We start from the raw sequence: 120720 nt of genomic DNA, 5'->3' as shown, positions 1-120720 counted from the left end.
TTAGATAAACAGACATATGCTAGTGGTCTGTTTCCTCAGCTTACTAACGTTACTAGCCAAGCCGTTTCAGCTCATATGGTTCAGCTGGTAGACAGTCAGTCTGTGAAGATGTAGTAAACTGATAGCAAGTGTGAAAAGTGGAGCTGAAAGCTTAATTTCCTTCCGTTTATTCCAGTAGAGATTAATAAGGAACTCTCCATGCCGTCACTCTACGGTACATTGCTATGGTACATAATGGTAGCCACACTGCACTGGGAGAGAGACGTTACAGAGAGGCTCTCCTTTCTTAGCTAGTGTGCTAGTGTTCATAGAATTACCAAAATTAACAATTTGTACATGAAATTTTGATAGATTTTGTTTTCTGGAATTTAGTTGATGATGTTGCCATGTTGGTGATGCTAGCTAACATTAGCTAACTTAATTTAGTGAAGATTTTCACTCATTTCCTTTTGCTATCTATAACAAAATTAATTTACTATATATACATTAAAAACATTTTAAAATGTTAAAAATGATTATCATAAATGTTTTCTTTATTGTACAGTATATCATTATTTTATAGAGCTTAATACACAATATTAAAATGAATGCAGTGATGCCTTTAAAGGCAGTCTAATAATCTGTGCTAAAATGTGATAGTAATTACAGAGCTGTGATTATTACTGTAACCATGGTTACAGTTCTGTTATTCTCACTGTAATACAAATGACAGTAAAGTTGGCAGGCACAGACAGAAGTACCTTTCGAAGGCTGTAGAGCGGTCAAGAAGTGTCCTTTGTAATTTGTATCTGGTTTGTCAGTGATTGTAACGCTGCATGGAGCTTCTCTTTTGCTGCTACAGTCAGACTGCTTGGTCGTCTTTATGATGTTATTTTAATAACTTTGATTATGATTTTATTTCAAGTAATTTACCATTATAACAAAACTTTGATCCATTAAATTTCAACCATTAAAGCAAATCAACCACCTGGGATGCTACAGCCACCACATAGCAAACCCATAGCGACACCATAGCAACCATTGAGCAAAATCTGTTACACCCTTCTGACCTTGTAGCTACATGGATGTGGATTATCCACTGGGGTTTGTGAAACCATTTTCCTTCAGGAAGTGTAAATGATGATGTTAATGAAGAGAGTGTGTGTTTCCACGTGCAGTAGTTAGTCTACAGGGACTGGATCAGTCATTGTAAATGATGCTGATAGTGAAAATGATTTCTGGTGTTTGGAACAGAAAGTGTCAAACAGAAATGAGAGCACTGTTTCAGATTCTGAAAGAAAAGCTTTTATTTGAATGAAAATTTGACATTTCCTCATTAAAAGACATTTAAAAGACAACTAAGAGAAAGAAGCTGATCTTCTGATGCAGAGTGAGGCGGAGGTGTGTGAGAGAGCTCACAGGCCAGAGCAGTGGTCTGCGCTCACTGTTTTGCTGACCGGAGTCTGGGAGTCCTTGGTGGCCTCACAGGTCACTGTGTTTTTCAGCCACTGCTGCTGGTCGAGGGTCAGGGTGCTGCTCCAGCTGTAGAGGCCGTCGTCCTTTAGAAGAGCGGGGCTGTGACTGACCCCCGAGCTCCAGCTGCTACTGCCCACCTTCCAGCTCAACTTCCAGTCTGAGGGGAAGCCCCTGCTCCCCATACACAGCAGTGTGGCCCTCTCTTGCTCCAGCTCTACACTGGACGCGGGCAGGACTGTCAGGGTGGGCACTGTGTCACCTAGGAGACACACAGAGACAATGATCCAGTGATAATTACCTACTAATCAATGTTTCCTACACTGGAAAAGCAGCAGCTGGAGAACAGAAACTGTGATTCTGGTTTTATGGTACAGAATTTGGTACTCAAATCAGGCACTAGTGCATTATGGGTATTAGCCTCTGCTGGGGTGCACTGCTTGAACGCTGCCAATTTCAGTGTGTTGTACGATTACTGGATAGGAAGTACTGGAGTTCACTATATAGTGAACAGTGTACAGTTTCAGATATTTCCATACAGACAGCAAAAGCTCTCATTCAGTCAGTACAGAGAAACAGCTGTAGAAGCAATGAGAGGACTGACTTTCGACTGTGTGTGTGTGTTTGTGTGTGTGTGTGTGTGTGTTTGTGTGTATGTGTGTGTCAGTGTTTAGTGGTGCATCACAAATGTTTCTAGTCAAATGAAACCCTCCTGGATACTTTGCCAACACACTGTATACATTTCTATATCTTAGATATCTATCAAAATACATTCAATTGAAAAAGATGTTCATTTATGGACAAAAAAAAAAAAAAGCTGAAAATTTAAATCTATACATTCTTAATCGTGTATTAAAAACTGAAAGTTCTACTGCGCTGATCATAATGTATTTTATTTCCTTATTTTTTATGATGTAGAAATATGCTTCCACAACATTTTATTAAAATAAATTACATTTAAATAAATGAATGCAAGCTATTTTTAGTCATATAGAAATAGGAATTTGGAATGTCACTTTTAACCTTCATGTCTAGTTAATGTAAATAAATTATTTATTAATGCTAGAACGCAACAGAACCAATGAAACTAACAAACAAAGACCTCACCCCAAAACCGCGCTCGTCAGGCGCTGATGAACTTACTCGACTCAGGTGCAAGGGAACCGGACGCCAAATCACCCTGGCGACCAACCGGTGAACCAGACAGTGAACTCCTGAACGTGAAAACCGCTCCGATAGAGCATATACTACTTGAACTCGTAGACCTTCCCAGAAGTCTCCAGAACATGAAGCCAACCTTACAGCTTGGCATTGCAAGAGTAATTCTCAGCGCCGAGGCATCTGCGTTTGCTCCCTTTGTACCCCAGCTCTCAGGTGAAACAAATCAGACATAAACAGAAAACATGGTGCCTTACTGCGACCGCTGTCAACATAAAAGTCCCTAGTGGGAAAACCAACGGGAGAAACAGAAAGTACGTGAACATTGAAATCAACCCAACATCGACTGAAAAGTCCCAAGGAGCCTGTGGACCGCGGCCCAAAGCCGCCCCTGGGGGGAGGGCGCGGCGCCGCAGGGCTGACAGTACCCCAAGGCGGCCGGTCGGGTCCCCCAACGGGAACGCCCCGGTCGCCGGCTAGATGCCTGAGAACCCAGAACGTCCGGGAGCGGGCCCACTCGGTCCGACGAGACGGGCTGTGGCACCTGCCGACTGGAGAGCCCTCCACGGGCGGGGGCCCGCGACTTCTTGGGGCGACCACGAGGCCTGGGAGCCGGCTTGTCCGGACAGCATTCATGGAACTCCTCGACCAAGGCCGGGTCCAGGACGTTACTAGCTGGTTCCCAGGAGCGTTCCTCCGGGCCATACCCTTCCCAGTCCAGCAGATACTGCAGTCGGCCCCCGCGCCGTCGGGAGTCCAGTACTCGCCGGACCGTGTAAGCAGGAGTCCCTTCCACCTCTACAGGCTCCGGCGGCGTGTCCACCGGGGTGGCCTCGTCCAGGGGCCCAGACACCACAGGCTTGAGCTGCGACACATGAAACACAGGATGTATACGTGAGTGTGGGGGTAAACGAACCTTAACAGAAACCTTGTTGATGTGCTTGACAACCTCGAATGGACCCATGTACTTAGCTGCCAGTTTCTGAGATGGAAGACCAGTCCGAATGTCCCGTGTGGAGACCCATACGTGATCTCCAGGCGCGTATGACGGGGTCTCCCCACGCTTCCGATCGGCCTGTGTCTTGTAGCGCCGAAGGTCTGGATGTGCTGATGGGTCTTGGCCCAGACGGCTTCGCTGCGGCGCATCCATGCATCGACTGCTGGTATCTGGGTGTCCGCAGCAGTCCAAGGGGCCAACGGGGGTTGGTAGCCTAACATACACTGATAGGGGGTGAGGCCAGTGGTCGCGCACCTCAGCGAGTTCTGGGCCATCTCGGCCCAAACCAGATACCGCGACCAGTCGCTGGGGTAGTCGTGACAGTAGATCCGCAGAAACTTCCCCAGTTCCTGGTTAGTGCGCTCGCACTGGCCATTGGTCTGAGGGTGGTATCCTGAGGAAAGACTTACACTCACCCCCAGGTGCTCGCAAAACGCACCCCACACCCGGGATGTGAACTGGGCTCCTCGGTCTGATACTATGTCCTCCGGGATTCCGAAATTCCGGAGGATGTGGGAATGTAGGGAACGGGAACGGGATGAACTTAACCCCCCTCGAGAAGCGATCCACCACAGTCATCACCACCGTGTAACCCCCGGATTCGGGCAGATCCGTGACAAAGTCCACCGCCAGGTGAGACCACGCACGGTCGGGGACGGGCAGAGGCATGAGCTTCCCCGAAGGGAGCACCTTGGGGGTTTTGCACAGGGCGCAGGTGCTACATGAAGCGATTATACGGTGAATGTCTGCCCGCATCCCTTCACACCAGTACTTGGCTGCCAGTAGGTGGAAAGTACTGGTCTCACCTGGGTGGCCGGCCGTTGGAGAGGCGTGGGCCCAGCCAATGAGCCTATCCCGGAACGTGCTCGGTACGTAGACTTTGTCTGGGGGGCACACCGTGGGAACGACGGTGCAGGAAAGCGCCTCGGCTATCTCCGTATCTAGGTCCCATTGAATCGCCGCGACTGAGACAGAAGGTGGTAATAAGGGTACCGGGTCGGCCTCCCCACCCTCCGCCGTTTGGTGGATGCGGGAGAGGGCATCCGCCTTAGTGTTACAGGAGCCCGGCCTGTACGTGATGTGAAACTGGAACCTGGCGAAAAACAGGGACCACCTGGCTTGCCTGTGGTTCAGCAACTGTTCGAGGGCAGACAGGACCAACGGCATGGGATAGGGGAAGCGCCTGGTAATAGCGTTAAGTGCCCGGTAGTCTATACACGGCCTCAACCCCCCCCCCTTTCTTCTGAATGAAGAAAAACCCTGACGCTACGGGAGACTTAGACGGCGTGATGTACCCCTGTGCTAAGGCTTCGTCTATATAATCCTCCATCGCCCGTTCCTCCTCCCTAGTGAGGGGGTAAACTCGTGCTTTAGGTAAGACCGCTCCCTCTACTAGGTCGATGGCGCAGTCGTATGGGCAGTGGGGGGGAAGCTTAGCAGCACCGGACTTAGAGAAGACATCTACAAGGTCCTCATACTCGGATGGCAAGACGACTAGGGATTCTGGTTCAGGGCTCTCCACAGAGGTGGACCCGACGCTAAGGGGGGCGAGATTGAGGCAGTGTGTGCGGCAATATGAGGACCAAGATACTATCTCCCTGTCTGGCCAGGAGATGTGAGGGTTGTGTTTACTAAGCCATGGCAGACCTAGTATCAGAGCATGCTCGGAGGCCGGGAGTACCAGCAGTGAGGCCTCCTCCTGGTGTAGGAAACTCGCGGCTAGGTGGACCCCAGTGGTCACGTGGGTAATGGGGCGAGGACCCATGGGCTGCCCGTCCAGGGTGGTGATGCGGAGAGGTCTCTGGAGTTCCTCCACCGGGATTCTCAGACGCTCCACAATGTCGGCCCTCAGGAAGCTCCCCTCTGCGCCGCAGTCGATCAACGCTGCAACACACAAACACTGGGACCGGTAGGTCACTAATACTGGCAACGTGATCGACCTAGACACTAGCCCCGGAATGGGCAGACTCACCGCATTAGCGCGGTGTTTGGGCGAGAAGCCATCAGGATCCTCCTCCGGCAGTCTCTGCGACGAGGCCCTGCATCCCCGCAGTAGAAGCACAGCCCCTCTCTGGTCCTACGACTGCGTTCCTCCGGTGCCAAGCGGCCGATACCCACCTCCATGGGCTCACTCTCAGGCGGAGGCCGCCGTACCCGCTGAACTGGAGAGTCCTATACTCCCTGGCGCACCTTGGCTGGCCTGCTTCTTGGGGCAGGCGACCAATCCCCCAGCTCCGTGGGGTCTGAGGTGAGTAGGGCGACCAGGGTCTCGCCCCGACAGGCCAGCTCCCGCTGCAGATGGGGGTTTAACCCGTTATGAAACAGGGCCAAGAGGGCCGGCTGATTCCATCCGCTCCCTGCCGCCAGAGTACGGAACTCCAGGGAGCATTGAGGGAGCATTGAGCCCTGCTCCATGCGCAGCAGCAGGTCGCCCTTGGTGAGTCCCTCTCGGGGGTGTAGAAACACCGCCTTAAAATGTTTAAGGTATTCCGAGAGGGATCCTTCGCTAAGCTCCGTCCAGGTGGCAGTGGCCCAATCCAGAGCCTTCCCTGCAAGCCGGGATACTTTTTTTTTTTAAGAACCAGATAAAGCTGACCTCTGGGATCTTCCTCTCCTTTTCTACTAATAAACACTTGACCAACATCATCTGCACTAACAATATCACACTTAGCCTGCAGATACTGGCACCATTATTCCAGAGAACACAGTCCTACTGCTTCACAATGCTTCTAAGTGTGTCATGCTTCTGATTTCCAGCTCGATTCAGAGGCAGTGGATCTGGATCTGACTTCACTCTGACCATCAGTGGAGTCCAGACTGAAGATGCCGGAGATTATTACTGTCAGAGTTTTCATAGTGGTAATGTGTTCACACAGTGATACAGAGTCGTACAAAAACCTCCCTCACTCAGTCAGGCTGCACAGAGACTGCACTGCTGCAGTGGGATCTTCTGCAGGTGCTGAGTTGGAGGATGTGAAACAGCACAATCACACTCTGTGGAGAAGAGAAAACACTACACCAATTTCATACATTTCTTTTTTTTACATCTCCTTTCTTTTTACTGGATCAAGTCTATCTGTTTTTGCTCTGTCTATTTACTTCCAGTTTCAACAATCTTCTCCTGATCTTCCTCCAGTTGAACCTTCAGTCTTCTCCTGATCTGAAGCTCCTGCTGCTGCTGCTTCTGATTCTGTGTCTCTGCTGCAGTAATAAGCAGAAAGTAGTCTTTATTAAGACATCTCTCCAGAACTCCAGAAGTCTAGTTCATTCACTCATAGATGTATGATTAGACATTTAGTGGACATTTTTCATTTAATAGATATAGAGAAGGTGAGCACTGGACAAGGAGCAATTTCATTAGGCTTTCAGAGAGATATGATGGTTATTTACCAGTAAGAGAAGTCAAAACAGGGATAAACATTAATAGTTATCTCTGAAGAAAACGGTCAGTGCAGTGGTTCTAAAATATCTTTAACTGGATATTGAATTCTGTGTGTGTTTGACATGCTCAGTAGTTCTCATTTTAAATCAAAATAATCACAAAAGTTAAAGTTCTTCAGGTTTTGTTGACGGTGCCTGATGTGAAATAATCCTAATTAGACAATGGAATAATGCAAAAATGACAGAATTTATAGAACCAAGTATTTCAGAGTATCTGTGACAGTTTCTACAGGATTAAGGCAAGTTTCTAGAAAGTATAGATACCTTTTATAGTGATCTAAAATGTGTTTTCTGTCAATATATTTCTCCAACCAGTGTCTTCAGATGCAGTGTTAAACTCATTAACACTCAGCAGCTCACAGAGTCCCTCATAAAAAAAATAAAAAATAATAAAAAAAAAAAACAGTAAAAGTTGAGCACTGTTAAAATCCCCCCTGCTGGTAGTTCACTACAACATTACACTTAACTCAGTGAGTTTTTCAGGCCTTCAGTGAAATTTCACGGTTCTGGACAATCAAGAGATTCAGTAAACATTAATAAAAGTTTATTGTCAATTCTAAATAAAACAGTCAGTCAGTGCAGTGATGCTCTAAGATGATGTTGAATTCTGGTAAGTGTTCTTATGGATGGAACCGCATTTTCTACCAGCTGGAGGTCTTTGTCTGTTATTGTTGTAGGAAGTGCCGTGAGAAACACATCACAACAGTCCTATATACACCATGTATTCACCAAGAACTGCCTTCCACAGTTAAAGACACTGAATCAGAATGAAATACAGCTGATAAACATCATAATCAGGAGAAGTCGGAGCAGAACCAGGACAGACCCAAACCATAGGCCAATTAGGAAGTGTCCAATCTGACATAACTACAGAGGCACTAGTTTCATTAGAAGCATTGTGAAGCAATAGGACTGTGTTCTCTGGAATAATGGTGCTAGTATCTGCAGGCTAAGTGGGATATTGTTAGTGCAGATGATGTTGGTCAAGTGTTTATTAGTAGAAAAGGAGAGGAAGATCCCAGAGGTCAGATTTATCTGGTTCTTAAAGTTTTTGAGTTCTTCTCTTCTGGTCCTGGTCACTGGATGGCAAGTGCCCTCCACAATGTGGTCATGCTCAAGCACAACTGATTCATTACCATAATTACTAGGTTTACCATGTGTGATTGATCACACACATCATCAAACTGTACTGGACACTGGCCATTCAGAACTGGATCAGTAAAACTATTCTTTCAGGACCCTAGACACAGTGGAACCCAGGTGAGCATCACCACTCCTGTGTCTCTCTGAAACTCAACACTGACCTCCAAACTCAGCTCAGAGAGGATCAGGAAGATCCAGCTGTGCTGATGGAGGAACTGCAGCTTCTTCTCAGAAATCTTAGAGCAAAAGTCCAGCACTGAACTCCTTTACCTTTACTTAATAGCTGAAGTCAAGTCAAGTCAGATTTATTTGTATAGCGCTTTTTACAACTGTTGTCGTGTTAAAGTAACTTTACATAAATAGTGATTAATAAAAGACAGAGACAAAGAAGAAAGATAAAAACAACATAAGACATGAAGGATCAAAGACCCCCAGTGAGCAAGCCAACGGTGACAGTGGCAAGGAAAAACTCCCTCAGAGCTGGAGGAAGAAACCTTGGGAGGAACCAAGACTCACAAGGGGGACCCATCCTCCTCTGGTCAGAACTATTTAAACATTAATGATAAAAATTACCAAACCAGGTATAACAGATTTATAACAGATAGTTATTAACATGGTAACTAAACAGGTAGCAGTGGTATGCGGGTGAGTCGCTGGTCTGGTATGGGTGGTGGTGGGTGGGGGGCCTGCTGGTTGGACCGGTAGGTGGCAGCTGGTTTGACGAAGGTAGAGGTAAGGTGCACGTATTTGTCACTGTGCAGTGTACAGCAAAATGTGTCCTCCGCATTTAACCCATCTGGTAGTGAACACACACTCACACACACACACATGTGTTAGGGGCAGTGAGTACACACACACCCCCAGAGCGGTGGGCAGCCAACTCCAGCGCCCGGGGAGCAGAGAGGGTAAAGGGCCTTGCTCAAGGGCCCAACAGTGAGCAGCTTGCCGAGCAGCTTGCCGAGCCCGTAATCGAACCCACAACCCTGTTATCGATTTCCCGACGCTCTAACCGCTGAGCCAGCACTGCCCATGCTGGGAGATGCTGGAGCTGTTGGGGGACCTCAGCAGGCAATTTTTCATCAGGTCGGGCTGGGTGGCCATTTACTCTGAGAAGGTAAAAAGAGAGGGTTAGTTCTGAGAGGAATTTCATGGAGAGCAGAGAATGTTGGGCAGTATCAGATTGTGTCTGACGACTCTGGCAGGTCTGACTATAACAGCCTAATTAAAAGGAGAGAGGCAGAAGGTAACACGGACATGGGAGCACCATGAAAACGCCTGCATCTATCTGCTCCACTGTCAACAAACCTGAGTGATCGCAGGTAAGCAGCGAGACAACAGCTCCAGCATCTCAGTGTACTACAATTCCCTGGGTCCGCGAACCCCTGGACCTGCAACCTTTGTCTAAAAAACATTAATTACCAAAAGCTAAACTAAACATATAAGTTTTCAGCTTGGATTTAAAGATTGAGACTGTGTCTGAGTTCCGAACATTATCTGGAAGGTTATTCCAGAGTTGGGGAGATTATAAGAAATGGCTCTTCCCCCTGCTGAGGTTTTCTGAATTTAGGAAACGAGTAAGAGGCCAGCACCCTGAGATCTAAGTAGACTTGATAGTTCGTAATATGTAATAAGATCCTGCAGGTACTCAGGAGCGAGGCCATGTAGGGCCTTATATGTTAATGGAAGAATTTTGTAATCAATACGGAATTTAACTGGGAGCCAATGAAGTGCTGATAGAACTGGACTGATATGGTCAAATTTTCTAGTTTTAGTAAGGACCTGCAGCATTATTGAGGTTCCTGCTGGAACAACCTGACAGTAGTGCATTACAGTAATCTAGCCTTGAGGTAATAAAAGCGTGTACTAGCTTTTCTGCGTCCTGTAGAGATAAGGAGTTTCTTAGTTTGCTGTTACAGTGGTAACATGTATAATGTAAATACTAGCGGTCCTAAATAGAGCCTTGAGGAACTCCATATCTTACTTCTGTGTAATTTGAAAATAGATCTTTTATCTTTACAAACTGATAGCGTCTCATTAGATATGTTTTAAACAACGATAGGGCTGTTCCTGTGATTCCAACCATTTTCTCTAATCTTTCTAGTAATATAGTATTATCCATTGTATCAAAGGCTGCACTAAGGTCTAGTAGGGCTAATAAAGATACATAGCCTTGATCAGAGGCAAGAAGGAGATCATTTGTAATCTTCACTAGGGCTGTCTCTGTGCTGTGATTGGATCTAAATCCAGATTGGAATTTCTCATAGATGTAATTTTTACTCAGGTATAAGCAGAGTTGTTGGGCCACAGCTTTTTCTAATATCTTGGATACAAATGTTAAGTTGAAGATGGGTCTGTAATTAGACAATACACTGGGGTCAAGGTTTGGTTTCTTGATTAAAGGTTTTATGACTGCTGATTTAAGGGTTTGGGGTACATGCCCAAGGCTAAGGGATGAATTTACAATTGTTAAAAGAGGTCTGATTATAATTGGGAGAATTTCTTTTAGCAATTTAGAGGGAATTGGGTCGAGTGGACAGGTTGTACAATTTGATGAGGAAATTTTTCTAGTTCAGGCTGTGGAACTGGGTAGAAGGCCTTCAGCCTTTGTTCTACAACTAAGTTATATTCTAAAGCAACTACATCAGGTGACGGCCATGTTTGATTTATTAAGCAGGGTTGGATTTGTTGTCTAATATTTTCTATTTTATTATTAAAATAGTTCATAAAAACATGGTTAAAGATGTTGGGATCTGGGGTTGATAATCTGCCTGGTTTTAGTAAGTTTAGAGATCTCACTAAAAAGAACTCTTTTTTTTGTTTTTCTTGATCAGCGAGGCCAAATACACTAAGCAAGCTTTAATGAGTGCCTTTCTATATTGACTAAGGCTGTTCTTCCATGCAGAGTGTTTGAGAGTTTGATCACTATACCACGGTGCGAGCCTTTTTTGCCTCATCATTTTACTTTTAAATGGTGCTACTTTAGGGTTGATCAAAGGGTATTTTCTAGATCGTTGGTTAATTAAATGAGCTTCGTTTGGTCTGACGGAGTGTAAGCTAAGGTCGATAGGGGTGGGAGTTTTTTAGTAAACTGTACAGCGGTCATTGGGGTTATTGTGCGCTTTAGATAGTGTTGGGGGGCCAAATTAACATTTTGCCTAAGATGTAGCTCAAAGGAGATTAGATAATGGTCTGATATTACTGACCTCTGAGGTACAATATTTAGATGATCAATGCTAACACTCAGGGTCAGGACTAAATCTAGGGTATGGTTACAGTAATGTGTGGGTCCAGTTACGTTTTGTGTGATTCTGACAGAATCTAAACTTGATACAAATGCCTTTGATAATGGAAAGCTGAAACAGAAACACTACAATCAAAACTCAAAATTATTGAATCAGAAATTAGGTTCTATCTCATCTCCAACCCCTCCCTCACTCCATGTATATTTACTGTTTTAATATTCAGTGAACTATGAAGATGCATAGTTGTACCTGCAGCAGATGATCTACAGAAGTGAAAGTTCTGGTGAGGATCTGTTAAGAAAATATTTGCATAGACAGAAGACACGTTGCACTAAGCGCTCCATGCTTCAGTGCTCTGGGAGTGTTTATAGTCCTGTGAGTTTAACACTTCATGACTGAGATCTATTACAGCAACTTCTTCACCCATAGCAGCCATGACTGTCATCCCCATCTTCATCTGGACACTGATCTTCTGCACTAGAGGTGAGACACTGAGTCAGATTGAACTTTCACAGCTAGCATGTATTGAACATCTTCAGATAAAATGTTATTAAACAAAGTTCACATAAAGTTCATAAGAGTCAAAAATGTAAAAATATTTCTGCCTTACTTCTGTTTCTCCAGAGTCCAAAGGTCAGGTGACTGTGACTCAGACTCCTGAAGTAAAATCTGCTCTTCCAGGAGACACCGTCAGCATCAGCTGTAGAACCAGTCCTGAGGTGTATCAAGATTGGGGTTATCAACCTCTTTCCTGGTATCTACAGAAACCAGGAGAAGCTCCTAAACTCCTGATAAAAAAAGCAAGCGAGTTAGAGTCTGGTACACCAGCTCGATTCAGAGGCAGTGGATCTAGATCTGACTTCACTCTGACCATCAGTGGAGTCCAGTCTGAAGATGCCGGAGATTACTACTGTCAGAGTTTTCATTATATCAGCAGCATCAACCTGTTCACACAGTGATACAGAGTCGTACAAAAACCTCCCTCACTCAGTCAGGCTGCACAGAGACTGCACTGCTGCAGTGGGATCTACTGCAGGTGCTGAGTTGGAGGATGTGAAACAGCACAATCACACTCTGTGTAGGAGAGAAAACACACCACACTGACTCACTACTGATTATAATCCATATTATTCAGAATGGCATTCTTAACTCAGAGTATGCAGATTTCACAGCAGTACCACTGAATAATGATAAAATTCTTACTGTAGAACCTGAACACAGCATCTTACTGTAGATCTGTAAAGCTTCATGGTCAAAATTCAGTAGAGGGTGAATTCTACAGTAAATATATTTTATCCTGTAAATCACAATACAGTACTTTTAAGCAGAACTCATTTCCAGTAGCAATAATCCATCTTCACCAATCTTACATTCTCCATTCTCAGATATTAGTCTTTATCGTCTCACAGACAGAAGGACGTCTTTCTATCCTCCATAATCACAGAAAGCTGCAGTCAGTGAGATGATAAGTAGTGAAACATACACAGAGAAAGACGCCCAGTCTTTTAGATAAACAGACATATGCTAGTGGTCTGTTTCCTCAGCTTACTAACGTTACTAGCCGAGCCGTTTCAGCTCATATGGTTCAGCTGGTAAACAGTCAGTCTGTGAAGATGTAGTAAACTGATAGCAAGTGTGAAAAGTGGAGCTGAAAGCTTAATTTCCTTCCGTTTATTCCAGTAGAGATTAATAAGGAACTCTCCATGCCGTCACTCTACGGTACATTGCTATGGTACGTAATGGTAGCCACACTGCACTGGGAGAGAGACGTTACAGAGAGGCTCTCCTTTCTTAGCTAGTGTGCTAGTGTTCATAGCATCACCAAAATTATCAATTTGTACATGAAATTTTGATAGATTTTGTTTTCTGGAATTTAGTTGATGATGTTGCCATTTTGGTGATGCTAGCTAACATTAGCTAACTTTATTTAGTGAAGCTTGTCACTCATTTCCTTTTGCTATCTATAACTAAATTAATTTACTATCTATACATTAAAAACATTTTAAAATGTTAAAAATGATTATCATAAATGTTTTCTTTATTGTACAGTATATCATTATTTTATAGAGCTTAATACACAATATTAAAATGAATGCAGTGATGCCTTTAAAGGCAATATAATATTCTGTGCTAAAATGTGATAGTAATTACAGAGCTGTGATTTTTAGGCACTGTGTAGACACAGACAGAAGTACCTTTCGAAGGCTGTAGAGCGGTCAAGAAGTGTCCTTTGTAATTTGTATCTGGTTTGTGTCACGCCCGCGCCGCCGCGCCCGCCCCAGAGGCGGTCCCGGGCCGCGGCTCACAGGAAAGAATGAACTATTTGTTAATGTACCATGTCATGTTTATTCATGGAAGGACTTTTATGTTCAAATGGACTTTCGGGTTGACGCCCCTTGTCGCCATTTTGGTTTCTGGTTTTGTTTGTCAGGTGACTGTTCATTGTCTGGTTAATGTGTTACACCTGTGGGCTGGTGTATTTAAGTAGGGCTAGTACCAGCTGCTGGTTGCTGAGGATTACCCTTAGTGCACCACATGCACCCAGGTTATTCAGTTCACGGTATAGACTCAGTATTCACCGGTCTGGTCTGTAGAGTGCTTCCTTGTACAAGAGGACTCTCTCTCTAACTAGCTAGGCAGCTCTCATCTCAGGGTCCATTAGGGAGCTACTGCAGCGCTACTCTATATGTCCTAGTTCATAGCTTTCCCAGGCTCGGCTTGGAAGGTTATGTTTCGGAGTAGCGGTATTGGCTCAGCCCCAGCAGCTAGCACTGCCCTAGTGCCTCACCAGCCCCAGGTGTGTTCCTTTTGTTTGCCCAGTATGGTTTGTCACAGTTGTGTTTAGTTCTTCCTTATCCCTTATAATTGGTGCTGCATTTCTGTTTTGTTTATGGTTTATTGTTATCAATAAACTCCTTGCTTTGGTACATCCCCTGCGAGTGTTCTCCCGTCATTGTCAGACCGAGTGGATCATGACAGTTTGTCAGTGATTGTAACGCTGCATGGAGCTTCTCTTTTGCTCTTTTTAATCAATTGTTTTGATTAATGACAATAAAGAAATCATTATACTGACAACTTATACAAATGTAACCTAACTGTACTCAACTGTATTTAATTAGTCCAAGTAAACTTCATGTTTCCAGCTTAAACATTACCTGCTAATAAACTTGCAATATAACCCTGTGGTAATGCAAGAGTGACCACTGCAGTAATCAGCCAGCCCAGAGTCACACTCAGAACTCAGAACATGGTATCTTGCTCTTACAGCCTTCATCACTGAGGCCAGACAGTCAACCATTGTATTATATAAAAGAATAAATACACTCAGATGTGAAGGCAGCCTGGGAGGATTAATTACACACTTGTGGAGAGTGTGAGGGGAGGACATGCCTAAAACACACATGGACAAAACTGTTGGTACCCCTCAGTAAATGACAGAAAAACCCACAATGGTCACAGAAATAACTTGAATCTGACAAAAGTAATAATAAATAAAAATGCTATGAAAATTAACCAAAAGCCAGACATTGCTTTCCAACCATGCTTTAACTGAATTATTAAAAAAATAAACTAATTATACAGACCTGGCCAGAAATGGATGGTATCCTTAATGTAATATTTTGTTGTACAACCTGCAATCAAATGATTCCTGTAAGTGTCAATGAGACTTCTGCACCTCTCAGCAGGAATTTTGGCCCACTCTTTATGAGCAAACTGCTCCAGTTGTCTCAGGTTTAAAGGGTGACTATTCCAGATGGCATGTTTCAGCTCCTTCCAAAGATGCTCAATAGGATTTAGGTCAGAGCTCATAGAAGTCCAATGATTTCCTCTTTAGCCATTCTTGAGTATTTTTAGCTGTGTTTTTTGGGTCATTATCCTGTTGAAAGACCCATGACCTGCAACTGAGACCAAGCTTTCTGACACTGGGCAGCACACTTCTCTCTAGAGTCCCTTGATAGTCTTGATTTCATTGTACCCTGCGCAGATTCAAGACACCCTGTGCCAGATGCAGCCAAGCAGCCCCAGAACATAACAGAGCCTCCTCCATGTTTCACAGCAGGGACAGCGTTCTTTTCTTAATATGCTTCATTTTCCGTCTGTGAACATAGAGCTGATGTGCCATGGCAAAAAGTTACTTTTTTGTCTCATCTGTCCATAGGACATTCTTCATGAAGCTTTGGGGCTTGTCAACATGTAGTTTGGCAAATTCCAGTCTGGCCTTTTTATGATTAGTTTTCAACAATGGTGTCCTCCTTGGTCGTCTCCCATGAAGTCAACTTTGGCTCAAACAATGACGGATGGTGCGATCTGATACTGATGTTCCTTGAGCTTGAAGTTCACCTTTAATCTATTTCAAAGTTTTTCTGGGCTCTTTTGTTACAATTCGTATTATCCGTCTCTTTGATTTATCATCAATATTTCTCCTGTGGCCACATCCAGGGAGTTTGGTTACAGTCTAATGGATCTTAAATTTCTGAGTAATATGTGCAACTGTAGTCACAGGAACGTCAAGCTGCTTAAAGATGGTCTTATAACCTTTACCTTTAACATGCTTGTCTATAATTGTCTTTCTAATCGCCTGAGACAACTTTTTCCTTCGCTTCCTCTGATCCATGTTGAGTGTGGTACACACCATGTCACCAAACAGCACAGTGACTACCTGTAGCCCTATGTATAGGCCCACTGACTGATTACAAGATTGTAGGTGGCACTGATCAAACATAAGGCAAAGCCTAAAGGTCCTGATATTTAATTCAAACAGCTCAGTTCATTCATGCAGTTTCACACAATTGAATAAATTCACCTTAACTCAAAATATTATAACATGTTTGTTTTACACAACTTTTATTCAAAACACATTTTATGAGTGTATCACACAAAACATTTTTAACAAAACAGCTACTGCATTTTAATAGCATTATACAGAATTATGACAAATACCACACTCACACTGCTTTTCACTGAAATAAAATGGTGTTGCTGAAGATAAAAAAAAATCACAGAAGTCATGAATATCCTGAATGGATAAACACGTACAACCTTCACACAAAATATAAATACTTTATATACTGTATACTTAAAAAAACATACTGAAATGTTTAATTTTGAAATAGTCTTTCCCACTTTGAGATCAATGATAGATTTGCCATGATGGACAAATTATATTTCTAAACTCAGGCTAGGAAGCTCATCTGGTTCAAATAACAAGCATTGATTCTATTAATTGTACTTAAAGATGAAAAAAAGTTAATTAGTAGATAAAAAAGTGAAATAATAAAGCTCTGTTGAGAAGAGATTTGCATAGACAAAGACACGTTGTACTGAGCGCTCCATGCTTCAGTGCTCTGGGAGTGTTTATAGTCCTGTGGGTTTAACACTTCATGACTGAGAGCTGCTACAGCAACTTCTTCACCCACAGCAGCCATGACTTTCATCCCTATCTTCATCTGGACTCTGATCTTCTGCACTAGAGGTGAGACACTGATTCAGATTGAACTTTAAGAGCAAACTTTTCTACAATAAACGTCAAAGTTAAAATATTCTTCATACAAAATTTAATAAAATTCATAAGAGTCTAAAATCTGAAAATTTCTGTTTCTCCAGAGTCTATAGGTCAGGTGACTGTGACTCAGACTCCTGCAGTGAAATCTGCTCTTCCAGGAGATACCGTCACCATCAGCTGTAGAACCAGTCCTGCAGTATATTATGACAGCTCATATGGCCACTTTTTACACTGGTATCAGCAGAAACCTGGAGAAGCTCCTAAACTCCTGATCAAACTCGCGAATCAGCTTCAGTCTGGATTTCCAGCTCGATTTAGAGGCAGTGGATCTGGATCTGACTTCACTCTGACCATCAGTGGAGTCCAGCCTGAAGATGCTGGAGATTATTACTGTATGAGCGTTCACTGTCCTAGCAGCTGTGTGTTCACACAGTGATAAAGAGTCGTACAAAAACCTCCCTCACTCAGTCAGGCTACACAGAGACTGCACTGCTGCAGTGGGATCTACTGCAGGTGCTGAGTTGGAGGATGTGAAACAGCACAATCACACTCTGTGGAGGAGAGAAAACACACCACACTGACTCACTACTGATTATAATCCATATTATTCAGAATGGCATTATTAACTCAGAGTATCATGTGGGTCTACAGTGTAGACTGTACCAACTTCTGCAGTTTTCACAGCAGTACCACTGAATAATGATCAAATTCTTACTGTAGAACCTGAACACAGCATCTTACTGTAGATCTGTAAAGCTTCATGGTCAAAATTCAGTAGTAGGTGAATTCTACAGTAAATATATTTTATCCTGTAAATCACAATACAGTACTTTTAAGCAGGATTCATTTTCATTAGTTTCAGCAATAATCCATCTTAACCCAGAAATACATTCTCCATTATTTCCAAACCAGATATTAGTCTTTATCATCTCACAGACAGAAGGACTTCTTTCTATCCTCCATAATCACAGAAAGCTGCAGTCAGTGAGATGATAAGTAGTGAAACATACACAGAGAAAGACGCCCAGTCTTTTAGATAAACAGACATATGCTAGTGGTCTGTTTCCTCAGCTTACTAACGTTACTAGCCGAGCCGTTTCAGCTCATATGGTTCAGCTGGTAAACAGTCAGTCTGTGAAGATGTAGTAAACTGATAGCAAGTGTGAAAAGTGGAGCTGAAAGCTTAATTTCCTTCCGTTTATTCCAGTAGAGATTAATAAGGAACTCTCCATGCCGTCACTCTACGGTACATTGCTATGGTACGTAATGGTAGCCACACTGCACTGGGAGAGAGACGTTACAGAGAGGCTCTCCTTTCTTAGCTAGTGTGCTAGTGTTCATAGCATCACAAAAATTAACAATTTATACATGAAATTTTGATAGATTTTGTTTTCTAGAATTTAGTTGATGATGTTGCCATTTTGGTGATGCTAGCTAACATTAGCTAACTTTAGTTAGTGAAGATTATCACTCATTTCCTATTACTATCTATAACAAAATTAATTTACTATCTATACATTAAAAACATTTTAAAATGTTAAAAATGATTATCATAAATGTTTTCTTTATTGTACAGTATATCATTATTTTATAGAGCTTAATACACAATATTAAATGAATGCAGTGATGCCTTTAAAGGCAGTATAATATTCTGTGCTAAAATGTGAAAGTAATTACAGAGCTGTGATTATTACTGTAACAATGGTTACAGTTCTGTTATTCTCACTGTATTATAAATGACAGTAAAGTTGGCAGACACAGACAGAAGTACCTTTCGAAGGCTGTAGAGCGGTCAAGAAGTGTCCTTTGTAATTTGTATCTGGTTTGTCAGTGATTGTAACGCTGCATGGAGCTTCTCTTTTGCTGCTACAGTCAGACTGCTTGGTCGTCTTTATGATGTTATTTTAATAACTATTTTATTAACATTAAAGCAAATCAACCACCTGGGATGCCACAGCCACCACATAGCAACTGCTAAACAGTGCCATAGCAAACCCATAGCAACACCATAGCAACCATTGAGCAAAATCAGTTACACCCTTCTGATCCTGTAGCTACATGGATGTGGATTATCCACTGGGGTTTGTGCAACCATTTTCCTTCAGGACGTTTTTACAGTATTAAAGTATAAATGATGATGTTAATGAAGAAAGTGTGTGTTTTCATGTGCAGTAGTTAGTCTACAGGGACTGGAACAGTCAGTGTAAATGATGCTGATAGTGAAAATGATTTCTGGTGTTTGGAACAGAAAGTGTCAAACAGAAATGAGAGCACTGTTTCAGATTCTGAAAGAAAAGCTTTTATTTGAATGAAAATTTGACATTTCCTCATTAAAAGACATTTAAAAGACAATTAAGAGAAAGAAGCTGATCTTCTGATGCAGAGTGAGGCGGAGGTATGTGAGAGAGCTCACAGGCCAGAGCAGTGGTCTGCGTTCACTGTTTTGCTGACCGGAGTCTGGGAGTCCTTGGTGGCCTCACAGGTCACTGTGTTCTTCAGCCACTGCTGCTGGTCGAGGGTCAGGGTGCTGCTCCAGCTGTAGAGGCCGTCGTTCTTTAGAAGAGCGGGGCTGTGACTGACCCCCGAGCTCCAGCTGCTACTGCCCACCTTCCAGCTCAACTTCCAGTCTGAGGGGAAGCCCCTGCTGCCCACACACAGCAGTGTGGCCTTCCCTTGCTCCAGCTCTACACTGGACGGGGGCAGGACTGTCAGGGTGGGCACTGTGTCACCTAGGAGACACACACAGAGACAATGATCCAGTGATGTTCATAATTACCTACTAATCAATGTTTCCTACACTGGAAAAGCAGCAGCTGGAGAACAGAAACTGTGATTCTGGTTATATGGTGCAGAATTCAGTACTCAAATCAGGCACTAGTGCATCATGGGTACTAGTCTCTGCTGGGGTGCACTGCTTGAACGCTGCCTATTTCAGTGTGTTGTACGATTACTGGATATGAAGTACTGGAGTGCACTATATAGTGAACAGTGTACAGTTTCAGATATTTCCATACAGACAGCAAAAGCTCTCATTCAGTCAGTACAGAGAAACAGCTGTAGGAGCAATGAGAGGACTGACTTTCAGCTGTGTGTGTGTGTGTGTGTGTGTGTGTGTGTGTGTGTTTCAGTTAGACCCTTTCACTTCTCTTATCATACAGAGCAGAACTGTGTTTATTGGTGCATCACAAAAGTTTTGGGTTTAAATAAAAATCTATCCAGATGTTAGATCTGTATCAAACTACATACATTGTTCTATAAAATTTATGATGTTTAAAAGTATTGACATTTGCATGCATATCAGAATGTGCAAATTAAAATCATATGAAAAATACATTAATTTAATTCCAGTTATTGTAAACTATTTATACATGTAAAATAGGAATGTTGGAAGGCCTATTGTATTTAGTTAGAGTTAAAATAAATTAGCCATTAATGCTAATAATAAAAGCACATTTGGTTATAATTGGTTGTAAATACCCGTTTCTAAAAGAGATTTCACAAAATTAAATTTATTCTAAAAAAAGAGCTAAAAAAGAACTTCTTTAGTATAAATTGTGTCAATTAAAATGTCTTGACATGTTGAAATTCTACCTTTCTATTAAAATGTATTTTTATTTGTAAATAACACAAATGTACTTTTACTTTATTATGTAAACGTAAAATAACCTCTTGAGTTTCTGAATTTTAAGGTTTAATAATTAGATTTTTGACAGGTCAGACAAGTTCACTTCACAACTGAATTAAAACTGACAAAAATCTTTCCTCCATTAATTTGAACCTGTAAAAAACATCAGTTCTTACTAGTGAGAACTGAAATTTTACACAGAAAATATTATTCCTGAGTTTCACTACTACATTACTAACATGTTTATTTCAGGTCAAGATAAAAAAACTGAAGCAGCTTGCCATTGGTACACAGGAAACTTAAACACCAGTTTTAAGCAAATTTCACAGTGTTGAATTAAAACCTGCTGTGTTGAATTAAAGCTTCACATGAACATTTAAACAGTTTTACAAGAGGAATTTCATATTAATGTAGAGCCGAATTAGTTCCTAGCAATGAAGTTACTGTCCTTCCTTTATCACTGTAGACGTTAAAAAAAACACTACAGATAAACAGACACAATTGAACAGGAATACTAATATTCATTAATTATTCTGTTGCTATTATAGACATGTAGTAATTAGTGACTTACGTCCAACTGCCAGTTTGGTCCCCCCTCCGAAAGTCCACCACAGTGATACAAACTCATTCAGTGGCTGTACAAAAACCTGCTGCTCTAAACACACTGCTCTCTAAAACTCATTTGACCTTTTAAGCTTCAAGAATTTCTTAACTGAGTACATGCACAGCAGTTTTCTCATCATACTCATCATACTGTAACTCCTAGATTATAGGATGTAGAAGCAAAACAAAGGTCCAACAGAAACTATAAATTAAGCAACGTAAAAAAATCTGAATGGTATACTTTATAACTAATTAAGTCTCAATAACTCTTCTACTGAAAAAAGCAAGTTTCTGTAAGTTGCAGTTACCTTTTATAGCATCCTAAAATGCATTTTTCATAAACATATTGTTAATATTTGTCCATTATTCTCTTCACCAGTATCCAAGCTGTGTTCTCAGCTGCAGGGTTAAACTCATTAAGCCTTTGTAGACAGCAAGTCTCTCTACAGGAAAACTGAGTCACATATGAGAAGCATGAAATCACCTCCTGCTGGCAGTTCAGTAAAAACTGTTTTTTTACAGTAAAATATGGCACAGCACAAAACATTGATTAGTGTTTTAATGCAGAGAAATCTGATGATTTTAAAGAGGCATCAGTTCATCTGTAAGGCACTGTACACTCTTAAAAATGAAATATTTTATATTTATATTTAATTAATCTAGTGAAATGTTTTTTCTTTTGCTTTACATAATTGTTTTGATTAATGACAATAAAAAAAACATTATCCTAAATGAATTTTTTTCATTTTTTCATTACTGGTGGGCCTCCTGTACTTAACTGTATTTAATTAGACCAAGTAAACTTCATATTTCCAGTTTAAAGACTAAACATTACCTGCCAATAAACTGACAGTATAACCCTGTGGTAATGCAAGAGTGACCACTGTGGTAAACAGCCAGCCCAGAGTCACACTCAGCAACACAGAACATGGTATCTTGCTCTTACAGCCTACATCACTGAGGCCAGACAGTCAACCATTGTATTATATAAAAGAATAAATACACTCAGACATGAAGGTAGCCTGGGAGAAACAATTACACACTGATAGAGAGTGAGGGGAAGGACATGCCTAATAAGTGTCATGGCGTGTGCAGCCAGTCAATGAAGTGGGTGAACACTCAGAGACTGAAGTAAGCAAGGCTTTTTTAAAACACAACAGTGAATCACAGGAAGGTAGAGTGAAATCAATGAGCAGCAAACTAATGGGCAAAACTGGAACACAAACAGAACGTGACAAACAAAGTGATAAACACAACAAACCTGGGACTGGGTTAGCCAAAGAAGCAGCTGCCTGAACTAGATAACCAGTCAAGCCCAACCTGAGTATGTCGTGAAACTGCCTCGTGAGCTTGAGCCACCATGAAGCATGAACTGGACGCAATGTAACACGCTTGCCTCTAGAACCAGACTTGGAGATAACTTGAACAGGATCAGATGCTAGCTAACAGGAACATGCCACGGACACGTGGAGTTTCAATTCATGGCAGTGACTTTTTATAGGGAGACTCCTTAAATGCTCCCAGTCCCAGGTGCAACACATGAACAAGAAATGAACACAAATGAGGCAGAAATGAGGCAGAAGTCCTTATATGGACCTGTGGGTGGCGACCTGGGATTGCAACGGGGGAAGTGCGATAACAAGGGCCTGACAATATATATGGTAAAATAAATTCACCTTTACTAAAAATATTCATTAAGTTTATTTTACACAAATCAATTAAGGGCGTTTATCTAATTTCCATTTTGAGGTTGTTTTTCTTAATCAGCCTTTGTGATCCCAAATTTCTGTCTTTAAGTTATGTTAACTTAAGTTTTTTATTAAACAGTTGACACTTTATTAGGAACATGTTCCTTTTTGATTAAATAAACACTCATCAGACTCTCAGTAAGATCTAAACAACATGTCACTAATGTAGCAGCACCTGAACATTCAGAAGATCACCAAGAGAGTTTTACTGAAGACTTCTACTGAATTCAGCTCTTCACTTTATTTGGAGAGTTCCAGTTCAGATCTGTAGATGTTAACCTGAGAAATCACTGATCATCAACAGGATTAGGGTTAGGATTAGGTTTCGGGTTGAAGTTGAGGTAAGGATTAGAACCAAGTTTTAGATAAGGCTGGGTTTTTCTTGATGGATGTAACGTATTGCATATAATAGATGTGACATATTAACAGTAAATCTACTTAATATCATTAAAGCATCAACAGAACATTTTCAAGATCTTTACCTCAGTGCATTCAGATGTGTCTCTGCTGCTGCTGCACTGATATATTGTTTGCTGAAATTCTGTTAAGACTTTATTAATACAAAGGACCACTCAAAGTGTTTCTGCTCATTGGCTTTATATTGGCTCATATTAACTTTACTTAAAATCCGTATGAGTTTATCACTCAAAGCATATTTTAATAAAACAGCTACTACAGTTTAAAATTATACAGAATTCTGACAAATACCACACTCACAAATGTGTTAAGTCATTTTAATAAAATAAATCTAATTATAGGGAACTTATATTATTTAAATAACTCAGAAGTACAACTTTCACACAAAAATGACAAATATACTTTGATGTCATATAAAAAAACAATATTTAAATGTTCAGTTTCAATAGTCTTCTCCAGATTGAGATCAAACTTAAATTTCTGATGATTGATGAAGCCTTTTTTACTAATCATATTTCTAAAAGTAGGCTGGGAAGCTCAACTGGTTCAAATAACAAGCATTGCAATTTACATAGACAGAAGACACGTTGCACTGAGCGCTCCATGCTTCAGTGCTCTGGGAGTGTTTATAGTCCTGTGAGTTTAACACTTCATGACTGAGAGCTGCTACAGCAACTTCTTCACCCACAGCAGAAATGACTTTCATCCCCATCTTCATCTGGACTCTGATCTTCTGCACTAGAGGTGAGAACTGATTCAGATTGACCTCTCAGAGCAAACTATCCTACAAACCTGTGAGTTTAAACAATCTTCATAGAAAGTTTAATAAAATTCATGAGAGTCTAAAATCTGAAAATATTTCTACTTTATTTCTGTTTCTCCAGAGTCCAAAGGTCAGGTTACTGTGACTCAGACTCCTGCAGTGAAATCTGCTCTTCCAGGAGACACCGTCCCCATCAGCTGTAGAACCAGTCCTGCAGTATTTTACCTCAGCTTATTTGGCCACTACTTACACTGGTATCAGCAGAAACCTGGAGAAGCTCCTAAACTCCTGATTACATTTGTGAATCAGCTTCAGTCTGGAATTCCAGCTCGATTCAGAGGCAGTGGATCTGGATCTGACTTCACTCTGACCATCAGTGGAGTCCAGCCTGAAGATGCTGGAGATTATTACTGTCAGAGTTACCACAGCAGTGGTGATGTGTTCACACAGTGATACAGAGTCGTACAAAAACCTCCCTCACTCAGTCAGGCTGCACAGAGACTGCACTGCTGCAGTGGGATCTTCTGCAGGTGCTGAGTTGGAGGATGTGAAACAGCACAATCACACTCTGTGGAGAAGAGAAAACACTACACCAACTTCATACATTTCTGTTTTACATTTCCTTTATTTATACTGGACCAGGTCTATCTGTTTTTGCTCTGTCTATTTAAATCCAGTTTCTACAATCTTCCCCTGATGTTCCTCCAGTTGAACCTTCAGTCTTCTCCTGGTCTGAAGCTCCTGCTGCTGCTGCTTCTGATTCTGTGTCTCTGCTGCAGTAATAAGCAGAAAGTAGTCTTCATTAAGACATCTCTCCAGAACTCCAGAAGTCTAGTTCATTCACTCATAGATGCATGATTAGACATTTAGTGGACATTTTTCATTTAATGGATATAGAGAAGGTGAGCACTGGACAAGGAGCCATTTCATTAGGCCTTCAGAGAGATATGATGGTTCTTTACCAGTAAGAGGTGTCAAAACAGTGATAAACATTAATAGTAATCTCTGAAGGAAACAGGCAGTGCAGTGGTGCTAAAATATCTTTAACTGGATATTGAATTCTGTGTGTGTTTGACATGCTCAGTAGTTCTCATTTTAAATCAAAATAATCACAAAAGTTAAAGTTCTTCAGGTTTTGTTGACGGTGCCTGATGTGAAATAATCCTAACTGGACAATGGAATAATGCAAAAAATGACAGAATTTATAGAACCAAGTATTTCAGAGTATCTGTGACAGTTTCTACAGAATTAAGGAAAGTTTCTAGAAAGTATAGTTACCTTTTACAGTGATCTAAAATGTGTTTTCTGTCAATATATTTCTCCAACCAGTGTTTTTAGATGCAGTGTTAAACTCATTAACACTCAGCAGCTCACAGAGTCCCTCATAAAAAAACAAAAAAAACAGTAACAGTTGAGCACTGTTAAATCCCCCCTGCTGGTAGTTCACTACAAAATTACACTTAACTCAGTGAGTTTTTCAGGCCTTCAGTGATATTTCATGGTTCTGGACAATCAAGAGATTCAATAAACATTAATTCAGTTTTTAAGTCATTTCTAAATAAAACAGTCAGTCAGTGCAGAGATGCTCTAAGATGATGCTGAATTCTGGGAAGTGTTCTTATAGCTGGAGCTGCATTTTCTAGAAGTTGGAGGTCTTTGTCTGTAATTGTTGTAGGAAGTGCTGTGATAAACACATCACAACAGTCCTATATACACCATGTGTATGCGGACTGGCAGTATTTGTGAATGATAGATGGTGTAACCCTGGGCACATCACTATTAAGGAACAGATCTGCTATAAGAACATTGAACTGTTAGCCGTTAGCATGAGTCCGTACTATCTGCCGAGGGAATTCTCGCACGTTATCATGATAGCTGCGTACGTCCCCCCCTCTGCTAACGCTGACTCGGCTTGTGATGCAGACACAGCACCCGCAGGCCCTCCTTCTTATCTCCGGAGACTTCAACCATGCTTCTCCATCCTCCACTCTGTCCACCTTCACCCAGTATGTAACCTGCCACACCAGAGACACGAAAACACTGGACCTGTTTTTTGCCAACACAAAGGAGGCATACCACTCGTCACCTCTCCCTCCCCTTGGAAGATCTTCATCTTCTGCCTGTGTACAAACCCATTGTACATAGGGAACCAGTTGTCACCCGTACAGTGAAGAAATGGTCTAAGGAGTCTGAGGAGGCTCTGAAGGACTGCTTCGAAACAACGGTGTGGGAAGAACTGTGTGATCCTAATGGGGAGGACATTGACAATCTCACTCACTGCATTACGGACTACGTCAACTTCTGTGTGGATAACACCGTGCCCACCAAGACTGTTCAGTGTTTTTCCAACAACAAGCCATGGATTAATCCAGATATAAAGGCTCTCCTAAAAGCGAAAAAGAGGGCCTTCAGATCTGGTGACAAGGATGAGCTGAAAGCTGTGCAGAGGGAACTGAGAAGGAAGATCAGGGAGGGGAAAGCCAGCTACAAGAGGAAGCTGGAGGAACAGTTGCAGCAGAACAACATCAGGGGAGTGTGGAAAGGCCTTCAAACCATCTCTGGCCACACAAAGTCCAACTCCCAGGTGGCGGGGGACCAAAAGTGGGTGAATGATCTCAATCTATTTTTCAACAGATTTGATCAATCACCTAGCCCTGCCCCCACACAGACACCCCTGCTGTATCCCCACTCAGCAGCACTACCATCATGCTGCCCTCCCCCTTCTTCTTCTTCTCTCAGAACCTCTGGCTCACAATCATCACCATCATCATCCCCTAATGGCTCATTGTCTGGCAGCATCAACCACCCATTCACACATTCCAGCACCCAGCCCCCCTGCTCCAACCTGTCCTTTACAACAACCCAGGTGAGAAATGAGCTGAGGAAGATCAAGCCTAAGAAAGCTACAGGTCCTGATGGAATCAGTGCCAGGCTCCTCAAGTCCTGCGCTGATCAGCTGTGCAGGGAAGTTGAGCATATGTTCAACATGAGCCTGAAACTGGGAAGAGTACCACAGCTGTGGAAAACATCTTGTGTGGTACCTGTGCCCAAAACACAGCACCCAAAGGACCTAAACAGCTACAGGCTGGTGGCACTGACTTCCCATCTGATGAAGTCACTGGAGAGGCTGGTCCTCAACCACATCCACCCTCTGGTGAGCCCATCCATGGACCCTCTTCAGTTCACCTACCAGCCTGGTGTCGGGGTGGATGATGCTGTCATCTATCTTCTACACAGAGCTCTTTCTCACCTGGAGAAGCCCGGCAGCACTGTGAGGATCACCTTCTTCGATTTCTCCAGTGCTTTTAACACCATACAGCCAGGCCTCCTAAAGGACAAGTTGGGACATTGTGGAGTGGACAGTCACCTGTCAAACTGGATACTGGACTACCTCACCAACCGACCACAGTATGTGAGGGCACGGGACTGTGTCTCTGACTTGGTGGTCAGCAGCACAGGAGCCCCTCAAGGAACGGTCTTGGCACCGTTCCTCTTCACCCTGTACACTGCTGACTTCATGTACAGCTCACCGACCTGTCACCTCCAGAAGTTCTCTGATGACTCAGCGATTGTTGGCCTCATATCCAATGAGGAGGACAGCGAGTACAGAGAACTTATTCAGGACTTTGTGGACTGGTGTCTGCAGAACCATCTGCAGATAAACGCTGGAAAAACCAAAGAACTGGTAGTGGATTTCCGCAGGTGCAGACACCCCCCTCCATCAGTGAACATCCAGAGTATGAACATCGAGAGTGTGGACTCTTATAAATACCTGGGTGTTCATCTGAACAACAAACTGGACTGGTCAGTCAACACTGCTGCACTCTACAAGAAAGGCCAGAGCAGACTCTACCTGCTGAGGAGATTGAGGTCCTTTGGAGTGCAGGGAGCACTCCTGAGGACGTTCTTTGACACAGTGGTGGCATCTGCCATCTTTTATGGAGTGGTCTGCTGGGGCAGTAGCATCTCGACGGCAGATAAGAAGAGACTGGACAAACTCATAAAGAGGGCCGGCTCTGTCCTGGGGTGCTTCTTAGACCCAGTGCAGGAGGTGGGAGACAGGAGGATGACAACCAAGCTGGCATCCATGCTGGAGAACAGCTCCCACCCCATGCATGAGACTCTGGCAGCACTGGGCAGCTCCTTTAGCGACAGGCTGCTTCACCCCAAGTGTGTGAAGGAGCGGTATCGCAGGTCCTTCCTTCCTGCTGCCGTCAGACTGCACAACCAGCACTGCTCCCAGCGGACCACATACACACACACTTAACTACACATACATGTTCATGTTCAGGGAATACTATGTGCAATATCCCACCCCCATGTGCAATTAAGAGTCTTTTGCTGTAAATAATATTGTTTATTGCTTTTCTAATTCTTATTTATATTGTGTATATAGTGTAAATTATTTATCTAAATTTTTATAACTGAGTGTCCTGCTATCCCTTTCTGCTGTTACACTGTGAATTTCCCCACTGCGGGACTAATAAAGGACTATCTTATCTTATCTTATCTTATCTTATCTTATCTTATGTATTCAGAGTCGGAGAAGAACCAGGGCAAAACCAAACCATAGGCCAATTAGGAAGGGTCTAATGTGACATAACTACAGAGGCACTAGTTTCATTAGAATATATTGAAACTTAGAGCTTGTTCACACGAGTCTACACCACATTTTCCCACAATTATTGTTTTATTTCTAATATCATATTTATTTTCACTAGATACATATGTCCTGATATTTGTGGACGCCGCTCTTAAGCTACTTTAAATTGCAGACATTGCTGACACAGATGTACAAATGCCTGCCCATAGATTGTCGAGTCCCTGAGAGAAGTATTGCTAATTGAATAGGACTCAGGGGAGCAGATAAACTTGAACCTACTGGCACAATGACTAATGCCAAACATGGGCTAAAGGGCTATAAAGCTTCCCATAATTGAACTGTGGAGCAGTTGGACTGTCTTCTGGAGTGATGGTGCTAGTATATGTAGGCTAAGCATGATATTATATAAGTTCAGGTGATGTTGGTCAAGTGTTTAACAGTAGTAGTAAGAGCTCAGAGGTCAGATTTATCTGGTTCTTACAGTTCCTGCACAAGAGTTCTTTAGTTTTTGTCCTGGTCACTGGATGACAAGTGCCCTCCACAATGTGTTCATGCTCAAACACAACAGACTCATAATTACCAGGTTTCTGTGTGCACCTATGTGTGCTTGATCGCACACATCATCAAACTATTCAGAACTTGAACAGTAGAACTAGTCCAATAATCCACAACCCAACATTGGAAACAGATGATCTGAAGAAGAGCTCCAGCTTATGTTAGTAAACTCAGAAATGACCTGATAGTTTACCAGAAAACTCAGCTGTACGTTCAGATGCTGCTCCTCATTTATAAATAGACTTCATCCTCAATGTCTTTGGCAACATAGAAAGAGCACAAGAGCAGCAGCTCTGTATCTGCAGCTCTGGACCTTCAGGAACCTACACACTGTGGAACCCAGGTGAGCATCACCACTCCTGTGTCTTTCTCAAAAGCACTGATCTCCAAACTCAGCTCAGAGAGGATCAGGAAGATCCAGCTGTGCTGAGGGAGGAACTGCAGCTCTTTTTCAGAAATCTTAGAGCAGAAGCCCAGACTCTCTCTTTGACCACAAGTGTCCAGTTTCTGTTGTCCAGCACTGAACACCTTTACAGAAAGCTGAAATAGAAACACTACAATCCAAACTCCAAATTATTGAATCAGAAATTAGGTTCTATCTGATCTACAACCTCTCCCTCACTCCATGTATATTTACTGTTTTAATATTCAGTGAACTATGAAGATGAAACCTGCAGCAGATGATCTACAGAAGTGAAAGTTCTGGTGAAGTTCTGTTAAGAAGATATTTGCATAGACAGAAGACACGTTGCACTGAGCGCTCCATGCTTCAGTGCTCTGAGAGTGTTTATAGTCCTGTGAGTTTAACACTTCATGACTGAGACCTGCTACAGCAACTTCTTCACCCACAGCAGCCATGAATTTCATCCCCATCTTCATCTGGACTCTGATCTTCTGCACTAGAGGTGAGAACTGATTAAGATTGAACTTTCACAGCTACCATGTAATGAACATCTTCAGTTAACATGTTATTAAACAACGTTCACTTAAAGTTCATTAAAGTCAAAAATGTAAGAATATTTCTACTTTATTTCTGTTTCTCCAGAGTCTATAGGTCAGGTGACTGTGACTCAGACTCCTGCAGTGAAATCTGCTCTTCCAGGAGACACCGTCACCATCAGCTGTAGAACCAGTCCTGCAGTATATTATCACAGCTCATACGGCCACTACTTACACTGGTATCAGCAGAAACCTGGAGAAGCTCCTAAACTCCTTATCAAACTCGCGAATCAGCTTCAGTCTGGATTTCCAGCTCGATTCAGAGGCAGTGGATCTGGATCTGACTTCACTCTGACCATCAGTGGAGTCCAGACTGAAGATGCTGGAGATTATTACTGTCAGAGTTTTCATTATATCAGCAGCACCTACCTGTTCACACAGTGATACAGAGTCGTACAAAAACCTCCCTCACTCAGTCAGGCTGCACAGAGACTGCACTGCTGCAGTGGGATCTACTGCAGGTGCTGAGTTGGAGGATGTGAAACAGCACAATCACACTCTGTGGAGGAGAGAAAACACACCACACTGACTCACTACTGATTATAATCAATATTATTCAGAATGGCATTCTTAACTCAGAGTATCATGTGGGTCTACAGTGTACACTTTACCAACTTTCTATCCTCCATAATCACAGAAAGCTGCAGTGAGTACCAAAAGTGAGATGATAAGTAGTGAAACATACACAGAGAAAGACGCCCAGTCTTTTAGATAAACAGACATATGCTAGTGGTCTGTTTCCTCAGCTTACTAACGTTACTAGCCGAGCCGTTTCAGCTCATATGGTTCAGCTGGTAAACAGTCAGTCTGTGAAGATGTAGTAAACTGATAGCAAGTGTGAAAAGTGGAGCTGAAAGCTTAATTTCCTTCCGTTTATTCCAGTAGAGATTAATAAGGAACTCTCCATGCCGTCACTCTACGGTACATTGCTATGGTACGTAATGGTAGCCACACTGCACTGGGAGAGAGACGTTACAGAGAGGCTCTCCTTTCTTAGCTAGTGTGCTAGTGTTCATAGCATCACCAAAATTAACAATTTGAACATGAAATTTTGATAGATTTTGTTTTCTGGAATTTAGTTGATGATGTTGCCATTTTGGTGATGCTAGCTAACATTAGCTAGCTTTATTTTGTGAAGATTGTCACTCATTTCCTATTGCTATCTATAACTAAATTAATTTACTATCTATACATTAAAAACTATCATAAATTCAAAATTATCATAAAGGTTTTCTTTATTATATTATTATTTTATAGAGCTTAATACACAATATTAAAATGAATGCAGTGATGCCTTTAAAGGCAGTATAATATTCTGTGCTAAAATGTGATAGTAATTACAGAGCTGTGATTATTACTGTAACCATGGTTACAGTTCTGTTATTCTCACTATAATACAAATGACAGTAAAGTTGGCAGACACAGACAGAAGTACCTTTCGAAGGCTGTAGAGCGGTCAAGAAGTGTCCTTTGTAATTTGTATCTGGTTTGTCAGTGATTGTAACGCTGCATGGAGCTTCAACCATTAAAGCAAATCAACCACCTGGGATGCTACAGCAACCACATAGCAACTGCTAAACAGTGCCATAGCAAACCCATAGCAACACCATAGCAACCATTGAGCAAAATCAGTTACACCCTTCTGATCTTGTAGCTACATGGATGTGGATTATCCACTGGGGTTTGTGCAACCATTTTCCTTCAGGACGTTTTTACAGTATTAAAGTATAAATGATGATGTTAATGAAGAGAGTGTGTGTTTTCATGTGCAGTAGTTAGTCTACAGGGACTGGAACAGTCAGTGTAAATGATGCTGATAGTGAAAATGATTTCTGGTGTTTGGAACAGAAAGTGTCAAACAGAAATGAGAGCACTGTTTCAGATTCTGAAAGAAAAGCTTTTATTTGAATGAAAATTTGACATTTCCTCATTAAAAGACATTTAAAAGACAATTAAGAGAAAGAAGCTGATCATCTGATGCAGAGTGAGGCGGAGGTGTGTGAGAGAGCTCACAGGCCAGAGCAGTGGTCTGCGCTCACTGTTTTGCTGACTGGAGTCTGGGAGTCCTTGGTGGCCTCACAGGTCACTGTGTTCTTCAGCCACTGCTGCTGGTCGAGGGTCAGGGTGCTGCTCCAGCTGTAGAGGCCGTCGTTCTTTAGAAGAGCGGGGCTGTGACTGACCCCCGAGTTCCAGCTGCTACTGCCCACCTTCCAGCTCAGCTTCCAGTCTGAGGGGAAGCCCCTGCTGCCCACACACAGCAGTGTGGCCTTCCCTTGCTCCAGCTCTACACTGGACGGGGGCAGGATTGTCAGGGTGGGCACTGTGTCACCTAGGTGACACACAGAGACAATGATCCAGTGATGTTCATAATTACCTACTAATCAATGTTTCCTACACTGGAAAAGCTGGAGAACAGAAACTGTGATTCTGGTTATATGGTACAGAATTTGGTACTCAAATCAGGCACTAGTGCATTTTGGGTATTAGTCTCTACTGGGGTGCACTGCTTGAACACTGCCTATTTCAGTGTGTTGTACGATTACTGGATATGAAGTACTGGAGTGCACTATATAGTGAACAGTGTACAGTTTCAGATATTTCCATACAGACAGCAAAAGCTCTCATTCAGTCAGTACAGAGAAACAGCTGTAGGAGCAATGAGAGGACTGACTTTCAGCTGTGTGTGTGTGTGTGTGTGTGTGTGTATGTGTGTGTGTGTGTGTGTGTCAGTGTTTAGTGGTGCATCACAAATGTTTCTAGTCACATGATACTCTCCTGGATACTTTGCCAACACACTATGTACATTTCTTATTTCATTATCTTAGATTTATATTAAAGTACATTCAATTGTAACAGATGTTCATTTGTGGACAAAACAAGATAAAAAAATGAAGCTGAAAATGTAAATCTATAAATTCTTAATCACGTATTAAAAACTGAAAGTTCTACAGCGCTGATCATAATGTATTTAAATTCCTTATATTTTTGATGCACAACATTTTATTAATATATAACATTTAAATAAATGAATGCAAGCTATTTTAAGTCATATAGAAATAGGAATTTGGAATGTAACTTTTAGCCTTCATGTCTAGTTAATGTAAATAAATTATTTATTAATACTAGAAATAAAATAAAAATTGAAGAAACATTTAAATCTTGAAAACATTTTAAATCTAAAACTTTAATCTTGACCTGTTGAAATTCTAACAATATAAAATGATTCTTATATGTTAAGTAAAATATTGTGCACCAGCAATTCATTTCTTCAGGTGTAATTATTAGATTTTCAGGATATCAGTATCACATTTTTAGCATTGGTATCATTTTTTTTCATCCTCATCAATAAAATGTAATTCTGAAGTTTAATTAATAGAACCAGTAGCATGTTTATTATTTCAGATTTGTGAAACTGGATTAAAAACTAAAACAACTCCTGCAGTTATTTAAGAAACATAGTCATAAAATCACACATTTAATCAAACCCCACAGTATGGGATGAAATCCTACTGTGTATAAATAATGCTTCACATTAAAATTTCTAGAGAACTTTACATCAATATAGAGCTGAATTAGCACCTATCAATGAAGTTACTGTCCTTCATTCATCACTGTAGGTCTTAAACTTTACAGATATTTCACTTTACAACATTAGTCTTAACAGAAATGAAATTAGTCATTAAGACATGAAGTTAGTATTTTACAAATGTAGCATTTTGTTACTTACGTCCAACTGCCAGTTTGGTTCCTCCTCCGAAAGTGTACCACAGTGTTACAATCTCATTCAGTGGCTGTACAAAAACCTGCTGCACCAAACACACTGCTCTCTGAACACACTACAGCATTTTACACTGCAGTTAGGGGGGATGTGAGGGTCTGTGAGTCAAATAGTAAATATATAATTGTCCTGACTATTTTATAGATCTGTCTAAATACATTTACCTTTTTAATTCAATATTCTCTAAACTCTGGACATCTCAGCAGTTTCCCACTTAAAAATCTTCTGTTTTTTTCTCAATTATGACTAACTGGAAAGATCTTATTGGGAAATAAAAAAGACATTAATACTAGAATTAATTGAAGTAATTAAGTCTGAGTAACGACAGATTCTGCTGGATTACAGGAAGTTACTAAATTGCAGTTTTACCTTTTACAGTGGTCTAAAAATAGTTCCCCATCAATATTTCTGTCCTTTTTGTCCATTTTCCTCTCTGCCAGTATCCAATCTGCATCTTCAGCTGCAGTGTTAAACTCAATCATATTCAGGAGACAACAAAGTCAACAAAATATGGAACAGCCCAAAACATTAAAAACATCATTTGTTAAGCAGACCAGTCTTTTGATTTTCAAGAGGGGTGAACACTTTTGTAAGGTGCTGTATATAAATAACTCATAAGAACAACCTCCACACACTAAGTATGAAAACAATGAGAGAAGGTCCTAAAAACCCATTAAAATTGAGTTCTGTTAGGAAGATATTTGCATAGACAGAAGACACGTTGCACTGAGCGCTCCATGCTTCAGTGCTCTGGGAGTGTTTATAGTCCTGTGAGTTTAACACTTCATGACTGAGAGCTGCTACAGCAACTTCTTCACCCACAGCAGCCATGACTTTCATCCCCATCTTCATCTGGACTCTGATCTTCTGCACTAGAGGTGAGACACTGACTCAGTTTGAACTCTCAGAGGAACCTGTTCTACATTAAACCTCAAAGTTAAAATATTCTTCATACAAAGTTTAATAAAATTCATAAGAGTCTAAAATCTGAAAATAGTTCTACTTTATTTCTGTTTCTCCAGAGTCTATAGGTCAGGTGACTGTGACTCAGACTCCTGCAGTGAAATCTGCTCTTCCAGGAGACACCGTCACCATCAGCTGTAGAACCAGTCCTGCAGTATATTATCACAGCTCATCTGGCCACTTTTTACACTGGTATCAGCAGAAACCTGGAGAAGCTCCTAAACTCCTGATATTACTTGCGAATCAGCTTCAGTCTGGATTTCCAGCTCGATTCAGAGGCAGTGGATCTGGATCTGACTTCACTCTGACCATCAGTGGAGTCCAGCCTGAAGATGCTGGAGATTATTACTGTCAGAGTTATCATTATATCAGCAGCACCCACATGTTCACACAGTGATACAGAGTCATACAAAAACCTCCCTCACTCAGTCAGGCTGCACAGAGACTGCACTGCTGCAGTGGGATCTACTGCAGGTGCTGAGTTGGAGGATGTGAAACAGCACAATCACACTCTGTGGAGGAGAGAAAACACTACACCAACTTCATACATTTCTTTTTTACATCTCCTTTATTTTTACTGGATCAAGTGTATCTGTTTTTGCTCTGTCTATTTACTTTCAGTTTTTACAATCTTCCCCTGATCTTCCTCCAGTTGAACCTTCAGTCTTCTCCTGGTCTGAAGCTCCTGCTGCTGATGCTTCTGATTCTGTGTCTCTGCTGCAGTAATAAGGGGAAAGTAGTCTTCATTAAGACATCTCTCCAGAACTCCAGAAGTCTAGTTCATTCACTCATAGATGCATGATTAGACATTTAGTGGACATTTTTCATTTAATGGATATAGAGAAGGTGAGCACTGGACAAGGAACAATTTCATCAGGCTTTCAGAGAGATATGATGGTTCTTTACCAGTAAGAGAAGTCAAAACAGTGATAAACATTAATAGTAATCTCTGAAGGAAACAGTCAGTGCAGTGGTGCTAAAATATCTTTAACTGGATATTGAATTCTGTGTGTGTTTGACATGCTCAGTAGTTCTCATTCTAAATCAAAATAGTCACAAAAGTTAAAGTTCTTCAGGTTTTGTTGACGGTGCCTGATGTGAAATAATAATAAATGGACAATGGAATAATGCAAAAAATGACAGAATTTATAGAACCAAGTATTTCAGAGTATCTGTGACAGTTTCTACAGAATTAAGGCAAGTTTCTAGAAAGTATAGTTACCTTTTACAGTGATCTAAAATGTGTTTTCTGTCAATGTATTTCTCCAACCAGTGTCTTCAGATGCAGTGTTAAACTCATTAACACTCAGCAGCTCACAGAGTCCCTCATAAAAAAACAAACAAACAAAAAAACAGTAACAGTTGAGCACTGTTAAATCCCCCCTGCTGGCAGTTCACTACAACATTACACTTAACTCAGTGATTTTTTCAGGCCTTCAGTGATATTTCACGGTTCTGGACAATCAAGAGATTCAATAAACATTAATTCAGTTTTTAAGTCAATTCTAAATAAAACAGTCAGTCAGTGCAGTGATGCTCTAAGATGAAGCTTAATTCTGGTAAGTGTTCTTATAGCTGAAGCTGCATTTTCTACAAGCTGGAGGTCTTTGTCTGTAATTGTTGTAGGAAGTGCTGTGAGAAACACATCACAACAGTCCTATATACACCATGCATTCACCAAGAACTGCCTTCCACAGTTAAAGACACTGAATCAGAATGAAATACAGCTGATCAACATCATGAGCAGGAGAAGTCGGAGCAGAACCAGGGCAGAACCAAACCATAGGCCAATTAGGAAGGGTCCAATGTGACATAACTTCAGAGGCACTAGTTTCATTAGAATTCATCAGAACATAGAGCTTGTTCACAGGAGTCTACACCACATTTTACCACAATTATTGTTTTATTTCTAATATCATATTTATTTTCACTAGATACATATGTCCAGATATTTGTGGACGCCTCTCTTAAGCTACTTTAAATTGCAGACATTGCTGACACAGATGTACAAATGCCTGCCCATAGATTGTCGAGTCCCTGAGAGAGGGGAGCAGATAAACATGAACCTACTGGCACAATGACTAATGCCAAACATGGGCTAAAGGGCTATAAAGCTTCCCATAATTGAACTGTGGAGCAGTTGGGCTGTCTTCTGGAGTGATGGTGCTAGTATCTGTAGGCTAATCATGATATTATATAAGTTCAGGTGATGTTGGTCAAGTGTTTAACAGTAGAAAAGGAGAGGAAGAGCTCAGAGGTCAGATTTATCTGGTTCTTACAGGTCCTGCACAAGAGTCCTTCAGTCTTTGTCCTGGTCACTGGATGACAAGTGCTCTCCACAATGTGTTCATGCTCAAACACAACAGATTCATAATTACCAGGTTTTTGTGTGCACCCATGTGTGCTTGATCGCACACATCATCAAACCATTCAGAACTTGAACAGTAGAACTAGTCCAATATTCCATAACCCAACATTGGAAACAGATGATCTGAAGAAGAGCTCCAGCTTATGTTAGTGAACTCAGAAATGACCTGATAGTTTACCAGTAAACTCAGCTGTACGTTCAGATGCTGCTCCTCATTTATAAATAGACTTCATAGACACTTTCTTGGAAAAAAACAAAGAGCACAAGAGCAGCAGCTCTGTTTCTGCAGCTCTGGACCTTCAGGACCCCAGACACAGTGGAATCCAGGTGAGCATAACCACTCCTGAATCTTTCTCAAAAGCACTGATCTCCAAACTCAGCTCAGAGAGGATCAGGAAGATCCAGCTGTGCTGAGGGAGGAACTGCAGCTCCTTTTCAGAAATCTTAGAGCAGAAGCCCAGACTCTCTCTTTGACCACAAGTGTCCAGTGTGTGCTGTCCAGCACTGAACACCTTTACAGAAAGCTGAAATAGAAACACTACAATCCAAACTCCAAATTATTGATTCAGAAATTAGGTTCTATCTACAACCCCTCCCTCACTCCATGTATATTTACTGTTTTAATATTCAGTGAACTATGAAGGTGAAACCTGCAGCAGATGATCTACAGAAGTGAAAGTTCTGGTGAAGTTCAGTTAAGAAGATATTTGCATAGACAGAAGACACGTTGCACTGAGCACTCCATGCTTCAGTGCTCTGAGAGTGTTTATAGTCCTGTGGGTTTAACACTTCATGACTGAGAGCTGCTACAGCAACTTCTTCACCCACAGCAGCCATGACTTTCATTCCCATCTTCATCTGGACTCTGATCTTCTGCACTAGAGGTGAGACACTGATTCAGATTGAACTTTAAGAGCAAACATTTCTACATTAAACGCCAAAGTTAAAATATTCTTCATACAAAGTTTAATAAAATTCATAAAGTCTAAAATCTGAAAATAGTTCTACCTTATTTCTGTTTCTCCAGAGTCTATAGGTCAGGTGACTGTGACTCAGACTCCTGAAGTAAAATCTGCTCTTCCAGGAGACACCGTCACCATCAGCTGTAGAACCAGTCCTGCAGTATATTATGACAGCTCATCTGGCCACTACTTACACTGGTATCAGCAGAAACCTGGAGAAGCTCCTAAACTCCTGATCAAACTCGCGAATCAGCTTCAGTCTGGATTTCCAGCTCGATTCAGAGGCAGTGGATCTGGATCTGACTTCACTCTGACCATCAGTGGAGTCCAGACTGAAGATGCTGGAGATTATTACTGTCAGGGTTATCATTATATCAGCAGCACCTTCCTGTTCACACAGTGATACAGAGTCATACAAAAACCTCCCTCACTCAGTCAGGCTGCACAGAGACTGCACTGCTGCAGTGGGATCTACTGCAGGTGCTGAGTTGGAGGATGTGAAACAGCACAATCACACTCTGTGGAGGAGAGAAAACACACCACACTGACTCACTACTGATTATAATCAATATTATTCAGAATGGCATTATTAACTCAGAGTATCATGTGGGTCTACAGTGTACACTTTACCAACTTTCTATCCTCCATAATCACAGAAAGCTGCAGTCAGTGAGATGATAAGTAGTGAAACATACACAGAGAAAGACGTCCAGTCTTTTAGATAAACAGACATATGCTAGTGGTCTGTTTCCTCAGCTTACTAACGTTACTAGCCGAGCCGTTTCAGCTCATATGGTTCAGCTGGTAAACAGTCAGTCTGTGAAGATGTAGTAAACTGATAGCAAGTGTGAAAAGTGGAGCTGAAAGCTTAATTTCCTTCCGTTTATTCCAGTAGAGATTAATAAGGAACTCTCCATGCCGTCACTCTACGGTACATTGCTATGGTACGTAATGGTAGCTCTCCTTTCTTAGCTAGTGTGCTAGTGTTCATAGCATCACCAAAATTAACAATTTGTACATGAAATTTTGATAGATTTTGTTTTCTGGAATTTAGTTGATGATGTTGCCATTTTGGTAATGATAGCAAACATTAGCCAGCTTTATTTAGTGAAGCTTGTCACTCATTTCCTTTTGCTATCTATAACTAAATTAATTTACTTAATTTAATTAAGTTTTCTTTATTGTACAGTATATCATTATTTTATAGAGCTTAATACACAATATTAAAATGAATGCAGTGATGCCTTTAAAGGCAGTATATTATTCTGTGCTAAAATGTGATAGTAATTACAGAGCTGTGATTATTACTGTAACCATGGTTACAGTTCTGTTATTCTCACTGTAATACAAATGACAGTAAAGTTGGCAGGCACAGACAGAAGTACCTTTCAAAGGCTGTAGAGCGGTCAAGAAGTGTCCTTTGTAATTTGTATCTGGTTTGTCAGTGATTGTAACGCTGCATGGAGCTTCTCTTTTGCTGCTGGATCAGTCAGTGTAAATGATGCTGATAGTGAAAATGATTTCTGGTGTTTGGAACAGAAAGTGTCAAACAGAAATGAGAGCACTGTTTCAGATTCTGAAAGAAAAGCTTTTATTTGAATGAAAATTTGACATTTCCTCATTAAAAGACATTTAAAAGACAATTAAGAGAAAGAAGCTGATCTTCTGATGCAGAGTGAGGCGGAGGTGTGTGAGAGAGCTCACAGGCCAGAGCAGTGGTCTGCGCTCACTGTTTTGCTGACTGGAGTCTGGGAGTCCTTGGTGGCCTCACAGGTCACTGTATTCTTCAGCCACTGCTGCTGGTCGAGGGTCAGGGTGCTGCTCCAGCTGTAGAGGCCATCGTCCTTTAGAAGAGCGGGACTGTAACTGACCCCCGAGCTCCAGCTGCTACTGCCCACCTTCCAGCTCAGCTTCCAGTCTGAGGGGAAGCCCCTGCTGCCCACACACTGCAGTGTGGCCTTCCCTTGCTCCAGCTCTACACTGGACGGGGGCAGGACTGTCAGGGTGGGCACTGCGTCACCTAGGAAACACACAGAGACAATGACCCAGTGATGTTCATAATTACCTACTAATCAATGTTTCCTACACTGGAAAAGCAGCAGCTGGAGAACAGAAACTGTGATTCTGGTTATATGGTACAGTATTCAGTATTCAAATCAGGCACTAGTGCATTATGGGTATTAGTCTCTGCTGGGGTGCACTGCTTGAACGCTGCCTATTTCAGTGTGTTGTACAATTACTGGATATGAAGTACTGGAGTGCACTATATAGTGAACAGTGTACAGTTTCAGATATTTCCATACAGACAGCAAAAGCTCTCATTCAGTCAGTACAGAGAAACAGCTGTAGAAGCAATGAGAGGACTGACTTTCAGCTGTGTGTGTGTGTGTGTGTGTGTGTGTGTGTGTGTGTGTGTGTGTATGTGTGTTTGTGTGTGTGTGTGTGTGTGTGTGTGTGTGTGTGTGTGTGTTTAGTGGTGCATCACAAATGTTTCTAGTCAAATGAAACCCTCCTGAATACTTTGCCAACACACTGTGTACATTTCTATATCTTAGATCTATATCAAAGTACATTCAATTGAAAAAGATGTTCATTTATGGACAAAAAAAGATAGTAGAAGTAGAAAATGTAAATCTATACATTCTTAATATGCATATTCAAAACTGAAAGTTCTACTGCGCTGATCATAATGTATTTCATTTCCTTATTTTTTATGATGTAGAAATATGCTTCCACAACATTTTATTAATATATGACATTTAAATAAATGAATGTAAGCTATTTTAAGTCATATAGAAATAGGAATTTGGAATGTAACTTTTAGCCTTCATGTCTAGTTAATGTAAATAAATTATTTATCAATAATATAGTCCTTTATTAGTCCCGCAGTGGGGAAATTCTCAAAATAAAATTAAAATTGAACATTCTTAAATTCTTGACTGTCGAAATTCTTTTTTTTCTAGAAGATATTTAAAATATTTAATTTCTACAAAATTTAAAGAAACATTTTTTTACCAGTATAAATTGTACTTATTACATTTTCAGATGTAAAACTTCAATCTTGACCTGTTGAAATTCTAATATAAACTAATATAAAATTACTCTTATATGTTAAGTAAAACATTGTGCACCAGCAAATCATTTCTCCAGGTGTAATTATTAGATTTTCAGGATATCAGTATCACATTTTTAGCATTGGTGTCATTTTTTCATCCTCATTAATAAAATATAATTCTGAAGTTTAATTAATAGAACCAGTTGCATGTTTATAATTTCAGATTTGTGAAACTGGATTAAAAACTAAAACAACTTCCTGCAGTTCTTTAAGAAACATAGTGGAAAAATCACACATTTAAGCAAACCCCACAGTATGGGATGAAATCCTACTTCGTGTGTCTCTCCCGAGTCTGTCTCCCTGTGTCTGTGCAGTGTGTGTGCGTGTGCGTGTAGCACACATACACTCGTGTACCAGAGGAAGGCAGGAGTGTCTGTCTTCCCTGGTATGTGTATATGTGTGTGTGTTTGCACACATACCCTAGTTTTACAGAGGAAGGCAGGAGTGTGTGCCTTCCCTGTAACTTCTCAGTTTTCTTGTTTCTTTTGGGAGATCCTTTTTGCCCTTTAGTTGTATTTCCCTCTAGAGTTAAAGAGGTAGCCAGCTCTCCCCTGACGTCCTTTCTTATCCCGCCTTTGTTTCGCGTGAAACGCGACGTCTCCTCATTTATTAAATCCATCCCTTTACATTTCTTTAGTTGGGCGCTTCGATAACTGCAGCTTTGGTGTAGCGGCAGAGCCCGGTCTCGCGACGCAGCGGCCAGGGTTCGAGTCCCGGGGGGGGTCATTTCTCATTTCCATTTTGCCTGTTCTAAGATTATAGACTCTGCACTTGGGCCCGTTGGTCACGTGATCGTGGTAGCTCACTCAGTACCCTCCAACACAGCGGCCTGGGTTCAAACCCTGCTGCAAGTGAGCACCTCATTACACTTTGTCCTGGTTACTGGATGACAAGTGCCCTCCACAATGTGTTCATGCTCAAACACAACAGACTCATAATTACCAGTTTATGTGTGCACCCATGTGTGCTTGATCACACACATCATCAAACCATTCAGAACTTGAACAGTAGAACTAGTCCAATAATCCACAACCCAACACTGGAAACAGATTATCTGAAGAAGAGCTCCAGCTTCAGTCAGTAAACTCAGAAATGACCTGATAGTTTCACAGTAAACTCAGCTGTACGTTCAGATGCTGCTCCTCATTTATAAACAGACTTCATCCTCAATGTCTTTGGCAACATAGAAAGAGCACAAGAGCAGCAGCTCTGTATCTGCAGCTCTGGACCTTCAGGACCCTACACACTGTGGAACCCAGGTGAGCATCACCACTCCTGTGTCTTTCTCAAAAGCAGTGATCTCCAAACTCAGCTCAGAGAGGATCAGGAAGATCCAGCTGTGCTGAGGGAGGAACTGCAGCTCCTTTTCAGAAATCTTAGAGCAGAAGCCCAGACTCTCTCTTTGACCACAAGTGTCCAGTGTGTGCTGTCCAGCACTGAACACCTTTACAAAAAGCTGAAATAGAAACACTACAATCCAAACTCCAAATTATTGATTCAGAAATTAGGTTCTATCTGATCTCCAACCTCTCCCTCACTCCATGTATGTTTACTGTTTTAATATTCAGTGAACTATGAAGATGAAATGTGCAGCAGATGATCTACAAAAGTGAAAGTTCTGGTGAGGTTCTGTTAAGAAGATATTTGCATAGACAGAAGACACGTTGCACTGAGCGCTCCATGCTTCAGTGCTCTGAGAGTGTTTATAGTCCTGTGAGTTTAACACTTCATGACTGAGAGCTGCTACATCAACTTCTTCACCCACAGCAGCCATGACTTTCATTCCCATCTTCATCTGGACTCTGATCTTCTGCACTAGAGGTGAGACACTGACTCAGACTGAACTTTCACAGCTACCATGTAATGAACATCTTCAGTTAAAATGTTATTAAACAAAGTTCACATAAAGTTTATAAGAGTCAAAAATGTGAAAATACTTCTACTTTATTTCTTTTTCTTCAGAGTCTATAGGTCAGGTGACTGTGACTCAGACTCCTGAAGTAAAATCTGCTCTTCCAGGAGACACCGTCACCATCAGCTGTAGAACCAGTCCTGCAGTATATTATCACAGCTCATACGGCCACTACTTACACTGGTATCAGCAGAAACCTGGAGAAGCTCCTAAACTCCTGATTAAACTTGCGAATCAGCTTCAGTCTGGATTTCCAGCTCGATTTAGAGGCAGTGGATCTGGATCTGACTTCACTCTGACCATCAGTGGAGTCCAGACTGAAGATGCTGGAGATTATTACTGTCAGAGTTATCATAGTGGTGTTGTGTTCACACAGTGATACAGAGTCGTGCAAAAACCTCCCTCACTCAGTCAGGCTACACAGAGACTGCACTGCTGCAGTGGGATCTACTGCAGGTGCTGAGTTGGAGGATGTGAAACAGCACAATCACACTCTGTGGAGGAGAGAAATCACACCACACTAACCATATACTATGTTTCTACATCTCCCTACTTGTGATCAAGTGTCTGTGGTCTTTTATTTTATCACGAGTCTTCTACAGTCCTACTCTGATCTTCCTCCAGTTGATTCTTCAGTATAATCTCCTGCTGCTGCTTCAGATTCCACCTGTCTGCCACAGTAATGAGGGTGAGGTTCTCACAGTAATGAGAATGAATAAGCACATTAGCTCAAGACCAGGATCATTCACTCATAGATGCAATGTTAGATCTTTAGTGAATACAAGCAGACTTTTACTTGTAGAATGTGGGGAAGTCTAGCACTGGATGAGCTTATGGAATGATTTGGAACCCAGTGAGTTTTTCAGGCTTTCAGTGATATTTCACGGTTCTGGACAATCAAGAGATTCAATAAACGTTAATAAAAGTTTATTGCCAATTCTAAATAAAACAGTCAGTCAGTGCAGTGATGCTCTAAGATGATGCTGAATTCTGGTAAGTGTTCTTATTGCTGGAGCTGCATTTTCTACAAGCTGGAGGTCTTTGTCTGTAATTGTTGTAGGAAGTGTTGTGAGAAACACATCACAACAGTCCTATATACACCATGTATTCACCAAGATCTGCCTTCCACAGTTAAAGACACTGAATCAGAATGAAATACAGCTGATCAACATCATAAGCAGGAGAAGTCGGAGCAGAACCAGGGCGAAACCAAACCATAGGCCAATTAGGAAGGGTCCAATCTGACATCACTACAGAGGTACTAGTTTCATTAGAATTCATTGGAACATAGAGCTTGTTCACATGAGTCTACACCACAATTATTGTTTTATTTCTAAAATCATATTTATTATCAATAAATACTTATGTCCAGATATTTTTGGACACATCTTTTAAGCTACTTTAAATAGCAGACATTGCTGAAACAGATGTACAAATGCCTGCACACAGATTGCCTAGTCCCTGAGAGAAGTAACGCCAATTGAATAGGACTCACAGGAGCAGATATAGATGAACCTACTGGCACAATGACTAATGCCAAACATGGGCTAAAGGGCTATAAAGCTTCCCATAATAGAACTGTGGAGCAGTTGGACTGTCTTCTGGAGTGATGGGGCTAGTATCTGTAGGCTAATCATGATATTATATAAGTTCAGGTGATGTTGGTCAAGTGTTTAACAGTAGAAAGGGAGAGGAAGAGCTAAGAGGTCAGATTTATCTGGTTCTTACAGTTCCTGAACCAGAGTTCTTCAGTTTGTGTCCTGGTCACTGGATGACAAGTGCCCTCCACAATGTGTTCATGCTCAAACACAACAGACTCATAATTACCAGGTTTTTGTGTGCACCCATGTGTGCTTGATCACACACATCATCAAACCATTCAAAACTGGATCAGTAGAACTAGTCCAATAATCCACAACCCAACATTGGAAACAGATCATCTGAAGAAGATCTTCAGCTTCAGTCAGTGAACTCAGAAATGACCTGATAGTTTCACAGTATAGTTTCTCAGCTGTACGTTCAGTTTATGCTCCTCATTTATAAATAGACTTCATCCTCAATGTCTTTGAAAAAATAGAAAGAGCACAAGAACAGTAGCTCTGTTTCTGCAGCTCTGGACCTTCAGGATCCCGGACACAGTGGAACCCAGGTGAGCATTACCACTCCTGGATGGAGGAACTGCAGCTCCTTCTCAGAAATCTTGAAGCAGAAGCCCAGACTCTATCTTTGACCACAAGTGTCCAGTGTGTGCTGTCCTGCACTGAACACCTTTACAAAAAGCTGAAATAGAAACACAACAATCCAAACTCCAAATTATTGAATCAGAAATTAGGTTCTATCTGATCTATAACCTCTCCCTCACTCCATGTATATTTACTGTTTTAATATTCAGTGAACTATGAAGATGAAACCTGCAGCAGATGATGTACAGAAGTGAAAGTTCTGGTGAAGTTCTGTTAAGAAGATATTTGCATAGACAGAAGACACGTTGCACTGAGCGCTCCATGCTTCAGTGCTCTGGGAGTGTTTATAGTCCTGTGAGTTTAACACTTCATGACTGAGAGCTGCTACAGCAACTTCTTCACCCACAGCAGCCATGACTTTCATCCCCATCTTCATCTGGACTCTGATCTTCTGCACTAGAGGTGAGACACTGATTCAGATTGAACTTTCACAGCTAGCATGTAATGAACATCTTCAGTTAAAATGTTATTAAACAAAGTTCACATAATGTTCATAAAAGTCAAAAATGTAAAAATACTTCTACTTTATTTCTGTTTCTCCAGAGTCCAAAGGTCAGGTGACTGTGACTCAGACTCCTGAAGTAAAATCTGCTCTTCCAGGAGACACCATCACTATCAGCTGTAGAACCAGTCCTGCAGTATATTATCACAGCTCATCTGGCCACAACTTACACTGGTATCAGCAGAAACCTGGAGAAGCTCCTAAACTCCTGATTAAACTTGCGAATCAGCTTCAGTCTGGATTTCCAGCTCGATTTAGAGGCAGTGGATCTGGATCTGACTTCACTCTGACCATCAGTGGAGTCCAGACTGAAGATGCTGGAGATTATTACTGTCAGAGTTATCATAGTGGTGTTGTGTTCACACAGTGATACAGAGTCGTGCAAAAACCTCCCTCACTCAGTCAGGCTACACAGAGACTGCACTGCTGCAGTGGGATCTACTGCAGGTGCTGAGTTGGAGGATGTGAAACAGCACAATCACACTCTGTGGAGGAGAGAAAACACACCACACTGACTCACTACTGATTATAATCCATATTATTCAGAATGGCATTCTTAACTCAGAGTATAATGTGGGTCTACAGTGTAGACTTTAACAACTTAAACAACTAACAAATTCTACAGTAAATATATTTTATCCTATGAATTACAAAACATACTTTTAACCTGGATTCATTTTCATTAGTTTTGTCAATAATCCATCTTAACCCAGAAATACATTCTCCATTATTTCCAACCCAGATATTAGTCTTTATCATCTCACAGACAGAAGGACATCTTTCTATCCTCCATAATCACAGAAAGCTGCAGTCAGTGAGATGATAAGTAGTGAAACATACACAGAGAAAGACGCCCAGTCTTTTAGATAAACAGACATATGCTAGTGGTCTGTTTCCTCAGCTTACTAACGTTACTAGCCGAGCCGTTTCAGCTCATATGGTTCAGCTGGTAAACAGTCAGTCTGTGAAGATGTAGTAAACTGATAGCAAGTGTGAAAAGTGGAGCTGAAAGCTTAATTTCCTTCCGTTTATTCCAGTAGAGATTAATAAGGAACTCTCCATGCCGTCACTCTACGGTACATTGCTATGGTACGTAATGGTAGCCACACTGCACTGGGAGAGAGACGTTACAGAGAGGCTCTCCTTTCTTAGCTAGTGTGCTAGTGTTAATAGCATCACCGAAATTAACAATTTGTACATGAAATTTTGATAGATTTTGTTTTCTGGAACTTAGTTGATGATGTTGCCATTTTGGTGATGCTAGCTAACATTAGCTAACTTTATTTAGTGAAGATTATCACTCATTTCCTTTTGCTATCTATAACTACATTAATTTACTATATATATATTAAAATGATTTAAAAATGTTAAAAATGATTATCATAAATGTTTTCTTTATTGTACAGTATATCATTATTTTATAGAGCTTAATACACAATTTTAAAATGAATGCAGTGATGCCTTTAAAGGCAGTATAATATTCTGTGCTAAAATGTGATAGTAATTACAGAGCTGTGATTATTAATGTAACCATGGTTACAGTTCTGTTATTTTCACTGTATTATAAATGACAGTAAAGTTGGCAGACACAGACAGAAGTGCCTTTCGAAGGCTGTAGAGCGGTCAAGAAGTGTCCTTTGTAATTTGTATCTGGTTTGTCAGTGATTGTAACGCTGCATGGAGCTTCTCTTTTGCTGCTACAGTCAGACTGTTTGGTCGTCTTTATGATGTTATTTTAATAACTTTGATTATGATTTTATTTTAAGTAAATTTACCATTATAACAAAACTTTGATCCATTAAATTTCAACCATTAAAGCAAATCAACCACCTGGGATGCTACAGCAACCACATAGCAACTGCTAAACAGTGCCATAGCAAAACACATTAGCAACACCATAGCAACCCTTGAGCAAAATCCTTTACACCCTTCTGATCCTGTAGCTACATGGATGTGGATTATCCACTGGGGTTTGTGCAACCATTTTCCTTCAGGACGTTTTTACAGTATTAAAGTATAAATGATGATGTTAATGAAGAGAGTGTGTGTTTTCATGTGCAGTAGTTAGTCTACAGGGACTGGATCAGTGAGTGTAAATGATGCTGATAGTGAAAATGATTTCTGGTGTTTGGAACAGAAAGTGTCAAACAGAAATGAGAGCACTGTTTCAGATTCTGAAAGAAAAGCTTTTATTTGAATGAAAATTTGACATTTCCTCATTAAAAGACATTTAAAAGACAATTAAGAGAAAGAAGCTGATCTTCTGATGCAGAGTGAGGCGGAGGTGTGTGAGAGAGCTCACAGGCCAGAGCAGTGGTCTGCGCTCACTGTTTTGCTGACTGGAGTCTGGGAGTCCTTGGTGGCCTCACAGGTCACTGTGTTCTTCAGCCACTGCTGCTGGTCGAGGGTCAGGGTGCTGCTCCAGCTGTAGAGGCCATCGTCCTTTAGAAGAGCGGGGCTGTGACTGACCCCCGAGTTCCAGCTGCTACTGCCCACCTTCCAGCTCAGCTTCCAGTCTGAGGGGAAGCCCCTGCTGCCCACACACAGCAGTGTGGCCTTCCCTTGCTCCAGCTCTACACTGGACGGGGGCAGGACTGTCAGGGTGGGCACTGTGTCACCTAGGAGACACACAGAGATAATGATCCAGTGATGTTCATAATTACCTACTAATCAATGTTTCCTACACTGGAAAAGCAGCAGCTGGAGAACAGAAACTGTGATTCTGGTTATATGGTACAGAATTCAGTACTCAAATCAGGCACTAGTGCATTATGGGTACTAGTCTCTGCTGGGGTGCACTGCTTGAACGCTGCCTATTTCAGTGTGTTGTACGATTACTGGATATGAAGTACTGGAGTGCACTATAAAGTGAACAGTGTACAGTTTCAGATATTTCCATACAGGCAGCAAAAGCTCTCATTCAGTCAGTACAGAGAAACAGCTGTAGGAGCAATGAGAGGACAGACTTTCAGCTGTGTGTGTGTGTGTGTGTGTGTGTGTTTAGTGGTGCATCACAAATGTTTCTAGTCAAATAAAACCCTCCTGGATACTTTGCCAACACACTGTGTACATTTCGTTATCATAGATCTATATCAAAGTACATTCAATTTAAAAAGATGTTCATTTATGAACAAAAAAAGATAAAAAAGGTAGAAAATGTAAATCTATACATTCTTAATTGTGTATTAAAAACTGAAAGTTCTACTGCGCTGATCATAATGTATTTCATTTCCTTATTTTTTATGATGTAGAAATATGCTTCCACAACATTTTATTAAAATAAATTACATTTAAATAAATTAATGTAAGCCATTTTAAGTCATATAGAAACAGACATTTGGAATGTAACTTTTAGCCTTCATGTCTAGTTAATGTAAATAAATTATTTATTAATACTAGAAATAAAATTAACATTGAATATTCTTAAATTCTTGAGTGTTGAATTTTTTTTTCTCTAGAAGATATTTTAAAATATTTAATTTCTACAAAATTTAAAGAAACCTTTTTTTTACCAGTATAAATTGTACTTATTACATTTTTAGATGTAAAACTTCAGTCTTGACCTGTTGAAATTCTAATATAAACTAATATAAAATTACTCTTATATGTTAAGTAAAATATTGTGCACCGGAAATTCATTTCTCCAGGTATAATTATTAGATTTTCAGGATATCAGTATCACATTTTTAGCATTGGTATCATTTTTTCTTCATCATCAATAAAATATAATTCTGAAGTTTAATTAATAGAACCAGTAGCATGTTTATTATTTCAGATTTGTGAAACTGGATTAAAATCTAAAACAACTCCTGCAGTTATTTAAGAAACATAGTCGTAAAGTCACACATCTTAAGCAAACCCCAGAATATTACATTACATTACATTACATTTATGGCATTTAGCAGACGCTCTTATCCAGAGCGACTTACAAGGTTACTTGTATTACAGAGGTGGGCCATTGTAGTGTTAGGAGTCTTGCCCAAGGACTCTTATTGGTGTAGCGCAGCATAGTCACCCAGACCGGGAATCGAACCCTGGTCTCCCACATGGGGTTGTTGTAACTCAATGGCAGGTGGTGGTGTTATCTGTTGCGGCCACACTAACCACTATATGGGATAAAATCCTACCGTTTATAAATAATGCTTCACATTAAAATTTCTATAGAACTTTGCATCAATATAGAATTGAATTAGCACCTATCAATGAAGTTACTGTCCTTCATTCATCACTGTAGGTCATAAACTTTACAGATATTACAGATAATGATATTACAGTCTTAACAGAAATGAAATTAGTCATTAAGACATGAATTTACTGTTTTACAAATGTAGCATTTTGTTACTTACGTCCAACTGCCAGTTTGGTTCCTCCTCCAAAAGTGTACCACAGTGGTACAATCTCATTCAGTGGCTGTACAAAAACCTGCTGCAGCAAACACACTGCTCTCTGAACACACTACAGCATTTTACACTGCAGTTAGGGGGAAAGTGAGGGTCTGTGAGTCAAATAGTAAATATATAATTGTCCTGACTATTTTCTAGATCTTTCTAAATACATTTACCTTTTAAATTCAATATTCTCTGAACTCTGGACATCTCAGCAGTTTCCCACTTCCCATCTTCTGTTTTTTCTCAATAATGATTAATTGCAAAGATCTATTACTAGAATGTATAGAAGTAATTAAGTCTGAGTAACTCTGACAGATTCTACTGGATTACAGGAAGTTACTAAATTGCAGTTTTACCTTTTACAGTGGTCTAAAAATAGTTCCCCATCAATATTTCTGTCCTTTTTTTCCATTTTCCTCTCTGCCAGTATCCAATCTGCATCTTCAGCTGCAGTGTTAAACTCATTCATATCCAGGAGACAACAAAGTCAACAAAATATGGCACAGCCCAAAACATTAAAAACATCATTTGTTAAGCAGACCAGTCTTTTGATTTTTAAGAGGGGTGGACACTTTTGTAAGGTGCTGTATATAAATAACTCATAAGAACAACCTCCACACACTAAGTATGAAAACAATGAGAGAAGGTCATATCAACCCATTAAAATTGAGTTCTGTTAAAAAGATATTTGCATAGACAGAAGACACGTTGCACTGAGCGCTCCATGCTTCAGTGCTCTGGGAGTGTTTATAGTCCTGTGAGGTTAACACTTCATGACTGAGAGCTGCTACAGCAACTTCTGCACCCACAGCAGCCATGACTTTCATCCCCATCTTCATCTGGACTCTGATCTTCTGCACTAGAGGTGAGACACTGATTTGGATTGTACTTTAAGAGCAAACTTTTCTACATTAAACGTCAAAGTTAAAATATTCTTCATACAAAATTTAATAAAATGCATAAGAGTCTAAAATCTGAAAATGGTTCTACCTTTTCCATTTCTGTTTCTCCAGAGTCTATAGGTCAGGTGACTGTGACTCAGACTCCTGCAGTGAAATCTGCTCTTCCAGGAGACACCATCACCATCAGCTGTAGGACCAGTCCTGCAGTATATTACTACAGCTCATACGGCCACTACTTACACTGGTATCAGCAGAAACCTGGAGAAGCTCCTAAACTCCTGATTAAATTTGTGAGTCAGCTTCAGTCTGGATTTCCAGCTCGATTCAGAGGCAGTGGATCTGGATCTGACTTCACTCTGACCATCAGTGGAGTCCAGACTGAAGATGCTGGAGATTACTACTGTCAGAGTTACCACAGCAGTGGTGATGTGTTCACACAGTGATACAGAGTCGTACAAAAACCTCCCTCACTCAGTCAGGCTGCACAGAGACTGCACTGCTGCAGTGGGATCTACTGCAGGTGCTGAGTTGGAGGATGTGAAACAGTACAATCACACTCTGTGGAGGAGAGAAATCACACCACTTTAACCATATACAATGTTTCTACATCTCCCTACTGGTGATCAAGTGTATCTGTCTGTGCACCTTTATTTTATCATCAGTCTTCTACAGTCCTACTCTGATCTTCCTCCAGTTGATTCTTCAGTATAATCTCCAATCTGACATCACTACAGAGGCACTAGTTTCATTAAAATTCATTGGAACATAGAGCTTGTTCACACGAGTCTACACCACATTTTCCCACAATGATTGTTTTATGTCTAATATCATATTTATTATCACTAAATACATATGTCCAGATATTTGTGGACACCTCTTTTGAGATAATTTAAATAGCAGACATTGCTGACACAGATGTACAAATGCCTGCCCACAGATTATTTAGTCCCTGAGAGAAGTATCGTCAATTGAATTGGACTCACAGGAGCAGATATACATGAACCTACTGGCACAATGACTAATGCCAAACATGGGCTAAAGGGCTATAAAGCTTCCCATAATTGAACTGTGGAGCCGTTGGACTGTCTTCTGGAGTGATGGGGCTAGTATCTGTAGGCTAAGCATGATATTATATAAGTTCAGGTGATGTTGGTCAAGTGTTTAACAGTAGAAAAGGAGAGGAAGAACTCAGAGGTCAGATTTATCTGGTTCTTACAGTTCCTGCTCCAGAGTTCTTCAGTCTTTGTGTAAGGGGTGGCTCTAGGGCAAGGCCTCCCCCTGCCACTCTGGTGGTCTGTGTGTCTGTGTGCCAGTCTGTGTAGTTCTCGAGTTGAAGGCTGAGTTTGTGTCACTCCCCTTCATGTGTCTCTCCCGAGTCTGTCTCCCTGTGTCTGTGCAGTGTGTCTGTGTGTGCATGTGCGTGTAGCACACATACACTCGTGTACCAGAGGAAGGCAGGAGTGTCCGTCTTCCCTGGTATGTGTATATGTGTGTGTGTTTGCACACATACCCTAGTTTTACAGAGGAAGGCAGGAGTGTGTGCCTTCCCTGTAACTTCTCAGTTTTCTTGTTTCTTTTGGGAGATCCTTTTTGCCCTTTAGTTGTATTTCCCTCTAGAGTTAAAGAGGTAGCCAGCTCTCCCCTGGCGTCCTTTCTTTTCCCGCCTTTGTTTCGCATGAAACGCGACGTCTCCTCATTTATTAAATCCATCCCTTTACATGTCTTTTGTTGGGCGCTTCGATAACTGCCGCTTTGGTGTAGCGGCACAGCGTCGGTTTCACGACGCAGCGGCCAGGGTTCAAACCCCGCTGCAAGTGAGCACCTCATTCACAAGTGACAAGTGCCCTCCACAATGTGTTCATGCTCAAACACAACAGACTCATAATTACCAGGTTTATGTGTGCACCCATGTGTGCTTGATCACACACATCATCAAACCATTCAGAACTGGATCAGTAGAACTAGTCCAATATTCCACAACCCAACATTGGAAACAGATGATCTGAAGAAGAGCTCCAGCTTCAGTCAGTGAACTCAGAAATTACCTGATAGTTTACCAGTAAACTCAGCTGTACGTTCAGATGCTGCTCCTCATTTATAAATAGATTTCATACTCAATGTCTTTGGCAACATAGAAAGAGCACAAGAGCAGCAGCTCTGTATCTGCAGCTCTGGACCTTCAGGACCCTACACACTGTGGAACCCAGGTGAGCATCACCACTCCTGTGTCTTTCTCAAAAGCACTGATCTCCAAACTCAGCTCAGAGAGGATCAGGAAGATCCAGCTGTGCTGAGGGAGGAACTGCAGCTCCTTTTCAGAAATCTTAGAGCAGAAGCCCAGACTCTCTCTTTGACCACAAGTGTTCAGTGTGTGCTGTCCAGCACTGAACACCTTTACAAAAAGCTGAAATAGAAACACTACAATCCAAACTCCAAATTATTGATTCAGAAATTATGTTCTATCTCATCTCCAACCCCTCCCTCACTCCATGTATATTTACTGTTTTAATATTCATTGAACTATGAAGATGAAACCTGCAGCAGATGATGTACAGAAGTGAAAGTTCTGGTGAAGTTCTGTTAAGAAGATATTTGCATAGACAGAAGACACTCCATGCTTCAGTGCTCTGAGAGTGTTTATAGTCCTGTGAGTTTAACACTTTATGACTGAGAGCTGCTACAGCAACTTCTTCACCCACAGCAGCCATGACTGTCACCCCCATCATCATCTGGACTCTGATCTTCTGCACTAGAGGTGAGACACTGATTCAGATTGAAATCTCAGAGGAAACTGTTCTACATTAAACCTCAAAGTTAAAATTTTCTGTCTGAAATCTGAAAATAGTTCTACCTTATTTCTGTTTCTCCAGAGTCTATAGGTCAGGTGACTGTGACTCAGACTCCTGAAGTAAAATCTGCTCTTCCAGGAGACACCGTCACCATCAGCTGTAGAACCAGTCCTGCAGTGTATAGCAACTCATATGGCCACTACTTACACTGGTATCAGCAGAAACCTGGAGAAGCTCCTAAACCCCTGATCAAACTCGCGAATCAGCTTCAGTCTGGATTTCCAGCTCGATTCAGAGGCAGTGGATCTGGATCTGACTTCACTCTGACCATCAGTGGAGTCCAGCCTGAAGATGCCGGAGATTATTACTGTCAGAGTTTTCATAGTGGTAATGTGTTCACACAGTGATACAGAGTCGTACAAAAACCTCCCTCACTCAGTCAGGCTGCACAGAGACTGCACTGCTGCAGTGGGATCTTCTGCAGGTGCTGAGTTGGAGGATGTGAAACAGCACAATCACACTCTGTGGAGAAAAGAAAACACTACACCAACTTCATACATTTCTTTTTTACATCTCCTTTCTTTTAATTGGATCAAGTCTATCTGTTTTTGCTCTGTCTATTTACTTCCAGTTTCTACAATCTTCCCCTGATCTTCCTCCAGTTGAACCTTCAGTCTTCTCCTGATCTGAAGCTCCTGCTGCTGCTGCTTCTGATTCTGTGTCTCTGCTGCAGTAATAAGCAGAAAGTAGTCTTCATTAAGACATCTCTCCAGAACTCCAGAAGTCTAGTTCATTCACTCATAGATGCATGATTAGACATTTAGTGGACATTTTTCATTTAATGGATATAGAGAAGGTGAGCACTGGACAAGGAGCAATTTCATCAGGCTTTCAGAGAGATATGATGGTTATTTACCAGTAAGAGAAGTCAAAACAGTGATAAACATTAATAGTAATCTCTGAAGGAAACAGGCAGTGCAGTGGTGCTAAAATATCTTTAACTGGATATTGAATTCTGTGTGTGTTTGACATGCTCAGTAGTTCTCATTCTAAATCAAAATAGTCACAAAAGTTAAAGTTCTTCAGGTTTTGTTGACGGTGCCTGATGTGAAATAATAATAAATGGACAATGGAATAATGCAAAAAATGACAGAATTTATAGAACCAAGTATTTCAGAGTATCTGTGACAGTTTCTACAGAATTAAGGCAAGTTTCTAGAAAGTATAGTTACCTTTTACAGTGATCTAAAATGTGTTTTCTGTCAATATATTTCTCCAACCAGTGTCTTCAGATGCAGTGTTTAACTCATTAACACTCAGCAGCTCACAGAGTCCCTAATGAAAAAAACACAAAAAACAGTAACAGTTGAGCACTGTTAAATCTCCCCTACTGGTAGTTAACTACAACATTACACTTAACTCAGTGATTTTTTCAGGCATTCAGTGATATTTCACGGTTCTGGACAATCAAGAGATTCAATAAACATTAATTCAGTTTTTAAGTCAATTCTAAATAAAACAGTCAGTCAGTGCAGTGATGCTCTAAGATGAAGCTGAATTCTGGTAAGTGTTCTTATAGCTGGAGCTGCATTTTCTACAAGCTGGAGGTCTTTGTCTGTTATTGTTGTAGAAAGTGCTGTGAGAAACACATCACAACAGTCCTATATACACCATGTATTCACCAAGAACTGCCTTCCACAGTTCAAGACACTGAATCAGAATGAAATACACCTGATCAACATCATAAGCAGTAGAGGTCGGAGCAGAACTGGGACAGAACCAAACCATAGGCCAATTAGGAAGTGTCCAATCTAACATAACTACAGAGGCACTAGTTTCATTAGAATATATTGAAACTTAGAGCTTGTTCACATGAGTCTACACCACATTTTCCCACAATTATTGTTTTATTTCTAATATCATATTTATTATCACTAAATACATATATCCAGATATTTGTGGGCGCCTCTTTTAAGATAATTTAAATTGCAGACATTGCTGACACAGATGTACAAATGCCTGCCCATAGATTGCCTAGTCCCTGAGAGAAGTATCCCCATTTGAATAGGACTCAGGGGAGCAGATAAACATGAACCTACTGGCACAATGACTAATGCCAAACATGGGTTAAAGGGGTATAAAGCCCCCCATAATTGAACTGTGGAGCAGTTGGACAGTCTTCTGGAGTGATGGTGCTAGTATCTGTAGGCTAATCATGATATTATATAAGTTCAGGTGATGTTGGTCAAGTGTTTAACAGTAGAAAAGGAGAGGAAGAGCTAAGAGGTCAGATTTATCTGGTTCTTACAGTTCCTGCACTAGAGTTCTTTTGTTTTTGTCCTGGTCACTGGATGACAAGTGCCCCCCACAATGTGTTCATGCTCAAACAGAACAGACTCATAATTACCAGGTTTTTGTGTGCACCCATGTGTGCTTGATCACACACATCATCAAACCATTCAAAACTGGATCAGTAGAACTAGTCCAATAATCCACAACCCAACATTGGAAACAGATGATCTGAAGAAGAGCTCCAGCTTCAGTCAGTGAACTCAGAAATGACCTGATAGTTTACCAGTAAACTCAGCTGTACGTTCAGATGCTGCTCCTCATTTATAAATAGACTTCATAGACACTTTCTTGGAAAAAAACAAAGAGCACAAGAGCAGCAGCTCTGTTTCTGCAGCTCTGGACCTTCAGGACCCTAGACACAGTGGAATCCAGGTGAGCATCACCACTCCTGAATCTTTCTCAAAAGCACTGATCTCCAAACTCAGCTCAGAGAGGATCAGGAAGATCCAGCTGTGCTGAGGGAGGAACTGCAGCTCCTTTTCAGAAATCTTAGAGCAGAAGCCCAGACTCTCTCTTTGACCACAAGTGTCCAGTGTGTGCTGTCCAGCACTGAACACCTTTACAGAAAGCTGAAATAGAAACACTACAATCCAAACTCCAAATTATTGATTCAGAAATTAGGTTCTATCTACAACCCCTCCCTCACTCCATGTATATTTACTGTTTTAATATTCATTGAACTATGAAGGTGAAACCTGCAGCAGATGATCTACAGAAGTGAAAGTTCTGGTGAAGTTCTGTTAAGAAGATATTTGCATAGACAGAAGACACGTTGCACTGAGCGCTCCATGCTTCAGTGCTCTGAGAGTGTTTATAGTCCTGTGAGTTTAACACTTCATGACTGAGACCTGCTACAGCAACTTCTTCACCCACAGCAGCCATGACTTTCATTCCCATCTTCATCTGGACTCTGATCTTCTGCACTAGAGGTGAGACACTGATTCAGATTGAACTTTAAGAGCAAACATTTCTACATTAAACGCCAAAGTTAAAATATTCTTCATACAAAGTTTAATAAAATTCATAAGAGTCTAAAATCTGAAAATAGTTCTACCTTATTTCTTTTTCTCCAGAGTCTATAGGTCAGGTGACTGTGACTCAGACTCCTGAAGTAAAATCTGCTCTTCCAGGAGACACCGTCACCATCAGCTGTAGAACCAGTCCTGCAGTATATTATGACAGCTCATATGGCCACTACTTACACTGGTATCAGCAGAAACCTGGAGAAGCTCCTAAACTTCTGATTAAATTTGTGAATCAGCTTCAGTCTGGATTTCCAGCTCGATTCAGAGGCAGTGGATCTAGATCTGACTTCACTCTGACCATCAGTGGAGTCCAGACTGAAGATGCTGGAGATTATTACTGTCAGAGTTTTCATTATATCAGCAGCACCCGCATGTTCACACAGTGATACAGAGTCGTACAAAAACCTCCCTCACTCAGTCAGGCTGCACAGAGACTGCACTGCTGCAGTGGGATCTACTGCAGGTGCTGAGTTGGAGGATGTGAAACAGCACAATCACACTCTGTGGAGGAGAGAAAACACACCACACTGACTCACTACTGATTATAATCAATATTATTCAGAATGGCATTCTTAACTCAGAGTTTCATGTGTATCAAATTTGTACATGAAATTTTGATAGATTTTGTTTTCTGGAATTTAGTTGATGACATCACCATTTTGGTGATGCTAGCTAACATTAGCTAACTTTATTTAGTGAAGCTTGTCACTCATTTCCTTTTACTATCTATAACAAAATTAATTTACTATCTATACATTAAAAACATTTTAAAATGTTAAAAATGATTATCATAAACATTTTCTTTATTGTACAGTATATGATTATTTTATAGAGCTTAATACACAATATTAAAATGAATGCAGTGATGCCTTTAAAGGCAGTATAATATTCTGTGCTAAAATGTGATAGTAATTACAGAGCTGTGATTATTACTGTAACCATGGTTACAGTTCGGTTATTCTCACTATAATACAAATGACAGTAAAGTTGGCAGACACAGACAGAAGTACCTTTCGAAGGCTGTAGAGCGGTCAAGAAGTGTCCTTTGTAATTTGTATCTGGTTTGTCAGTGATTGTAATTGCTGCATGGAGCTTCTCTTTTGCTGCTACAGTCAGACTGCTTGGTCGTCTTTGTGATGTTATTTTAATAACTTTGATTATGATTTTATTTCAAATAATTTGCCATTATAACAAAACTTTGATCCATTAAATTTCAACCATTAAAGCAAATCAACCACTTGGGATGCTACAGCAACCACGTATCAACTGCTAAACAGTGCCATAGCAAACCCATAGCAACACCATAGCAACCATTGAGCAAAATCAGTTACACCCTTCTGACCTTGTAGCTACATGGATGTGGATTATCCACTGGGGTTTGTGCAACCATTTTCCTTCAGGACGTTTTTACAGTATTAAAGTATAAATGATGATGTTAATGAAGAGAGTGTGTGATTCCATGTGCAGTAGTTAGTCTACAGGGACTGGATCAGTCAGTGTAAATGATGCTGATAGTGAAAATGATTTCTGGTGTTTGGAACAGAAAGTGTCAAACAGAAATGAGAGCACTGTTTCAGATTCTGAAAGAAAAGCTTTTATTTGAATGAAAATTTGACATTTCCTCATTAAAAGACATTTAAAAGACAATTAAGAGAAAGAAGCTGATCTTCTGATGCAGAGCGAGGCGGAGGTGTGTGAGAGAGCTCACAGGCCAGAGCAGTGGTCTGCGCTCACTGTTTTGCTGACTGGAGTCTGGGAGTCCTTGGTAGCCTCACAGGTCACTGTGTTCTTCAGCCACTGCTGCTGGTCGAGGGTCAGGGTGCTGCTCCAGCTGTAGAGGCCGTCGTCCTTTAGAAGAGCGGAGCTGTGACTGACCCCCGAGCTCCAGCTGCTACTGCCCACCTTCCAGCTCAGCTTCCAGTCTGAGGGGAAGCCCCTGCTGCCCACACACAGCAGTGTGGCCTTCCCTTGCTCCAGCTCTACACTGGATGGGGGCAGGACTGTCAGGGTGGGCACTGTGTCACCTAGGAGACACACAGAGACAATGACCCAGTGATGTTCATAATTACCTACTAATCAATGTTTCCTACACTGGAAAAGCAGCAGCTGGAGAACAGAAACTGTGATTCTGGTTATATGGTACAGAATTTGGTACTCAAATCAGGCACTAGTGCATTATGGGTATTAGTCTCTGCTGGGGTGCACTGCTTGAACGCTGCCTATTTTAGTGTGTTGTACGATTACTGGATATGACGTACTGGAGTGCACTATATAGTGAACAGTGCACAGTTTCAGATATTTCCATACAGACAGCAAAAGCTCTAATTCAGTCAGTACAGAGAAACAGCTGTAGGAGCAATGAGAGGACAGACTTTCAGCTGTGTGTGTGTGTGTGTGTGTTTGTGTATGTGTGTGTGTGTTTGTGTGTTTGTTTCAGTTAGACCCTTTAACTTCTCTTATCATACAGAGCAGAACTGTGTTTAGTGGTGCATCACAAAAGTTTTGGGTTTAAATAAAAATCTATCCAGATGTTAGATCTGTATCAAATTACATAAATTGTTCTGTAAAATTCTATGATGTTTAAAAGTATTAACATTTATGGTTGAAGAAGAAAGTGCATTTTAGATTCACATGAAAAATGTATTTTCATTGTTCTAATGAATCAAAATCTTCCATAACTTTTTTTCTTAAAATTAAAGACAGTAATTTAATTCCACTTATTGTAAACTATTCATACATTTAAAATAGGAATGTTGGAAGGCCTATTATATCTAGTTAGATTTAAAATAAATTAGCCATTAATGCTAATAATATAATCACATTTGGTTTCACAAATCCTGGTTTCTATTGTGGTACAAAATACTCATTTCTAAAAGACATTTCACAAAATTTAATTGATTCCAAAAAAAGAGCAAAAAGAGGACCTTTTTTTAGTATAAATTGTGCGAAATAAAATGTATTGAAATGTTGAAAATGTATTTTTATTTGTAAATAACACAAATGTACTTTTACTTCATTATGTAAAAGTAAAATATTATTTTGAATTTCTGATCTTTAAGGTTTAATAATTAGATTTTTGACAGGTCAAAACTAAAGTTCACTTCACAACTGAATTAAAACTGACTAAATCTTTCCTCCATTAATTTGAACCTGTAAAAAACATCAGTTCTTACTAGTGAGAACTGAAATTTTACACAGAAAATATTATTATCCTGAGTTTCACTACTAGAAGTACTAGCATGTGTATTTCAGGTCAAGATGAAAAAACTGAAGCAGCTTGCCACTGGTACACAGGAAACTTAAACACCAGTTTGAAGCAAATTTCACAGTGTTGAATTAAAACCTGCTGTGTAGAATTAAAGCTTCACATGAACATTTAAACAGTTTTACAAGAGGAATTTCATATTAATATAGAGCTGAATTAGCTCCTAGCAATGAAGTTACTGTCCTTCATTTATCACTGTAGACGTTAAATAAACACTACAGATAAACAGACACATTTGAACAGGAATACTAATATTCATTAATTATTCTGTTGCTATTTTAGACATGTAGTAATTAGTGACTTACGTCCAACTGCCAGTTTGGTCCCCCCTCCGAAAGTCAACCACAGTGATACAAACTCATTCAGTGGCTGTACAAAAACCTGCTGCTCCAAACACACTGCTCTCTAAACACACTACAATATGTATACTGCAGTTAGGGGGGTGTAATAAGGTGTTCTTATGTCTAGTAATAAATATATAAACATGCTGACTGTTTTAAAGATCTTTTTAAAACTCAATTGACCTTTTAAGCAGCAAGAATTTCTTAACTGAGTACATGCACAGTAGTTTTCTCATCATTCTCATCATACTGTAACTCATAGGTTATGGGATGTAGAAGCAAGAAATTGTTAAAGTTACTGTTGGTAAAGTCCAACAGAAACTATAACTTAAACAATGTAAAAAAATATGAATGGTATACTTTATAACTAATTAAGTCTCAATAACTCTTCTACTGAAAAAAGCAAGTTTCTGTAAGTTGCAGTTACCTTTTACAGCATCCTAAAATGCATTTTCCATAAATATATTGTTCATATTTGTCCATTATTCTCTTCACCAGTATCCAAGCTGTGTTCTCAGCTGCAGGGTTAAACTCATTAAGCCTTTGTAGACAGCAAGTCTCTCTACAGGAAAACAGAGTTACATATGAGAAGCATGAAATCACCCCCTGCTGGCAGTTCAGTAAAATGTTACAACTGTTTTTTTTTACAGTAAAATATGGCACAGCACAAAACATTGCTTAGTGTTTCAATGCAGAGCAATCTGATGATTTTAAAGAGGCATCAGTTCATCTGTAAGGCACTGTACACTCTTAAAAATGAAATGCTATATTTAAATAATCTAGTTAAGTCAACCATTCATACAAATCTAGTTTGATTAAATTGGATAAACAATTAAAATAATAAACAATTAATTACACTTATATATTTTAAGTAATCCAATCCAAATATTGTTAGTTAAATCCAACACAGAGTTACGTTCAGTTTACTGATTAAACTCAAAAAAATGCTTTTTCTTTAGCTTTACATAATTGTTTTGATTAATGACAATAAAAAAAAACATTATCCTAAATGAACTTATGTGAATGTAACATTACTGGTGGGCCTCCTGTACTTAACTGTATTTAATTAGTCCAAGTAAACTTCATATTTCCAGCTTAAAGACTAAACATTACCTGCCAATAAACTGACAGTATAACCCTTTGGTAATGCAAGAGTGACCACTGCGGTAATCAGCCAGCCCAGAGTCACACTCAGCAACACAGAAAATGGTATCTTGCTCTTACAGCCTACATTACTGAGGCCAGACAGTCAACCATTGTATTATATAAAAGAATAAATACACTCAGACGTGAAGGTAGCCTGGGAGAAAAAATTACACACTGATAGAGAGTGAGGGGAAGGACATGCCTAATAAGTGTCATGGCGTGTGCAGCCAGTCAATTAAGGGGGTGAACACTCACAGAGATGGAACTAAGCAAGGCTTTATTAAAACACAACAGTGAATCAAATGAATGTAGAGTGAAATCAATGAGCAGCAAACTAATGGGCAAAACTGGAACACAAACATTAAGGTGACAAACAAAGTGGTGAACACAACAAACGTGGGACTGGGTTAACCAGAGAAACAGCTGCCTGAACTAGATAACCAGTCAAGCCCAACCTGAGTATGTCGTGAAACTGCCTCGTGAGCTTGAGCCACCATGAAGCATGAACTGGGCGCAATGTAACACGCTTGCCTCTAGAACCAGACTTGGAAATAACTTGAACAGGAACAGATACTAGCTAACAGGAACACGCCACGGACACGTGGAGTTTCATTTCACGGCAGTGACTCTTTGTAAGGAGGCTCCTTAAATGCTTCCAGTCCCAGGAGCAACACATGAACAGGAAATGAACACAAATGAATCAGAAATGAGGTCCTTATTTGGACCTGTGGGCGGCAACCTGGGATTGCAACCGGGGAAAGTGCGATAACAAGGGCCTGACAATATATATGGTAAAATAAATTCACCTACTCAAAATATTCATAAAGTTTATTTTACACAAATCAATTAAGGGCGTTTGTCTAATTTCCATTTTGAGGTTGTTCATCTTAATCAGCCTTTGTGATCCCAAATTTCTGTCTTTAAGTTATGTTAACTTAAGTTTTTTATTAAACAGTCCAGTAAGATTTTATAGAGAAGTATTGCAAAAAGTTCACTTATTGACACTTTATTAGGATTACATGTTCCTTTTTAGATTAAATAAACACTCATCAGAGTCTCAGTAAGATCTAAACAACATGTCAGTGATGTAGCAGCACCTGAACATTGAGAAGATCATCAAGAGAGTTTTACTGAAGACTTCTACTGAATTCAGCTCTTCACTTTATTTGGAGAGTTCCAGTTCATATCTGTAGATGTTAACCTGAGAAATCACTGATCATCAACAGGATTAGGGTTAGGATTAGGTTTTGGGTTGAAGTTGAGGTAAGGATTAGAACCAAGTTTGGGCTAGGTTTTGCTTGATGGATGTAACGTATTGCATCTACTTGATGTGACATATTAATAGTAAATCTACTTAATATCATTAAAGCATCAACAGAACATTTTCAAGATCTTTACCTCAGTGCATTCAGATGTGTCTCTGCTGCTGCTGCACTGATATATTGTTTGCTGAAATTCTGTTAAGACTTTATTAATACAAAGGACCACTCAAAGTGTTTCTGCTCATTGGCTTTATATTGGCTTATATTAACTTTACTAAAAACCCTTATGAGTTTATCACTCAAAGCATATTTTAATAAAACAGCTACTGCAGTCTAAAATTATACAGAATTATGACAAATACCACACTCACATTGCTTTTCAATAAAATACAAAGATGTTACTCAAGAGAAAATATCATGAATTATGGAAGACATGGATATCCTGACTGGAGAGAGAAACAAAGCTTGTGTTTTTAAATTTACTTTACAGTGTTTCAATGACCAAACACAAATTCAAAAAGTAAACTTGACAACTCAACTGTATTTTGTTGAAACAAGCAAACTGACTCAAGTTTCAGTAACACAAATGTGTTAAGTCATTTTAATAAAACAAACCTGAGTATAGGCAACTTATATTATTAAAATAACTCACAAGTACAACTTTCACACAAAAATGACAAATATACTTTAAATGTCTTATAAATAAACAATATTTAAATGTTCAGTTTCAATAGTCTTCTCCAGATTGAGATCACACTTAAATTTCTGATGATTGATGAAGCCTTTTTTACTAATCATATTTCTAAACGTAGGCTGGGAAGCTCAACTGGTTCAAATAACAAGCATTGCAATTTACATAGACAAAAGACACGTTGCACTAAGCGCTCCATGCTTCAGTGCTCTGGGAGTGTTTATAGTCCTGTGAGTTTAACTCTTCATAACTGAGAGCTGCTACAGCAACATCTTCACCCACAGCAGCCATGACTTTCATCCCCATCTTCATCTGGACTCTGATCTTCTGCACTAGAGGTGAGACACTGATTCAGACTGAACTTTCATAGCTAGCATGTAATGAACATATTCAGTTAAAATGTTATTAAACAAAGTTCACATAAAGTCCATAAGAGTCAAAAATGTGAAAATATTTCTACTTTATTTCTGTTTCTCCAGAGTCCAAAGGTCAGGTGACTGTGACTCAGACTCCTGAAGTAAAATCTGCTCTTCCAGGAGACACCGTCACCATCAGCTGTAGAACCAGTCCTGAGGTGTATCAAGACTGGGGTTTTCAGCCTCTTTCCTGGTATCTACAGAAACCTGGAGAAGCTCCTAAACTCCTGATAAAAAAAGCAAGCGAGTTAGAGTCTGGTACACCAGCTCGATTCACAGGCAGTGGATCTAGATCTGACTTCACTCTGACCATCAGTGGAGTCCAGACTGAAGATGCTGGAGATTATTACTGTCAGAGTTATCATTATATCAACAGCATCAACCTGTTCACACAGTGATACAGAGTCGTACAAAAACCTCCCTCACTCAGTCAGGCTGCACAGAGACTGCACTGCTGCAGTGGGATCTACTACAGGTGCTGAGTTGGAGGATGTGAAACAGCACAATCACACTCTGTGGAGGAGAGAAAACACACCACACTGACTCACTACTGATTATAATCCATATTATTCAGAATGGCATTCTTAACTCAGAGTATCATGTGGGTCTACAGTGTACACTGTACCAACTTCTGCAGTTTTCACAGCAGTACCACTGAATAATGATCAAATTCTTACTGTAGAACCTGAACACAGCATCTTACTGTAGATCTGTAAAGCTTCATGATCAAAATTCAGTAGAGGGTAATTTCTACAGTAAATATATTTTATCCTATGAATTACAAAACATACTTTTAACCAGGATTCCTTTTTAAATGTTTCAGCAATAATCCATCTTAACCCAGAAATACATTCTCCATTATTTCCAATCCAGATATTAGTCTTTATCATCTCACAGACAGAAGGACGTCTGTCTATCACCAAAATTAACAATTTGTACATGAAATTTTGATAGATTTTGTTTTCTGGAATTTAGTTGATGATGTTGCCATTTTGGTGATGCTAGCTAACATTAGCTAACTTTATTTAGTAAAGCTTGTCACTCATTTCCTTTTGCTATCTATAACAAAATTAATTTACTTAATTTAATTAAGTTTTCTTTATTGTACAGTATATCATTATTTTATAGAGCTTAATACACAATATTAAAATGAATGCAGTGATGCCTTTAAAGGCAGTCTAATAATCTGTGCTAAAATGTGATAGTAATTACAGAGCTGTGATTTTTACTGTAACCATGGTTACAGTTCTGTTATTCTCACTATAATACAAATGACAGTAAAGTTGGCTGACACAGACAGAAGTACCTTTCGAAGGCTGTAGAGCGGTCAAGAAGTGTCCTTTGTAATTTGTATCTGGTTTGTCAGTGATTGTAACGCCGCATGGAGCTTCTCTTTTGCTGCTACAGTCAGACTGTTTGGTCGTCTTTATGATTTTATTTTAATAACTTTGATTATGATTTTATTTTAAGTAATTTACCATTATAACAAAACTTTGATCCATTAAATTTCAACCATTAAAGCAAATCAACCACCTGGGATGCTGCAGTAACCACATAGCAACTGCTAAACAGTGCCATAGCAAACCCATAGCGACACCATAGCAACCATTGAGCAAAATCAGTTACACCCTTCTGACCCTGTAGCTACATGGATGTGGATTATCCACTGGGGTTTGTGAAACCATTTTCCTTCAGGACGTTTTTACAGTATTAAAGTATAAATGATGATGTTAATGAAGAGAGTGTGTGTTTTCATGTGCAGTAGTTAGTCTACAGGGACTGGATCAGTCAGTGTAAATGATGCTGATAGTGAAAATGATTTCTGGTGTTTGGAACAGAAAGTGTCAAACAGCAATGAGAGCACTGTTTCAGATTCTGAAAGAAAAGCTTTTATTTGAATGAAAATTTGACATTTCCTCATTAAAAAACATTTAAAAGACGATTAAGACAAAGAAGCTGATCTTCTGATGCAGAGTGAGGTGGAGGTGTGTGAGAGAGCTCACAGGCCAGAGCAGTGGTCTGCGCTCACTGTTTTGCTGACCGGAGTCTGGGAGTCCTTGGTGGCCTCACAGGTCACTGTGTTCTTCAGCCACTGCTGCTGGTCGAGGGTCAGGGTGCTGCTCCAGCTGTAGAGGCCGTCGTCCTTTAGAAGAGCATGGCTGTGACTGACCCCCGAGCTCCAGCTGCTACTGCCCACCTTCCAGCTCAGCTTCCAGTTTGAGGGGAAGCCCCCGCTCCCCACACACAGCAGTGTGGCCTTCCCTTGCTCCAGCTCTACACTGGATGGGGGCAGGACTGTCAGGGTGGGCACTTTGTCACCTAGGAGACAAACAGAGACAATGATCCAGTGATGTTCATAATTACCTACTAATCAATGTTTCCTACACTGGAAAAGCAGCAGCTGGAGAACAGAAACTGTGATTCTGGTTATATGGTACAGAATTCGGTACTCAAATCAGGCACTAGTGCATTATGGGTATTAGTCTCTGCTGGGGTGCACTGCTTGAATGCTGCCTATTTCAGTGTGTTGTACGATTACTGGATATGAAGTACTGGAGTGCACTATATAGTGAACAGTGTACAGTTTCAGATATTTCCATACAGACAGCAAAAGCTCTCATTCAGTCAGTACAGAGAAACAGCTGTAGGAGCAATGAGAGGACTGACTTTCAGCTGTGTGTGTGTGTGTGTCTCAGTGTTTAGTGGTGCATCACAAATGTTTCTAGTCAAATGAAACCCTCCTGGATACTTTGCCAACACACTGTATACTTTTCTATATCTTAGATATCTATCAAAATGCATTCAATTGAAAAAGATGTTCATTTATGGACAAAAAAAAAAAAAAGAAGTAGAAAATGTAAATCTATACATTCTTAATTGTGTATTAAAAACTGAAAGTTCTACTGCGCTGATCATAATGTATTTCATTTCCTTATTTTTTATGATGTAGAAATATGCTTCCACAACATTTTATTAAAATAAATTACATTTAAATAAATTAATGCAAGCTATTTTAGGTTAAATAGAAATAGGAATTTGGAATGTAACTTTTAACCTATATGTCTAGTTAATGTAAATAAATTATTTATTAATACTAGAAATAAAATTTAACATTCTTAAATTCTTGAGTGTCAAAATTCTTTTTTTTTCTAGAAGTTATTTTAAAATATTTAATTTCAACAAAATTTAAAGAAACATTTTTTTACCAGTATGAATTGTACTTATTAATTTTTCAGATATAAAAACTTCAGTCTTGACCTGCTGAAATTCTAACAATATAAAATGACTCTTATATGTTAGTAAAATATTGTGCACCAGCAATTCATTTCTTCAGCTGTAATTATTAGGATATCAGTATCACATTTTTAGCATTGGTATAATTTTTTCATCCTCATTAATAAAATGTAATTCTGAAGTTTAATTAATAGAACCAGTAGCATGTTTATTATTTCAGATTTGTGAAACTGGATTAAAAATTAAAACAACTCCTGCAGTTATTTAAGAAACAGTCATAAAATAACACATTTTATGCAAACCCCACAGTATGGGATGAAATCCTACTGTGTATAAATAATGCTTCACATTTAAATGTCTATATAGAAATTCAATATAGAGCTGAATTAGCACCTATCAATGAAGTTACTGTCCTTCATTCATCACTGTAGGTCATAAACTTTACAGATATTTCACTTCACAACATTAGTCTTAACAGAAATTAAATTAGTCATTAAGACATGAAGTTACTGTTTTACAAATGTAACATTTTGTTACTTACTGTCATGCTGGCTAGGCGAGACAAGGGAACACTTGCAGGGACAGAGCAATGCAGAGAAACAGTCTTTAATGACAAAACCAAAATGACCAAACACAAACAAAACGAGGCAGCAAAGTACAGGGTCCAATAAACAGAAACAGAAAACAAACAAAAGGTGAAAAAAAGGTGACAACTGAAATGGGGCTTAACCTGGAAAACCACCTGAGGCTGGAAAGTAGTCCGGGAGCAAAGCGAGAGGGGACAAATCAAACGGGGGGAGAAAGGCTAGAACGCAAAAGAACCAATGAAACTAGCAAACAAAGACCTCACCCCAAAACCGCGCTCGTCAGGCGCAGATGAACTTACTCGACTAGGGTGCAAGGGAACCTGATGCCAAATCTCCCTGGCGACCAACCGGTGAACCAGACAGTGAACTCCTGAATGTGAAAACCGCTCAGATAGAGCATAGATTACTTGAACTCGTAGACCTCCCTAGAAGTCTCCAGAATGTGAAGCCAACCTTACAGCTTGGAATCGCAAGAGTAATTCTCGGCGCCAAGACATCTGCGTTTGCTCCCTTTGTACCCCAGCACTCAGGTGAAACAAATCAGACATAAACAGAAAACATGGTGCCTTACTGCGACCGCTGTCAACATAAAAGTCCCTAGTGGGAAAACCAACGGGAGGAACAGAAAGTATGTGAAGATTGAAATCAACCCAACATCGACTGAAAAGTCCCAAGAAGCCTGTGGACCGCGGCCCGAAGCCGCCCCTGGGGGGGGGGGGGCGGCACCGCAGGGCTGACAGTACCCCCCCCCGAGGCAGCCGGTCGGGTCCCCCGATGCCTGAGAACCCAGAACGTCCGGGAGCGGGCCCACTCGGTCCGACGAGACGGGCTGTGGCACCTGCCGACTGGAGAGCCCTCCACGGGCGGGGGCCCGCGACTTCTTGGGCGACCGCGAGGCCTGGGAGCCGGCTTGTCCGGACAGCATTCATGGAACTCCTCGACCAATGCCGGGTCCAGGACGTTACTAGCCGGTTCCCAGGAGCGTTTCTCCGGACCATACCCTTCCCAGTCCAGCAGATACTGCAGTCGGCCCCCGCGCCATCGGGAGTCCAGTACTCGCCGGACCGTGTAAGCGGGAGTCCTTTCCACCTCTACAGGCTCCGGCGGCGTGTCCGCCGGGGTGGCCTCGTCCAGGGGCCCAGACACCACAGGCTTGAGCTGCGACACATGAAACACAGGATGTATACGTGAATGTGGGGGTAAACGAACCTTAACAGAAACTTGTTGATGTGCTTGACGACCTCGAATGGACCCATGTACTTAGCTGCCAATTTCTGAGACGGAAGACCAGTCCGAATGTCCCGTGTGGAGACCCATATGCGATCTCCAGGCGCGTCTCCCCACGCTTCCGATCGGCCTGTGTCTTGTAGCGCCGAAGGTCTGGATGTGCTGATGGGTCTTGGCCCAGACGGCTTTGCTGCAGCGCATCCATGCATCGACTGCTGGTACCTGGGTCTCCGCAGCAGTCCAAGGGGCCAACGGGGGTTGCTAGCCTAACATACACTGATAGGGGGTGAGGCCAGTGGTCGCGCACCTCAGCGAGTTCTGGGCCAACTCGGCCCAAACCAGATACCGCGACCAGTCGCTGGGGTAGTCGTGACAGTAGATCCGCAGAAACTTCCCCAGTTCCTGGTTAGTGCGCTCGCACTGGCCATTGGTCTGAGGGTGGTATCCTGAGGAAAGACTTACACTCACCCCCAGGTGCTCGCAAAACACACCCCACACCCCGGATGTGAACTGGGCCCCTCGGTCTGATACTATGTCCTCCGGGATTCCGAAAGGGCTTGGGCTGCCTGCATGGCTGTGGGCAACGTAGCGAACGGGATGAACTTAACCCCCCTCGAGAAGCGATCCACCACAGTCATCACCACTGTGTAACCCCCTGATTCGGGCAGATCCGTGACAAAGTCCACCGCCAGGTGAGACCACGGGCGGTCGGGGACGGGCAGAGGCATGAGCTTCCCCGAAGGGAGCGTCTTGGGGGTTTTGCACAGGGCGCAGGTGCTACATGAAGCGATTATACGGTGAATGTCTGCCCGCATCTCTTCCCACCAGTACTTGGCTGCCAGTAGGTGGAAAGTACGGGTCTCAGCCAATGAGCCTCTCCCGGAACGTGCTCGGTACGTAGACTTTGTCTGGGGGGCACACCGTGGGAACGACGGTGCGGGAAAGCGCCTTGGCTATCTCCGTATCTAGGTCCCATTGACCCATTGGTCCCATTGCCGCGACTGAGACAGAAGGTGGTAATAAGGGTACCGGGTCGACCCCCCCCCCTCCGCCGTTTGGTGTTACGGGAGCCCGGCCTGTACGTGATGTGAAACTGGAACCTGGCGAAAAACAGGGACCACCTGGCTTGCCTGGGGTTCAGACACTTAGCTTGCCGGAGATACTCGAGGTTCTTATGGTCAGTAAGGACTAGGAATGGGTGGGCAGCTCCCTCCAACCAATGACGCCACTCGGACAGTGCCATCTTAACCGCCAGGAGCTCCCGATCCCCTACCCCGTAGTTCCTCTCTGCTCCTGTGAGCTTCTTAGAATAAAACGCAACAGGGTGTAAGCGGTCGCTTACCTCCTGTCTCTGTGACAGGACGGCCCCCACCTCTGTACCGGAGGCATCCACCTCCACCACGAACGGCCTACGGGGATCGGGGTGTCGCAACAATGGGGCCGACGTGAAAGCACGCTTGAGTGCTTGGAACGAGTCCTCCGCGGCCGGCGTCCAAGTGATGTGGCGCGGGGCTCCCTTAAGCAATGACGTGATGGGCGCTGCCAAACTACTGAAGTCTCTAATGAACCTCCTGTAGAAGTTTGCAAACCCTAGAAAGCTCTGTACTTCCTTGACCGAGCCTGGTGTCGGCCAATCCAGGACCGCCTGAACCTTTGCCTGATCCATAAGAATCCCCCGCTCGCTGATAATGTAACCCAGAAAAGGTATCTCCGGCATGTGGAACACACACTTCTCTAGTTTAACAAACAGCAGGTGGGACCTGAATCTCGCCAGGACCAGGCGGACGTGGCACACATGGGTGACCAGGTCGGGGGAGTACACCAGTATGTCGTCCAGAAAGACCACCACGAATCATCGTTTAATGAATGACTGGAAGACGGAGGGGGCGTTGGCTAGGCCATACGGCATGACCCGATACTGGTAATACCCCCTGGTGGTCATAAACGCCGTCTTCCACTCGTCCCCCTCCCTGATCCACACGAGATTATACGCACTGCGCAAGTCCAGCTTGCTAAACACTCGGGACCCCCGCAACTGTTCGAGGGCAGACGGGACCAACGGCATGGGATAGGGGAAGCGCCTGGTAATAGCGTTAAGTGCCCGGTAGTCTATACACGGCCTCAGCCCCCCCCCCTTTCTTCTGAATGAAGAAAAACCCTGACGCTACGGGAGACTTAGACGGCGTGATGTACCCCTGTGCTAAGGCTTTGTCTATATAATCCTCCATCGCCCGTTCCTCCTCCCTAGTGAGGGGGTAAACTCGTGCTTTAGGTAAGACCGCTCCCTCTACTAGGTCGATGGCGCAGTCGTACGGGCGGTGGGGGGGAAGCTTAGCAGCACCGGACTTAGAGAAGACATCTACAAGGTCCTCATACTCGGACGGCAAGACGACTAGGGATTCTGGTTCAGGGCTCTCCACAGAGGTGGACCCGACGCTAAGGGGGGGCGAGATTGAGGCAGTGTGTGCGGCAATATGAGGACCAAGATACTATCTCCCTGTCTGGCCAGGAGATGTGAGGGTTGTGTTTACTAAGCCATGGCAGACCTAGTATCAGAGCATGCTCGGAGGCCGGGAGTACCAGCAGTGAGGCCTCCTCCTGGTGTAGGAAACTCGCGGCTAGGTGGACCCCAGTGGTCACGTGGGTAATGGGGCGAGGACCCATGGGCTGCCCGTCCAGGGTGGTGATGCGGAGAGGTCTCTGGAGTTCCTCCACCGGGATTCTCAGACGCTCCACGATGTCGGCCCTCAGGAAGCTCCCCTCCGCGCCGCAGTCGATCAACGCTGCAACACACACACACTGGGACCGGTAGGTCACTAATACTGGCAACGTGATCGACCTAGACACTAGCCCCGGAACGGGCAGACTCACCGCATTAGCGCAAGGAGTTGACACTGACACTGACAGGGCTGACACTGACGTCCAACTGCCAGTTTGGTTCCTCCTCCGAAAGTGTACCACAGTGGTACAATCTCATTCAGTGGCTGTACAAAAACCTGTTGCAGCAAACACACTGCTCTCTGAACGCACTACAGCATTTTACACTGCAGTTAGGGGGAAAGTGAGGGTCTGTAAGTCAAATAGTAAATATATAATTGTCCTGACTATTTTCTAGATCTGTCTAAATACATTTACCTTTTTAATTCAATATTCTCTAGACTCTGGACATCTCGGCAGTTTCCCACTTAAGAATCTTAAAATTGAGTTCTGTTAAGAAGATATTTGCATAGACAGAAGACACGTTGCACTGAGCGCTCCATGCTTCAGTGCTCCAGGAGTGTTTATAGTCCTGTGAGTTTAACACTTCATGACTGAGAGCTGCTACAGCAACTTCTTCACCCACAGCTTCAGTCTGGATTTCCAGCTCGATTCAGAGGCAGTGGATCTGGATCTGACTTCACTCTGACCATCAGTGGAGTCCAGACTGAAGATGCTGGAGATTATTACTCTCAGAGTTTTCATAGTGGTAATGTGTTCACACAGTGATACAGAGTCGTACAAAAACCTCCCTCACTCAGTCAGGCTGCACAGAGACTGCACTGCTGCAGTGGGATCTTCTGCAGGTGCTGAGTTGGAGGATGTGAAACAGCACAATCACACTTTGTGGAGAAGAGAAAACACTACACCAACTTCATACATTTCTTTTTTTTACATCTCCTTTCTTTTTACTGGATCAAGTCTATCTGTTTGCTCTGTCTATTTACTTCCAGTTTCAACAATCTTCTCCTGATCTTCCTCCAGTTGAACCTTCAGTCTTCTCCTGGTCTGAAGCTCCTGCTGCTGCTGCTTCTGATTCTGTGTCTCTGCTGCAGTAATAAGCAGAAAGTAGTCTTCATTAAGACATCTCTCCAGAACTCCAGAAGTCTAGTTCATTCACTCATAGATGTATGATTAGACATTTAGTGGACATTTTTCATTTAATGGATATAAAGAAGGTGAGCACTGGACAAGGAACAATTTCATCAGGCTTTCAGAGAGATATGATGGTTATTTACCAGTAAGAGAAGTCAAAACAGTGATAAACATTAATAGTTATCTCTGAAGAAAACGGTCAGTGCAGTGGTGCTAAAATATCTTTAACTGGATATTGAATTCTGTGTGTGTTTGACATGCTCAGTAGTTCTCATTTTAAATCAAAATAATCACAAAAGTTAAAGTTCTTCAGGTTTTGTTGACGGTGCCTGATGTGAAATAATCCTAATTGGACAATGGAATAATGCAAAAATGACAGAATTTATAGAACCAAGTATTTCAGAGTATCTGTGACAGTTTCTACAGGATTAAGGCAAGTTTCTAGAAAGTATAGTTACCTTTTATAGTGATCTAAAATGTGTTTTCTGTCAATGTATTTCTCCAACCAGTGTCTTCAGATGCAGTGTTAAACTCATTAACACTCAGCAGCTCACAGAGTCCCTCATAAAAAAATAAAAAATAAAAAAAATAAAAAAAATAAAGTAAAAGTTGAGCACTGTTAAATCCCCCCTGCTGGTAGTTCACTACAACATTACACTTAACTCAGAGTTTTTCAGGCCTTCAGTGAAATTTCACGGTCCTGGACAATCAAAAGATTCAGTAAACATTAATTAAAGTTTATTGTCAATTCTAAATAAAACAGTCAGTCAGTGCAGTGATGCTCTAAGATGATGTTGAGTTCTGGTAAGTGTTCTTATAGATGTAGCTGCATTTTCTACCAGCTGGAGGTCTTTGTCTGTTATTGTTGTAGGAAGTGCTGTGAGAAACACATCACAACAGTCCTATATACACCATGCATTCACCAAGAACTGCCTTCCACAGTTCAAGACACTGAATCAGAATGAAATACAGCTGATAAACATCATAATCAGGAGAAGTCGGAGCAGAACCAGGACAGACCCAAACCATAGGCCAATTAGGAAGGGTCCAATCTGACATAACTACAGAGGCACTAGTTTCATTAGAAGCATAGGACTGTGTTCTCTGGAATAATGGTGCCAGTATCTGCAGGCTAAGTGTGATATTGTTAGTGCAGATGATGTTGGTCAAGTGTTTATTAGTAGAAAAGGAGAGGAAGATACCAGAGGTCAGATTTATCTGGTTCTTAAAGTTTTTGAGTTCTTCCCTTCTAGTCCTGGTCACTGGATGGCAAGTGCCCTCCACAATGTGGTCAAGTGATTCATTACCATAATTACTAGGTTTACCATGTGTGATTGATCACACACATCATCAAACTGTACTGGACACTGGCCATTCAGAACTGGATCAGTAAAACTATTCCTTCAGGACCCTAGACACAGTGGATCCCAGGTGAGCATCACCACTCCTGTGTCTCTCTGAAACTCAGCTATGACCTCCAAACTCAGCTCAGAGAGGATCAGAAAGATCCAGCTGTGCTGATGGAGGAACTGCAGCTTCTTCTCAGAAATCTTAGAACAAAAGTCCAGCACTGAACTCCTTTACCTTTACTTAATAGCTGAAGTCAAGTCAAGTCAGATTTATTTGTATAGCGCTTTTTACAACTGTTGTCGTGTTAAAGTAACTTTACATAAATAGTGATTAATAAAAGACAGAGACAAAGAAGAAAGATAAAAACAACATAAGACATGAAGGATCAAAGACCCCCAGTAAGCAATCCAACGGTGACAGTGGCGTCTGAGGCAGTGAGTCGCTGGTCTGGTATGGGTGGTGGTGGGTGGGGGGCCTGCTGGTTGGACCGGTAGGTGGCAGCTGGTTTGACGAAGGTAGAGGTAAGGTGCACGTATTTGTCACTGTGCAGTGAACAGCGAAATGCGTCCTCCGCATTTAACCCATCTGGTAGTGAACACACACTCACACACACACACACGTGTTAGGGGCAGTGAGTACACACACACCCCCAGAGCGGTGGGCAGCCAACTCCAGCGCCCGGGGAGCAGAGAGGGTAAAGGGCCTTGCTCAAGGGCCCAACAGTGGCAGCTTGCCGAGCCCAGGAATCGAACCCACAACCCTGTTATCGATATCCCAGCGCTCTAACCGCTGAGCCACCACTGCCCATGCTGGGAGATGCTGGAGCTGTTGGGGGGACCTCAGCAGACAATTTTTCATCAGGTCGAGCTGGGTGGCCATTTACTCTGAGAAGGTAAAAAGAGAGGGTTAGTTCTGAGAGGAATTTCATGGAGAGCAGAGAATGTTGGGCAGTATCAGATTGTGTCTGACGACTCCGGCAGGTCTGACTATAACAGCCTAATTAAAAGGAGAGAGGCAGAAGGTAACACGGACATGGGAGCACCATGAAAACGCCTGCATCTATCTGCTCCACTGTCAACAAACCTGAGTGATCGCATGTAAGCAGCGAGACAACAGCTCCAGCATCTCAGTGTACTACAATTCCCTGGGTCCGCGAACCCCTGGACCTGCAACCTTTGTCTATAAAACATTAATTACCAAAAGCTAAACTAAACATATAAGTTTTCAGCTTGGATTTAAAGATTGAGACTGTGTCTGAGTTCCGAACATTATCTGGAAGGTTATTCCAGAGTTGGGGAGATTATAAGAAATGTCTCTTCCCCCTGCTGAGGTTTTCTGAATTTAGGGAACGAGTAAGAGGCTAAGTATACTTGTAGTAGACTTGATGGTTCGTAATATGTAATAAGATCCTGCAGGTACTCAGGAGCGAGGCCATGTAGGGCTTTATATTGTGTCTCCTGGGCGGTCGTCACTCCCCATGAACCCCGTGCTCGCCACAATATGTTAATGGAAGAATTTTGTAATCAATACGGAATTTAACTGGGAGCCAATGAAGTGCTGATAGAACTGTACTGATATGGTCAAATTTTCTAGTTTTAGTAAGGACCTGCAGCATTATTGAGGTTCCTGCTGGAACAACATGACAGTAGTGCATTACAGTAATCTAGCCTTGAGGTAATAAAAGCGTGTACTAGCTTTTCTGCGTCCTGTAGAGATAAGGAGTTTCTTAGTTTGCTGTTACAGTAGTAACATGTATAATGTAAATACTAGCGGTCCTAAATAGAGCCTTGAGGAACTCCATATCTTACTTCTGTGTAATTTGAAAATAGATCTTTTATCTTTACAAACTGATAGCGTCCCATTAGATATGTTTTAAACAACGATAGGGCTGTTCCTGTGATTCCAACCATTTTCTCTAATCTTTCTAGTAATATAGTATTATCCATTGTATCAAAGGCTGCACTAAGGTCTAGTAGGGCTAATAAAGATACATAGCCTTGATCAGAGGCAAGAAGAAGATCATTTGTAATCTTCACTAGGGATGTCTCTGTGCTGTGATTGGATCTAAATCCAGATTGGAATTTCTCATAGATGTAATTTTTACTCAGGTATAAGCAGAGTTGTTGGGCCACAGCTTTTTCTAATATCTTGGATACAAATGTTAAGTTGAAGATGGGTCTGTAATTAGACAATACACTGGGGTCAAGGTTTGGTTTCTTGATTAAAGGTTTTATGACTGCTGATTTAAGGGTTTGGGGTACATGCCCAAGGCAAAGGGATGAATTTACAATTGTTAAAAGAGGTTTTAGCAATTTAGAGGGAATTGGGTCGAGTGGACAGGTTGTACAATTTGATGAGGAAATAATTTTTTCTAGTTCTGGCTGTGGAACTGGGTTGAAGGCCTTCACCCTTTGTTCTACAACTAAGTTATGTTCTAAAGCAGCTACACCAGGTGACGGCCATGTTTGATTTATTAAGCAGGGTTGGATTTGTTGTCTAATATTTTCTATTTTATTATTAAAATAGTTCATAAAAACATGACTGGTTAAAGATGTTGGGATCTGGGGTTGATAATCTGCCTGGTTTTAGTAAGTTTAGAGATCTCACTAAAAAAGAACTCTTTGTTTTTGTTTTTCTCGATCAGCGAGGCCAAATACGCTGAGCGAGCTTTAATGAGTGCCTTTCTATATTGACTAAGGCTGTCCTTCCATGCAGAGTGGAACACCTCTAGTTTGGTTGTCCGCCATTTACGCTCTAGTTTCTACTTCCACTGTTTGTTTTAAGGTACGAGTTTGATCACTATACCACGTGCCAGCCTTTTTTGCCACATCATTTTACTTTTAAATGGTGCTACTTTAGGGTTGATCAAAGGGTATTTTCTAGATCGTTGGTTAATTAAACGAGCTTCGTTTGGTCTGACGGAGTGTAAGCTAAGGTCGATAGGGGTGGGAGTTTTTTAGTAAACTGTACAGCGGTCATTGGGGTTATTGTGCGCTTTAGATAGTGTTGGGGGGCCAAATTAACATAAGATGTAGCTCAAAGGAGATTAGATAATGGTCTGATATTACTGAGCTCTGAGGTACAATATTTAGATGATCAATGCTAACACTCAGGGTCAGGACTAAATCTAGGGTATGGTTACAGTAATGTGTGGGTCCAGTTACGTTTTGTGTGATTCTGACAGAATCTAAAATTGATACAAATGCCTTTGATAATGGAAAGCTGAAACAGAAACACTACAATCAAAACTCAAAATTATTGAATCAGAAATTAGGTTCTATCTCATCTCCAACCCCTCCCTCACTCCATGTATATTTACTGTTTTAATATTCAGTGAACTATGAAGATGCATAGTTGCAACTGCAGCAGATGATCTACAGAAGTGAAAGTTCTGGTGAAGTTCAGTTAAGAAGATATTTGCATAGACAGAAGACACGTTGCACTAAGCGCTCCATGCTTCAGTGCTCTGGGAGTGTTTATAGTCCTGTGGGTTTAACACTTCATGACTGAGATCTGCTACAGCAACTTCTTCACCCACAGCAGCCATGACTGTCATCCCCATCTTCATCTGGACTCTGATCTTCTGCACTAGAGGTGAGACACTGAGTCAGATTGAACTTTCACAGCTAGCATGTAATGAACATCTTCAGTTAAAATGTTATTAAACAAAGTTCACATAAAGTTCATAAGAGTCAAAAATGTAAAAATATTTCTGCCTTACTTCTGTTGATCCAGATTCCAAAGGTCAGGTGACTGTGACTCAGACTCCTGAAGTAAAATCTGCTCTTCCAGGAGACACCGTCAGCATCAGCTGTAGAACCAGTCCTGAGGTGTATCAAGATTGGGGTTATCAACCTCTTTCCTGGTATCTACAGAAACCAGGAGAAGCTCCTAAACTCCTGATAAAAAAAGCAAGCGAGTTAGAGTCTGGTACACCAGCTCGATTCAGAGGCAGTGGATCTAGATCTGACTTCACTCTGACCATCAGTGGAGTCCAGTCTGAAGATGCTGGAGATTACTACTGTCAGAGTTTTCATTATATCAGCAGCACCTACCTGTTCACACAGTGATACAGAGTCGTACAAAAACCTCCCTCACTCAGTCAGGCTGCACAGAGACTGCACTGCTGCAGTGGGATCTACTGCAGGTGCTGAGTTGGAGGATGTGAAACAGCACAATCACACTCTGTGGAGGAGAGAAAACACACCACACTGACTCACTACTGATTATAATCCATATTATTCAGAATGGCATTCTTAACTCAGAGTATCATGTGGGTCTACAGTGTACACTGTACCAACTTCTGCAGATTTCACAGCAGTACGACTGAATAATGATCAAATTCTTACTGTAGAACCTGAACACAGCATCTTACTGTAGATCTGTAAAGCTTCGTGGTCAAAATTCAGTAGAGGGTGAATTCTACAGTAAATATATTTTATCCTGTAAATCACAATACAGTACTTTTAAGCAGGACTCATTTCCAGTAGCAATAATCCATCTTCACCAATCTTACATTCTCCATTCTCAGATTCTATTCTTTATCATCTCACAGACAGAAGGACGTCTTTCTATCCTCCATAATCACAGAAAGCTGCAGTCAGTGAGATGATAAGTAGTGAAACATACACAGAGAAAGACGCCCAGTCTTTTAGATAAACAGACATATGCTAGTGGTCTGTTCCATCAGCTTACTAACGTTACTAGCCGAGCCGTTTCAGCTCATATGGTTCAGCTGGTAAACAGTCAGTCTGTGAAGATGTAGTAAACTGATAGCAAGTGTGAAAAGTGGAGCTGAAAGCTTAATTTCCTTCCGTTTATTCCAGTAGAGATTAATAAGGAACTCTCCATGCCGTCACTCTACGGTACATTGCTATGGTACGTAATGGTAGCCACACTGCACTGGGAGAGAGACGTTACAGAGAGGCTCTCCTTTCTTAGCTAGTGTGCTAGTGTTCATAGCATCACCAAAATTAACAATTTGTACATGAAATTTTGATAGATTTTGTTTTCTGGAATTTAGTTGATGATGTTGCCATTTTGGTGATGCTAGCTAACATTAGCTAACTTTATTTAGTGAAGATTGTCACTCATTTCCTTTTGCTATCTATAACTAAATTAATTTACTATCTATACATTAAAAACATTTTAAAATGTTAAAAATGATTATCATAAACATTTTCTTTATTGTACAGTATATCTTTATTTTATAGAGCTTAATACACAATATTAAATGAATACAGTGATGCCTTTAAAGGCAGTATAATATTCTGTGCAAAAATGTGATAGTAATTACAGAGCTGTGATTATTACTGTAACCATGGTTACAGTTCTGTTATTCTCACTATAATACAAATGACAGTAAAGTTGGCAGACACAGACAGAAGTACCTTTCGAAGGCTGTAGAGCGGTCAAGAAGTGTCCTTTGTAATTTGTATCTGGTTTGTCAGTGATTGTAACGCTGCATGGAGCTTCTCTTTTGCTGCTACAGTCAGACTGCTTGGTCGTCTTTATGATGTTATTTTAATAACTTTGATTATGATTTTATTTTAAGTAATTTACCATTATAACAAAACTTTGATCCATTAAATTTCAACAATTAAAGCAAATCAACCACCTGGGATGCTACAGCCACCACATAGCAACTGCTAAACAGTGCCATAGCAAAACACCATAGCAACACCATAGCAACCATTGAGCAAAATCAGTTACACCCTTCTGATCTTGTAGCTACATGGATGTGGATTATCCACTGGGGTTTGTGCAACCATTTTCCTTCAGGACGTTTTTACAGTATTAAAGTATAAATGATGATGTTAATGAAGAGAGTGTGTGTTTCCATGTGCAGTAGTTAGTCTACAGGGACTGGATCAGTCAGTGTAAATGATGCTGATAGTGAAAATGATTTCTGGTGTTTGGAACAGAAAGTGTCAAACAGAAATGAGAGCACTGTTTCAGATTCTGAAAGAAAAGCTTTTATTTGAATGAAAATTTGACATTTCCTCATTAAAAGACATTTAAAAGACAATTAAGAGAAAGAAGCTGATCTTCTGATGCAGAGTGAGGCGGAGGTGTGTGAGAGAGCTCACAGGCCAGAGCAGTGGTCTGCGCTCACTGTTTTGCTGACCGGAGTCTGGGAGTCCTTGGTGGCCTCACAGGTCACTGTGTTCTTCAGCCACTGCTGCTGGTCGAGGGTCAGGGTGCTGCTCCAGCTGTAGAGGCCGTCGTCCTTTAGAAGAGCGGAGCTGTGACTGACCCCCGAGCTCCAGCTGCTACTGCCCACCTTCCAGCTCAACTTCCAGTCTGAGGGGAAGCCCCTGCTGCCCATACACAGCAGTGTGGCCTTCCCTTGCTCCAGCTCTACACTGGACGGGGGCAGGACTGTCAGGGTGGGCACTGTGTCACCTAGGAGACAAACAGAGACAATGATCCAGTGATGTTCATAATTACCTACTAATCAATGTTTCCTACACTGGAAAAGCAGCAGCTGGAGAACAGAAACTGTGATTCTGGTTATATGGTACAGAATTTGGTACTCAAACCAGGCACTAGTGCATTATGGGTATTAGTCTCTGCTGGGGTGCACTGCTTGAATGCTGCCTATTTCAGTGTGTTGTACAATCACTGGATATGAAGTACTGGAGTGCACTATATAGTGAACAGTGCACAGTTTCAGATATTTCCATACAGACAGCAAAAGCTCTCATTCAGTCAGTACAGAGAAACAGCTGTAGGAGCAATGAGAGGACAGACTTTCAGCTGTGTGTGTGTGTGTGTGTGTGTGTGTGTGTGTGTGTGTGTGTGTGTGTGTGTGTCACTGTTTAGTGGTGCATCACAAATGTTTCTAGTCAAATGATACTCTCCTGGATACTTTGCCAACACACTATGTACATTTTTATATCTTAGATCTATATCAAAGTACAATCAATTTAAAAAGATGTTCATTTGTGGACAAAAAAATAAAAAAATGAAATAGAAAATGTAAATCTATACATTCTTAATTGCGTATTAAAAACTGAAAGGTCTACAGCGCTGATCATAATGTATTTAATTTCCTTATTGTTTATGATGTTGAAATATGCTTCCACAACATTTTATTAAAATAAATGACATTTAAATAAATGAATGTAAGCTACTAAGCTAACTTTTAGCCTTCATGTCTGGTTAATGTTTATAAATTATTTATTAATACTAGAAATAAAATTAAAATTAATAAATTCTTAAATTCTTGACTGTCAAAATTCATTTTTTTCTTGAAGATATTTTAAAATATTTCATTTCTACAAAATTTAAAGAAACCTTTTCTTTACCAGTATAAATTGTACTTATTACATTTTCAGTTGTAAAACTTCAGTCTTGACCTGTTGAAATTCTAACAATATAAAATGACTCTTATATGTTAAGTAAAATATTGTGCACCAGCAATTCATTTCTTCAGGTGTAATTATTAGATTTTCAGGATATCAGTATCACATTTTTAGCATTTGTTTTCATTTTTTTCATCCTCATCAATAAAATATAATTCTAAAGTTTAATTAATAGAACCAGTAGCATGTTTATTATTTCAGATTTGTGAAACTGGATTAAAATCTAAAACAACTTCCTGCATTTATTTAAGAAAAATAGTCATAAAATAACACATTTTAAGCAAACCCCACAATATGGGATGAAATCCTACTGTGTATAAATAATGCTTCAGATTAAAATTTCTATATAAAAAATTCAATATAGAGCTGAATTAGCACCTATCAATGAAGTTACTGTCCCTAATTCATCACTGTAGGTCAACTTTACAGATATTTCACTTCACAACATTAGTCTTAACAGAAATTAAATTAGTCATTAAGACATGAAGTTACTATTTTACAAATGTAGCATTTTGTTACTTACGTCCAACTGCCAGTTTGGTTCCTCCTCCGAAAGTGTACCACAGTGGTACAATCTCATTCAGTGGCTGTACAAAAACCTGCTGCACCAAACACACTGCTCTCTGAACACACTACAGCATTTTACACTGCAGTTAGGGGGAAAGTGAGGGTCTGTGAGTCAAATAGTAAATATATAATTGTCCTGACTATTTTCTAGATCTTTCTAAATACATTTACCTTTTACATTTAATATTCTCTGAACTCTGGACATCTCAGCAGTTTCCACTTAACAATCTAGCAATTAAGTCTGAGTAACTCTGGATTACAGGAAGTTACTAAGTTGCAGTTTTACCTTTTACAGTGGTCTAAAAATAGTTCCCCATAAATATTTCTGTCTTTGTGTCCATTTTCCTCTCTGCCAGTATCCAATCTGCATCTTCAGCTGCAGTGTTAAACTCATTCATATTCAGGAGAAAACAAAGTCAACAAAATATGGCACAGCCCAAAACATTAAAAACATAATTTTTTAAGCAGACCAGCCTTTTGATTTTCAAGAGGGGTGAACACTTTTGTAAGGCGCTGTATATAAATAACTCATAAGAACAACCTCCACACACTAAGTATGAAAACAATGAGAGAAGGTCATATCAACCCATTAAAATTGAGTTCTCTTAAGAAGATATTTGCATAGACAGAAGACACGTTGCACTGAGCGCTCCATGCTTCAGTGCTCTGGGAGTGTTTATAGTCCTGTGGGTTTAACACTTCATGACTGAGAGCTGCTACAGCAACTTCTTCACCCACAGCAGCCATGACTTTCATCCCCATCTTCATCTGGACTCTGATCTTCTGCACTAGAGGTGAGACACTGACTCAAATTGAACTTTCACAGCTAGCATGTAATGAACATCTTCAGTTAAAATGTTATTAAACAAAGTTCACATAAAGTTAATAAGAGTCAAAAATGTAAAAATATTTCTACTTTATTTCTGTTTCTCCAGAGTCTATAGGTCAGGTGACTGTGACTCAGACTCCTGCAGTGAAATCTGCTCTTCCAGGAGACACCATCACCATCAGCTGTAGGACCAGTCCTGCAGTATATTATCACAGCTCATACGGCCACTACTTACACTGGTATCAGCAGAAACCTGGAGAAGCTCCTAAACCCCTGATATTACTTGCGAATCAGCTTCAGTCTGGATTTCCAGCTCGATTCAGAGGCAGTGGATCTGGATCTGACTTCACTCTGACCATCAGTGGAGTCCAGACTGAAGATGCTGGAGATTATTACTGTCAGAGTTACCACAGCAGTGGTGATGTGTTCACACAGTGATACAGAGTCGTACAAAAACCTCCCTCACTCAGTCAGGCTGCACAGAGACTGCACTGCTGCAGTGGGATCTACTGCAGGTGCTGAGTTGGAGGATGTGAAACAGCACAATCACACTCTGTGGAGGAGAGAAATCACACCACATTAACCATATACAATGTTTCTACATCTCCCTACTGGTGATCAAGTGTATCTGTCTGTGCACCTTTATTTTATCATCAGTCTTCTACAGTCCTACTCTGATCTTCCTCCAGTTGATTCTTCAGTATAATCTCCAATCTGACATCACTACAGAGGCACTAGTTTCATTAAAATTCATTGGAACATAGAGCTTGTTCACACGAGTCTACACCACATTTTCCCACAATGATTGTTTTATGTCTAATATCATATTTATTATCACTAAATACATATGTCCAGATATTTGTGGACACCTCTTTTGAGATAATTTAAATAGCAGACATTGCTGACACAGATGTACAAATGCCTGCCCACAGATTGTTTAGTCCCTGAGAGAAGTATTGTCAATTGAATTGGACTCAGGGGAGCAGATATACATGAACCTACTGGCACAATGACTAATGCCAAACATGGGCTAAAGGGCTATAAAGCTTCCCATAATTGAACTGTGGAGCAGTTGGACTGTCTTCTGGAATGATGGGGTTAGTATCTGTAGGCTAAGCATGATATTATATAAGTTCAGGTGATGTTGGTCAAGTGTTTAACAGTAGAAAAGGAGAGGAAGAACTCAGAGGTCAGATTTATCTGGTTCTTACAGTTCCTGCTCCAGAGTTCTTCAGTCTTTGTGTAAGGGGTGGCTCTAGGGCAAGGCCTCCCCCTGCCACCAGGGGGAGGCCCCGAGTCACCCCAGCCAGTAATTGAGCCCAATTCCCCACACCTGGGCAGTAGGCTATATAGGCACACCGATCCAGTTGCCCCATTGCTGGATCTTTTGATTCTGGTGGTGTGTGTGTCTGTGTGCCAGTCTGTGTAGTTCTCAAGTTGAAGGCTGAGTGTGTGTCACTCCCCTTCGTGTGTCTCTCCCGAGTCTGTCTCCCTGTGTCTGTGCAGTGTGTGTGCGTGTGCGTGTAGCACACATACACTCGTGTACCAGAGGAAGGCAGGAGTGTCTGTCTTCCCTGGTGTGTGTGTATGTGTGTGTGTTTGCACACATACACTAGTTTTACAGAGGAAGGCAGGAGTGTCTGCCTTTCCTGTAACTTCTCGGTTTTCTTGTTTCTTTTGGGAGATCCTTTTTGCCCCTTAGTTGTATTTCCCTCTAGAGTTAAAGAGGTAGCCAGCTCTCCCCTGACGTCCTTTCTTATCCCGCCTTTGTTTCAGGTGAAACGCGACGTCTCCTCATTTATTAAATCCATCCCTTTACATTTCTTTAGTTGGGCGCTTCGATAACTGCAGCTTTGGTGTAGCGGCAGAGCCCGGTCTCGCGACGCAGCGGCCAGGGTTCGAGTCCCGGGGGGGGTCATTTCTCATTTCCATTTTGCCTGTTCTAAGATTATAGACTCTGCACTTGGGCCCGTTGGTCACGTGATCGTGGTAGCTAACTCAGTACCCTCCAACACAGCGGCCTGGGTTCAAACCCTGCTGCAAGTGAGCACCTCATTACACTTTGTCCTGGTTACTGGATGACAAGTGCCCTCCACAATGTGTTCATGCTCAAACACAACAGACTCATAATTACCAGTTTATGTGTGCACCCATGTCTGCTTGATCACACACATCATTAAACCATTCAGAACTTGAACAGTAGAACTAGTTCAATAATCCACAACCCAACATTGGAAACAGATTATCTGAAGAAGATCTCCAGCTTCAGTCAGTGAACTCAGAAATGACCTGATAGTTTCACAGTAAACTCAGCTGTACGTTCAGATGCTGCTCCTCATTTATAAATAGACTTCATCCTCAATGTCTTTGGAAAAATAGAAAGAGCACAAGAGCAGCAGCTCTGTTTCTGCAGCTCTGGACCTTCAGGACCCTAGACACAGTGGAACCCAGGTGAGTATCACCACTCCTGTGTCTTTCTCAAAAGCAGTGATCTCCAAACTCAGCTCAGAGAGGATCAGGAAGATCCAGCTGTGCTGAGGGAGGAACTGCAGCTCCTTTTCAGAAATCTTAAAGCAGAAGCCCAGACTCTCTCTTTGATCACAAGTGTCCAGTGTGTGCTGTCCAGCACTGAACACCTTTACAGAAAGCTGAAATAGAAACACTACAATCCAAACTCCAAATTCTTGATTCAGAAATTAGGTTCTATCTGATCTACAACCTTTCCCTCACTCCATGTATATTTACTGTTTTAATATTCAGTGAACTATGAAGATGAAACCTGCAGCAGATGATCTACAGAAGTGAAACTTCTGGTGAAGTTCTGTTAAGAAGATATTTGCATAGACAGAAGACACGTTGCACTGAGCGCTCCATGCTTCAGTGCTCTGGGAGTGTTTATAGTCCTGTGAGTTTAACACTTCATGACTGAGAGCTGCTACAGCAACTTCTTCACCCACAGCAGCCATGACTTTCATCCCCATCTTCATCTGGACTCTGATCTTCTGCACTAGAGGTGAGACACTGACTACTTTCACAGCTAGCATGTAATGAACATCTTCAGTTAAAATGTTATTAAACAAAGTTCACAAAAAGTTCATAAAAGTCAAAAATGTGAAAATACTTCTACTTTATTTCTGTTTCTCCAGAGTCTATAAGTCAGGTGACTGTTACTCAGACTCCTGAAGTAAAATCTGCTCTTCCAGGAGACACCATCACTATCAGCTGTAGAACCAGTCCTGAGGTGTATCAAAGCTTGGGTTATCAACCTCTTTCCTGGTATCTACAGAAACCTGAAGAAGCTCCTAAACTCCTGATAAAAAAAGCAAGCGAGTTAGAGTCTGGAACACCAGCTCGATTCAGAGGCCGTGGATCTAGATCTGACTTCACTCTGACCATCAGTGGAGTCCAGACTGAAGATGCTGGAGATTATTACTGTCAGAGTTATCATAGTGGTGATGTGTTCACAAAGTGATACAGAGTCGTACAAAAACCTCCCTCACTCAGACAGGCTGCACAGAGACTGCACTGCTGCAGTGGGATCTACTGCAGGTGCTGAGTTGGAGGATGTGAAACAGCACAATCACACTCTGTGGAGGAGAGAAAACACACCACACTGACTCTCTACTGATTATAATCCATATTATTCAGAATGGCATTCTTAACTCAGAGTATCATGTGGGTCTACAGTGTACACTGTACCAACTTCTGCAGTTTTCACAGCAGTACCACTGAATAATGATCAAATTCTTACTGTAGAACCTGAATACAGCATCTTACTGTAGATCTGTAAAGCATCATGGTCAAAATTCAGTAGAGGGTGAATTCTACAGTAAATATATTTTATCCTGTAAATCACAATACAGTACTTTTAAGCAGGACTCATTTCCAGTAGCAATAATCCATCTTCACCAATCTTACATTCTCCATTCTCAGATTCTAGTCTTTATCGTCTCACAGACAGAAGGACGTCTTTCTATCCTCCATAATCAGAGAAAGCTGCAGTCAGTGAGATGATAAGTAGTGAAACATACACAGAGAAAGACGCCCAGTCTTTTAGATAAACAGACATATGCTAGTGGTCTGTTTCCTCAGCTTACTAACGTTACTAGCCGAGCCGTTTCAGCTCATATGGTTCAGCTGGTAAACAGTCAGTCTGTGAAGATGTAGTAAACTGATAGCAAGTGTGAAAAGTGGAGCTGAAAGCTTAATTTCCTTCCGTTTATTCCAGTAGAGATTAATAAGGAACTCTCCATGCCGTCACTCTACGGTACATTGCTATGGTACGTAATGGTAGCCACACTGCACTGGGAGAGAGACGTTACAGAGAGGCTCTCCTTTCTTAGCTAGTGTGCTAGTGTTCATAGAATTACCAAAATTAACAATTTGAACATGAAATTTTGATGGATTTTGTTTTCTGGAATTTAGTTGATGATGTTGCCATTTTGGTGATGCTAGCTAACATTAGCTAACTTTATTTAGTGAAGATTGTCACTCATTTCCTTTTGCTATCTATAACAAAATTAATTTACTATATATACATTAAAAACATTTTAAAATGTTAAAAATGATTATCATAAATGTTTTCTTTATTGTACAGTATATCATTACTTTATAGAGCTTAATACACAATATTAAAATGAATGTAGTGATGCCTTTAAAGGCAGTCTAATAATCTGTGCTAAAATCTGATAGTAATTACAGAGCTATGATTATTACTGTAACCATGGTTACAGTTCTGTTATTCTCACTGTAATACAAATGACCGTAAAGTTGGCAGACACAGACAGAAGTACCTTTCGAAGGCTGTAGAGCGGTCAAGAAGTGTCCTTTGTAATTTGTATCTGGTTTGTCAGTGATTGTAACGCTGCATGGACCTTCTCTTTTGCTGCTACAGTCAGACTGCTTGGTTGTCTTTATGATGTTATTTTAATTACTTTGATTATGATTTTATTTTAAGTAATTTACCATTATAACAAAACTTTGATCCATTAAATTTCAACCATTAAAGCAAATCAACCACCTGGGATGCTACAGCCACCACATAGCAACTGCTAAACAGTGCCATAGCAAACCCATAGCGACACCATAGCAACCATTGAGCAAAATCCGTTACACCCTTCTGACCTTGTAGCTACATGGATGTGGATTATCCACTGGGGTTTGTGCAACCATTTTCCTTCAGGACGTTTTTACAGTATTAAAGTGTAAATGATGATGTTAATGAAGAGAGTGTGTGTTTCCATGTGCAGTAGTTAGTCTACAGGGACTGGATCAGTCAGTGTAAATGATGCTGATAGTGAAAATGATTTCTGGTGTTTGGAACAGAAAATGTCAAACAGAAATGAGAGCACTGTTTCAGATTCTGAAAGAAAAGCTTTTTATTTTATATTGAATGAAAATTTGACATTTCCTCATTAAAAGACATTTAAAAGACAATTAAGAGAAAGAAGCTGATCTTCTGATGCAGAGTGAGGTGGAGGTGTGTGAGAGAGCTCACAGGCCAGAGCAGTGGTCTGCGCTCACTGTTTTGCTGACCGGAGTCTGGGAGTCCTTGGTGGCCTCACAGGTCACTGTGTTCTTCAGCCACTGCTGCTGGTCGAGGGTCAGGGTGCTGCTCCAGCTGTAGAGGCCGTCGTCCTTTAGAAGAGCGGGGCTGTGACTGACCCCCGAGCTCCAGCTGCTACTGCCCACCTTCCAGCTCAACTTCCAGTCTGAGGGGAAGCCCCTGCTCCCCATACACAGCAGTGTGGCCCTCCCTTGCTCCAGCTCTACACTGGACGGGGGCAGGACTGTCAGGGTGGGCACTGTGTCACCTAGGAGACACACAGAGACAATGATCCAGTGATAATTACCTACTAATCAATGTTTCCTACACTGGAAAAGCAGCAGCTGGAGAACAGAAACTGTGATTCTGGTTGTATGGTACAGAATTCGGTACTCAAATCAGGCACTAGTGCATTATGGGTATTAGTCTCTGCTGGGGTGCACTGCTTGAACGCTGCCTATTTCAGTGTGTTGTACGATTACTGGATATGAAGTACTGGAGTGCACTATATAGTGAACAGTGCACAGTTTCAGATATTTCCATACAGACAGCAAAAGCTCTCATTCAGTCAGTACAGAGAAACAGCTGTAGAAGCAATGAGAGGACTGGCTTTCAGCTGTGTGTGTGTGTGTGTGTGTGTGTGTGTGTGTGTGTGTGTGTGTTTGTTTTAGTTAGACCCTTTCACTTCTCTTATCATACAGAGCAGAACTGTGTTCAGTGGTGCATCACAAAACTTTTGGGTTTAAATAAAATTCTATCCAGATGTTAGATCTGTATCAAACTACATAAATTGTTCTATAAAATTTATGATGTTTAGAAGTATTGACATTTGCATGCAAATCAGAATGTGTATTTTAAAATCATATGAAAAATACAGTAATTGAATTCCAGTTATTGTATTGTAGTTTAGTTAGAGAAAACAAATTAGCCATTAATGCTAATAATAAATCCAAATATAAAATGATTCTATCATCTATTGGGGCACAAAATACTCGTTTCTAAAAGACATTTATTTATTTCAAAAAAAGAGAAAAAGATAACTTTTTCAGTATACATTGTGCCAAATAAAATGTATTAACATGTTGAAATTCTAACTTTCTATTAAAATGTATTTTTATTTGTAAATAACACAAATGTACTTTTACTTTATTTTGTAAACATAAAATATTATTTTGAATTTCTGATTTTTAAGGTTTAATAATTAGATTTTTGACCTGTCAGACAAGTTCACTTTACAACTGAATTAAAACTGACTAAATCTTTCCTCCATTAATTTGAACCTGTAAAAAACATCAACAAATTTTACACAGAAAATATTATTCCTGAGTTTCACTACTAGAAGTACTAGCATGTTTATTTCAGGTCAAGATAAAATAAACTGAAGCAGCTTGCCATTGGTACACAGGAAACTTAAACACCAGTTTTAAGCAAATTTCACAGTGTTGAATTAAAACCTGCTGTGTAGAATTAAAGCTTCATATTAATGTAGAGCTGAATTAGCTCCTAGCAATGAAGTTACCGTCCTTCATTTATCACTGTAGACGTTAAATAAACACTACAGATAAACAGACACATTTGAACAGGAATACTAAAATCCATTAATTATTCTGTTGCTATTTTAGACATGTAGTAATTAGTGACTTACGTCCAACTGCCAGTTTGGTCCAAAACACACTCCAAACACACTACTCTCTAAACACACTACAATATGTATACTGCAGTTAGTGGGGTGTAATAAGGTGTTCTTATGTCTAGTAATAAATATATAAACATGCTGACTGTTTTAAAGATCTTTTTAAAACTCAGTTGACCTTTTAAGCTTCAAGAATTTCTTAACTGAGGACATGCACAGCAGTTTTCTCATCATTCTCATCATACTGTAACTCATAGGTTATGGGATGTAAAAGCAAAAAATAGTTAAAGGTATTGTTGGTAAAGTCCAACAGAAACTATAACTTAAACAATGTAAAAAAATATTGTATGGTATGCTTTATATAAACAATTAAGTCTGAGTAACTCTGACAACTTCTACTGAAAAAAAGTTGCAGTTACCTTTTACAGCATCCTAAAATGCATTTCCATAAACATATTGTTCATATTTGTCCATTATTCTCTTCACCAGTATCCAAGCTGTCTTCTCAGCTGCAGGGTTAAACTCATTAAGCCTTTGTAGACAGCAAGTCTCTCTACAGGAAAACAGAGTTACATATGAGAAGCATGAAATCACCCCCTGCTGGCAGTTCAGTAAAATGTTACAACTGTTTTTTTACAGTAAAATATGGCACAGCACAAAACATTGATTAGTGTTTTAATGCAGAGCAATCTGATGATTTTAAAGAGGCATTGGTTTGTCTGTGTCACGCCCGCACAGGACTTTATGAGGCGGAACAGTGTTTAAGTTCACTCTAAGGACTCTTTAAGTTCACTTTACTTTGCAGACTCTTATGTTGAATTCTGGATTCACGGTTTGGTGTTTGTTTGTACTCACGCCTCATTAATGTGTATCACCTGTGGGCTGACATATATAAGGAGGGCTAGCGCAAGCAGCCAGTGCCGAGGATTAGTTCCATAACGCTTTAACGCTCTAACGCATTAGTTCTGTAAGGCCTTTCAGCCTAAACACCTTCACACCATAGCGTCATAACAACCTTATGTTCTGTAGACCTTAGTGTTTACTCCGACGGTGTCCAGTGTGGTATCTGAGGCACTGTGGTTTAGCGTGGGTCCATTGGGTATGCTGATAGCCTACTCATTGAGAGGTTCAGGTAGGGCTAGTTCAGCGGACTTAGCCCTGTCTTTGGTATAAAGACAGTCTCTAAGGATCCCCGGTAGTTAGAAGAGTAAGCCCTCGCCCCCGTTCAGCTCTGTTGTTCAGGTTCGGTAGCGGTTCCCTCAGCTCTGGAGTCTCGTAAGTTCTGAAGCGCCTGACTAGCGCGGTATTGTGTTAATGTACCTGTTTTCTCCCAGGCACGGCCTGTTGGTTTTGGTTAGCGGTTTCTCTAGCTCAGACCTCTCCCTGGCTCGCCAGCCTAGCCCTCGTCTCGGGTCAGCCCCAGGTGTGCTCTTTGATTTGTCCAGTTCTGTTGCCACTGTTATGGTTGTGTTCATTATTATCCCTGGTTAATTCTTGCTGCTTTTGTGTTCTGTTCTGCCCTGTTTATTTCAAAAATCAACTCTCGCGTTGGTCCATCCCCTGCAAATGTTCACCCTTTATATTTATTTAATCTAGTTATGCCAACCAGTCACACAAATCTAGTTTGATTAAATTGGATAAACAATTAAAATAATAAACAATCAATTACACTTATATATTATATTGTTAATGAAATCTAACACAGAGTTACGTTCAGTTAACTGATTAAACTCAACAAAAATGCTTTTTCTTTTGCTTTACCTAATTGTTTTGGTTAATGACAATGAAAAAAAAATCATACTACTGACTGAACTTATGTGAATGTAACATTACTGGTGGGCCTCCTGTACTTTAATTAGACCAAGTAAACTTCATATTTCCAGCTTAAAGACTAAACATTACCCGCCAATAAACTGACAGTATAACCCTGTGGTAATGCAAGAGTGACCACTACAGTAATCAGCCAGCCCAGAGTCACACTCAGCAACACAGAACATGGTATCTTGCTCTTACAGCCTACATCACTGAGGCCAGACAGTCAACCATTGTATTATATAAACAAATTAATACACTCAGACATGAAGGTAGCCTGGGAGAAACAATTATACACTGGATGAACACTCACAGAGACAGAACTAAGCAAGGCTTTATTAAAACATAAGAGTGAATCCCAGGAAGGTAGAGTGAAATCAATGAGCAGCAAACTAATGGGCAAAACGGGAACACAAACATTAACGTCACAAACAAAGTGGTGAACACAACAAACCTGGGACTGGGAGAAGCAGGGAGCAACAGGGGATAGTTCCGTAAACTACCGTAATCTGAACTAGAAAAGCCACAAACCGTGCTTGGGCGATACTAAAGAGAAACTAGAACTGAGAACTAGAGTCACTCTCTGTGTAAACAAAGGGTTAGCCCGAGAACCAACAGCCTGAGCTAGGTAACCAGGCAGACCCAACCTGAGTATGCGGTGACTGCCTCGTGAACTTGAGCCGCCATGACGCATGAACTGTACGCAACGTGACACGCTTACCTCTAGAACCAGACTTGGAGATAACTTGAACAGGATCAGATACTAACCAGCAGGAACACTCCATGGACACATCAAGTTTCAATTCAGAGCTGTGAACCGGAAATAAGGCAGAAGTCCCTATATGGACCTGTGGGCGGCACAATAGCAAGGGCCTGACAATATATATGGTCAAATAAATTCACCTAAACTCAAAATATTCATAAAGTTTATTTTACACAAATGAATTAAGGGTGTTTATCTAATTTCCATTTTGAGGTTGTTCATCTTAATCAGCCTTTTTGATCCCAAATTTCTGTCTTTAAGTTATGTTAACTTAAGTTTTTTATTAAACAGTCCAGTAAGATTTTATAGAGAAGTATTGCAAAACGTTCATTTATTGACACTTTATTAGGAATCCTTTATAGATACAGATAGATATAGATAAACACTCATCAGAGTCTCAGTAAGATCTAAACAACATGTCAATGATGTAGCAGCACCTGAACATTGAGAAGATCATCAGGAGAGTTTTACTGAAGACTTCTACTGAATTCAGCTCATCACTTTATTTGGAGAGTTCCAGTTCAGATCTGTAGATGTTAACCTGAGAAATCACTGATCATCAACAGGATTAGGGTTAGGATTAGGTTTCGGGTTGAAGTTGAGGTAAGGATTAGAACCAAGTTTTGGAAAAGGCTGGGTTTTCCTTGATGGATGTAACGTATTGCATCTACTTGATGTGACATATTAACAGTAAATCTACTTAATATCATTAAAGCATCAACAGAACATTTTCAAGATCTTTACCTCAGTGCATTCAGATGTGTCTCTGCTGCTGCTGCAGTGAAATATTGTTTGCTGAAATTCTGTTAAGACTTTATTAATACAAAGGACCACTCAAAGTGTTTCTGCTCATTGGCTTTATATTGGCTCATATTAACTTTACTAAAAACCCTTATGAGTGTATCATCAAAGCATATTTTAATAAAACAGCTACTGCAGTCTAAAATTATACAGAATTATGACAAATCCCACACTCACATTGCTTTTCAATAAAATAAAAAGATGTTACTCAAGAGAAAATATCATGAATCATGGATGACATGAATATCCTGACTGGAGAGAGTAACGAAGCTTGTGTTTTTAAATTTACTTTACAATGTTCCAATGACCAAACACAAATTCAATAAGTAAACTTGACAACTCAACTGTATTTTGTTGAAACAAGCAAACTGACTCAAGTTTCACTAACACAAATGTGTTAAGTCATTTTAATAAAACAAACCTGAGTATGGGCAACTTATATTATTAAAATAACTCACAAGTACAACTTTCACACAAAAATGACAAATATACTTTAGATGTCATATAAATAAACAATATTTAAATGTTCAGTTTTAATAGTCTTTTCTAGTTTGATCAGACTTAAATTTCTGATGATTGACAAATTCTTTTTTACTAATCATATTTCTAAACATAGGCTGGGAAACTCAACTGGTTCAAATAACAAGCATTGCATTAAAATATTTACATATACAGAAGATACGTTGCACTGAGCGCTCCATGCTTCAGTGCTCTGGGAGTGTTTATAGTCCTGTGAGTTTAACACTTCATGACTGAGAGCTGCTACAGCAACTTCTTCACCCACAGCAGCCATGACTTTCATCCCCATCTTCATCTGGACTCTGATCTTCTGCACTAGAGGTGAGACACTGATTCAAACTGAACTTTCACAGCTAGCATGTAATGAACATCTTCAGGTAAAATGTTATTAAACAAAGTTCACATAAAGTTCATAAGAGTCAAATATGTGAAAATATTTCTACTTTATTTCTGTTTCTCCAGAGTCTATAGGTCAGGTGACTGTGACTCAGACTCCTGAAGTAAAATCTGCTCTTCCAGGAGACACCGTCACCATCAGCTGTAGAACCAGTCCTGCAGTGTATAGCAACTCAAACGGCCACTTTTTATACTGGTATCAGCAGAAACCTGGAGAAGCTCCTAAACTCCTGATTAAATTTGTAAGTCAGCTTCAGTCTGGATTTCCAGTTCGATTCAGAGGCAGTGGATCTGGATCTGAGTTCACTCTGACCATCAGTGGAGTCCAGACTGAAGATGCTGGAGATTATTACTGTCAGAGTTATCATTATATCAGCAGCACAGACCTGTTCACACAGTGATACAGAGTCGTACAAAAACCTCCCTCACTCAGTCAGGCTGCACAGAGACTGCACTGCTGCAGTGGGATCTACTGCAGGTCCTGAGTTGGAGGATGTGAAACAGCACAATCACACTCTGTGGAGGAGAGAAAACACACCACATTAACCATATACAATGTTTCTACATCTCCTTACTGGTGATCAAGTGTATCTGTCTGTGCACCTTTATTTTATCATCAGTCTTCTACAGTCCTACTCTGATCTTCCTCCAGTTGATTCTTCAGTATAATCTCCAATCTGACATAACTACAGAGGCACTAGTTTCATTAAAATTCATTGGAACATAAAGCTTGTTCACACGAGTCTACACCACATTTTCCCACAATGATTGTTTTATGTCTAATGTCATATTTATTAGCACTAAATACATATGTCCAGATATTTGTGGACACCTCTTTTAAGATAATTTAAATTGCAGACATTGCTGACACAGATGTACAAATGCCTGCCCACAGATTGTTTAGTCCCTGAGAGAAGTATCGTCAGTTGAATAGGACTCAGGGGAGCAGATAAACATGAACCTACTGGCACAATGACTAATGCCAAACATGGGCTAAAGGGGTATAAAGCCCCCCTAGCTATGGAGCAGTGGAACTGTGTTCTCTGGAGGGATGGCGCTAGTATCTGTAGGCTTATCATGATATTATATAAGTTCAGGTGATGTTGGTCAAGTGTTTAACAGTAGTAGTAAGAGCTCAGAGGTCAGATTTATCTGGTTCTTACAGGTCCTGCATTAGAGTTCTTCAGTCTTTGTTCTGGTCACTAGATGACAAGTGCCCTCCATGATGTGTTCATGCCCAAACACAACAGACTCATAATTACCAGGTTAATGTGTGCACCCATGTCTGCTTGATCACACACATCATCAAACCATTCAGAACTTGAACAGTAGAACTAGTCCAATAATCCACAACCCAACAGTGGAAAGAGATCATCTGAAGAAGAGCTCCAGCTTCAGTCAGTAAACTCAGAAATGACCTGATAGTTTCACAGTAAACTCAGCTGTACGTTCAGATGCTGCTCCTCATTTATAAATAGACTTCATCCTCAATGTCTTTGGAAAAATAGAAAGGGCACAAGAGCAGCAGCTCTGTTTCTGCAGCTCTGGACCTTCAGGACCCTAGACACAGTGGAACCCAGGTGAGCATCACCACTCCTGAATCTTTCTCAAAAGCACTGATCTCCAAACTCAGCTCAGAGATGATGAGGAAGATCCAGCTGTGCTGATAGAGGAACTGCAGGCTCTTCTCAGAAATCTTAGAGCAGAAACCCAGACTCTCTCTTTGACCACAAGGGTCCAGTGTGTGCTGTCCAGCACTGAACACCTTTACAGAAAGCTGAAATAGAAACACTACAATCCAAACTCCAAATGATTGAATCAGAAATTATGTTCTATCTCATCTCCAACCCCTCCCTCACTGCATGTATATTTACTGTTTTAATATTCAGTGAACTATGAAGATGAAACCTGCAGGAGATGATCTACAGAAGTGAAAGTTCTGGTGAAGTTCTGTTAAGAAGATATTTGCATAGACAGAAGACACGTTGCACTGAGCGCTCCATGCTTCAGTGCTCTGGGAGTGTTTATAGTCCTGTGAGTTTAACACTTCATGACTGAGAGCTGCTACAGCAACTTCTTCACCCACAGCAGCCATGACTTTCATCCCCATCTTCATCTGGACTCTGATCTTCTGCACTAGAGGTGAGACACTGATTCAGATTGAACTTTCACAGCTAGCATGTAATGAACATATTCAGTTAAAATGTTATTAAACAAAGTTCACATAAAGTTCATAAAAGTAAAAAATGTAAAAATATTTCTACTTTATTTCTGTTTCTCCAGAGTCCAAAGGTCAGGTGACTGTGACTCAGACTCCTGAAGTAAAATCTGCTCTTCCAGGAGACACCGTCACCATCAGCTGTAGAACCAGTCCTGCAGTGTATAGCAACTCAAACGGCCACTACTTACACTGGTATCAGCAGAAACCTGGAGAAGCTCCTAAACTCCTGATTAAACTTGCGAATCAGCTTCAGTCTGGATTTCCAGCTCGATTCAGAGGCAGTGGATCTGGATCTGACTTCACTCTGACCAACAGTGGAGTCCAGACTGAAGATGCTGGAGATTATTACTGTCAGAGTTATCATTATATCAGCAGCACAGACCTGTTCACACAGTGATACAGAGTCGTACAAAAACCTCCCTCACTCAGTCAGGCTGCACAGAGACTGCACTGCTGCAGTGGGATCTACTGCAGGTGCTGAGTTGGAGGATGTGAAACAGCACAATCACACTCTGTGGAGGAGAGAAAACACACCACACTGACTCACTACTGATTATAATCCATATTATTCAGAATGGCATTCTTAACTCAGAGTTTCATGTGGGTCTACAGTGTACACTGTAACGACTTCTGTAGTTTTCACAGCAGTACCACTGAATAATGATCAAATTCTTACTGTAGAACCTGAACACAGCATCTTACTGTAGATCTGTAAAGCATCATGGTCAAAATTCAGTAGAGGGTGAATTCTACAGTAAATATATTTTATCCTATGAATTACAAAACATACTTTTAACCTGTATTCATTTCCATTAGTTTCAGCAATAATCCATCTCAACCCAGAAATACATTCTCCATTATTTCCAACCCAGATATTAGTCTTTATCATCTCACAGACAGAAGGACGTCTTTCTATCCTCCATAATCACAGAAAGCTGCAGTCAGTGAGATGATAAGTAGTGAAACATACACAGAGAAAGACGCCCAGTCTTTTAGATAAACAGACATATGCTAGTGGTCTGTTTCCTCAGCTTACTAACGTTACTAGCCGAGCCGTTTCAGCTCATATGGTTCAGCTGGTAAACAGTCAGTCTGTGAAGATGTAGTAAACTGATAGCAAGTGTGAAAAGTGGAGCTGAAAGCTTAATTTCCTTCCGTTTATTCCAGTAGAGATTAATAAGGAACTCTCCATGCCGTCACTCTACGGTACATTGCTATGGTACATAATGGTAGCCACACTGCACTGGGAGAGAGACGTTACAGAGAGGCTCTCCTTTCTTAGCTAGTGTGCTAGTGTTCATAGCATCACCAAAATTATGAATTTGTACATGAAATTTTGATAGATTTTGTTTTCTGGAATTTAGTTGATGATGTTGCCATTTTGGAGATGCTAGCTAACATTAGCTAGCTTTATTTAGTGAAGCTTGTCACTCATTTCCTTTTGCTATCTATAACTAAATTAATTTACTATCTATACATTAAAAACATTTTAAAATGTTAAAAATGATTATCATAAATGTTTTCTTTATTGTACAGTATATCATTACTTTATAGAGCTTAATACACAATATTAAAATGAATGCAGTGATGCCTTTAAAGGCAGTATAATATTCAGTGCTAAAATCTGATAGTAATTACAGAGCTGTGATTATTACTGTAACCATGGTTACAATTCTGTTATTCTCACTGTAATACAAATGACAGTAAATTGGCAGGCACAGACAGAAGTACCTTTCGAAGGCTGTAGAGCGGTCAAGAAGTGTCCTTTGTAATTTGTATCTGGTTTGTCAGTGATTGTAATGCTGCATGGAGCTTCTCTTTTGCTCATTTTAATCAAAATTGTTTTGATTAATGACAATAAAAAAATCATTATACTGACGACTTATGCAAATGTAACATAACTGGTGGGCCTCCTGTACTCAACTGTATTTAATTAGACCAAGTAAACTTCATGTTTCCAGCTTAAACATTAAACATTACCTGCCAATAAACTGGCAATATAACCCTGTGGTAATGCAAGAGTGACCACTGCAGTAATCAGCCAGCCCAGAGTCACACTCAGAACACAGAACATGGTATCTTGCTCTTACAGCCTACATCACTGAGGCCAGACAGTCAACCATTGCATTATATAAAAGAATAAATACACTCAGACATGAAGGTAGCCTGGGAGGATTAATTACACACTTATGGAGAGTGTGAGGGGAGGACATGCCTAAAACACACATGGACAAAACTGTTGGTACCCCTCGGTAAATGACAGGAAAACCCACAATGGTCACAGAAATAACTTGAATCTGACAAAAGTAATAATAAATAAAAATGCTATGAAAATTAACCAATGAAAGCCAGACATTGCTTTCCAACCATGCTTCAACAGAATTATTAAAAAAATAAACTCATTATACAGGCCTGACCAGAAATGGTTGGTATCCTTAACGTAATATTTTGTTGTACAATCTGCAATCAAATGATTCCTGTAAGTGTCAATGAGATTTCTGCACCTCTCAGCAGGAATTTTGTCCCACTCTTCATGAGCAAACTGCTCCAGTTGTCTCAGGTTTAAAGGGTGACTTTTCTAGACGGCATGTTTCAGCTCCTTCCAAAGATGCCCAATAGGATTTAGGTCAGAGCTCATAGAAGTCCAATGATTTCCTCTTAGCCATTCTTGAGTATTTTTAGCTGTGTGTTTTTTGGGTCATTATCCTGTTGCAAGACCCATGACCTACAACTGAGACCAAGATTTCTGACACTGGGCAGCACATTTCTCTCTAGAGTCCCTTGATAGTCTTGTGATTTAATTGTACCCTGCACAGATTCAAGACACCCTGTGGCAGATGCAGCCAAGCAGCCCCAGAACATAACAGAGCCTCCTCCATGTTTCACAGCAGGGACAGCATTCTTTTCTTAATATGCTTCACTTTCTGTCTGTGAACATAGAGCTGATGTGCCATGGCAAAAAGTTACTTTTTTGTCTCATCTGTCCATAGGACATTCTTCATGAAGCTTTGGGGCTTGTCAACATGTAGTTTGGCAAATTCCAGTCTGGCCTTTTTATGATTAGTTTTCAACAATGGTGTCCTCCTTGGTGGTCTCCCATGAAGTCAACTTTGGCTCAAACAATGACGGATGGTGCGATCTGATACTGATGTTCCTTGAGCTTGAAGTTCACCTTTAATCTATTTCAAAGTTTTTCTGGGCTCTTTTGTTACAATTCGTATTATCCGTCTCTTTGATTTATCATCAATATTTCTCCTGTGGCCACATCCAGGGAGTTTGGTTACAGTCTAATGGATCTTAAATTTCTGAGTAATATGTGCAACTGTAGTCACAGGAACGTCAAGCTGCTTAAAGATGGTCTTCTAACCTTTACCTTTAACATGCTTGTCTATAATTGTCTTTCTAATCGCCTGAGACAACTTTTTCCTTCGCTTCCTCTGATCCATGTTGAGTGTGGTACACACCATGTCACCAAACAGCACAGTGACTACCTGTAGCCCTATGTATAGGCCCACTGACTGATTACAAGATTGTAGGTGGCACTGATCAAACATAAGGCAAAGCCTAAAGGTCCTGATATTTAATTCAAACAGCTCAGTTCATTCATGCAGTTTCACACAATTGAATAAATTCACCTTAACTCAAAATATTATAACATGTTTGTTTTACACAACTTTTATTCAAAACACATTTTATGAGTGTATCACACAAAACATTTTTAACAAAACAGCTACTGCATTTTAATAGCATTATACAGAATTATGACAAATACCACACTCACACTGCTTTTCACTGAAATAAAATGGTGTTGCTGAAGATAAAAAAAAATCACAGAAGTCATGAATATCCTGAATGGAGAGAATAACAAAGCTTGTTGAATTTACAATGTTGCAAGGACCACACACAATAATTAAGTAAACTTGACAAATTTGTGAAGTAAAAGTTTTTGACAAAAACAAAAATTTGTAAAGTAATATCAATAAAATAAACTTGAGTATAGGCAACTGAGTTTATTTAAATAACTCACACATACAACCTTCACACAAAAATATAAATACTTTATATACTGTATACTTAAAAAAACATACTTAAATGTTTAATTTTGAAATAGTCTTTCCTACTTTGAGATCAATGATAGATTTGCCATGATGGACAAATTATATTTCTAAACTCAGGCTGGGAAGCTCATCTGATTCAAATAACAAGCGTTGATTCAATTAATTGTACTTCAAGATGAAAAAAAGTTCATTAGTAGATAAAAAAGTGAAATAATAAATAATAAAGCTCTGCGAAGTTCTGTTAAGAAGATATTTGCATAGACAGAAGACACGTTTTACTGAGCTCTCCATGCTTCAGTGCTCTGGGAGTGTTTATAGTCCAGTGAGTTTAACACTTCATGACTGAGAGCAGCTACAGCAACTTCTTCACCCACAGCAGCCATGACTTTCATCCCCATCTTCATCTGGACTCTGATCTTCTGCACTAGAGGTGAGACACTGATTTGGATTGAACTTTAAGAGCAAACTTTTCTACATTAAACGTCAAAGTTAAAATATTCTTCATACAAAATTTTATAAAATGCATAAGAGTATAAAATCTGAAAATGGTTCTACGTTGTCCATTTCTGTTTCTCCAGAGTCTATAGGTCAGGTGACTGAGACTCCTGCAGTGAAATCTGCTCTTCCAGGAGACACCGTCACCATCAGCTGTAGGACCAGTCCTGCAGTACATTGCTACAGCTCATACCACTACTTACACTGGTATCAGCAGAAACCTGGAGAAGCTCCTAAACTCCTGATCAAACTTGCAAATCAGCTTCAGTCTGGATTTCCAGCTCGATTTAGAGGCAGTGGATCTGGATCTGACTTCACTCTGACCATCAGTGGAGTCCAGCCTGAAGATGCTGGAGATTATTACTGTCAGAGTTATCATTATATCAGCAGCACCTACATGTTCACACAGTGATACAGAGTCGTACAAAAACCTCCCTCACTCAGTCAGGCTGCACAGAGACTGCACTGCTGCAGTGGGATCTACTGCAGGTCCTGAGTTGGAGGATGTGAAACAGCACAATCACACTCTGTGGAGGAGAGAAATCACACCACACTGACTCACTACTGATTATAATCCATATTATTCAGAATGGCATTCTTAACTCAGAGTATCATGTGGGTCTACAGTGTACACTGTACCAACTTCTGCAGTTTTCACAGCAGTACCACTGAATAATGATCAAATTCTTACTGTAGAACCTGAACACAGCATCTTACTGTAGATCTGTAAAGCATCATGGTCAAAATTCTACAGTAAAAATATTTTATCCTATGAATTACAAAACATACTTTTAACCTGTATTCATTTCCATTAGTTTCAGCAATAATCCATCTTAACCCAGAAATACATTCTCCATTATTTCCAAACCAGATATTAGTCTTTATCATCTCACAGACAGAAGGACGTCTTTCTATCCTCCATAATCACAGAAAGCTGCAGTCAGTGAGATGATAAGTAGTGAAACATACACAGAGAAAGACGTCCAGTCTTTTAGATAAACAGACATATGCTAGTGGTCTGTTCCCTCAGCTTACTAACGTTACTAGCCGAGCCGTTTCAGCTCATATGGTTCAGCTGGTAAACAGTCAGTCTGTGAAGATGTAGTAAACTGATAGCAAGTGTGAAAAGTGGAGCTGAAAGCTTAATTTCCTTCCGTTTATTCGAGTAGAGATTAATAAGGAACTCTCCATGCCGTCACTCTACGGTACATTGCTATGGTACATAATGGTAGCCACACTGCACTGGGAGAGAGACGTTACAGAGAGGCTCTCCTTTCTTAGCTAGTGTGCTAGTGTTCATAGCATCACCAAAATTAACAATTTGTACATGAAATTTTGATAGATTTTGTTTTCTGGAATTTAGTTGATGACATTACCATTTTGGTGATGCTAGCTAACATTAGCTAGCTTTATTTAGTGAAGATTATCACTCATTTCCTTTTGCTATCTATAACTAAATTAATTTACTATATATACATTAAAAACATTTTAAAATGTTAAAAATGATTATCATAAACATTTTCTTTATTGTACAGTATATCATTATTTTATAGAGCTTAATACACAATATTAAAATGAATGCAGTGATGCCTTTAAAGGCAGTATAATAATCTGTCCTAAAATGTGATAGTAATTACAGAGCTGTGATTATTACTGTAACCATGGTTACAGTTCTGTAATTCTCACTGTAATACAAATGACAGTAAAGTTGGCAGACACAGACAGAAGTACCTTTCGAAGGCTGTAGAGCGGTCAAGAAGTGTCCTTTGTAATTTGTATCTGGTTTGTCAGTGATTGTAACGCTGCATGGAGCTTCTCTTTTGCTGCTACAGTCAGACTGCTTGGTCGTCTTTATGATGTTATTTTAATAACTTTGATTATGATTTTATTTTAAGTAATTAATCGTTATAACAAAACTTTGATCCATTAAATTTCAACCATTAAAGCAAATCAACCACCTGGGATGCTACAGCAACCACATATCAACTGCTATACAGTGCCATAGCAAACCCATAGCAACACCATAGCAACCATTGAGCAAAATCAGCTACACCCTTCTGACCTTGTAGCTACATGGATGTGGATTATCCACTGGGGTTTGTGCAACCATTTTCCTTCAGGACGTTTTTACAGTATTAAAGTATAAATGATGATGTTAATGAAGAGAGTGTGTGATTCCATGTGCAGTAGTTAGTCTACAGGGACTGGATCAGTCAGTGTAAATGATGCTGATAGTGAAAATGATTTCTGGTGTTTGGAACAGAAAGTGTCAAACAGAAATGAGAGCACTGTTTCAGATTCTGAAAGAAAAGCTTTTATTTGAATGAAAATTTGACATTTCCTCATTAAAAGACATTTAAGAGAAAGAAGCTGATCTTCTGATGCAGAGTGAGGCGGAGGTGTGTGAGAGAGCTCACAGGCCAGAGCAGTGGTCTGCGCTCACTGTTTTGCTGACTGGAGTCTGGGAGTCCTTGGTAGCCTCACAGGTCACTGTGTTCTTCAGCCACTGCTGCTGGTCGAGGGTCAGGGTGCTGCTCCAGCTGTAGAGGCCGTCGTCCTTTAGAAGAGCATGGCTGCGACTGACCCCCAAGCTCCAACTGCTACTGCCCACCTTCCAGCTCAGCTTCCAGTTTGAGGGGAAGCCCCCGCTCCCCACACACAGCAGTGTGGCCTTCCCTTGCTCCAGCTCTACACTGGATGGGGGCAGGACTGTCAGGGTGGGCACTGTGTCACCTAGGAGACAAACAGAGACAATGACCCAGTGATGTTCATAATTACCTACTAATCAATGTTTCCTACACTGGAAAAGCAGCAGCTGGAGAACAGAAACTGTGATTCTGGTTATATGGTGCAGAATTTGGTACTCAAATCAGGCACTAGTGCATTATGGGTATTAGTCTCTGCTGGGGTGCACTGCTTGAATGCTGCCTATTTCAGTGTGTTGTCTGATTACTGGATAGGAAGTACTGGAGTTCACTATATAGTGAACAGTGTACAGTTTCAGATATTTCCATACAGGCAGCAAAAGCTCTCATTCAGTCAGTACAGAGAAACAGCTGTAGGAGCAATGAGAGGACTGGCTTTCAGCTGTGTGTGTGTGTGTGTGTGTGTGTGTGTGTGTGTGTGTGTCTTTCAGTTAGACCCTTTCACTTCTCTTATCATACAGAGCAGAACTGTGTTTATTGGTGCATCACAAAACTTTTGGGTTTAAATAAAAATCTATCCAGATGTTAGATCTGTATCAAACTACATAAATTGTTCTATAAAATTTATGATGTTTAAAAGTATTGACATTTGCATGCAAATCAGAATGTGCATATTAAAATCATTACTGAAAAATACATTAATTTAATTCCAGTTATTGTAAACTATTTACACATGTAAAAGAGGAATGTTGGAAGGCCTATTGTATTTACTTAGAGTTAAAATAAATTAGCCATTATTGCTAATAATAAAAGCACATTTGGTTATAACTGGTTGTAAATACTCGTCTCTAAAAGAGATTTCACAAGATTTAATTTATTCTAAAAAAAAGAACTTCTTCAGTATAAATTGTGTCAATTAAAATGTCTTGACATGTTGAAATTCTACCTTTCTATTAAAATGTATTTTTATTTGTAAATAACACAAATGTACTTTTACTTTATTATGTAAACGTAAAATAACCTCTTGAGTTTCTGAATTTTAAGGTTTAATAATTAGATTTTTGACAGGTCAGACAAGTTCACTTCACAACTGAATTAAAACTGACTAAATCTTTCCTCCATTAATTTGAACCTGTAAAAAACATCAGTTCTTACTAGTAAGAACTGAAATTTTACACAGAAAATATTATTCCTGAGTTTCACTACTAGAAGTACTAGCATGTTTATTTCAGGTCAAGATGAAAAAACTGAAGCAGCTTGCCATTGGTACACAGGAAACTTAAAAACCAGTTTGAAGCAAATTTCACAGTGTTGAATTAAAACCTGCTGTGTAGAATTAAAGCTTCACATGAACATTTAAACAGTTTTACAAGAGGAATTTCATATTAATGTAGAGCTGAATTAGCTCCTAGCAATGAAGTTACTGTCCTTCATTTATCACAGTAGATGTTAAATAAACACTACAGATAAACAGACACATTTGAACAGGAATACTAATATTCCTTAATTATTCTGTTGCTATTTTAGACATGTAGTAATTAGTGACTTACGTCCAACTGCCAGTTTGGTCCCCCCTCCGAAAGTCCTCCACAGTGATACAAACTCATTCAGTGGCTGTACAAAAACCTGCTGCTCCAAACACACTGCTTTCTAAACACACTACAATATGTACACTGCAGTTAGGGGGGAGTGTAATAAGGTGTTATGTCTAGTAATAAATATATAAACATGCTGACTGTTTTAAAGATCTTTTTAAAACTCATTTGACCTTTTAAGCTTCAAGAATTTCTTAACTGAGGACATGCACAGCAGTTTTCTCATCATACTCACCAAACTGTAACTCATAGATTATGGGATGTAGAAGTAAAAAATATTTAAAGGTATTGTTGGTACAGTCCAACAGAAACTATAAGTTAAACAATGTAAAAAATATGAATGATATACTTTATATATCCAATTAAGTCTGAGTAACTCTGACAACTTCTACTGAAAAAAGCAAGTTTCTGTAAGTTGCAGTTACCTTTTACAGCATCCTAAAATGCATTTTCCATAAATATATTGTTCATATTTGTCCATTATTCTCTTCACCAGTATCCAAGCTGTGTTCTCAGCTGCAGGGTTAAACTCATTAAGCCTTTGTAGACAGCAAGTCTCTCTACAGGAAAACAGAGTTACATATGAGAAGCATGAAATCACCCCCTGCTGGCAGTTCAGTAAAATGTTACAACTGTTTTTTTACAGTAAAATATGGCACAGCACAAAACATTGATTAGTGTTTTAATGCAGAGCAATCTGATGATTTTAAAGAGGCATCAGTTCATCTGTAAGGCACTGTACACTCTTAAAAATAAAATGCTATATTTAAATAATCTAGTTAAGTCAACCAGTCACACAAATCTAGTTTGATTAAATTGGATAAACAATTAAAATAATAAACAATTAACTACACTTATATATTTTAAGTAATCCAAACCAAACATTGTTAATTAAATCCAACACAGAGTTACGTTCAGTTAACTGATTAAACTCAAAAAAATGCTTTTTCTTTTACTTTACATAATTGTTTTGATTAATGACAATTAAAAAAATCATAATACTAACTGAACTTTTGTGAATGTAACATTACTGGTGGGCCTCCTGTACTTAACTGTATTTAATTAGACCAAGTAAACTTCATATTTCCAGCTTAAAGACTAAACATTACCTGCCAATAAACTGACAGTATAACCCTGTGGTAATGCAAGAGTGACCACTGCGGTAATCAGCCAGCCCAGAGTCACACTCAGCAACACAGAACATGGTATCTTGCTCTTACAACCTACATCACTGAGGCCAGACAGTCAACCATTGTATTATATAAAAGAATAAATACACTCAGATGTGAAGGCAGCCTGGGAGAAACAATTACACACTGTTAGAGAGTGAGCGGGTGGACATGCCTAATATGTGTCATGGCGTGTGCAGCCAGTCAATTAAGGGGGTGAACACTCACAGAGACTGAACTAAGCAAGGCTTTATTAAAACACAACAGTGAATCACAGGAAGGTAGAGTGAAATCAATGAGCAGCAAACTAATGGGCAAAACTGTGTCGTGGAATTCTGTCAAGAATCGATAAGGCAGACAGGAATATGCATTGAGTAGCAAAGTTTTATTGAGTCTGCACGCAGCTCGTGACCACGATACAGACTGAGGAAAAAAAAGTTAACATACATATTTATAGTATAGATTAGGGAGTTGAGAAAAGGGAGGAGGAGAGGGTGTGTGTGCCACACCGACGTCTGAAGAGATACTTTGTTCAGGAGTGCTGGCGCCTGAGAGGACACATTGTCCGGGTCGAGAGGTTACTAGCAGGTTAAGATAGGCTGTAAGTACGTCAGGTGCACTCCCAATGCAGCTGTAATCTATGCTAGGAAAAACAATAGTGTTTCATGGAAAGAAAAGAGCGATTTAACATATGCCGTACAGGCAGTTGCAAGGCCAACACATGATTACAGTTAGCACACACTATCACAACGCTGAGCATGATTACAATGAATGAGTGGATTTTAAATGAGTCTATTATGAATCAACATAAAATTATAATGTGGTTATAATATAATTTTCCATAACAACTGGAACACAAACAGAACGTGACAAACAAAGTGGTGAACACAACAAACCTGTGACTGGGTTAACCAGAGAAACAGCTGCCTGAACTAGATAACCAGTCAAGCCCAACCTGAGTATGTCGTGAAACTGCCTCGTGAGCTTGAGCCACCATGAAGCATGAACTGGGCGCAATGTAACACGCTTGCCTCTAGAACCAGACTTGGAAATAACTTGAACAGGAACAGATGCTAGTTAACAGGAACGTGCCACAGACACGTGCAGTTTCATTTCACGGCAGTGACTCTTTGTAAGGAGGCTCCTTAAATGCTCCCAGTCCCAGGTGCAACACATGAACACAAAATCAACACAAATGAAGCAGAAATGAGGCAGAAGTCCTTATATGGACCTGTGGGCGGCAACCTGGGATTGCAACCGGGGGAAAGTGCGATAACAAGGGCCTGACAATATATATGGTAATATAAATTCACCTTTACTAAAAATATTCATTAAGTTTATTTTACACAAATCAATTAAGGGCGTTTATCTAATTTCCATTTTGAAGTTGTTCATCTTAATCAGCCTTTGTGATCCCAAATTTCTGTCTTTAAGTTATGTTAACTTAAGTTTTTTAACAGTCCAGTAAGATTTTATAGAAAAGTATTGCAAAAAGTTAATTTATTGACACTTTATTAGGAACATGTTCCTTTTTAGATTAAATAAACACTCATCAGAGTCTCAGTAAGATCTAAACAACATGTCAGTGATGTAGCAGCACCTGAAAATTCAGAAGATCATAAAGAGAGTTTTACTGAAGACTTCTACTGAATTCAGCTCTTTACTTTATTTGGAGAGTTCCAGTTCAGATCTGTAGATGTTAACCTGAGAAATGACTGATCATAAACAGGATTAGGGTTAGGATTAGGTTTTGGGTTGAAGTTGAGGTAAGGATTAGAACCAAGTTTTGGATAAGGCTGGGTTAGGTTTTGCTTGATGGATGTAACGTATTGCATCTACTTGATGTGACATATTAATAGTAAATCTACTTAATATCATTAAAGCATCAACAGAACATTTTCAAGATCTTTACCTCAGTGCATTCAGATGTGTCTCTGCTGCTGCTGCAGTGAAATATTGTTTGCTGAAATTCTGTTAAGACTTTATTAATACAAAGGACCACTCAAAGTGTTTCTGCTCATTGGCTTTATATTGGCTCATATTAACTTTACTAAAAACCCTTATGAGTGTATCATCAAAACATATTTTAATAAAACAGCTAATGCAGTCTAAAATTATACAGAATTATTACAAATACCACACTCACACTGCTTTTCAATAAAATAAAAAGATGTTACTCAAGAGAAAATATCATGAATCATGGATGACATGAATATCCTGACTGGAGAGAGTAACAAAGCTTGTGTTTTTAAATTTACTTTACAATGTTCCAATGACCAAACACAAATTCAATAAGTAAACTTGACAACTCAACTGTATTTTGTTGAAACAAGCAAACTGACTCAAGTTTTAGTAACACAAATGTGTTAAGTCATTTTAATGAAACAAATCTAATTATAGGCAACTTATATTATTAAAATAACTCACAAGTACAACTTTCACACAAAAATGACAAATATACTTTAGATGTCTTATATATAAACAATATTTAAATGTTCAGTTTTAATAGTCTTCTCCAGATTGAGATCACACTTAAATTTCTGATGATTGATGAAGCCTTTTTTACTAATCATATTTCTAAACGTAGGCTGGGAAGCTCATCTGGTTCAAATAAGAAGCATTGCAATTTACATAGACAGAAGACACGTTGCACTGAGCGCTCCATGCTTCAGTGCTCTGGGAGTGTTTATAGTCCTGTGAGTTTAACACTTCATGACTGAGAGCTGCTACAGCAACTTCTTCACCCACAGCAGCCATGACTGTCATCCCCATCTTCATCTGGACTCTAATCTTCTGCACTAGAGGTGAGACACTGATTCAGCTTGAACCTTTGAAGCAAACTATCCTACAAACCTGTGAGTTTAAACAATCTTCATAGAAAGTTTAATAAAATTCATAAGAGTCTAAAATCTGAAAACATTTTTACTTTATTTCTGTTTCTCCAGAGTCAAAAGGTCAGGTGACTGTGATTCAGACTCCTGAAGTAAAATCTGCTCTTCCAGGAGACACCGTCACCATCAGCTGTAGAACCAGTCCTGCAGTATATCATCACAGCTCATCTGGCCACAACTTACACTGGTATCAGCAGAAACCTGGAGAAGCTCCTAAACTCCTGATTAAACTTGCGAATCAGCTTCAGTCTGGATTTCCAGCTCGATTCAGAGGCAGTGGATCTGAATCTGACTTCACTCTGACCATCAGTGGAGTCCAGCCTGAAGATGCTGGAGATTATCACTGTCAGAGTGCTCATAGTGGTTATGTGTTCACACAGTGATACAGAGTCGTACAAAAACCTCCCTCACTCAGTCAGGCTTCACAGAGACTGCACTGCTGCAGTGGGATCTACTGCAGGTGCTGAGTTGGAGGATGTGAAACAGCACAATCACACTCTGTGGAGGAGAGAAAACACACCACACTGACTCACTACTGATTATAATCCATATTATTCAGAATGGCATTCTTAACTCAGAGTATCATGTGGGTCTACAGTGTACACTTTACCAACTTTCTATCCTCCATAATCACAGAAAGCTGCAGTCAGTGAGATGATAAGTAGTGAAACATACACAGAGAAAGACGTCCAGTCTTTTAGATAAACAGACATATGCTAGTGGTCTGTTTCCTAACTTACTAACGTTACTAGCCGAGCCGTTTCAGCTCATATGGTTCAGCTGGTAAACAGTCAGTCTGTGAAGATGTAGTAAACTGATAGCAAGTGTGAAAAGTGGAGCTGAAAGCTTAATTCCCTTCCGTTTATTCCAGTAGAGATTAATAAGGAACTCTCCATGCCGTCACTCTACGGTACATTGCTATGGTACGTAATGGTAGCCACACTGCACTGGGAGAGAGACGTTACAGAGAGGCTCTCCTTTCTTAGCTAGTGTGCTAGTGTTCATAGAATTACCAAAATTAACAATTTATACATGAAATTTTGATAGATTTTGTTTTCTGGAATTTAGTTGATGATGTTGCCATTTTGGTGATGCTAGCTAACATTAGCTAACTTTATTTAGTGAAGATTATCACTCATTTCCTTTTGCTATCTATAACAAAATTAATTTACTATCTATACATTAAAAACATTTTAAAATGTTAAAAATGATTCTCATAAATGTTTTCTTTATTGTACAGTATATCTTTATTTTATAGAGCTTAATACACAATATTAAAATGAATTCATTGATGCCTTTAAAGGCAGTATAATATTCTGTGCTAAAATGTGATAGTAATTACAGAGCTGTGATTATTACTGTAACCATGGTTACAATTCTGTTATTCTCACTGTAATACAAATGACAGTAAAGTTGGCAGACACAGACAGAAGTACCTTTCGAAGGCTGTAGAGCGGTCAAGAAGTGTCCTTTGTAATTTGTATCTGGTTTGTCAGTGATTGTAACGCTGCATGGAGCTTCTCTTTTGCTCATTTTAATCAAAATTGTTTTGATTAATGACAATAAAAAAATCATTATACTGACAACTTATGCAAATGTAACATAACTGGTGGGCCTCCTGTACTCAACTGTATTTAATTAGACCAAGTAAACTCCATGTTTCCAGCTTAAAGACTAAACATTACCTGCCAATAAACTGACAGTATAACCCTGTGGTAATGCAAGAGTGACCACTGCAGTAATCAGCCAGCCCAGAGTCACACTCAGAACACAGAACATGGTATCTTGCTCTTACAGCCTTCATCACTGAGGCCAGACAGTCAACCATTGTATCATATAAAAGAATAAATACACTCAGACATGAAGGTAGCCTGGGAGGATTAATTACACTTGTGGAGAGTGTGAGGGGAGGACATGCCTAAAACACACATGGACAAAACTGTTGGTACCCCTCGGTAAATGACAGAAAACCCACAATGGTCACAGAAATAACTTGAATCTGACAAAAGTAATAATAAATAGAAATGCTATGAAAATTAACCAATGAAAGCCAGACATTGCTTTCCAACCATGCTTTAACAGAATTATTAAAAAAATAAACTAATTATACAGGCCTGGCCAGAAATGGATGGTATCCTTAACGTAATATTTTGTTGTACAACCTGCAATCAAATGATTCCTGTAAGTGTCAATGAGACTTCTGCACCTCTCAGCAGGAATTTAGGCACACTCTTCATGAGCAAACTGCTCCAGTTGTCTCAGGTTTAAAGGGTGGCTTTTCCAGATGGCATGTTTCAGCTCCTTCCAAAGATGCTCAATAGGATTTAGGTCAGAGCTCATTGAAGTCCAATGATTTCCTCTTAGCCATTCTTGGGTATTTTTAGGTGTGTGTTTTTTGGGTCATTATCCTGTTGCAAGACCCATGACCTGCAACTGAGACCAAGCTTTCTGACACTGGGCAGCACATTTCTCTCTAGAGTCCCTTGATAGTCTTGAGATTCCATTGTACCCTGCACAGATTCAAGACACCCTGTGCCAGATGCAGCCAAGCAGCCCCAGAACATAACAGAGCCTCCTCCATGTTTCACAGCAGGGACATCGTTCTTTTCTTAATATGCTTCATTTTCCGTCTGTGAACATAGAGCTGATGTGCCATGGCAAAAAGTTACTTTTTTGTCTCATCTGTCCATAGGACATTCTTCATGAAGCTTTGGGGCTTGTCAACATGTAGTTTGGCAAATTCCAGTCTGGCCTTTTTATGATTAGTTTTCAACAATGGTGTCCTCCTTGGTGGTCTCCCATGAAGTCAACTTTGGCTCAAACAATGACGGATGGTGCGATCTGATACTGATGTTCCTTGAGCTTGAAGTTCACCTTTAATCTATTTCAAAGTTTTTCTGGGCTCTTTTGTTACCATTCGCATTATCCGTCTCTTTGATTTATCATCAATATTTCTCCTGTGGCCACATCCAGAGAGTTTGGCTACAGTCTAATGGATCTTAAATTTCTGAGTAATATGTGCAACTGTAGTCACAGGAACGTCAAGCTGCTTAAAGATGGTCTTCTAACCTTTACCTTTAACATGCTTGTCTATAATTGTCTTTCTAATCGCCTGAGACAACTTTTTCCTTCGCTTCCTCTGATCCATGTTGAGTGTGGTACACACCATGTCACCAAACAGCACAGTGACTACCTGTAGCCCTATGTATAGGCCCACTGACTGATTACAAGATTGTAGGTGGCACTGATCAAACATAAGGCAAAGCCTAAAGGTCCTGATATTTAATTCAAACAGCTCAGTTCATTCATGCAGTTTCACACAATTGAATAAATTCACCTTAACTCAAAATATTATAACATGTTTGTTTTACACAACTTTTATTCAAAACACATTTTATGAGTGTATCACACAAAACATTTTTAATAAAACAGCTACTGCATTTTAATAGCATTATACAGAATTACGACAAATACCACACTCACACTGCTTTTCACTGAAATAAAATGGTGTTGCTGAAGATAAAAAAAATCACAGAATGAATGAAGTCATGAATATCCTGAATGGAGAGAATAACAAAGCTTGTTGAATTTACAATGTTGCAAGGACCACACACAATAATTAAGTAAACTTGACAAATTTGTGAAGTAAAAGTAAAGTTTTTGACAAAAACAAAAATTTGTAAAGTAATATCAATAAAATAAACTTGAGTATAGGCAACTGAGTTTATTTAAATAACTCACACATACAACCTTCACACAAAAATATAAATACTTTATATACTGTATACTTAAAAAAACATACTTAAATGTTTAATTTTGAAATAGTCTTTTCTACTTTGAGATCAATGATAGATTTGCCATGATGGACAAATTATATTTCTAAACTCAGGCTGGGAAGCTCATCTGGTTCAAATAACAAGCGTTGATTCTATTAATTGTACTTAAAGATGAAAAAAAGTTAATTAGTAGATAAAAAAAGTGAAATAATAAATAATAAAGCTCTGCGAAGTTCTGTTAAGAAGATATTTGCATAGACAGAAGACACGTTGCACTGAGCGCTCCATGCTTCAGTGCTCTGGGAGTGTTTATAGTCCTGTGAGTTTAACACTTCATGACTGAGAGCTGCTACAGCAAGTTCTTCACCCACAGCAGCCATGACTTTCATCCCCATCTTCATCTGGACTCTGATCTTCTGCACTAGAGGTGAGACACTGATTTGGATTGAACTTTAAGAGCAAACTTTTCTACATTAAACGTCAAAGTTAAAATATTCTTCATACAAAATTTAATAAAATTCATAAGAGTCTAAAATCTGAAAATGGTTCTACGTTTTCCATTTCTGTTTCTCCAGAGTCTATAGGTCAGGTGACTGTGACTCAGACTCCTGCAGTGAAATCTGCTCTTCCAGGAGACACCGTCACCATCAGCTGTAGGACCAGTCCTGCAGTACATTGCTACAGCTCATACCACTTTTTACACTGGTATCAGCAGAAACCTGGAGAAGCTCCTAAACTCCTGATCAAACTTGCGAATCAGCTTCAGTCTGGATTTCCAGCTCGATTTAGAGGCAGTGGATCTGGATCTGACTTCACTCTGACCATCAGTGGAGTCCAGACTGAAGATGCTGGAGATTATTACAGTCAAAGTTTCCATTATATCAGCAGCACCTACCTGTTCACACAGTGATACAGAGTCGTACAAAAACCTCCCTCACTCAGTCAGGCTGCACAGAGGCTGCACTGCTGCAGTGGGATCTACTGCAGGTCCTGAGTTGGAGGATGTGAAACAGCACAATCACACTCTGTGGAGGAGAGAAAACACACCACACTGACTCACTACTGATTATAATCCATATTATTCAGAATGGCATTCTTAACTCAGAGTATCATGTGGGTCTACAGTGTAGACTGTACCAACTTCTGCAGTTTTCACAGCAGTACCACTGAATAATGATCAAATTCTTACTGTAGAACCTGAACACAGCATCTTACTGTAGATCTGTAAAGCTTCATGGTCAAAATTCAGTAGAGGGTGAATTCTACAGTAAATATATTTTATCCTATGAATTACAAAACATACTTTTAACCTGGATTCATTGTCATTAGTTTCAGCAATAATCCATCTTAACCCAGAAATACATTCTCCATTATTTCCAAACCAGATATTAGTCTTTATCATCTCACAGACAGAAGGACGTCTTTCTATCCTCCATAATCACAGAAAGCTGCAGTCAGTGAGATGATAAGTAGTGAAACATACACAGAGAAAGACGCCCAGTCTTTTAGATAAACAGACATATGCTAGTGGTCTGTTCCATCAGCTTACTAACGTTACTAGCCGAGCCTTTTCAGCTCATATGGTTCAGCTGGTAAACAGTCAGTCTGTGAAGATGTAGTAAACTGATAGCAAGTGTGAAAAGTGGAGCTGAAAGCTTAATTTCCTTCCGTTTATTCGAGTAGAGATTAATAAGGAACTCTCCATGCCGTCACTCTACGGTACATTGCTATGGTACGTAATGGTAGCCACACTGCACTGGGAGAGAGACGTTACAGAGAGGCTCTCCTTTCTTAGCTAGTGTGCTAGTGTTCATAGCATCACCAAAATTAACAATTTGTACATGAAATTTTGATAGATTTTGTTTTCTGGAATTTAGTTGATGATGTTGCCATTTTGGTGATGCTAGCTAACATTAGCTAACTTTATTTAGTGAAGATTATCACTCATTTCCTTTTGCTATCTGTAACAAAATTAATTTACTTAATTTGATTAAGTTTTCTTTATTGTACCGTTTATCATTATTTTATAGAGCTTAATACACAATATTAAATGAATACAGTGGTGTTTTTAAAGGCAGTATAATAATCTGTCCTAAAATGTGATAGTAATTACAGAGCTGTGATTATTACTGTAACCATGGTTACAGTTCTGTAATTCTCACTGTAATACAAATGACAGTAAAGTTGGCAGACACAGACAGAAGTACCTTTAGAAGGCTGTAGAGCGGTCAAGAAGTGTCCTTTGTAATTTGTATCTGGTTTGTCAGTGATTGTAACGCTGCATGGAGCTTCTCTTTTGCTGCTACAGTCAGACTGTTTGGTTGTCTTTATGATGTTATTTTAATTACTTTGATTATGATTTTATTTTAAGTAATTAATCATTATAACAAAACTTGGATCCATTAAATTTCAACCATTAAAGCAAATCAACCACCTGGGATGCTACAGCAACCACATATCAACTGCTAAACAGTGCCATAGCAAACCCATAGCAACACCATAGCAACCATTGAGCAAAATCAGCTACACCCTTCTGATCTTGTAGCTACATGGATGTGGATTATCCACTGGGGTTTGTGCAACCATTTTCCTTCAGGACGTTTTTACAGTATTAAAGTATAAATGATGATGTTAATGAAGAGAGTGTGTGTTTTCATGTGCAGTAGTTAGTCTACAGGGACTGGATCAGTCAGTGTAAATGATGCTGATAGTGAAAATGATTTCTGGTGTTTGGAACAGAAAGTGTCAAACAGAAATGAGAGCACTGTTTCAGATTCTGAAAGAAAAGCTTTTATTTGAATGAAAATTTGACATTTCCTCATTAAAAGACATTTAAAAGACAATTAAGAGAAAGAAGCTGATCTTCTGATGCAGAGTGAGGCGGAGGTGTGTGAGAGAGCTCACAGGCCAGAGCAGTGGTCTGCGCTCACTGTTTTGCTGACCGGAGTCTGGGAGTCCTTGGTAGCCTCACAGGTCACTGTGTTCTTCAGCCACTGCTGCTGGTCGAGGGTCAGGGTGCTGCTCCAGCTGTAGAGGCCGTCGTCCTTTAGAAGAGCATGGCTGCGACTGACCCCCAAGCTCCAACTGCTACTGCCCACCTTCCAGCTCAGCTTCCAGTTTGAGGGGAAGCCCCCGCTCCCCACACACAGCAGTGTGGCCTTCCCTTGCTCCAGCTCTACACTGGATGGGGGCAGGACTGTCAGGGTGGGCACTGTGTCACCTAGGAGACAAACAGAGACAATGATCCAGTGATGTTCATAATTACCTACTAATCAATGTTTCCTACACTGGAAAAGCAGCAGCTGGAGAACAGAAACTGTGATTCTGGTTATATGGTGCAGAATTTGGTACTCAAATCAGGCACTAGTGCATTATGGGTATTAGTCTCTGCTGGGGTGCACTGCTTGAATGCTGCCTATTTCAGTGTGTTGTACGATTACTGGATATGACGTACTGGAGTGCACTATATAGTGAACAGTGTACAGTTTCAGATATTTCCATACAGACAGCAAAAGCTCTCATTCAGTCAGTACAGAGAAACAGCTGTAGAAGCAATGAGAGGACAGACTTTCAGCTGTGTGTGTGTGTGTGTGTGTGTGTGTTTGTGTGTGTGTGTGTGTTTCAGTTAGACCCTTTAACTTCTCTTATCATACAGAGCAGAACTGTGTTTATTGGTGCATCACAAAAGTTTTGGGTTTAAATAAAATTCTATCCAGATGTTAGATCTGTATCAAACTACATACATTGTTCTATAAAATTTATGATGTTTAAAAGTATTGACATTTGCATGCAAATCAGAATGTGCATATTAAAATCATTACTGAAAAATACATTAATTTAATTCCAGTTATTGTAAACTATTAACACATATAAAAGAGGAATGTTGGAAGGCCTATTGTATTTAGTTAGAGTTAAAATAAATTAGCCATTATTGCTAATAATAAAAGCACATTTGGTTATAATCGGTTGTAAATACTCGTCTCTAAAAGAGATTTCACAAGATTTAATTTATTCTAAAAAAAAGAGCTAAAAAAGAACTTCTTCAGTATAAATTGTGTCAATTAAAATGTCTTGACATGTTTAAATTCTACCTTTCTATTAAAATGTATTTTTATTTGTAAATAACACAAATGTACTTTTACTTTATTATGTAACCGTAAAATATCCTCTTGAGTTTCTGAATTTTAAGGTTTAATAATTAGATTTTTGACCTGTCAGACAAGTTCACTTCACAACTGAATTAGAACTGACAAAAATCTTTCCTCCATTAATTTGAACCTGTAAAAAACATCAGTTCTTACTAGTAAGAACTGAAATTTTACACAGAAAATATTATTCCTGAGTTTCACTACTAGAAGTACTAGCGTGTTTATTTTAGGTCAAGATGAAAAAACTGAAGCAGCTTGCCATTGGTACACAGGAAACTTAAACACCAGTTTGAAGCAAATTTCACAGTGTTGAATTAAAACCTGCTGTGTAGAATTAAAGCTTCACATGAACATTTAAACAGTTTTACAAGAGGAATTTCATATTAATGTAGAGCTGAATTAGCTCCTAGCAATGAAGTTACCGTCCTTCATTTATCACAGTAGACATTAAATAAACACTACAGATAAACAGACACATTTGAACAGGAGTACTAATATTCATTAATTATTCTGTTGTTATTTTAGACATGTAGTAATTAGTGACTTACGTCCAACTGCCAGTTTGGTCCCCCCTCCGAAAGTCCTCCACAGTGATACAAACTCATTCAGTGGCTGTACAAAAACCTGCTGCTCCAAACACACTGCTCTCTAAACACACTACACTATGTACACTGCAGTTAGGGGGATGTAATAAGGTGTTCTTATGTCTAGTAATAAATATATAAACATGCTGACTGTTTTAAAGATCTTTTTAAAACTCATTTGACCTTTTAAGCTTCAAGAATTTCTTAACTGAGGACATGCACAGCAGTTTTCTCATCATACTCATCATACTGTAACTCATAGGTTATGGGATGTAGAAGCAAACAATAGTTAAAGGTATTGTTGGTAAAGTCCCACAGAAACTATAAGTTAAACAATGTAAAAAATATGAATGATATACTTTATATATCCAATTAAGTCTGAGTAACTCTGACAACTTCTACTGAAAAAAGCAAGTTTCTGTAAGTTGCAGTTACCTTTTACAGCATCCTAAAATGCATTTTCCATAAATATATTATTCATATTTGTCCATTATTCTCTTCACCAGTATCCAAGCTGTGTTCTCAGCTGCAGGGTTAAACTCATTAAGCCTTTGTAGACAGCAAGTCTCTCTACAGGAAAACAGAGTTACATATGAGAAGCATGAAATCACCCCCTGCTGGCAGTTCAGTAAAATGTTACAACTGTTTTTTTACAGTAAAATATGGCACAGCACAAAACATTGATTAGTGTTTTATTGCAGAGAAATCTGATGATTTTAAAGAGGCATCAGTTCATCTGTAAGGCACTGTACACTCTTAAAAATAAAATGCTATATTTAAATAATCTAGTTAAGTCAACCAGTCACACAAACCTAGTTTGATTAAATTGAATAAACAATTAAAATAATAAACAATTAACTACACTTATATATTTTAAGTAATCCAATCCAAATATTGTTAATTAAATCCAACAAGTTACGTTCAGTAAACTGATTAAACTCAACAAAAATGTTTTTTCTTTTGCTTTACATAATTGTTTTGATTAATGACAATTAAAAAAATCATAATACTAACTGAACTTTTGTGAATGTAACATTACTGGTGGGCCTCCTGTACTTAACTGTATTTAATTAGACCAAGTAAACTTCATATTTCCAGCTTAAAGACTAAACATTACCTGCCAATAAACTGACAGTATAACCCTGTGGTAATGCAAGAGTGACCACTGCGGTAATCAGCCAGCCCAGAGTCACACTCAGCAACACAGAACATGGTATCTTGCTCTTACAGCCTTCATCACTGAGGCCAGACAGTCAACCATTGTATCATATAAAAGAATAAATACACTCAGACGTGAAGGTAGCCTGGGAGAAACAATTACACACTATTAGAGAGTGAGCGGGTGGACATGCCTAATATGTGTCATGGCGTGTGCAGCCAGTCAATGAAGGGGGTGAACACTCACAGAGACTGAACTAACCAAGGCTTTATTAAAACACAACAGTGAATCACAGGAAGGTAGAGTGAAATCAATGAACAGCAAACTAATGGGCAAAACTGGAACACTAACAGAACGTGACAAACAAAGTGGTGAACACAACAAACGTGGGACTGGGTTAGCCAAAGAACCAGCTGCCTGAACTAGATATTTGTGCAGCCTCACTCAGTCAGGCTGCACAGAGACTGCACTGCTGCAGTGGGATCTACTGCAGGTGCTGAGTTGGAGGATGTGAAACAGCACAATCACACTCTGTGGAGGAGAGAAAACACACCACACTGACTCACTACTGATTATAAGCCATATTATTCAAAACAGCTTGTCTAGTCCCTGGTGAAACGTATTGCCAATAGAATAGAACTCTCTGAAGCAGATAAACATGAACTTATTGGCACCATACCTAATACCAGGCATGGGCTAAACAGGTATACAGCCCCCCAGCATTGAGTTGTGAAGCACTAGGACTGTGTTCTCTGAAATGATGGTGCCAGTATCTGCAGGCTAAGTGTGATATGGTAAGTGCAGATGATGTTGGTCAAGTGTTTATAA

General features: G+C 40.2%; 1 protein-coding gene, 2 pseudogenes and 13 gene segments (V, D, J or C); 9 read left to right on the top strand and 7 right to left on the bottom strand.

Annotated features, from left to right (window-relative positions):
- Positions 1-11867: 11867 nt before the first annotated feature.
- On the top strand, positions 11868-12392 carry LOC140549810 (Ig kappa chain V region BS-5-like). The segment is given in 2 exon segments: positions 11868-11916; positions 12058-12392. Coding segments are annotated over 2 exon segments (384 nt in total).
- A 4465-nt stretch (positions 12393-16857) lies between these two features.
- Positions 16858-17372, top strand: LOC140549419 (probable non-functional immunoglobulin kappa variable 6D-41). The segment is given in 2 exon segments: positions 16858-16906; positions 17038-17372. Coding segments are annotated over 2 exon segments (384 nt in total).
- A 14760-nt stretch (positions 17373-32132) lies between these two features.
- LOC140549402 (Ig kappa-b4 chain C region-like) lies at positions 32133-34873 on the bottom strand. The segment is given in 3 exon segments: positions 32133-32578; positions 33977-34085; positions 34850-34873. Coding segments are annotated over 3 exon segments (453 nt in total).
- A 3320-nt stretch (positions 34874-38193) lies between these two features.
- Positions 38194-38723, top strand: LOC140549386 (Ig kappa chain V region 120-like). The segment is given in 2 exon segments: positions 38194-38242; positions 38386-38723. Coding segments are annotated over 2 exon segments (387 nt in total).
- Positions 38724-43164: 4441 nt separating this feature from the next.
- On the top strand, positions 43165-43726 carry LOC140549809 (probable non-functional immunoglobulin kappa variable 6D-41; annotated as a pseudogene).
- Positions 43727-48257: 4531 nt separating this feature from the next.
- LOC140549361 (Ig kappa-b4 chain C region-like) lies at positions 48258-51298 on the bottom strand. The segment is given in 3 exon segments: positions 48258-48710; positions 50439-50547; positions 51290-51298. Coding segments are annotated over 3 exon segments (438 nt in total).
- On the top strand, positions 51297-51825 carry LOC140549353 (probable non-functional immunoglobulin kappa variable 6D-41). The segment is given in 2 exon segments: positions 51297-51345; positions 51494-51825. Coding segments are annotated over 2 exon segments (381 nt in total).
- A 7294-nt stretch (positions 51826-59119) lies between these two features.
- Positions 59120-61390, bottom strand: LOC140550206 (Ig kappa-b4 chain C region-like). The segment is given in 3 exon segments: positions 59120-59572; positions 61119-61218; positions 61364-61390. Coding segments are annotated over 3 exon segments (447 nt in total).
- A 17074-nt stretch (positions 61391-78464) lies between these two features.
- LOC140549349 (Ig kappa chain V region K-25-like) lies at positions 78465-78989 on the top strand. The segment is given in 2 exon segments: positions 78465-78513; positions 78655-78989. Coding segments are annotated over 2 exon segments (384 nt in total).
- A 1882-nt stretch (positions 78990-80871) lies between these two features.
- Positions 80872-87609, bottom strand: LOC140549338 (immunoglobulin lambda-like polypeptide 5). The gene is made up of 5 exons (XM_072672879.1): positions 87601-87609; positions 86145-86330; positions 84164-84235; positions 82810-82918; positions 80872-81324 (listed from the first exon to the last, which is right to left on the bottom strand). Exons 1-5 carry the CDS (start codon positions 87607-87609, stop codon positions 81005-81007), a joined length of 696 nt encoding a protein of 231 aa, XP_072528980.1. The 3' UTR covers positions 80872-81004.
- A 1530-nt stretch (positions 87610-89139) lies between these two features.
- Positions 89140-92335, bottom strand: LOC140549325 (Ig kappa-b4 chain C region-like). The segment is given in 3 exon segments: positions 89140-89495; positions 90873-90901; positions 92181-92335. Coding segments are annotated over 3 exon segments (504 nt in total).
- Positions 92336-97201: 4866 nt separating this feature from the next.
- On the top strand, positions 97202-97769 carry LOC140549808 (probable non-functional immunoglobulin kappa variable 6D-41; annotated as a pseudogene).
- A 6508-nt stretch (positions 97770-104277) lies between these two features.
- Positions 104278-107369, bottom strand: LOC140549304 (Ig lambda-2 chain C region-like). The segment is given in 4 exon segments: positions 104278-104658; positions 106121-106220; positions 106659-106725; positions 107275-107369. Coding segments are annotated over 4 exon segments (582 nt in total).
- A 2720-nt stretch (positions 107370-110089) lies between these two features.
- On the top strand, positions 110090-110608 carry LOC140549296 (immunoglobulin kappa variable 6D-21-like). The segment is given in 2 exon segments: positions 110090-110138; positions 110280-110608. Coding segments are annotated over 2 exon segments (378 nt in total).
- A 3771-nt stretch (positions 110609-114379) lies between these two features.
- Positions 114380-114911, top strand: LOC140549277 (Ig kappa chain V region K-25-like). The segment is given in 2 exon segments: positions 114380-114428; positions 114577-114911. Coding segments are annotated over 2 exon segments (384 nt in total).
- Positions 114912-116768: 1857 nt separating this feature from the next.
- On the bottom strand, positions 116769-119994 carry LOC140549266 (Ig lambda-2 chain C region-like). The segment is given in 3 exon segments: positions 116769-117221; positions 118698-118797; positions 119962-119994. Coding segments are annotated over 3 exon segments (453 nt in total).
- Between the last annotated feature and the right edge of the window lie 726 nt (positions 119995-120720).

The sequence above is a fragment of the Salminus brasiliensis genome, chromosome 2, assembly GCF_030463535.1.
Source record: "Salminus brasiliensis chromosome 2, fSalBra1.hap2, whole genome shotgun sequence".
In the NCBI taxonomy this organism is placed as follows: domain Eukaryota; kingdom Metazoa; phylum Chordata; class Actinopteri; order Characiformes; family Bryconidae; genus Salminus; species Salminus brasiliensis.
This window is presented reverse-complemented; position numbering and strand designations above follow the sequence as displayed.

Coding starts and splice junctions, on each gene's coding strand:
- LOC140549338 (XM_072672879.1), bottom strand. Junction 84,236..86,144: donor TTGAGAAAGACACAGGAGTG/GTGATACTCACC, acceptor TCTCCTCCACAG/AGTGTGATTGTGCTGTTTCA. Junction 82,919..84,163: donor ACTGCAGCAGTGCAGTCTCT/GTGCAGCCTGAC, acceptor AAAATGCTGTAG/TGTGTTCAGAGAGCAGTGTG.